This window comes from Homalodisca vitripennis, chromosome 5, assembly GCF_021130785.1.
Source record: "Homalodisca vitripennis isolate AUS2020 chromosome 5, UT_GWSS_2.1, whole genome shotgun sequence".
Lineage (NCBI taxonomy): Eukaryota > Metazoa > Arthropoda > Insecta > Hemiptera > Cicadellidae > Homalodisca > Homalodisca vitripennis.
This window is the reverse complement of record NC_060211.1, coordinates 131,006,458-131,150,636: the sequence shown is the minus strand read 5'-3', so window position 1 is coordinate 131,150,636 and position 144,179 is coordinate 131,006,458. Positions and strand designations below refer to the sequence as shown.

General features: G+C 33.3%; 4 protein-coding genes across 4 annotated transcripts; 2 read left to right on the top strand and 2 right to left on the bottom strand.

The window, feature by feature from the left end:
* Positions 1-574: 574 nt before the first annotated feature.
* On the bottom strand, positions 575-4,033 carry LOC124363929 (E3 ubiquitin-protein ligase Siah2-like). Its single transcript, XM_046819201.1, has 2 exons — positions 3,889-4,033; positions 575-1,408 (listed from the first exon to the last, which is right to left on the bottom strand). Exons 1-2 carry the CDS (start codon positions 3,889-3,891, stop codon positions 674-676), a joined length of 738 nt encoding a protein of 245 aa, XP_046675157.1. The 5' UTR covers positions 3,892-4,033; the 3' UTR covers positions 575-673.
* Positions 4,034-59,741: 55,708 nt separating this feature from the next.
* LOC124362900 lies at positions 59,742-84,285 on the top strand. The gene is made up of 6 exons (XM_046817775.1): positions 59,742-59,898; positions 76,333-76,448; positions 78,493-78,618; positions 79,833-80,077; positions 83,015-83,148; positions 83,913-84,285. Exons 2-6 carry the CDS (start codon positions 76,350-76,352, stop codon positions 84,179-84,181), a joined length of 873 nt encoding a protein of 290 aa, XP_046673731.1. The 5' UTR covers positions 59,742-59,898; positions 76,333-76,349; the 3' UTR covers positions 84,182-84,285.
* Positions 84,286-91,007: 6,722 nt separating this feature from the next.
* LOC124363625 (sodium channel protein Nach-like) lies at positions 91,008-114,285 on the top strand. Its single transcript, XM_046818884.1, is given in 9 exon segments — positions 91,008-91,087; positions 93,193-93,396; positions 96,151-96,322; positions 107,169-107,314; positions 107,830-108,010; positions 108,365-108,698; positions 110,916-111,170; positions 114,115-114,155; positions 114,157-114,285. Coding segments are annotated over 9 exon segments (1,542 nt in total).
* A 4,929-nt stretch (positions 114,286-119,214) lies between these two features.
* LOC124362899 (RUN and FYVE domain-containing protein 2-like) lies at positions 119,215-138,109 on the bottom strand. The gene is made up of 5 exons (XM_046817774.1): positions 137,943-138,109; positions 135,120-135,217; positions 126,616-126,805; positions 125,044-125,274; positions 119,215-123,123 (listed from the first exon to the last, which is right to left on the bottom strand). Exons 1-5 carry the CDS (start codon positions 138,063-138,065, stop codon positions 122,983-122,985), a joined length of 783 nt encoding a protein of 260 aa, XP_046673730.1. The 5' UTR covers positions 138,066-138,109; the 3' UTR covers positions 119,215-122,982.
* Positions 138,110-144,179: the final 6,070 nt, after the last annotated feature.

The following is a 144,179-nucleotide window of genomic DNA, read 5'->3' as shown; positions in this document are numbered from 1 at the left end:
ATAGATGTCGGACATACGCCATTCTATGCCCCACGAAAAACTCATTCCAGTCTAGGCCTATGTAGAAATGAATTTTCATGCAAAATTAACAATCTACAGATGAAAACTTTCTTGAAACATCTTTTTGGTAGTGTGACTACACATACGCTCAGCCAAAAACTATCATCTCACAATAATATTATGAAACACAACTTTGCCTATATAAAAATGGAGATATGTGCAAAATTTCAAGGCCATAGCTCAATTCGTAGTCGTTACGGAATGATTGATGTATTTATTATTTATAAATGTGTTGCGGTCAAGGCCGGAATCTTTAATCATTCAGACAAATTAGGATAACAAGTGGGTAGAGTGTTTCAGTTGTTCCGAATAGCTAATAAGGTGTTAGTTTTACATATCAGATCAGATCCTGTATACTTTATGAAAATATTTACTAGTATTACCCATATAGTAAATCTACTATCCGCGCATCCTATTTTAATTATTTATAATTTTATGTCTTTCAAAGTAATTTCCTATACATAAAAAGCATTTTAAATTACTAGGAGCAAATTTTAACAATATTTGTAGCACATATTAGTAAATTCAGAATTTATTTTTTAATGATATACAGTATTTATTAAGAAAGACACGAAATTACAATATCATGTACGAAACCTCTTACGAATCTAGATTATTCAGTGGTAATAAAAATCTTGTAGTTGAGGCTTCCTTTCTCGTCCAGCAAATTATGAAACATGAAACCAGGAACAAACAATCTGTTTTCACCATTTTTTGGGTCCATGTCTAACTTGAACTTCGTCACAAAATGAGTTCCTCCGGAGGACAATGTCACATAAAAGTCATTCTGCGGTTTACCGCTCAGTATGGGGTAAAAGGTCACGTTAAAAGTCTGTTTTTCTACGTCGTGCCTCTCAATCATCCAGAAGAATATTCCGTACGCCGACAGCACAGAGACGGTTGATGTGATCTTGTTGGGGATGCAGTTCTGGAAGCCTATTCCTGGATTGTTTTCGCCTATCACGTGAACTATATGTCTGCCTTTCATATGGATCAGGATTTCGTGCCCGAGACCGGTCCAGTCACAGATTTTACACCCGGTGGGTCTGTACCCGCAGTACTTCTCGTGATCGTCACCCGGCTCTAGGTACTTGCCGCACTTCTTGTACCTACACAGGACGGGAAGGGCTGCCACCACTTTGTTGGCGTACCTGGAAGGATTGTCCTTCACAAAATGTTTCTTGCACTTTGGACATTTCTTAAGATCTTTACGGCAATGGTTGCAGAAGAGGTGACCTTTGGCGCACTGCACAACTTCGGCCCTTACATTCTCCAGGCAGACGGAACAGCGGGAGATCTCCATCAACGACTGGAAACTGTGCCTCAGCACTTCCACTGGAATATCGTCCTGGAATATAACAATATCAGTAGGCTACCGAATATCAGAAGTGTATGCACCAAAAAAAGTAAATTGTACATTTGGTACCTTAAGTTTCTTTTCTGGGGGAAAATGGAAGAAACTGCTATAGCTGATTTAAGTATGACATGCACGTGTATTACTTTTCCAACACAAAAGTTACAAAATTAAATTAATAATTTTTATTGAAACAATCAGAGTAATGCAACTGCTAATCTAAGTGACGGCTAATGTTACCATACTATTTTTAATTGATAAAAGGCTGCTTAATTGAAGAAATCAAGAAATGATCAAGGTTAACAAATCAAACGATAAGGTTACATGCAGACGTTTATAAAGTAGATTAACTAAATATTGTCTAAGTTGTTTATTATAGATAAAGCCAGGTGTTTACACCAGATGGCTTGTTATCTCTTAGCCGTGTTTAGTTCTGTTAATACTTATTTATTGTTAAGTAGATTAACTACATACTATTTCGTTGTTAATTTCATTTTGCGAGTTATCTTAACACAATCAGAATATATATGAAATTATAATTCAAATCTACCATTTATAATGTCACCGGCAAGTAATAATATCCAAATAAACTATAGGTATTTTTTTTTAATAATCATTTTTACATCAAGAACAGTATTTTGGATTGTAAGCTTTTTTTAAATCATAATCATGGAAATTATTAAACATCGTAATATACTTTTAGCATTGCTTACTAAATAAATTACAAATTAAATGTGACGAAGTGTATATTCTTTTTTACGACTGTCATTCCTATGTAATATAATTTCTAAAACTTAAAAAATTATAAATACTGATCATAAAATAATAAAACTTGTGTTGTTATTAAGGAACCGATAAGGCCTTAAAATTGTGAACAGTCCTTCAAACATCGTGTTCGTCTGTGTAATCTTGATGGAAAGGTCCTTGAGACTTTAAACTTGGCACATACATTCCTCCTGGTACAAAGAAGAACTCTTTTATTTTTGGGTCCATCCGTCTGTGCAATAAATCTTATTCCTTTCTGTCCTATGTACAGATGCATGAGTGAGATTTTTGAAAACTAAATAACACCTTTCGATAGTGCAGTAGGCTATTATATTCAATCGCTCTAATTTATAAAAGTCGGTTAGGTCAGTGTCTCTATGTTGTTATGCTTTTCTTAGGTAATTTATATTATATTAGTGTTTTTTAATAGAAGTCTAAACTAATTAATTGCAGTCGCTACTTTAATACATTTCACAACTTAATACAGTGTTTAATCTTTTGCCTGTCTTTTTCGGGAATCATCTAGACCTGGTCTTATCTCAACCATTCCGAGCGGTCTAAGACCCGGGACTTTGGATATGAGTTAGAGATAGCCCAGGCTCAAATCCTTTGGTCTCTTTATCAGTAAGTACTTATCGACCTTCACCAACTCTCTCCCTTATTCTGTTTGTTGAGCTCCTCCCACATGCCAGTGGTTCATGATGAAGGGCAGAATAAGTCTAAAAAAGTGGGTTGTGCCCCACCTTTCCAAAGGAAAAATATAAAAAGACCGTGCGATACAAAATATGTTTGAAAAAAAGAGAACACGATTTACGCAGGATTTAATTATTACAAAATGAATTATTACGTAACTGTAACTCCTTAATATTTAATATAAATAATAGTCTAGTTACTTACATACTTACTTACTTGTACAAACATTTATACATATGATTCATTACATTCAGAAGTGAATCCGTTTTACGAAAAATGTTAAAGTAGTATATTTCTGAAATTTTTGTTACATTCATTTTTTTACTTTATTCATTTTCTGTGCCATTATGAATGTGTCATTTTTCAAATAAAAAAGTTTTTTACAAATTTTATAAATGTAGCAGCTATGCTTTAACATATAAGCTAACAAACACGAATGATGAAAGAAACCGTATAGCATTATAATTTTTATGTTGCTAAAGCAACGCAATTCAGAGGAATTTTAAAAAGAGCATCTGACCAAAACGCAAAGTAAAACTTATTTATGGAAAATTAAGGGAAAGTGGATACGATATTGCATACTACTCGTATTACATATTTATGTATATTCACTCATGGCAGTCAAGGTGATATACTTTAACTGATGATAAATCGTACTTATCTAGTACAACAATGACGTAGTCTTGAGATCACGATTTATTAATTATTTATTATATAACCCACAAGATTGGGAAGAATATATATTTTTTTAAGCCCATTTAATTAGAGAGCTGTTTCCAAAACCAACCAACAATACTAAATTATAAGCGTTTGTCTTTGCAAAAGACGTGTTATCTATAACAAGCACTACATATTCAAAAACACTTTTTGTGAATTCATACGCGTATTAGTATATATTTAAAATACCAGTTGGATGATTATATACAGTAATTAACAATATGAAATACAATACTTAATTTCTTAATTTATAAAATTTCACTACACAAGCATAATAATTATTTGTATTCACTACTAACCATATTTTGCTGAGAATTATGTACTCTGTAGATATTTTAGACTTGTATTTCGACAATCACCAGCTTACCACTGAGTGTAAACAGCATCAACAGAGATGAATCTCTTATCTAAATGCTCTTCCCAACCACTCGAAATGAAGATTTGGCAATTCCGTCCAAGTACACAACCACAATAGTCAATAAATCATTGTTCCAATAGTTTGTCAAAAAATCTAAATTTCACAGAATTGTAATGAGATTGCACTGTGTAGTCATTCAGATATGTTTGTATTTTAACGCGTCCCCTCATGACACGATACTCAATACTTTTACTACCTGTCTCCTGTAAATCATGAACTGGTATTATTTTGTACTTGGTATTATTGGTATTGGTAGTTTTTGTTATTTTAAAAACTAATAAAACATTTCATTTCTATTAATCTAACTACTACTGTACTACCATTAATGTGATATGCCGTTGAAAGGGAATTATGTTCCTATTATACCCCTATATATTTGAAAGTCAAGTTAGAACTCTTTTTCTTCATTTCAGTGTGAAGATGTATATGTAAAAAATTAAATAAGAATGTGATTGAAAGGACAGCCCGTTTATAGGGTAAAGTATAATGTGTTTATAATATATTACGCTATAGCAGGTCAAATGAGGCTGTGCGCGGGCGAGACCGGTTGGGTCAGAGAGACCGTAATCTTTTAGAGGTCACGGTGCTCTCTAAAAGGCGTTATCATTCTGCATTTTATTGTTATGGTCTACTTGAAGGACCTTGTCCAAGTTTCTAAGAATGAGAAACTTAGCTCATTCTAACAACAATTCGATAGAACCTAAAGCATCCAGACTTAATTATACATCATTACATTGGGAAAGAAGTGATTCAAGCTATAAAGATATTCTCAACAAGTTTGCATCAATAAACAAGGTGGAAGTTTTTACGAAAAGAAGAGTAATTTACTTTTAATTTAACTGTGTTTCTGTTTAATTTCTTCTGAGTCTCTTCCTCTTCTTCTATAATTTTTCATCTACAAATGTTCCTTATAGTTATACTTAATATCTTTCAATCTCATACAGTATCCCATAGGTGGATCCCATCAATTTTTTGTAACAAAAATTATTTATATGTGTTAGTTCTTTATTTGGATTTCTGTTATTGTGTTAGTCTACCTTTAAGTGGTAGGCTTTAATGTTTCATGGAGAATAGGGTTAAGATAGTGGCAAAGTAATGGCCAAAATAGATTTTTTGATTGTCTTGGGCAAATCTTTCTCTAATTTCTATTTTCTCTTTAAAAGAAATTTGTAAATATATTTTCCTAAAGAAAATATTTAAACTCTATCATTTTATTAAATAAAAAATCAGTCCATGTTTACACTTCTCAACTAGAAAAATACTAATAAAAGGATTACAGCATTTAGTCTATGAGAATTCGCCATCAATTCCTAATTTAGTCAGGCAGATTGTGCTTACATAGTAGCCCTCAATGCTGAGGTATACACCTAACTTACAACACATAAATTCTGTTTTGAAATTGGCAAACTAAAGATCTGAGCAGCGTTTTTATTTTTGTCATGGTCTGGTTGCTGACTCACACGTTTTTGTGTACATAGAACTTCAGCATAAATTCCTATTTAGGAAAAAATATATAAAACTATTACCTTACTAATTAAAAGTGCTTTATTGCTTGTCAGTTTTTTGTTTACATAACTAACATCAGATACTGATTCAACAAGTTTCGCCACACCGGAGATAAACTCGCTATCGTTAAGACTTTTTATGTGAGAGAGAAGTAAGCTCGTAAAAATAAATGGATCTGTATAGTTTTAATTGAAGCTTCATGATTCCAGCAATGTTTCTACACCTCCTGGATTGCTGACCTTCTCTGGAATCTTACACTAGCTGTCGGGAGCATTTTGTAATGTTATTTATATTTTCTCGTGTTTCTAACATTCTTTCATTACAAGGTTTGTTGCTTTGAAAGTATTATGCGAAGCCTTTGAGTACTTATTTTGAACGCCAAGTTCAATTTTAAATGGATTTTAAAATATGTTTCCAGTACTTCACGTTAATGGCGTAATTCTATTCGCACGCCTAAAACTTTTTAATTTTCAAGGTAAAAGAAAAGAATTTTCGCAACACACATTTTTAAGGCTTTTTAGTAATGGAATTATTAATCAACAACATTAAAAAGGACAGTCAAGAAAGGAGCAAGCACGCTAGCAAATTCTTTGATAAACTATATTAATAGATTATAAAAATCCCTAGATTTACAAGATTTCAAAGAAGATATTTCATTTAAGGTTTCAAAGTAGTAAGTTTGTTCAGTATATGAAAAACATTTCTGCTGAAGGATGGAAGTAGATTAGCCGTTACCGTACCGGATACATTTTCATCAACATTACTGAAGGAACCATTGAAAACATGTGCAATTTCCCGAGGATCTTAAATGCAACGACCCTCAAGTTGATTTATTTCACTACCAGAAGATTTATCTGTAGGCCTACAGTTGTTAATGACTTCCCAAGTCGCTCTCGCCGAGCACTCCTATGAGATAATATGCTGTTCCACCTGCTTGGAGTTCGTATCCTTAATGAGCAAGTGACGACGTCCTATCAAACATTTTTAGTCCTTCAAAGAAGGAAGGCCTTCCTTTTGCAATAGGTAAGTATCCCGCACAATTCTACGGCTTGTAATGACTTCATAACTACTAAGGCCATTGAGATGTCTTAGTTGCCTTATTTTTACATTCGGGAAACAGGAATTGAAAAAGTGGACGAACTTTATAAATTTATAAATTCAGAAAACATTTCATTGAATGAATGGATGCTTTTTCTAGAATCAAGTCATCCCTCTGCCAGAAGAAGATCATTGAACTGGTGTTTTTCCTTTGAACTAAGGGTTCGGATAGACTTGGTCGAGGTCTTTAGTTTTATTATTTCATGTGGGAGTGAAATGACAATGGCTTCTCACTCATGATACAAGTGAAGATTTCCGATTGATAGGAAACGGTTGGGAAGTTTGTAAGGATTTTGTTCAGGCAGGTGCTGCCACCCTCACATCGTAGAGCATTTCCCTGTATAGTTGCAACAAGGCTAAAACTGTGAGTACTAAGGATTGATAGAGTGGTTTCCATCCTTTTAAAGAAATCATCCAGAAGCCCACTCGGTGACCGATAGACAAAAACTACCACAGTTTTCAAAGGGAAACTCTGAACAGTGTTGCATAATGCCATGTATAGGCTTAAGCTTGTACTTAAAAGTTTCATTGATTAATATTTCAGTTCTTCCGCGTATCATGGACGATCTGAAGAACATGCAACTTACTTTAAAGCAACTTATAACTGGAGATTCTGTTTAATCAAATTTTAATTAGTATTCACTAAAGAATTCTATATCCACAGTTTCATCGTGCAATAGCTTCCAACTGACTTATGTTATTGCCAATTCCTCTGATATTTTTATGAAAAATCTTTAATTAAACAGAACTATTAATGTTCAACAAGTCGTTAACAGCAGAGGCATTGCTGTTAATTGCAACAGAACAGGTCACTAGTCCGTCACTGAGTGATACTTAAAGATCACTAAAAGATAGTTTGAAGATAAAACGTTAACAATAACTATGATTTCCTTATCATTGCTGGGTCAATGTACGTCCATCTAATCTGATCAGCTCTTTATAACTAACTTATTGTTATTTACATGAAAACTCTTGTTTAACATAGTTTGGTGTGTAAATAACCTAGTTTTAAACTAAGTACATTTTGACAGAACAGGCTATTACCATTATGATTTAGGTGGCTACGATTATTCGTCCGGTGCCTAGAAATCAATCAGTGACTAAACATCAAATACGGTACGTTTGTTTTTAACGAAAGATGAAGTAACTGTTTATTACAATCATGAAATTCTCGTATTTTCAAAGAGGGACAATATACATAAAAGTGGAACTTCAGTAAGAACTATAGTTGCCTGACAATCACAAATAATATTCTGCATTGCAGAAACAATATTACAATAGTGAGATGGGCTATAACGAGATGTCATTACCATTCAAGTAACTCCTCTTAAGTCTTAAATTTTCTATTACATGAATTACTAGGGCGCTTGGACAGCACAAGGAAAAAGCAAGTAAACAAAGGTTGAAGGAGAACATATCATGCTCTGACGTGACTGTCACCTATAAATAAGAACCTAGACTTGACATTTGGATAGGAAATACTTTTAGTCTCCCTTAGGCATGGGGATCTTACTTTCAAAAGATTAAAAGTGCTCTTCGAGGCCTCAGTGGAAGTTGGTCTCAGTAGAGTTTAGATCTGCAAAATCGATAAATCTTGCAGATAAACTTGGTTATCGAGTACTGGCAGGATGTTACGGATCACGGAACACACGAGCTCCGCGTTGTGCAGTGTGTGAACCCCACACACAGGACCTGTCAGTGGCACGGCACGCTCACTATCTTGACGTCACTTCCTCGGTTGTATTTCCAAAAAACAGTCGCCAGCCAAGTTGCATGCTTCATGTTCCCATCATCCAAGGAGTCCAAATGGTAGAAGACACCGGATTCCCTGAGATGGATCAGCAGTGACCAGTGGTTGCCGTCTCCTCGCACTTCGCCGCTGTTGCCGACACCTCGCCGTTGTCCTGTCAAGTGCTGTTATTGACAGCACCCATCACGAAATAAAACTGCTTAAAATTGAGTTAATCGTTGATGCAAAGTTTCATATCTATAAGCAGTTCGTTCTCGAGATGCCCTGTGAACAGACAGACAGACAGACATGAAATTTCCCTCCCCCTGGAGAAATAGGCTTCGCTAACGCTCAATCAATGACATGGTTAGATAATCAAAATGGAACTAATTACATTTTCCAAGGTTGATTCATTATTAAATACTTACTCTTAATTCTACTTTAAAAAAATATTCAATCCTTTGAATTTTTTTAGAATTGTTAAGAATTCTTAAACTGGAGTTCCAATTTAAAATTATTGAGAGAGTGAGATAGAAACTTAACATATCTATCCATTTGTGGATTAATGAAAGAATCCAACACACAAATTTTTCTTCACTGCACAAATTGTCTATTTGTTCAATTTTATATTTAAAAGTATATCGCTTGTCCTATTATATTTTATACATTATTATATTAAAAGTTTGCTAATAGAAGGGGAGACGGTAAAAACGTGAGTACTTATATTACAAAACACAGAGAAGTGAAAGCCATAGTAATAAAGTTGTCTGCCATTCAATGTGTACTCTTTGATGGGTATCACTTGGCGTTCATACTCTCTTCGTATAGTGTGATTTCAACATTCAAAGTTTGCAGTATTTAAAACATTTTCAATTCAACGTTCAACTATCACTATAACACTGCACAAAGTTTTCAGACTTTATCTGCTATGGTTTAAAAATTAAATATTAAGGTATTTTCTGGAATTTTTAAATATCCTGTATAGATCTCATATATTTTATAAGGAATATCATTGCATTCTTGACCATACGTAAAACAGAAGTATTTAAATGAGACTTGCTCTAATCAATTACGAATATGAGTCAAAAAATAATACTTTAATATAATGTTTATAATGTCTAAATCAATATCTTATACGTGAAATAAAAAATATCAATGAACAGAACATTATGAGGTAAAGGTCTCATGTCTCTTTACATAGATTTTGTATATAATACCAGCCTGTTACAATAACCCTCATAGAAGCCGTTACCAAACATTTCTGCTTCTTAACTTCACCGAACACAACCTTTGCAGACAAAATTGACCTCTTGTTCAAAACTTACATATGTTGCTGTAAAACACAACTTTTGAAAACTATAAATGTCCCAAAAAGTCCAAAAAAGTTAAAACTAGGTACAAGAATACATCTTATAAGTGTCCGGATTAAGTTCGTTGGCCAGCTTGGTACGCTGATTCTTCTCAATATGGCGGCCGTTTAAACATTAACATAACTCTTTTATGTTGAGAAAAAACTGTTTGTTATAAGTATTTGTGTATCTTGAATAATTTTAGACATATTTTGAAGACTTGCAAATCCCATAATAAAATTTCAGTTGTCACAAAATCAACCTACTTCTTCAGTAGACCCGCAAGGACTGTTGCAAGAGTTATGTCTAACTACGTCAACAATTCGGAGAAGATGGTAAGTAGTTGTTTAATTGAAAAAGAAATTGAAATTATAAATGAGAAAATATAAATAAAATAGTAACCATAGATAAAATAAAAAGCCGAGGATAAAAATGTGTCAAAGGTAATTGGAGATATAATAGGAGATTTTATCTCAGGGTTCATTGCAAGATGACTCATACAAGACTTAAACAAGACATGCAGCTAACAAGAAATGTCCTTAAACTCAATATCGCGATTCTGGATAATCTGTTTCAGCATATATGGAAATGCTGAAACATTACTGAGGTCAGCCGCGTATGTGCATTAGCTGCTTCAGTGCATCTCTCAATCACTCTCTTACTCTCACACACATCACAGCCTCTACAACATACATCAATTAGGATAATATTAAGTTATTTATACTCACGACCAACTGTCAGTGTGGGAAACTTTACATGTTTCATTCTCTTCCACCTGATGCACTTAATGTAAAACTTTAATTCGAATAATCTTCTTGTTTATGTTTCCAGCAGAAAAAATGGACAAGGTGGCAGAAATTATGTAAACTGGAAAGAAATAAGTCGATAAAATGTAGTGTCAAAGGCCCCGAGAGAACTTCACAAATGTCTACCGGTTTTGGATTAAAAAACTTTGCTGCCTTTTGGTGGGTTCTTCCTTAGACCATGTGCCATGCACCTATGTGCCAAGTCTCAAGTCTCTAAGACCTTACTATCAAGAGTTATTGATGTAAAAGTTATATAGTAACAGATAGAAAACGACAAGGACCTGTCAGGCCAACAGTCTACTAAAAAGTGAACACTAACGTTACCCGACTTCAACACTTGGAATATATGAACAAACTGTCTGACCCAGTAAAGCCTTTCCAGCTCTGATGTTATCTTACTTCACATTCTAAAATATAGATATAGCCCCGCGACTTTAGCCATGATTGTCCCAGTCAACAGAGTTGTACTTCATAAATGTGATAAAGAACCTCTTGCCACGCACACTGAAAGTACTATGTTATTGGTGTTAACATTGCAGACTGAGTGTCAGAACCAGTATCAATGACTGTCCAGCACAATACTTGACTATATTAGTGATTCTCTCAGTCAACATAGTTGTACTTCACAAATGTGATAAAGAACCTCTTGCCACGCACACTGAAAGTACTTTGTTATTGGTGTTAACATTGCAGACTGAGTGTCAGAACCAGTATCAATGACTGTCTAGCACAATACTTGACTATATTAGTGATTCTCTCAGTCAACATAGTTGTACGTCACAAATGTGATAAAGAACCTCTTGCCACGCACACTGAAAGTACTATGTTATTGGTGTTAACATTGCATACTGAGTGTCAGAACCAGTACCAATGACTGTCCAACACAATACTTGACTATATTAGTAATTCTCTCAGTCAACATAGCTGTACGTCACAAATGTAATAAAGAACCTCTTGCCACGCACACTGAAAGTACTTTGTTATTGGTGTTAACATTGCAGACTGAGTGTCAGAACCAGTATCAATGACTGTCCAGCACAATACTTGACTATATTAGTGATTCTCTCAGTCAAGATAGTTGTACTTCACAAATCTGATAAAGAACCTCTTGCCACGCACACTGAAAGTACTTTTTTTATTGGTGTTAACATTGCAGACTGAGTGTCAGAACCAGTATCAATGACTGTCCAGCACAATACTTGACTATATTAGTGATTCTCTCAGTCAACATAGTTGTACTTCACAAATGTGATAAAGAACCTCTTGCCACGCACACTGAAAGTACTTTGTTATTGGTGTTAACATTGCAGACTGAGTGTCAGAACCAGTATCAATGACTGTCCAGCACAATACTTGACTATATTAGTGATTCTCTCAGTCAACATAGTTGTACTTCACAAATGTGATAAAGAACCTCTTGCCACGCACACTGAAAGTACTTTGTTATTGGTGTTAACATTGCAGACTGAGTGTCAGAACCAGTATCAATGACTGTCCAGCACAATACTTGACTATATTAGTGATTCTCTCAGTCAACATAGTTGTACTTCACAAATGTGATAAAGAACCTCTTGCCACGCACACTGAAAGTACTTTGTTATTGGTGTTAACATTGCAGACTGAGTGTCAGAACCAGTATCAATGACTGTCTAGCACAATACTTGACTATATTAGTGATTCTCTCAGTCAACATAGTTGTACGTCACAAATGTGATAAAGAACCTCTTGCCACGCACACTGAAAGTACTATGTTATTGGTGTTAACATTGCAGACTGAGTGTCAGAACCAGTATCAATGACTGTCTAGCACAATACTTGACTATATTAGTGATTCTCTCAGTCAACATAGTTGTACGTCACAAATGTGATAAAGAACCTCTTGCCACGCACACTGAAAGTACTATGTTATTGGTGTTAACATTGCAGACTGAGTGTCAGAACCAGTATCAATGACTGTCTAGCACAATACTTGACTATATTAGTGATTCTCTCAGTCAACATAGTTGTACTTCACAAATGTGATAAAGAACCTCTTGCCACGCCCACTGAAAGTACTATGTTATTGGTGTTAACATTGCAGACTGAGTGTCAGAACCAGTATCAATGACTGTCTAGCACAATACTTGACTATATTAGTGATTCTCTCAGTCAACATAGTTGTACTTCACAAATGTGATAAAGAACCTCTTGCCACGCCCACTGAAAGTACTATGTTATTGGTGTTAACATTGCAGACTGAGTGTCAGAACCAGTATCAATGTCTGTCTAGCACAATACTTGACTATATTAGTGATTCTCTCAGTGAACATAGTTGTACTTCACAAATGTGATAAAGAACCTCTTGCCACGCCCACTGAAAGTACTATGTTATTGGTGTTAACATTGCAGACTGAGTGTCAGAACCAGTATCAATGACTGTCTAGCACAATACTTGACTATATTAGTGATTCTCTCAGTCAACATATTTGTACGTCACAAATGTGATAAAGAACCTCTTGCCACGCACACTGAAAGTACTATGTTATTGGTGTTAACATTGCAGACTGAGTGTCAGAACCAGTATCAATGAATGTCTAGCACAATGCTTACCATATTTGTGATGGTTTTATCAGATACTAATGGGGGAGGTTATTTTGGTTATTCCCAGGAGTGTGGCAGATTTGGTCAAGCCAGACATAGCATTAAGAATTGTTATTTAAAATATAAAAAACACAGTTAAATAGTTATTCTTATCACTCCCCCTCCCACTCCTTGATTAAATGACGAAAAATAGTCAAAAATGTTTTTCCGCTGAAAAGAAAAAAAAGTGTCTTTATGGTAGTAATAGTAGGAAAAAATCGATATTTACTACTTAGATCTGAAAACTCTTTGTTTAGTGTCAGTTTTTTGTCTTAATGGACAGGTTTAAGAGACATAATTTGTCGGCGAAAACTTATTTGTCACCGTTTTATCGTCGTATGAATGCATATGAGAAGAATGATATTCAAAATACGATAAGAATGGTTATTTCAATGTTCATATGTTTAAGTAACAAATTTCCTTGCGTTAATTATTCGTTATTTTTAGTTATATTACCTACTATTTCCAGATAATGAATTAGTTCCTTGTTTTAAATTTAATTTATCAAAACGAAATATTACGTGTGTTTAATAATTAAATAAAATGTCAGTTTGGCATTGCAGGGTAATATTCCGAAGGTGCTGCCGTAACTCACACCGATTGCCAGATACATGCGTTGTCAGACTCTATAGAATTTTGACCTGTTAAGTGATAAGTACTAATTCGAGAGATTTTGGTCGTTCGTCGCGTACTTTACAGAATGCTGCAGGAGCTTACTGCGTCCCTCGTCATTTTAGATCAAGTGTTCGTGTCACAGTCCGGCCATCATCGGTACAGCCGCCCCATTGCTCATCATCTTGATTCCTGTTCAGCATTTAGCGTTATGTTGGGGCCTTGTATTATATGGGGGTGTTTCACGCCAAAGAAAGCCGCCAAAAACTCAATAAACAATTTTTTTGTTATATTTTTGTTTTTTACTAACCTCTGAACAGAAAAACGTAAAATCATTACTATCTATTTCGTTAAATGTTAAAAAAGATTTTAAACATACTATACTTAGTAAGTTTTTAGCTTCAGAATAAAAAATACTAGGGACGTACGTATTTTCATTATTTACGATTTTTTAACTATTGTTATTATATTTTTATTACATTTTATTCTTTCTTTGTTTTTATTTATTTCTTTGCACATAAACTTGCTCCTGGCATAGTCATGGAAACATTTTCTCTTTATTTCACCAATTTATACTGAGGTACGCACTATGGTATTTTGTATTTGGTTAAAAAATAAAAATCTGTTCTTTTTATTCTAGCTAAACTCCTTAACAATATAATAATAATATGTAATTCTGCTTACAATACATTGCAACCACACGTTATTTGATATCTAAACTCCATCTAACATGTGCATTGTCCACAGGTAGTTGATGTTTAGGCGGAAAACTGAATGTAATCAATATTCTGGCCTTGACATAATTAGACCTGATTTTTAAGAGAAACAGATTCCACATAACTTAATACACAGTTTTCGTATACTAGAAAGAGCCGTTCATCTTTTTCAACCCAGGATAGTAGCGACAACAATATTTTAGAAAACAAATATAAATAGTTTTATTAATAATAACTGTAATAATTTGGACATAAAATTCCTACTTCGGTAATCGGAAACATAGGCAGAATATTTTGAATGTTCGAAAGGAGAATAATTATCCAAAATAAGTTTTGTCATGTAAAACATATTTTAACATGTGATAGCACTTATCCAATCTAAATACACACCATTTTGTGGTTAACCTGACCAAATATATTTACATTTATCATCCTAATCTGAAAAGTTGTGTATTTATTATTAACATTTCAACCACAAATAATGTTCAGGACAAATAATAAGTTGGAAACACTCAATTAGTTACGGTCAATGGAAGTTTTGCCTTTCCCAGTTATCAAGCAGTCAGCAGAATGTAGTAGTAAAAGTAAACCCGTGTACGGGCGAGGAGATTGATGAAGCTGTGTCAATCGCGGCCTCTCCTGTTATCTCGCTGCGGTCTGTCAGTGGGTGTTGTTGCACTAATGGCGGTGTCACAAGTTACAGTTTAAACATAAACTGTCAGGTTCGACGATTGGTGTATTGAGCACGGTGCATTCTAGATTATCATGTACTATATTTTGCTTAATAAAGTAGCAGATAAAATGCCGGATCAATAATGACTATACCATGTTAGGGGAACTGTGACTAACACCATGTAACTGTAACCATGTTAGGAGGTGTGAGTGTAGCTGTCATCACGAGTAACTTTATTTGTCTTTATAAGGACTGATAAAGGAGTTTTTCTGAGTTACCAGTCATCAGTGACAACGCATCCAGTTCTAATAATCTGCCAAAGTTCTGCCTGTAATCTTGTGTGAGCCAATGGTAGAGTACTCTAAAGACGTTGGACTTTAGATCAGAGTTGGAGATAGCGTAAGATCAAATACTGCCTGTGACCTTAGCACTTCAGTAAAATTAACCTTGTTCTGTTATTTCGTTTTTTTTTTTCGTTTTCGCCTGGCTTTCTCTCTTATTTTGTTTGATAGGATCCTCGCATAGATTAGTGGCCCATGAGGACAGGTATAACAAGTCCATAAATACAAATCGGCCTTTTTTAAAACATTTCATTTTCATTCTTTTATTTGGAAACGTAGAGCCTGCTTACTTGACTCTTATATATACTGTTTTACCAAAGTATAAGAGCAATGGGCACATGAAAAGTAAAATATAAAAGTCTCTGGTAACGTCTAGATTTGTCTTTGATTATAGCCCGTGTTATGGTTTGGAACTGGAGAGATCGACAATTTTGAGGGATTGGTATCCTCTTGATAAATTCCAGACAACTGGAGTCGCTTGATTTAAATTGATAACATTTGTTAATTTGGGGATATATCAATGAATAATCATTTTCGAAAGGGAATTCTCTCTACATAACAGACGTACCCAAGTACGCATTTCATAGTAAATAAAGGATGAGTCTAGGAGCCAAAAGCCAATTTGTACTGTACAAGTACACAACCTGGTTTTCTTGAAATTGATAGAGAAATTTCAATAGGGTAACCCTTCATGAAAGAAGTCGATCGTCAGCCACGCCGAGCTTAGTGGAAGTCGAGAAATAGGAGGATGTCAAAGGGATAAAAATATAGAGCGATAATATTTTCCTCACAAGTAAATAAATATTAAATCAGCGTCAGCCACCCATATAGAGACCCTTAAAGTGGGGCACTCAGTCTTTGTTTCTAGGTACAACCCCCCCCCCCCGGATTGTTTTCAGTGTTTCTAGGTCACTGTTTCTGGGTGGGAGGGTAGGTCTTCTGTTTATGTGTTTAGGTTGTATATAAAAGTGATACAACTAATATTTGGTTACCAGACTATCGATTTTATACTATGAAAATTCCTCTATCAAAAAACCAGGTTGTGTTCTTATAAAGTTCAAATTTCCTCACAGCTCCTACACTGTAAATATAAAGATTAGTGAGTGTTACTTTGTTACTTGATATCTGTTATTGAGAGCATTTTAAGACAAGTCAAAACTCGATAAACCAGTAGGACTAAATTGTGTTCTGCACTTGTACGTGAAATTAGCATGTACAGGAACTCCACTTAACTCCAAATTAGTTGTGATGTGGATACATGATTTAAAACACGTTTTAATACAGCTGAACCTTATACATCCGTGTCCACCAAGAAGTTTCTTCATTTTAATTGGTCACATTAATTGGCCCTACCACGTGTCAAACATTAAGAAGTAACTTCAACAATGATCACAATACAGTCTATTGAATATTTTTACGCTGTTGAACAAAACAAACTGTGTTGATATCTCCTCGAAATACACTTGGAACAACGAACCCTCATATCCTCAAGGGGCACCTCTAAATCTAGTTGTCATTAGATCTCTTGCGAAGCCACAGATTGTGTGATTGGACTTTACGATGTGAGTGGTTTGTAGGAGTGTTGCAGCCTCGTTTATTGCTCAGCACGTCTGAGCGTGCCCGAACATGTGCCAATCTAGAACCATATCTCACCCCAACTCGGCCCGAGGTGACCCCTGTGTTAAGTAATTACAGCCCACTCGGTGTTGATGTATGGATCGTGTAGGTGTATAACATTAATAAAGCGTACCTTTCATTTCGTATCCTAACAGTAATGATGGCCTAGTATAAACTTCGCTTCGCCATTTTCGTCCATGCGGAAAGGTAATACTTTTTATTACCCAAGTAACCTTCGAATTTTTGAAGACTTATAGGACTGCTTGTCATTGATCTTTTTACTCTAACGTATATGTTCTGTCTACACATCAAGTTGGTATGGTGGGAAGGGTTGATTCAATGCGAATGTTGAGTTTAGCTCCATTTCACCTTCCTCTTAGTGCAGCATCTGTAATCTGACATTGTCACAGACTTAACTCTTGGATATAGTGCTCACGTCTGTCTAAAGATATCCAAAAAGAGTCGGTGATAAAGACTTTTAAAACGAATTTTTTGCATCGTTGACACCTAAAGACATCGGAGATACCTAGACTACAAATTAGCTCTATCTGGTTTACCCAGAAACCATATAGAGTACTCTAGATGAGTCTAAGAATTTTCATTGTCTCAAGAGGTGCACAGTTTATTCCAAGAGTGAAATCCGAACAGTGTTAGATTTCAGACACCGAACTAAGTGGAAAGTGAAATGGAGCTAAACTCAACATTCGCTCTTTGGGTCTATTGCAACTAAACATTTAATGCGTATTTAACAACAAATTGGGTCATTAGCCAATTATAAAACTTCAGATAAACCTCTAATTTTTGGTGGTAGATTGGAAGCTCTAGCCTGGAGGTGTTAAACATATTACTTCGAGCTAGTCACTGAGGTAGAGTTGTTAGCTTGCGGAAATACCGGTATTCGAACCCAGGTTACTTAGGTGATGCTAAACACTCATTCTCCAAGTTACCCTACAAACCTCAATTATAAGGTCTTTAGTGACGTTATTTGTTCAATGACTTTACTGAGTGGATTACTAAAATGTGTCTCAGATAAAGTTGACGGACTCAGTGACAGAATGGAAAACAAGTTTATTCTTAATATAAGCATTCGTACAAGCTAAATTAAAAGTAAAATGCTTACTCGGTATTATCAAGAGTAAGTTCAGTACACTTTAATGTGTTTTCATCTTCATAGTAAACCGAACCATTTCAGTCAGGTAAACCTAAACACACTTTGTAATAAAAATACTTTGTATATTCAGTCAACTGTGTAGTATGCATTCAGAGAAGTGAAAAATAGTGGCTTCCTCCACTTCAAAAATTATTAAAATTAACAAATTTGACAAGGAAACGTTTTTTCTTAATTTTTAATTTTTATTTAAAACATATTGAATAACAAAAACTATTAAACACTTGTCTGCAAAAAATATTAATTAGAACCAACTAAGAAAAACAAGATACAGTTTTGATTCTTTATACTACGAGGCATATCAATGCAAGCCTGGGTGTTTCCAGCTATAACGGAACATTAATAGCAATAAAACTCAGTAAGTGATGGGATAATCGATTGAATTCAACAATCTATCAATCGTTGTTACTTATCTTTACTTCTCATCTATCTTCCTGAATCTTTTGCCTTCGCGTTGTAAATTAACACGTATTTACACTACGACACAGAACATGAGTCAAAAATAATAATAAATTAAAAACACGCTGAATAGCTGTGAGCGACGAAGAACAAAATGGATGTAAATAACCGGAACTAAGTGAGACGTCGCGATACTGCGAATCAGCTGATATGACAATGTGGCAACACCGCAAGGTGAGGGGGGAAATGGAGTGCAGTAACTGCCCATACAACCAAGCTTGTAATGATGTGTCTCATGCAATTATATGTTACAAAATGTTGTGCTTGAGATATTACAAAATTTCCATCAGAGGTCAAGGGGATAGAGATAATACTTGCAAGATAATAGCATAAACATTATTGGGACATATAATGCCCGCAATTTGCATATATAAACCACCACCCTACGCCACAGAAACACAGCGCTGTCGGTGTTGAACTAATGACTTCCACGAAAGGAAATTGTGGGTTAAGATATGTTGAATGGCTTCTAAATATCTTCTGGCATCCAGGAGCTGAATTACTGGCATAGACGACCTGCCCTAGCCCTGAACTAATTCTGGACGCATAAATAAACGTGACGACAGCTAGACTTGGCCATCTACGCTTTACACGTGCGTAATTAATTACTATATTAGCATCACTCATGCCTGTCTGTAGCGTCAGCTGGGTTACGGTAATATATCAGCTGATCGGTGCGCGCAATCAGCTGATTACAGTTAACTGGCGAACATAACCTATAAATGTATGGCATGTACGGGTGGAGCTACTAAGCTACTATTCATTATTGTCACTGATGTAAAGACCTGCTCCGGAGACGAAAGTATAAGACCCCGAGTAAAAGAAGAGCTTAACCTGTTTTTTCGCGATAATTATATACTGTAGATTAATTTACTCTTGGATGAACAGAATTTGCTCATTTGTAGCTCTTCTCTTAGTAGGGGTCGGATAAGAAAGTAGCAAAAATACCAAACAAAATACAAAATATTTTTCAAGGTAAATGTTTATCTCTTTTTTTAAACTTTACCGGTTTACCACATTATTAGGAACACATTTAATGTATATTTCAGCCTCAATATGGAGATCCATAGTCAATAGATCGCAAATTGAATCACGTATTATATTATCTCTTAGGTGAATTTTGAGTTTCTACGGTAGGTCCTAGTCCCGAAATATCTCAAGATTATAATCAATTATGTTCGCAAAATGTTAATGTAAAGTATATGTAAATGAGGTAGTATGAATTAAAAACTTTAGAAGATAATCATGTATTATTATCGTTACCAAGTACATAGTCAAGTATTTGGTCCATGTACTGACAACCGGGATATATTCACTCATAAGCAAAATATCTACTATTTTATCAAAATATACTCCTCGCACAAAAATGCCATGACTGTTAAAAGTGAGCTAAAATGAAAAAAAACATTGACTTTAACCCCATTTCAAAAGTTAAACCTTTTATTGCATTAGTCATACAAGAGATAGCTCATCCAATGTTATATACTGAGACACGGAAAAAGAAAGCGTTTGAACTGCCCTCTGTGGAGTGAGAGGCTCAGGTAGTAAATGTTTGTGCGGTAACAATCAAAGTTACGTGCTGCAGCCATAGCGTTGGCCCTCGGAATATTGATTGAAATAATCCCTCGGATCTCAGCACACTTCATCAGTATGAAATTTATTTCCTATACAACTATTACAATCAGTAAACTCTAATACTGAAAATATTGATAACTCTAATACTATTCTCTTAAGCTTGAAGTTAAAGCTCTCGCTTTAAATTCAATAATCCATTGATTAATAAAAAAATAAATACAAGCATTAGCTAAATAATTATTACCTTAAAAACACACTAGAGGTTTGTTTTATTCGATATAGGTTTGTTTGATATGATAAACATTCTGAGGCAAGCAAATTTAGAGGAGGTTATTTCATTCACATATTTACGAAATTTGTTCTTGGAAATTCCTTCAATGAATTCAAAAAAAACAATTAAGTCGTCTGTTTGTACATTGCAAATTGGCTCTTTATTAATAGTCTACAGGTTAGTGTAACCCTACCCCTGTATTACAGGGGTATTACAGGGGTAGGGTTACACTAACACATACAAAGACAGTAAAATTAGTCTAAAAAACTTCGAATGTGCCGAAATTCTTAAATTTAGCCCAATTTAATTGACGGATAATCTTGTGATGGTTTGTAATATACTTTATAAATGTTTGCATATGTATGATGCACATAATAGGTTATATTATAACTCCGGCTGTATACTCTTTGACTATGTTTTTTGTACATTTCATAGAAATGTGCCTATAGAAATCGCCCTCATGACGGAATTTTCGAGAGATCTTTTAGATTTCCTCCGATCATGACCCCAAGAATCTAGTAGACCCTTGGTATGCCAGAACATTTAAAGTTAGTACAATTGTACTTTAGACAGTTTAACTGTCATAAAACATCCGAATTAAGTCAGTTTTCATTTTAAACTATCATAAACCAACTACCAACTAATAATTGTCATCAACGTTTAATAATAATGGCCAACCAGTGTAGTCTTTTCTCCCAAGCTCTCCAGGTAGGCCAGTGGTCATAGTATAAATACAATTGCATAATCCTTAAGAAATTTAAATGTCTTAGAAAATAGGTCCAGTCACTTTTTGTCGTATCTCCAACGGTTAAGCCACACAACGCCCTGAAAATCATTTTTAACCAGAAAATAAATAAACACTACTATCTATATTTAACTCTCTGGGAACCCTCATTTCCGAATTCAACCTATCACTTAAATCCTCTTATCCCAGAATATGTTAAAAAAAGCGACAGCCCCCAGCGAGCAGAAGGCAAGTAAGGAATAGATAACCATGCCTTTTCTATGTATCAGGATGGCGGTCATTCGTATTTACGCATAATTTGTATCTTGAGTATTTCACAAAATAAATAAAATTGAAACTTTTTTTTAAATATTCATGTAATTCCAAGCAATATTTATACCTACTCATTTTCCATATCTTTCCAGGTTACAATATTGTGGCTGTTTAAAGAAGCCGTTATAAAAAAACATAATTTTAGATTAATTTTAACTAAATCAAGTCCACGTTTTTTACAAAAAAAATTATAAAGTTAAAAAGTTTTTAACCATTCGTTTTTCAAGATTATGGACTTTCTAAATGTGTGGAAGGCTTACGATTATATTAAAATGATAGCATTGAAAGTTATTGTCCCATTAGTATTGTTCTAATCAAACTTCTAAACTAATAATGCATCTCCATTTTGACATTTTGAATGACGGCGTCATATGAAATCTACCTTCCTTCCAACTGAGTCGGAAGGGATATTTTATATTGAGAAGTTTCTGGACTTTCATTAAATCAACAGGGTCTCCTGGGTTGGTCTCTTAATATAGTCCGGCATCAAGAAGCTGTAGTATTCTACGTAGACGGCATGCTGGAACCCTGAACTAATTCTTGACGCATACATAAAACATTACAACGGCTAGACCTCGTCATCTGAGTTTTAATATGCGCAAATGATGAACTATATTATCATCACTCGTGTCTATATGGTATAAATAGTGTTACGGTTAGATCTACAAATATCCTTTCAATCTTACTGAGTCTTGCTAATATTCCTGATTTAGAACTCATTTGCGTTTAACACAAATTTAATTCCTTCCTATCAGACACACTTATGTTGTTTCAAAACGTCCAGCCACTACGGTGAATCAAGGCTTTGCTTAGTCTCGTTTGAAGTCCCCTGACCAAAGATGTATGTAGTCTTTCCATTCCAAACAAGCCTTCGCGACAAACCTTAAACGTACCAATCATTAATTTTGGTTCGACAGGTGGTGTTGCGAGATAACATCGATTCACACATATCCTAGCCGAGCACAACCTGAATGTGTCGGTGTCACCGTGTTGTCTTGCGGCTGAACTGTTTGTTCGTTCACCCACAGCCGTAATCTGTCAGCTCTGATGGACGACAACTGCCTACTCGACACTGACACGGATTCCCATGGAGTTCCTAGCTGTCTCAAACAATAACACATTTGTCAACTGTAGCTTCACACGTCTCGGACAGTGATACATTATCTCCATAATGGAATTGTTGTTCACTCAAAGGCTACAAATGCAAATATTTATTTATTTAAAACACGATAAATAAGGGTGTAAGTTATTACAAGTATAAATTACACTTGAAGTACGTAATAGTCTAGTTACATTTAGTGAAATATTTTTATTTCTATAGATAATTTTAGTTTATATATTCGCTCATCAGTGTATACATAAATTTAAAATCTTAATATTAACGTATACAATATATGATTTAATAATATGTTAAAGTTCTTTTCACTCTTTAAAATTTTATTTTATGTCAAAATTTACAAATACTCTACATAAACAGCTGTCAGTAAAGTACCTAATTGTTTATTACATTTTGCTATTTAATTTGTTGGATTTAAATTCTGATGTTTTATTCAGTATATTCTGAAGATAAATATGTTTTGGAAATTCTAAATATCAGCATATTCATTGTTACAGACCTATCAGTTAATATTTAGAGTTTGTACGTAAAATCAAAGTCATCTTAGGTTAGGTTGTTTTTGAATTGGTCAACCATCTTGAATCCACCACCTGGAGTTAAGCAGTTTGGGGGTTGGGAGATTTGAGGAGGCTAAAATTCTTTTTGTGCACAAAAAGCCTCGTATTCCCCTCAATAGTGCCGGACTTCCGCAGGCTCATTGTCCCACGGACTACCGGCTAAAAAACATTATCGAGGACACTAGTTTAGCACATTACCTCGGGCTAGGCCTGTGCAGTTACGCCACTAGGGCTTTCCTCGTTGGGAAATCGGTGAATTCCCCCAGCATATTGGCATAGGATTTACCTTCCGAGGGCCTGATTAAAAAGACGCTCCTGTGGGATTTCTTCGGAGATTTATTCTTCTCCCTTTTACCAGCTAGATCTCCAGGTATTTGTGGAGGGGACTGTTTTCTAGATTTTCTCCCAACGACTTTGAACCAGGTCTCGGTATCCGTCTCCGTTGGTTGTTCCGCCTTTTTTGTGTGCCTATCTCGGACTCGGCAGGACTCGAAGCTGGGCGCTTAGGTGCGGGAAGCACGGGATGCTTCTGCAAGTACGGCGAACCTTTTTGAACCTTTTTATTAAGTAAGCGTCCATAATGTCTGGCTTAGACCCCAAGACTAGGCGATTCTCCACCTCTACTGTACCCAAGACCGATCAGCTGCAGACTCAACTTAATCTGCGCCGAACTGCCCCCAAAACATTAGATGAGCAGTGGCCTCAGCAAAGCCCCTTCCTCCAAGGTTACAGCACGGCCCTTTAATGGTTGCCAACCGGCACTAAAACAACCAAGAGGATTTTCGCCTCATTCATTGTTGGCTAGGCTGACCCGGGCTCCTGTACTATCCAGCGGCCTGGGAAGTTCAAGAAGACTAAAGTTTTTAAAGCTGTACCCTCTGCCTAACAAAACGTCCAACGTCACGGAGGCTGAATGACACAGAGCTACACCCAAAAGTCGACGGTAATGATTTGGTGTAAAAATTCGTGCTACTGCAATTAATTAGAACATGGAACTTTGAAAAGGATAGGAACCCTAAAAACACCCCAACCAGACATATTTTACAGTCATGTTAAGTTGATGGCATTGTAATCGCATTGTGTTTAGTTTGTGTTGGTTCAATTAAACAATGCACTCGTCCTCTTAGTCGGCTGCTACGGACAAGCAGGCATACCTGCGGTCTGTTCTAACCGGAGCCGCACGGGGAGTGGGTTGAACAGTACAACCTCGTTTATTCAGACTAATTAGGACCGGAAGTGATGAACGAAAATCCGAATAACCCAGAAACACAGTAAAAAACAATATATTACAGATAATATGGACTTTATTTGTTACAAAGATAATAGTAAAAGAGCCAATGTACTATTCCGTTTTTAAAATATTAATTATAGAGAAAACGACATAAAATAATTAGATTGTAACAAATATAAAAAATTGTATTTTTACTATCCGGAGGCCACTCCGTCACTATGTAGGCTACTATTTCTTATTAGGTTCAAATTCAAATTCAAATTTTCTTTATTGAAGTAGACAATCTTTTACAACTGTATTGCATGCGTCTAACTTATTCTTATACAAGTTGAAGTTTAAAAAATCAATTTTAACCAATGTTACATTTTAGTTAATGTTACATTCATTAAACATTCTTTTACAACCGTCAACACAAAAATATTATTTATTTCGGCAACAGAGTTAACAAAACTTTGAAACGTTTCTTTGTTGCTTCCGGGAAGCAGACACAAAATACAGAAGGAAAGGATGACCAGTCGTTTAAAATTAATCATTAGACAGTTGAACTGTACCGTAACACCAGAATGAGTCATGACATCTGCCGGCTCTACATCCTCAGAATTGTTTTAATCTAAACGCCAAACACGTGCAACGAAAAACAAAAAACGCTAGACATTCAGTAACAGTTGTTTATTATTCATACAATTCTATACTCTCCACTCCGAAAAACAATCCAGATGACGCACAAGTCCCGTTAAATGAGGTCCGGATAAAAGAAGTTCTACTGTACTTAAAATTCCAACAGAACTATTGAACTTATCGTTTTCCATTTTTTAAATGTTTAGTTTGATAAAAATGTACTACAAAATCTAGTTTTCTAATCTGATCATTTATCATCCATAGAGGTTATTATCTAACGTGGCTACTACAACTCATTTCGAGTTGGATAGCAGACTCATGTAACTTGCTATCAGTTTGCTATAGTGTAATTTAGCATGTGAAATAGCACTGATATTGCACATGTCAGTGAGTAATGCGTGTTAGGCGGAGTACAGTGTGATGGTTTATTGTAATTGCTACAACACATTAATAACAAAGTCTGCACTGTTTATAGGCGACGTTGACACCTTGTATTACTACCTTCATAATCATTATTGATTGTTGTATTGGATTGCATACAGTGTCTTTCGGTCTTAATTAACCTATTTGCTATTCTAAACATGTTCCGAAACTAACATGGTTCTGTTTCTTATGAGATTGAACCTTGTTGTACTCGTAATTAATACTAAAAGAAAGGGTTCAAAAATGCTACGATTCAATTAAGTTCTCGTTTAACTTAAAGAACTGGACTCATAGTGATCTCAATTCTGGTATACCTTATTGATCATTAATATTCGCAAACAAGCCTGAGGCTATCTTATTACACTGGTATGCTCTAAAACAACTATTGGCTCACACCAATTATCTGGGGCGGCCGTTAACTACGTACTAATTGGCCGGAAATTATCTCGTTACCGTGGGAACAGGAACAACAAGTATACGCATTTGGAGAACGCCTCATTAACTACGGTTGATATTAATTAATGTTTATTCCCTGTAATACACTATACATAGTTAAATGTTGCATTTTATATTATAAGTATTAAAATGAGCGTTCAGTTAAATAAAACAAAAGCTATTAGAATTACAACTAAAAGACAAAACAAGATTTATGTTAATATAAATTTACTAAGGAAAGCCCCTAACTTAAGAACTATCAGCTTAAGAAATGGAAAAGTCAAAAATATGAAGGTTTTTGGGTATATTTCATATGATTCCGCCTATTTAAATCACACTCATGATGGAATTTCCGGGATTTTTTTCACTTTCTCAGATCATGACCTTTAGAATCATCATAATCCGAAAATATATATACTAGCACGTACCCGTAATAGATGTATATAATTGAAGCAATATAAGTGAAAATTTTTGATTAATTGTAAGTAAATCAAGTTCATCTTTTTACAAAGAATTTGTATGCTTATAATATTTTTTACTTTTAAGGGTTCAAGACTATGGAGTTTCTAAATGTTTGAATGTATTACGATTATTATAATATAAAAACATTGAGAGTTATTGTTCTATCAGTGTTGCGCAAATTAAACCTTTAAATTAATAAAGTATGTTACCTTGATATTTTGAGATGGCAGTCTCGTGTGAAATCAACTTATCTTCCGACTGAGCTAGAAGGGATATTTTCAAATGCAGGGATTCAATGATTACCCGTTTAAATGACAGTCATACTCATGGTTGATATTGATTGTTACTCGTGTTATAGCAAAAATGATAACCAAATAATTAAAATGAAAAAGCAAACCTGTTGCCATTAAAACCTTTTTAAAATAAATATTCGAAAAGGTGCTTGATTGGTGGAGAGATATTTTGACTTAAATAACCAGTTAAATTTAGTTTTTTAGTAATTTGTAATTTTTTTTATTGAAAAGAAAACAAACTTGAAATATAATTATAATTAACAGGATAGCGCATGGAAAGATGTATGAAATATGAAGAGCTTTCAATATTGAGGTACTTCAGGTCATAATTTATTCCTGATGTTGTAAGATATGGGAAATAAGAATTTGACTGCGCGTGTAATTTCTGTAAAGAACACCATTAATAAAATACATTGTTAAATGTTAGATTGTGGAGGATAGGAGGTCTAGCATAGTCTGATAAACTCGTATCTACAGTGGGAGTTTGTAGAGTCATTAGAAACAATAAGTGGTATACAATGGGCATTGGTATCAGCTAAGGTAGATGGAAAACGTTACTATTAGAGGTGCAAATTGGTGTATGAAAGCGAGCCAATTGGATATCAGTGGACAGATGGACCATACTCATAACGCCTGCCATACTCGTCAAATTACTTTCCCACCAGAAATAAATGAGGCCTGGCCATCTAACGTGATAGGTTAAATAATGTTTTGCCAAAATAAGGGTTTCTATTATCAAAAGTTGTCCTGCTCTTTGTAGTGAACTACCATCCTGAGACACTTGGTTTATATTTTTTCTCCACTAAAAATTGATGAATGACTACAAAATACACAAATAATCATACATACAAAATACACCGAATAAAACTTATAGTATGTAAAGCAGGATGAAAATGAATGTGTTAATTCTGGATATCTATAACTAGTTAATTAACGCTTTTTAATGTAATCAGCGTTTATCACCGGAACAGGAAAATCCATATTGATCATATCATTATAGTCTGAGATATAACCAGTTTCTAATCACAGATTTTTACATATAACTATCACTAACTTATAATAGTACAATATTGCTGACACTTTTATAAAATATTTAAGGCTGATGGTACCTAAAACACCGACTTACTACGTTCAGCGATAAATCATGCACAACCCAGCAATGTATCATATCATGATAGTGTGTACATCATGAGAATGCTGATTAGTGATGGTACATATTTTGTATCAGTACGAAAGACTAATAGGATGTCAGACATTTGACATTTTAAAGTGTTATTAAATAGAACTCTGAATTTTAAGGATTGGAATCCATCCTCTTCTTCAGGTGTCATCAAATCTTAAGACATACGTATAAGCGTACTCAAACATTTTCAGATTGAAATTTATGGCGATAAACTTGCCAGATTCTAACTTCGCAACAGACGTTATACATAAAAGACAAAGCATGCACCAGTAAGTCCTTGTAGGGTGAAAATGAATGTCACGATGTCACAGAACCAAGAGAACAAAACAACATATGAACGCCACAGGAAAGGTGAGAGACTGGGTAATATAGACAATCAATATCATGGCACGTCATCTGAAACAAAGAAGACATTATGACAATGGCGTAGGGCAGGGCTAACTAGCAGGTGACGTAAAGTGGAGGATAAATAAATGTATTCAATAGGATGTTTATAGACGTGATGTTAGATGTTGTCGTAACAATCAACTAATATCGTGGTTCGAATTCAAATTCAAATTAATTGGTAGTCAACTAATTCAACTCGTCCCGTAAGCTATAAAACCTACCAATGTATAGTTTTGTTAGTCTTGCTCGAGATAAATGCATTGATTCAAACTGCAAATGTACGGTAAAGGTTGCCAGATTCAATACGCTTGACATTTGTCTGTCATAAAGTGAGTGAGAACACCACGATAGACTATGTGTCCCGCTCTGTATACACAGTTCACAGTTCAAAAATCTTTATTTTTACAATATATTGTAGCATATACATATTGTCAAGTGCAGTATGCACGTGTGACAAATCTTTACACCTATCACATAAAATGTTTATATATAATTTGGTCGACTGCACATTAAATTAACAAACTAATCCTACTACCATTATTAAACAATGTTTATATGGTATATAACTAATACTATATTAAACTAAAGAAATGCCAACAGACTCCCAGCTCATACCAGATCCAATTTTCACATATGACAACCACAACAACAAGTCTACATATTCACACATACATTCATAAGCCAATAATAAGTACATATTAAACTATTAATACAAATAACAACAATATACATCTATATATTATGATAGCAACAATAAATAAACAAGTCAAACAAAATAACTATTCATATGAATTACAATAAATAAACAGATAACATTTTAAAATCTCTAATTGAACCCAAACTTCCAGCATTTTTTATTTATCTGCCTAGTTTAATCTTTCTCGTTACTCATGGAAAATCTTCTTAAAAACATATTCATTACAGCGTTGAACTAACTTAAAACAGAAAAATAAACATGTGAAGTGTAAGAAGCTTGCAGGTTAGGCAGACAGAAGACCAAGTTATCGTACTCGTCCACACGCTTTATAACGCTAATTTTATATGTTGATTTTGTTTTTACGTTACGTATCATCGGTTTACTGTTGTACTTTTACCAGGACAAGAATAAATTTAGATTTAATCGAATATTTAATGAGCAAATACCATAAAATAAAATCACAGAATTTTACATGATACCCTATTTATTTAGTGGTGTTGAACGCCACGTCCCCCTCCCCACCAATTAAAATTTACGGTCGGGGGTTGTCAAAATGTCAGGCTCAGAAAGGGGGCTAAGGTTCAAAAAGGTCGAGAACCCTTGATGTAGACAATAGAAGTTTATGTTACTGGGAATTTGTCACACTCTTATAACTTTAAAGAAGAAGTTTATCATTATTTTACCACAGTGTAAATAATTGTCTCAGGATATACATCTGCTTTACTCATTGCTTGAGCATATTACAAGCAGAACAATATTAATAACAGAACCTATGTTTGTGAGTATAATTCTTAGGACTCGTTACTCTACCATCTAGTTTATAGTCCCGATCCTTAATATTTTACAATCAGGTCTTTTGCAATGGATTCCTATTAGCATTTGAGTTATTTACACTGCATACAAAAGTTGATCTCGGCGTCTCTGGGTTTTTGATAATTCAACCAACAAGTATGGGTCCCTTCCCTCTCAAACCTTCCGTTTCAGCTCCTTTAATTGTGAGGAGTTGGTTTTGGTTCTATAACAACATCACTTCTAACTTTAAAATAAAAAACGTTAAGTTTTTATTTAATATTTGAATTATAGAACCATTTACATACTAAGATGAGCATTTGTTTATTATTACAGACCCTAATGAAAGGATAAGCAAATAACCACGCACGAAAACCGGTTATATTTGATTGAAATAAATAAGGGTAGACTATGCGTAAACTGCAGACTTAGAAGAAGTCTGGTACACTTATTTTAGCCAGAGTGCTCTTTAGAAGAGATCAGTCAGTACAATCAAACGAGCAGTAAGTATTTTAATATGGTTTACAGTCAAGGCCTCTGGAAAATAAATTTGAGATGATATCATTGTCTCTATACTATTAATTAATTAATTTCTAAGAATTGTGGAAACTAGTGCCTACATTCTATTAGCATAGTGAAAAATTTTTGAGACAACTTATGTGCGTAATTTTTATTTAATCAACAAATAAAATCAAAATCAAATTTATTTCTGTACCTAACTTACAAACACACATAGTGCACTTCATGTACACGAAATTATTCCCACATGGGCCACAGAGGATTGTGCATGGTGAAAAGGCACATCAAAGAAACAATGTACACATCGAAGAGAAATCGAATCTATTTCTTTTCGATGTGTACACGTCGTATTAAAGCAATTATCATATTGATTATTGTAAACAATTCTGTATAAAAATAATTATCTGTATTTAAAAACTAAAATAAAAAAATAAACTATAATTTGTTTACCGCAGACCTTATGCATTGCGCCACAAATACTTTATAATCTAATGATAATTATATCACATAAACAAAATAATGTATGTTATCTGTTATTGAATAAAGTATCCAACTGAATAATGTATTACTAACTTTAATTAAAGCTAGATTTTTGATTATTTAAAAGGTATTAAGAACTATCGGAGAAGGGGAGGGAGTACGGCGTAAGACAGCCATAGTAAAACAGTAGTATTTTGTCAAGTGTAGTTTTTAGTCCAATAAATAAATGGAATCAGGAATATTATTCTAGTATATATATACATACTAGAATATATATATATATATATATATATATATATATATATATATATATATATATATAGAATAGCGACTCAGATTGTTCAGCGCCAACCTCTAAGAGCGATTTTTGTACGGATTTTTGTATTTTTTCCCCAATTGCGGGGGATTTTGTATTTTTCGGAGTAATAAATTTGCAATGTAATGTGGATTGATGTAATTATACTGTTTTACAACTCTAGAGGCCTGAAGGCCCACGCTGATCACACTCTTATCTATGTGTGACAGGGATGACGATCTCTTGCCTGTGACTCCTTGTGAAAACCAGTAAACTTTTGATAATACATAACTAGCGAATTTATAACATTTGTTTTTCTTTATAAAGCAAGATAAGAATTCTCTTTGGTTTAAATCATTGTTATAATTAGAGATTTTTGAAAGTGTCATTATTTATGTCGTCACCGGTCACAAAAACCCCCTCATACCATAACTACATTATTTTTTATTGGGTATGTACCGTACAGAACTGCATATCGCCAATCGGCGTATCCATAAAAAATACAGGCCTAACATAGCCTAACCTGAAAAGCAACAATGTGACGCGACGGTAAGCTGTTGTTGGGAGTTATTTCAATCAGCTGATACCATCTCTAGTCCCAGAAGGCCACATTCCGTGCTCGCGCGAACACGTTTGCTGGCAATTTTTCTTATAAACATTCAGAACTCGTTAACTTGTTGTTTCTCTTATCGGTGCTACCTTAGTAGCAAGCTATAATCAATTACTTTTAATGTTAAACGGTAACTTAGAGAACCGTAATATAAATTTATTGTAGATAAAATTATGTGAAGCCGTTATATTGTTTTCTTGGGCCTAACTTGTTGAATTATAAACAATACTGTTAAATGTGTGTTATTAAAATTTAACATACAAATTGTTTATTACAAAACGCTTAGTCTCCTATTTTATTCAACAGATTATAAAGAGATTAATAAAGAGATTCTCTTAAAAGGGTATATTCAAAGGGACTTAACTTGTTCTAATGTAAACTTTCGTTAAGTTTTAACGGGTCCTTCGATACTGCGTTATACAAATCCATTTCATTTAAATTAGGGAGCACAAACATCGGTGGCGTCAAAGAAAACTGCAAGAATTTCCAAGAAATGCATCTTATTGTTTAGAGTTTCAAATCCACTTTAAAACACTCTTTAAACAAAGATGAGTTGAGTCACGCATGAAGGTGACTCAATGGATAATAAATATATATTTTTCCATCTCTTCTGTTTGTAAATACTTCAAGATGTAACCAATACACGCTAGAATTCAGTTAGTGTAACTAAAACTAAGGTTCAGAAATTCTCGCTTTAGATATCTTCGACCGTCTAACCTAACTTTACTGAACACTGCCTGAATGTTACACTTCAAATATCTGTTTCTTTAATTACAACGGATACCTTTATAATATTCAGTAAACAAAATAATTATCACGCATTATATTGGATAGTTTCTTCTAAACCACTGATTTTACTGAGAAACCACTAAAGTTATTTATCAAACTAATTTCGTAGAATATAACATGTTTCTATTTCGGTTAATCAGCATGGATAAACGACTCATTGATAAGGATATCAACTGTGATAAATTCCACGTGCACGTTTTATTATGATTTAACTTTCAAGTGGAATAGCTAATCAACTAACTCCCTGTTTAACAGACTCAACAACTTCTACAGCTTCGACTTTGATGGGTCACGTGGCTTAGCCCGTGCTGATTAAATACTTCCGGGTTTCCTGTTTCGTATTTATTTCATGTAATTAATTAGTTAATGCACTTTTGTCGTTTCTTTTTACTAGATTATAATATATTTTAGAACATGTACGTTAAACATTTTTGAGCGGTTTAATTTTGTTGTCATTACAGTGTAAAATTATAAGAATACTAGCAGTTTCCCGTGGCATTGCACGCAACTTCCTGATGTACAGTAAAGACATATCCTTTTTCAATTACATACTAAACAATCCTAAAATAATTTAAGGTCAGTGGGGATATTTCCAATCTCCTGATCCATATTTGAATAACTAGAATTAAGTTTAAAGAGCAGTGTTTTGAGGCCCTGAGGGAAACATATTTTATACGTACCCATGAAATAAACTGAAATTGTCTGTAAAATGTATTAGATAGAATGAGCAACACTTGAAATATTTTAGGACATCGTGCAGGAATAAGAGATTCAAAGTCCGTAAACATTTTAGTGAAAGCATTTATCATGTAATACAATTGAGCTATGTGTCTTAAAAGCCTAAATATGCACCTTTCATATAGATATCATGCCAGTGTTTATGGTAAAGCGGTGAAGAAATTAATCAAAATTGATATTGGCCCTTATTGCTCAAGATTTACGCTTGTATAAAGTTCGAACGAATTATATTTCTGCCTCCACAGTTAAGTTATCCTCGTGTTTCAATCATGACAATATATTTCAGTTAAGAATCCTACGTCGTTTAAAAAGTGTCCACTTCCGGCGCTTTTAATGTACGATATGAGAAATAGAATGAAAAACATAACTTTCGGTTGTGCCTTATTCTTCAATAGACCAATATTGGGTGTTAAATCTCTCCACTTCACGTCAAATTGTTCTCATGATAATGTCTGAGGGACACACACATCTAGGCCTCTTCAAACTGCTAATAATATTGTCACATGTGCTGATAATATTTAAGAACATTTTAATTCCCTAAAATAAAATGCTTGCCTATTTATTGGGCCACCCAGCTTACCGTTTTTATTTGTATCCTCGGTATTAAATCTTGAAAGGTACGATTCACTTATGAATATTTGTAAATCTGATACAGTACACTATATTCCCCTCTTCTATTTTCTTGGTTCCGTCGAGGAAATTATATGAAACTGTATATACGAAATCAATACCGCATATATCTTTAGTTCAATATGCTTTTTTGCGATAAAATACTACAGTTTGTGTCTGGCGCATTGCTTCGTATTTAATTTGCTATGGTCATGGATTCATTGCACTCACTTGTATCCTTATAGGCACAGAACGAATGGTTCGTTCAGTCATATATATATATATATATATATATATATATATATATATATATATATATATATATATATATATATGTCCCGTCCTTTCGTTTTTGTTCCTTCAGCTACTAAAACTATGCCGTCCCACAATGTCAAAGGAAATTAATTTCAAGTATTCAAAGCAAGCTAAATGTAATGGTTCGGAATCTTCACTTTTACTATAAACAAGTATAGTGAAAGTTAGATAATACTACCATTTGCATACCAGTTTATAACAATTTGCAGCACACTGTATCAAATGGTATTTTGTTTATGCAAATAAAAAGTTCTGGAATAATTATTTTATAACTAGTTGTATTTCTGGAATAAAAGTATGACTATGTATTAATCTGATATCCAAGCATCATCCATGCAAAATTTTGTCTAAGCCTGACAACTAGATTTTATCTAGTTGAATATCAAATACCCTAACACCCACATACAAATATTTTAACATTATTACCCACAAACTTTTTCATTTATAATATTAGAACGACTATCTTTAATTTTAAAATAAATCTATCCACATTGCGATTCCTCTGAGAGTACAAGAAAATTGTTTGTGTGCTGAAATTTATAATAATTTTAAGATTTTCGACAGCCTATTTACGATCCTCCAAGTTATGATAATAAAAGTCTAAATGGAGTGATTGTAATAAATGTCTAAATGGAGTTTTGTTCAACAGTATGGTTTTAGGCAATGTTTGTACTAAAACGTCTACCATTGCGATGCTACAGTCGAGGAAATGGAAGGAAGTAGTATTTCATAGCCTATCGCTGGCAAACCTCCAATGTCAATTCAATTTCTTGGTCAAACACATCATTCCGTATCAATCACTTAGTAGGGTTACCTCCCGACCCGTCAGTGGTAGTAAATCTCGATAAAATACTGCGGCCATAAAGAGTCTACGGCAGCTCGACCCACTGACCTATCGACCCTGGCTCGCCCGCTGGGCAGTGTAGGTAATGTTGTCTTCCTGCTGATTTAGACACACGAGGGCATTCATTAACCGACAACTTAATTAACTAGAGCTCGCATGGCGTAGTCCCTTAGTATAGTTTGTATTTAATAGCTTTTTTGTTTTGTTTTTTTTTAATACTTATAACACTGTACAAACGTGAATTATAAATAAATATACAAATGTTGCATCTGCCTTTAAAACACAGCTTTGTAAACTGGTGTTTTCATGACTTAAATATACTAAAATACATGGTATAGAACACAATAGAAATTTTAAATTTCACTATTACATTTTTACGATTAAGGTTTTCCTTGTTCAATATTTATATTATTGAACAAGACATTTCTCACTCTTTAAAATGTATGTAACGAACGAATAAATGCTTAACAGTTATTGAGATATACTTTTAGAAAAAGGATATACATGCACGCCGTTATACTATATCTTCAATTCGTACTTCCAACTTCACAACTTCATTGTAATATAAGGATATATTTTATTATACACTTTCAGAAAATCAGTCCGCAATAAAGAGTACTGACTCGCGAGTAGCGACATGGTTCGGTTGTCAGAATCGTATGAATGCAATTCGAATGGTCGAAATGTTTAAACAAATGCACTTTATTTTTTTATCATCTACGTAATTGGTTTTAATTAATCACTGAATTAATGCATTTGGATCAAAAGTAAACTCAGTGTTTTGATTATAAAAGTAAAAAATATAATAACAGTTCCATAAATACGTTTGCACAATTTAAAAGCATAATTCAATTCTTAACAGAATATAACAGAATATTTAAGAACAAAAAACGATTAGTCTACTAGTAGCTTGCATATTACTAGTGGAATTTTTCAAGAAAAATATAGTATAATTATAAAATCATTACTAATAACATTCAGCATTTCTTAAACGCTATTTAATCTGATTTAAAATATGGTATTTATTAAAGCATTTACTGAAAATCGCAAATTTGAAATACCATTGATTTAGTATGCAAAGTAGTAACATGCGATGTTAAACTATGTAGTGAGTATTTATCTATATATATATATATAAGAAAGTCGTGTTAGTTACACTATTTATAACTCAAGAACGGCTGAACCGATTTGGCTGAAAATTGGTAGGGAGGTAGCTAAGGACTGGGAGAAGGACATAAAATACTTTTTATCCCGTTCCTGATTCTGGATTCCGCCCCACTGGTCTCTAAAAGTTACGGAAATACCCGTAAGAAATGCATTGCAGCAAACATATGTTATTGAGTGAAAGAGCCTGTTCAAATTTAATCAGCTGTTCTTTGTAAACATATATAATGCGACAAAAGAAATATATGTTTTTTTATTTAATTATTATTTTAAATTTCTTTACACTTGTAGTTTGAAAGCATAGAGTAAGCTTAAGATAAACAGCAAATTTTGTTTCAACTGTTTCTGCAATCACTGTTAAACGTAGACTTTACTATCCAGATAATACAATTCAAATTTGACTTAAAAATTCACCTTTAACTGCAATATTTATCTAATATAAACCATGCTCATGCTTGATAAGAAGAGCAATGCAGATATCAAAATTACTATCTTACGTTGGCTACAAATATAAAGAATTTTATAAAACCAACCTTAGTTGTTTTTTTTAACAGAAGTATGGTTCTTGAAACTCCGTGTACATATTCTCTCGATCGAGACAACAAAGCAAGCTCAATCATGGCATCGGAGATATAACTAATTTGATCCAGAAGTGATACACGCGCAAAGCCTAAAATAAAAACCATACGCAATTTCGCTTAACATCTGAAGCTCATAATCATTAGACTGTAATAATATGTACCTAAAATATGCCTATATTCGTTTCAAAATTACATTGGACGCCATCATTTATTACATTGTATGTGCGCTAATGAATTCAAACTTTTTGACTCCTGTCCACGATCTAATATAGTTCAATTGTATACAAAAATCATAGAATATTTGAGAAAAATTCCAGTTATTTCACAGGTGCATATTGAGACTGTTTTAACATTTATATCTTAAACAGATCATGAGCTTGGAGTATCCTTCAGTGACTATCATTTATCTCAGAAGGGTAATAACGACGTTCAAAAGAAATATGCCTCCTATGTCCCAATTTTTCTGTAGGAAATCGTGTGCGAAGCCGTGGGTATCTGGGTATTTGGTTGTAATTGGCATTTTATTGAAAATCAAGAGTTTTCGTTATAAAATACTACGAATTTATTGACGAACTAGCTGTTACCCGCAGCCAATCGCGCATAATTGCTTTTACTAAGTAATATAAGGACTTCGGTTCTTAAGATTTGCGTGCGAAGCCGTGGGTAACAGCTAGTTCTATATAAAATTAGTTTTTAATGATTGTGCAGTTCTGGTACTTAACAAAAATGTTTTAGAATATTGGTTTCTAAAAGCTTATATGTTAACGAAAAAACAGTAAAGTGATCCATGTCGTTTACTAGAAAATTTACAGTGATAGAGTTGTAATTTTAAGACTAATTCGTTAATAACCAACAAAGTCCCTAGGATCAAACCGCGTTACACAATTAACTTCTTGAAATGTTTCGGCCTCGCATGCCATCTTCAATAAACAGGTTTAACACAAAGTTGTGTATAACACTGGTCATATAAGGCTCAAAACTTCACGTAATATTAATTCTTTAATATCGTATTGAAGTTTATGACAGTTTTGATATTTCTCAATTTATATAGAAATAATAAAAACAGGTTTCATCAATATTGTATTAAAATATTTACCATAAATACCAATAAGTATTAAGTTTCAATGTTCAGTTATTCAGGTCGTGTTCGTAATTTTTAAGTTGTTACGTATTTCACAGTTGAAATTTCCTCATCGCCGTCTACTGGTATTTTCGCCAAACTAGAATCACGACGTGAGATTCCACATAACATCACATCGCGGTAAACGGCCCATTATCGCATTATCTGGACCACATGTTTGGTCGACGTGACGCCACGCGTGAAAACTGCCGAAACACGAAAGTGGCTAAGAAAGTCTAATAAACTCAACGATTAGCTGAATAGTGGTCAGATCGGTAAATTATATTGTGATTGTATTTTCTCGACGTTGCGAAAACTTTACTAGATAAAAGTAATCTATTGGTTAGAAAGTACAAACATCGAAAACTAAATCATGAGTACACCTGCTCCGCACACACGTTCATGACTTGGCACTCGTGACTGCCCTCATCTCTAATACGTTGCCGCCCGCGTGTGATTGACCAATTCCGAGAGGAATTCGGACAAAATCGTCAAGTCCTGGCCCATGACATTTGGGCAGGCGTGGTTAGGCGGAGCTCTTGTCTGTTTTGGCAGAGTCTGCCGCCTGCACTTCACTCGGACTGTGCGCCACGCCATGCCGACACTGTTGCATCATTCTCAAGTCGTATAGCTTCAGGAATAGTGTTAAGGAATTTCAGGTCAGCAAAGACGTCAATGACAGATATGTTCTTTTAATGCGACCTCTGACATACGCTAACCTGTATTTATGTTAGGAAACCAAGAAGGGTGTTGCGTTGACTTTGTAGAGGAAAGTACGTTAAAATTTCTCGTACAAAAATAAAATATACAGCTTGCAATCAAACATCTTCTCTTGTTTCAGTGTACTAATACTCACTACTTGAAAAAAACTAAAAACATGTTTCTTTCAATTTCATTTCTATTGTATATTTCCTAAACTGCATTATGAGTTTGGTGGTTTTTGACGTTATTCTTAAATATGAGTCGATCAAGTATTACAAAATTAACTATACGTCAACGATTAGACAGTTAAAAGTTTACATAAAATCTGGATCGGATGAGAATGTAAGTAGTACTATCATGACATATGTTTGAATGTAGGAGAGATGACTTGTTTTTATATTCGTAAAACATATACGTCAAATGTATTGCCATTTGTATTATTTTGGTGATAGGTCAGCCAAAAAATATTAATTCAGTTTAAAATTATTTTAAATAACTAATAATGAAATATAACAATTATTGTATTAAATTGTTCATGTCCTCATTTAAGATTTCTGTCTAAGTAAACAAATAAATTGTGTTGATTGTAATACTTATGTAGTCTTTTAATATTTACCATCTTTTTCCACCAGGTATTAAAACTTGTGCTTAATATGTCGGTTGACGCAATCAATTGTTAATTAAAATTTTTTATCAATTTAATGAGAAGTTATCACAAATAAAATATGTGTTGGTTCATTTGAGGGTATTGTACTGCCAATCTAACCTATTATTAAATCCTCTCACAGCAGCCCTTGCTCATAATATGTCACAACCTTAATCTTAAACTAAACCAAACTTAAAAACCTTACATTATTAACAAAAGCAACGCTGGATTCCTCGTTTATTATAGAAGGGGTACTTTTTAAATTCTACTAAAATATTGTGGGTGAAATATTTTGGAAATTATTTGGGTTAAAATTGTTTTGCAAAATAAATATGACATTTTATTTAATTTCTTTGTGCTATGTATTAATTTTAGAAATATTTATTTATATATTAAGTGAAGAAATATGTAAAGAGAGTATATAATTTAGTACCGCTTTTCACGAAATATTCATCCATTAGAATTCACGTTTCAAATTTTAGGAAACAAAGCGACTTTTATCAGGATCGCCATATGTTTTTAGCTCTTCATTAGCTGGCATATCACTCTTTTGAATATTAAAGACGACTTATGGGACAACGTCTGTAAAAAAAGCCCTATATTTCATAAGGTTCTCCGTCAAAAACGAAAGGATGACTCCCACCTTTTTGTTGTACCACGTGACACGACCATCTGGTCGGACCCTAGACCATGCCCGCTCTACTATAATCCAGCACATTACCCTAGATATGACTCAGCTACTTTTGTCGTGCCGCAGTCAGCAGCGGCCAAGTAAGAACACTCACAGCCAGTATGGAGAACTGGCGGTCTACCAGTCCACTTTGGTGACTCTTACAAATCCAGGGTGGTTATTATAAAATCAAGAACGATAGTTTGGGTGGATCGAGTCCAGGAATTCGTATCTCCATGACTGGCCGTCTGGTCGGGATTAGCCAGTTACGGATATAGTGGAAGGAACACGCTAGAGAGTTGGCCAACGGCAGGATCGAGCTGGCGGCTCACTGTTCTGTACCGGCAGGTTCGACCACTTATCAGGCCTTTCAGTTGAAAAGGTTCTAACCCTTTTAAAACCCTCTAAAATGCTTTGGAATGTAAACCTTGACCTTTCAGTCAATCTTGTTGAAACCTCACCAACTTGAATGTCATTAAAGTATGTCTCAATTCCTAATGGAACAGAAAGTTATGTTAGATACTAGAGTGACTCTGAAAAGTTTACAAAACTTTTACATAGAATTTTCTTTCCAATTGTCTTTCCATGTTTCACTAAAACGTATCCTTTCCTTAAAGATAGAGTGACCAAAATCTTAGGTGACTTTCCTTTTGTGGATTAGTGTGAAATTTAAAGACGTATCCCAAACCTGATATCGTGCAGGGAAAATAAACGTTAGTCAACTTCCAGCCGCGCATTGAGGACCCAGTTTTAAGAGTGGGATAAAGTTTAAAACTATGTTATAAATGGTAACTCATCACAAATCCATGATTTCGCTCTAGAAACATATATTGAAGTGACTCAATGGCTATGAATTGAGGGTGGATTTCCCTACTCTATATAACTCTATATTGAATATAAATTATAAACCATTAGTAAAACAAGATAATCGCATTTTTCTATTCATTAACTTCTTATAAATAGAGTGTTGTTCCTACTTAAAAAACTATTTTAACATTTCAACATTATAACATTTATTATAGCAACACAAAACTGGACACCAACAGTGTTAGGTACATCGTCGCTTTATAACTGAAACAAAGCAACGACGTGACATGACTTCCAGCTTTGCAGAAGGATTTTACTGGATAAAGTTAACAAAGTGGTCTCCTCAGTAACAATTACTTCTTGAGCGACATTTGTTATAACAACACAAAACTGGACAATAACGGTGTTGGGTACACAATCACTAAAGAATGAAACAAAGCAACGACGTGACATGACTTCCAGCTTTGCAGAAGGATTTTGCTGGATAAAGTGAACAAAGTGGTCCCCTAAGTAACAATAATTACTTCTTGGGCGACATTTGTCTTAACAACACAACTGTTACTGTCAAATTACACTGGGCAGTAACAGTGTTGGGTACATAGTCGCTAAACGTGACATACATAAAGCAACGACGTGACATGACTACCAGCTTAGCAGAAGGATTTTGTATGATAAAGTGAACAAAGTGGTCCCCTCAGTAACCATTACAACTTGGGCGATATTACGTCAGATAGTCCAACAATAATAAGGCTAATGCGACTAATTATATCTTGTACGTGCACCTTATCGGGCTGCCCGCATGATTGGGTTCATTGTTACCGCAGTCCTTGACCTGGATACGGACGAGTGTTTAAATTTATTAGCTGTCTTCTTGTCAGCTTAACCTGTCAACAAATTATTTATCAGATCGACTTCGGCTGTATTGATCAAGTTTGTAGATTGGCAACCGAATGTGGGTTTTTAACGATTTGAATATGAAATGAATGTTTGGATTTAATTGGTAGCATTATTAATTGTGGTTGAATATGACCTGATTGAAATGTCAATGAATCCCACAGCAACGCGCAAATGTAGAGCTGATTGTGTGCGCCCGCCTTTGTATTCTAGCTCAATGCAAAATATAATCTACTGAACTAACTGACATTAGCTGATTGGCTGAACGTTAGCGAAACCTATCACTCGGGGTGAAAGAATTTCACTTCTGTCTGTCTGTATATCCTTCGCAGGATATCTCAAGAATGAAATACGCTATTTCTTGCATTGCTTGGAAGTTTGATTATGGGACATATCCTTTCGTGACATTTTGCTGTACGTTAGCAAAGCTTATTACTGGCGTGGGGGGAATCTATCAAGAACGGATTGAGCCACATACTGAAAATGTTAGATGAAACTTCATTTCTACACTTACTAAATCTAGTTCGATAATGGTGTAAATCTCATTCATGGGATTTGGCTGAACGTTAACAAAGCTTATTACTGGCGTGGGGGGAATCTATCAAGAACGGATTGAGCCACATACTGAAAATGTTAGATGAAACTTCATTTCTACACTGACTAAATCTAGTTCGATAATGGTGTAAATCTCATTCATGGGATTTGGCTGAACGTTAACAAAGTCTTTCAATATTGAAACATGGGCATTGTATCGAGAACGAATTAAACCATAACTTGAATTTTGAACGTAATTTCACTTAAACGTAGGGAATATAATGTTCGATAGTGGTGTACGTGTTTTTATGGGATTTAGCTGAACTTTGGCGAAGCGTATTCCTCAATGAGATATCTCGAGATCGAATTGTGCTATATGATTGAAATTAGTATAAACATTCATTTCTACATATTCAATACCGAGCTCGATAAAGGTACATATCTCTTCGTGGGGTCCAGGATCAGCGGTTTTCCTGCTACCATGATTACTCGTAAAATATACAAATTGTTTTAATACATCTGCTACTAATCTTGTGATGAAAATTACATGTAATTCTTTTTTATTTATATTCCATTAACATATTATAAAATCCTAATCAGTTTCGTCACTATAACGCTGTTTTAAACACATATTAACAGCGCTGACAACATTGATAAATGTGTCCAGTATTAGAGTTCACATGATGACTACGGCAAACCATTGTTGGACGGCCAGATTCTACACTAAATGATCGCGCACTACTATAGGACGATTTTATTTAGCTCAAAGTGTGTGTACTTTTTTGTGTAAGTAGAACCTACCACAACGACTGTCAGCCTATCGACATGTTGCAACATTTAAGCAGTGGAAACCTCTCCATATAGTATTGACATGTCGTTATCCAAAACACATCAGAGTGTCGTATATCAGTATTAAACATATACTTCAACTCTTGTACCTCATTCGAGGAAGCATCCGTAAGGTGGTATCCGCGTCAATACAGTCATGGTGCTCAAAGAGACAAAATCAGATTCTTTACGACTTTACATCATATGAGTGACGTCTCCCACACATTGCTACCGACTGACTTTTGAAATCTATTAGTCATCTTTTTCATGTAATTTTATAACCAATACACAATGCAATCAGCCATACACGATTGTCCAGCCTAGATCCGGAATTCCAAAGGAGCAGAGTTCACCCGTGGAATTAATGATACTTAGGATACAGCCTCAGCGTGAAACGATCCCTCAAAAAGTTTAATTGCTCTAATTCGGTATCGTTACTACTATGGAACTTTAGCATATTGCTTTTCTATCGATAAAAATATATTTCGAATTTGCAGCTGTGCTCAACCTGTACGACCAGCAAAAATACATTTGTTAAACCTCTACGAACTTATCACTGCTTAGAATTTGAAAAGAATTACTTGCGATACGGCATCAAAGTTTATCAAATCAGGGATAAAAAAGCCCGAAAGTAAATGTCTAATCTACAGTTTTCACAGCACCTCGAGAACACCACGTGGCCCTCCCATAAAATAAAAATGTCTAAGTTCACCTCGTTACAGTAATATTAATTAATTGTATCCTTCCTAAGAACCAATTAACCTTATATTGAAAACTGTACAGGAAATTACAGTCACTCTAGGCGACAACCACCTCGTACAAAGTTGAAAGGCGCCGCAGCCGACAACCATAAACAAAACAAGTTGACCCAAAAACCCAGATAGAATTACAAGTTCAGATGAATTAAAAGATACGATATCTGTTCTAGATTGCCCAATTACTACAGCGGGGGAAACCAGTTAGTTGCTGCAACAACGTACAAGTTTCAAAAATATTTATGTACGTTACTATATCACTGGACACTTGAATGGAATATCTATGTATTTGAATATCATTAATTCAATTGGATGTCGTAGGCTACACTAAATTTGTCTTCAAGCCATACAAGATGAAGTGTTCTGTGTATTTTATGTTTTTCCTGAATTTATATTTTGCTTTGATTAGATGGAAACTTGAGTAATGATAATTAGTTTACTTTTGTAGTAATTAAATTTACAGAATTAGGACTTATAATTTATCTATCCAATCTCCCAGGGTATTTATTTACTTTATCTTTCCAGAATTTGGAGAAAGAATTAATTGCTTTGTTATGACCAGCATGAAGTTCATATGCTTGTTAGTATTTATATGCCAATAACATTTGGAAGTTAAGACCAACCAATGCAAGTTTACATTGGTTGGTCTTAACCGCTGGCAGTTTTTCTCGTCATATTCTTTTGGCATGCAGACCATGCTGACTGACACCTCACTTCCCATCACCTTCATCATCTGCATCTACACCTACACGCTTGTAGTGTTGTAGTGTAGTGTAGATTCCTGGCAGTGGAACATGATAAACATACCATATCGAGTCATATTTAAAGTAAAAAGTGCAGGTTTTAATATAATTTGGTAAATTAATTCAATGTGATTATATTAATAAATGTATCAATGATCTTTTGATATGTAAGAACTATTATTAAAGATTTAAACCTTACCTATCTTTTTTCTAAATTTAAAAGTTTTTACACCAAATTAATGTTTAGATACATTAGCAATATAAATTAATTTTTGTGATGGTTTAATTAATGTTCGCCTTTTTGTACTATAAGAGGGATCTGGTCTTTTGCTTTTCTTTAATTAGGAAGATTAATAGTACTATCCTTGTCTAATACAAACACTATTTGAAAAAGTTTCGTAATTTTAAATATCTCCATTCGAAATACAATCCAAACTCAGATGTCTCATTGAGTTTAATAACTAGGACCATCAACAGAGTTCGCTAGTGGTGCATATATTGAAGTTCCGTTAGTTGTACATCTTAGATCTGGCCATTGGATTGCACTGTCAAGATGTTCCAAGACTTCTGTGTTATACCTTTTCGACTCTAATACCCTAATTCGAAATCTTCGATTGAAATTATAAAGTATTTTAAATTATGTATATTAAAAAAGTTATTAGAAAAAACAAAAAAGAGATGAAACGCTAGAAGGTACTTTAAAATATATATTAAATAAATTATATTTGTTTGTAATCTATTTAATGGAAAATATTCATCCGGGAGCTAATATCAGACGATACTGTAAATCTTTATTCTCACTAAATACTTAGGTAATATTACAAGTTTTAAAATACAGTACTTTAATTGATAAAGTGAAATTATGCTTTGTAAAATTACAGCAATGGACTTAGTGCTGAGAATTTTGCATGACTACAATTTTCTTTTCTTAGCGATCTGTTAAATCAGTACTTCTCAAAGAGAGCGCGGCGGTGCACTGGGGCGCCTCGAAATCTGTCAGAGGCACCGCGGTTAGCGATAGTGATTAAGAAAATGTCATATCGTGTGAAATAATTAAAAATATATATTTATTATTGCCTTCAAGCTTGACTAGATTTATAATGTCATATCAAATTATTTCATCATCATTAATATACCTACAGTTCCATATATCACTTAACGTTACTTCTATATTAAAACAATTAAACATAAACAAAAGAGATTGCTACGTACTCTCATGAATAGTGTTCTGGTAAGAGACTCGCAGGCGCACTTACCACCGTTTCTTGGAACGTTTTTCTTTAAAGCTAACACGCATTAGAGTACTACCCAGACAAGCTAATAAACATGACAAAAGGAGCTTCAAGCTCCGTTCGAGCGAAAGCAATCATTGCGATTTGGATCCATTGCATGGTCCATAGGGAAGTATTAGCCGCAGGATATCATTAAGGAACTGAACGATATACTTAAGAATGTTATTCGTGCAATCATCTGCATCAAAACACTCCTAAAAAGTAAGATTTTTATGAACAAATGAACAAAGAAATGGGATCTGACCGCTCATGTAGTTATATAGTAGTTAGTAGTTCATGTCGGTTGTCTCTCGGTAGCCCGCTTTCTAGAGCGTTTAAACTGAGGCACGAAATGTATGCTTACCAGAAGGAAAACTTCTCTAAGAACTTTCTGTTGAAGATAACTTTACTTACTGAATTGTTTGAAAAGTTGAACATACTAAGTAAGTAATTACAAGAATAGAACACAAATATCTTAAACCTGTAAGACGAAGTGAACATTTTTTGAAATGAACTCTATTTGTGGAAGCCTATCATGGCTAAATATGAATACAATAGATTTTCGGTCTTGAAACAGTTTAGTGAAGGAAGATCTGTCCAAAGTGAGTGTATTTTTATGAATGATGAATGATATCATTTTTATAATGTTGGCATCAAATCCATTTAACAAAGAAATGCATCTATACGTTGAAGAGAGTGAACAACTGTTTGAATTCCAAACAGATACTTCGTTAAAGACTGAATTCAAAGCGAATTATTTACTAGAGTTTTGGTATAACGTCGAAAAAAAAGTGAACCGCAAACAGCAAGTATAGCGTTGTTTGTGTAACTCTTTGCTACTTCCTACTTTTATGAGGCGGAATTCTCAGCTGTGGCAGTCGTCAAATCAAAATAAAGACCAAACTTAAAAATTACAAAAAGTTTGTGTTGCAGTTTTGAACATGAGTCCAAGTTTTTATGTTTATAGAGATGATCTCATCTTTGCATAGACTTTTTAAAAATATGTCCGATTGGCTTGTGTGAAACTTTAAATGAACATTACGAACTGGGATGTATTGGAGTAGATAGACTAACTGAACTGTAATCTTTATGAAACAATTATTGAATTAATTACCTATATTTAAAGTTTTAAACGCATTGTACTTGACTTATTTTTCTCAATATATTTACTTGCACTAAAATAGTATAATAATATTGATAGTTTTTAACATTCTTCTTTAAAAATCAGTGACAGTTAATTAAAATATAGGATTTTTGCTTGATATTTTTATGATGGGTAATTTACAATAGACATACAGGCATCGAATGTTTTATCGATGTGAATAATTATGTGAATTATAAGTCACGGTACTTTATTATTATTCTTCATTGACTCTATTGAGATGAGCTGAGCGGGTGGGGCGTCTCGGAAAGTAGTACAAAACTAAAGGGAGCCTTGGGTCCAAAATGTTTAGAAAACACTGTGTTAAATGGTTAAACTTAGAAGGTCTGGCAAACCCCTATGCTGGTTCTTCTTTTAAGGGTGCAAGAGGGTTTAATATTGGAAAGTGCGGTGTCTTACTCTTGGACGAAAATGTTTAAATACGCAAGTTAGAAAGTTAACGACAAACTAATTAATCAATAGTTACAATAACGGGAAATACAGTATAAATTAGATTGTTTATTTCTGCGTTTAGATATATAATGAAAATCATTTGTAAATATTTCTTTCAGTTTTTATGTCGATAACAACAAGAGCCAACCGGATTTTGGCACTTTCCAACCAAACAACTGTGAACTTTAAAACCTCATAAGTGAGAAATGTTGTACGTGAAAGGTACAATTGAACTGTTGAACTGTATGTATTCAAGAATTTCAGAATTATATGAAAAAGATAGTTAACACAACTATTTTCATGTTTATTCTTGACTAGGTGATTCAAATTTGACATTGGTCACGTTATGGAGTGGTCATTATATCAGACGTGTAATTTTTGGAACCACTATTTAAATCGCTTAATTTTTAACACATATTTAATTTAGCAGGGTTTGCTAATTTACTGTGTCTGACGCCTGCACGTTTGAACGCGCAAATTGCCACACTGCCGAGACAGCCCATCAAGTTTCCATCATTGCAGGCGTTATAATCCAGTACAGGATGAAAGATTGTACAGTGTTTTCTTGCGCATTAAATAAAATGTTTATAAAATAGTAGACACACTAGAGACGCTATATACAGGGTGTTCTGAAACTATCTGGACAAATTTATATCACAATACTGCTTAGTTCAAGACAAACACATTTCACCAAATTAAAATGAGTCTCCGGTGCTTAGTTTCTCATCTGTCTATCTGTATGTGTTTTGTATTAAAAAAATTAATATTTTAAACCCTTATGAATAAATCCTACCAACTTTATGTCAAATTTTTATGGTAACAATGCCAGTTACTACAGAATATTATCCTATTTTTAATACTTTCAAAATGGCGGCCATTAGAATATTTTAACTTTTAATGTTTTAAAAAGCAGTTGTTATACTAAAGAAGTACAACATAATATTTTTATTTGATTTTATCAAAAGTATAATGACACCAAGTTTATTTAAATCTAATAATAAACAAATGAATTAGAGCAGATTCACTGGTACTAGCTGCGGCCCAAACTAAGGTTCTCAGTGAATATTCAACATTACAGAATCGAATAAACGACAGCTCCAGAATATCTTTTGCCTATTGAGTTATACATAAACGAATATAATAACAAGAGACATGTTCCATTTCTTAGCAGAACAGTTTATATATAAGTAACTTTTTCTAATAAATACAGTATTAGAAATTGTGTACTTCAAAATTAGATTAATTTTTACGCCAATGACAACAAAACACAGTATTTTTTCAAAGTACTTTGCACACGTATTTTCTGAATAATGAAAGAATATGTCCAATATGAATAAAATTTTCTTTTGTTAACAGGTTTAAAAATACTCCTGGGCACATTATTCAAACAAACAAGCCTCGTAGTTTGCCTACAGCACAGGATCTCTAGTATCTATAGATTACATATGTAGTACATGCTGTATCCTCTGAGTTGTGCCTCTGTTACAATTGTACATGTTTATTTCTCTTTGACTTTATGCATATAACAATTTCCCAACTGTTTACGCTTCGTTACACACACGGCTGGTGTTTTAATTACAAACGCCTTCATAAAGTAACACGATAATAACATTGCATGTATTCCCGTTACGAATCTCTTTTAATTATTGAAGGCGTTATTTCCAGTGCAAAGGCTGTAAGGTGTTTCTCCTCCAGTCTATTATAAATAATACGTTTCCAAGTAATTCGGAATTGTTTCTGCATTGAAGATTAAAAATATCAGAGTAGTAAAACTATAAAAGCCACCCAAACGTAGTATTTAAATTCTACGGAGATAACTTTGAATGAAACATTTATTATAACAGTTGTATAGTCCTGTTGAAGCATGAGGGATGATATGTCGTTTTCATTACTGTGCTAATAATTATCCAAGATGCATTGATCCAGTCTCTAATTCTCTTAGAACGTATTTCCTGCGTTAAATATACAAAAAAAAAAAAAAAAAAAACAATGTGTTTACTGATATTATGAATATGGTATCTATCTAAGTACAGATGACGTAGTAAATATTAGCCTTTTATGGCTGATAATAATAATTTATTACATTTTGATATCTGATACTAACATTTGCCTCAGAGAAATACACCTCTTCGTTTGACACCCTGTACAGCTGACTGACCTACATAGCTTTATGTGGAAGAACATAATCATAACACTTTCTTTCTAACGTCAGAAATGTTTCCATCACTTTTCCAAATAAAAATGATTTTAGTTAACTAGACAACCACAACTCATTTTGACACGAATGATAACAAACTCGAATACTGATATCCATGGTGATTCTTGACATCACAGTCTTGCTCCTCGAAATCTTTATACCCCGAACCCGCTTGAAACCCCAAACTAATTAGCAAACTAATAAGCCTAGACATTAATTAACAAAACAAAAACTGCTTCGTAAAGGTTAATTAAGTGCTGCTTCAACTACAGCTTTTAATCATGAAAAGTAAATAGGTGAGAACTGAATTATCATGGATCGCGTAATGCATTAAAGTTACTATTTGTAACAAACTCTCCTCAATAACAGCTATTATAAGACGTAAAATTAAAAACCTACGGACAGCCCTCCCGGGAATTTGTCTTCGTGGCTGTGACGGGCCAATTTGAATTATCACACTTATACAAGAAGTAGACCTACTTGTTTAATTCAACCACTATAAAAAGCTTCAGATCGGTTATGATTGCTTTATCGTACCATTATACATTACAGTATTATAATTAGTATAGAAAATATAAATACGATATCAGCTTGAAGGTGGTACAGAAACTATATCATCTCCAGAATAGTGTCACACGGCTTATCTCCATTTTTTTGGCTATTTGATTACATACTCAAATATTTTTCCAATGAACACCATCTGCACAATACAGGCTATTTGAATGGCCCACAAGGATCTCCGTCAAAAAATCGAGTACCTGAGTGAGCGCCTCAAATTCCTGGAATAATTAACCGCCAGATCGACATCTGAGCTTTCTCAGGAAAACAAGAATGATGGGGGGGGGATGTCTTACCATACTTCTGCCTCACCAAAACTGCCTCTCTACATGTCTGAACGACGAGACGTCACTGCCTCTCAAATAATTTTTTTAAATGATACATTACAACATAACTTCACGTGATTATTTAAGAAAATTTAGTTTTTCTTTGTAAACAGCATAAGTTGCTGTAACAGCATACGTTTTAGCTGTGTAATAATGTTCAATTTTTACACTTACTATTATATAACTGGTTATAAAATATTCTGTTTTCTTCAGTCAATGTATCTGTGAAACTAGTTAACAAATAATTACATTGTGAATTAAAACTTTAATCTAGGACAATATATGTTAACTAGAGCTGTTAAATATAGCTGGGAAATGTATAATCGTTTACAGTTTGGCACTTAGTAACGTGCTACGATTAATTCCTGAATTAAGAACCTGACCTGAACAAGCAGAAAATGTACGATACTTTGGAAAGATTAAATTAAAGGGGGAATGTTCAATAATTAGTAGGTGAGACTATTTATTAAGGATCCGAATGATTCTTGTTAAAATTGTGTTGCTGTCTCTCCTTGTAAAGTCGTAGAGACTTGGAAACTTGCCAAATAGGTTCCTCTTGCTTCAAGCAATAACTCTATAGATTTTAGGGTCAAAAGGTCAATATTAAAAGTAAAAATACAATTTATAAATTTTTAAGTTGGTCTTATACGTAGGTAACTATGGCAGTAACGAGGAAAACGTGTAATAGACAAATTTTAATCAAATCGAAAACAATCATGTGCCATCTTTTAGTAAGTTACAAACTCACGCGATGGAGTTATTTCGTTGGTTTGGCTCATAGACTTACGTTGCGTTTTGTCGGGTATTCGATATTTCGTTGAATCACTACATAGTATAAAACAAAGTCGCTTTCTCTGTCCCTATGTCCCTTTGTATGCTTAAATCTTTAAACTACGAAACGGATTTTGATGCGGTTTTTTTAATAGAGAGAGTGATTCAGGAGGAAGGTTTATATGTATGATAACATCCATTAAATAGTGGAGAAATACTGTTATTTTTGAGGTTTCTAATGTGATGTCGTTTCATAATTCAAATTAAACTGGCATTAAACAGCTGTTGACAGCTATAGTTCGACAAACTTTCTGAAACATCTGTTTACATTTAAATTTTATCAGCGCTTGATCGGTAGTTTAATGCAGATAGTGAATAAAACATTAATATATAAATTTTACTCCAGATTGCGCCAGTGACGAATTAAAATCATCTAATGCATTAAAAATACTGTTATAAAACTAACCTTAATGAACAAAGTTATGAATGTTTTCACATAAGTTACTTTAAACTGGTGGGCTTCCTTGACATTATGATATTACATTTTAACAATGGCTTACGGAAAAACAGAGAAATTAATACTAACATTCCATAACGATTCATTCTTTCCCTGGCTACAGTCCAAAAAAACAAGTGTAAAGCAAAACTTTAATAACGATTATTTTGGAATGTTGCATAACCTTAATAAGGATTTACCACTTATACCGGAAGTACATAAGAAGTAGTTAGGACTTCCCCCTAGGTCGTAATAGGCTTTTCAGTCCTAGCAAACTCAACTATGCCAACACGATTTTGACCAAAATAGATTTCCGAGAACAATATAATCGAACGTATACAGTATTTTAATCGAGGCAATAAGGCAAGCTAACCTGTGACATAAGTGAATTTAAACGGTCTTAAGTAAGCACTTTTTAACCGAAGTAGGCATCTCGGTCCTATGTAAGTATATTTTTTTTTCTTCGTCAGAACAACAAGGCAAACTCTACTATGGTACTGGAAATGTCTTAGACCTGAAATATATGACAAGGACTGGAAATATACGCTTTTTGACCAAAGTAAGTTTCCGAGACCTGTGTGATCCGAGATTTGTGTTTTCTTGATCGGGATTACAAGACAGATTCAGCTGCGACGTTATGTATATGATTAATTAGAGCCAGAAATGCTCCTACACGTGCCAAACATGATATAATAATTAAGTTAAGCTCTGATACTATTTACCATGAACCATGTATGCCTATCTATGTATAATATCTACCTGATGTATGCCTACTTACGGTTTAAAATGTTTGTAGGACTCCCATCATATTACATCATAATTGCTTTTTACAAAGACTTCGGTTCTAAAAATTGCGCGCGAAGCCGCGGGTAACAGCTAGTATAATATATTGTTAAAATGATATTCCTTAATGTCAATTTTAATGCATTGTTGGAAAAAAATTTATATATTTTTATAATCGACACGGGTTTACTCAGCGTATGACTTCTGTAATATTAGTTAAATTAATATATTATCGGTTCTATTTCGTTTGTAGTAATATAAACGCTAACTTGACCAGAATCATTACTGACGGTGGACCGTTAGGCTGCAATGTGCGTGGTAACACTAATAACACCGCACATATTGTAACAGCATTTGCCACCATTATGCTACACATCTAACCGAACCATGGTAATCTCGTAAATGATGACATCATTTTACACCTGTGAGAATGTTCAAACTCTAAATATTAATGTAAGTGTAAATCAATGAACATGCAGGTATCCAAAATAATACAATTTGTTTGTGAAATCATGTTACTTATATCTAGAATTTCATACAGAACAGGAAAATAATTCACTCTTTAATTTTATCCTCTTTTATGTAACTGGAAATGATATATTTCTTTCCTAATTTGAGGTAAATATAACCTTATTTTGCGGCTAAAAACAATGGTTGAATTTTGAATGAATACTGAATAGTTAATACTGGGGTGCTTTAGATAAAAGAAAGAATATTGTTATTAGTCAAATAAACTAAAACTCTTAGAGAATAAGCAGCAATTAATTATACAAAAAACAACTTATCTGTATCGAGAGTACGTTAATTATCGAGTTGATTTTTTTAACATTTGGTGCAGTATATCTACATATTTTAAAAGATTACAAATATTCAGAAATGTAGGAATAATGAGCTCTTCCAAAGTTAGCTAAATTACTCTTATTTCCGGAATATGAGGGGTTATACGTTCCACTGAAAACTGGTCCCCGAGCCAGCCATCCCCCACGCGGTGTGCCCCTGAATATTTAATTTCGCGTAACTTTGGTAAACTTTGGCACTAAGCCGGTACCGGCCTGTAATTAGTTTCTTCAATGTAATCAGGTACTGCAATTGACTCTCAGCTGCTTAGCTATTCGTCTCTTTCACTGTAATTGAAATGAATAAATGTCTCGACTTGAGGAGTTGGAGGACTTCTATAAGCCTGTATGTCGCAGTACACGTCTCACTACAAAGATGGATACTGATTTTTAACTTCATTCATCACAACGTCTAGGGATATTCGTCATAATAACCAGTATCTTAAATTACATCTGATTTTGAGAAGTCAAGTCAATGGAAAACTCCGCCCTGGAAATTAAACAAGGTAATTATTAATCTAAATTATCGAGATTCTGTAGAGCGAGAATTCATGAGAAACGAACCGTAAACCCCAAACTCAACGTTCAGATAATTACAGTAACCAAAACATACTAGCCTACAATGTACATGTACGTATAACAGTTAAATGTTTTAATAAAATACGAGTATTTGTAGCCTGCAAGCTGCAAATGGCTAAATTTTATTTATTACTCTTACAATGTCTTTTTTAAAACCATAAAATTTATTACATTTTAGAAGAAATTTTTAAACTTTAAAAAAGGTTCAATAATTGCATAGAATGGTAATTTTCAATAAATAAATGTACCTACATTACTTGGTATTTAAAAAATCTGATATAAAATTATGAACGTAAACAGATCACAAATTTGTCCATGTACGTTTTAAATTAAGTTTGTTTTTCAAGATTATAAGTTAAGGTATAGTTAAGGCTTTTTACATTAAAATATATATTTTTAAAGAAACTGAAACAATTTTTTTATTTTATGTACTTCTGCTTGTTATCTTTTTTAGCTTTAGTGGAATGGAGAAATTTATAGTCGTAATCTTACCTCTCAATGAAGTTATTTTTCATTTCATTTTATCCTTCGCTCAACGATTATATCTGCTTTGGATGTGAGTGATGCTTGTACTAATTGAGCAGGACAATGAGAGTGTCGTTTGGCTGAAATATTTTAATCCGAAATATATCTTTTATTTTCGAAAGTAATATAATTTGAAGAGTTATGTTCTCTTTCGATTCACACCACGTGGAAAAACTAATGATACTATTTTGCAACATTGAAATAGTTTGAACTCGCTGTGGGGGGGGGGGGCATTAGTTAACAAAATGTTCATCTAAAAGTTATTTTTGAAGATTTATAGACCGAAATGGACTCACCCACAGAAAGTCAACAATCATTCTTTCGATATTTTTATTATTTTAAAACTTTTTGACGGAATATGCCGAAAAACCTAAATGACATTCAGGGTTACACAAGCCTATAAGCATAATTTGAAAGACAAGAGGGAGGAATAAAAAAGATTATAATCTTTTACTCTTTACTCAACTTACAATTTCCTAGGTATTTACTTAATAAGGGCCTTTCTAAAGCAAATTTATGTAATAACACTTTGAACAATAACGTTTCTGCTCTTAGTATTTGTTTATATTTACATTTACTTTATCTTCTATAAATGGTAAAGTAATAAATGTTATATCGTTGTTGATTTTTTCAAATTTGTATTTTATTTTAATTGTTGATATTCTTAGCCTGTATAAAGACGCACAAAGATATCATTGGTATTAGATACTTTTAAAAATCTATAATTATCGTGTAATTACACGTTTTATATTTATTTTCAATGTATTGGCCTTCACATATTTTCAGTTTTTTTTTTTTTTTTTTCAAAAATAATTTTCTAATCCTAATTAGGATCTCCTAATTAGTTTATCGTAATTAGTAACTATATCTATAGGAAAACTGGAGTGTTCAAACTCCAAGACCAGGCATTTGTCAATAAGACACAACGCGAATTAATCAGCATACTTTAATCACTTCCAAAAATTATCTTAAAATAGAATAAATACCCTAACTTTATAACTACAGTATATGCAAATTTTTACGTATCTAATTTAATAAATATGAAATATTTTGTTACAATTTAAAGTGAATAGTCCCAGAATTGTATGTTATGGATTATTAACAACAATCCAAATATGTTAAATACATAAAAGTTTAATGGTAGATGACTTTTCAGGTTGTTGTAGCTACTCCTCGCATGTCTTGTCTTTATTCGTTGAGAAGGGAATGGTAGAAAGGACTGAAAAATTACACATTTTTATTTATAGACTAGCACTGACCCGCGGCTTCGCACGCAATGTCTTGCCAAATAACAGAGACGTAATACGCATATACTTCTTAAATTGTTTACAAAACATTCCAGAGATAAGTAATGGTGGTTGAATCGTATCCCAAACTTTCCATTTCGAGGATTAATGGGACTTAACGTTAGGGAGCAGTGTTTTGTTTTTGCGGCTACTCTAAATATGTCAAACTCAACATTAAATAAAACCAATTTCAAGTACCCTACACGTACATATTCACAATTTTATTCATTAAGTAAATGTCCAGAACAGTTCGAAATAAAACTATTGGTTTGAATTATCCGTTGCTGTCATCTCAAATAAAAATTTAATACTACTAGTTGTCATTACTATTTGCATCGTTACAACAGCTGATATTTATTAATGTAAATACAAAATACTGGGATATTTCCTGGAAATTTCCGTTCTGTTACTCGATCAGCTGTTAAAAATATTGCCTATCTTTAGAGTAAGTTAATTTTCTTTAAATAATTTTAAATGTATTATTGGGTGATATTGGAATGGAATTATGCTTATTTTGATTCTTATAACTAAGGAATGATATACATGCCAAATTTCAAAATCTATCCTCTAGGTTTCTTGTAATTAAGTATGACACACTCCAACATCCAAACATCTACACAAACTTTCAAATTTATAATATTAATAGAATAAGCTCTAGGAATTCTAATTTTTTCGCCGGATATGAATTTTTCTGCTAACACTCACCTCATAATAGTCATCAATTTGTATTTGTAAATTAATTAATTGTTTTATTATAGTAATTCAAATTTTGACAAAGTTCAAGATCAACTACAACATCAATGTTTGAATAATGCAGTAATAACAAATCTTCAAAATGGTATAAACACCTAATAATTCAACTAGTAAAAAATAAAATACTGTATAATAAACTTATAAGAAAATAAATAGTCCTTTGATGAATTTTTATTTGAATATTATGTACCTAATTTATTTATTAGTAATATTACAGTACTTTAAACATGTATGCAAGCTGGTACAGTCGTGCGAGGTAGTGGGATGAATCTTTGGGGTACAAATTTGCATTCATAATACAAAAATACAAAATAAGTACTAAATATTATATAAGTTTAAAATTAAAGGTAAAGTAACAAATTTTTCAAGTATACAAGAAATACAAGTATTAGCTTAGTATACATCATAAATTATATCATAAGAAAATGACATTTAAATAACAATATAGAATCTACAACAGAAGTAAAACAGTTATAATTTAACAAAAGGAACAGAAAATTAATATCATCAGAGGCATAGCCTGATTAGAGGTACGACCATTTCATAAATAAAAAAAACAAATTAGCCAAACCCAGTTTGTTCCAGAACTAGCATTATGAAAAGATAAATAATCTATTCCCAAATATTCTTCCCTAATTTTGTTTCAGCATACTAAAACTAAAACTAATGATACAATACTGCAAAAGCTAATGAATACAAATCATAAACTAAATGCAAACGTGAAGAACATATATCATTAGATTCACTATTCAATGACGACTATCAACATATCTAAGTTAAATAGTTAAAAAATGATTTATACTTTCGAATAAAAACAGCCACAACTTAACCAATCTCTACTATTTTGTGATCGTATACTTATGGTAAACCATTGTGCAGTCTAAGACCCAAGAAATTGTAACTCTGCAAAATGAGCATTTGCCGGTCTGGACACTAATACATCATCTTTAGATTTCAGTTTGTTTCTGTAGGACATTTAGTCAGCAGTATAATTTCCACATCTTTCATAATATACATTTGATGCTGTATAAACAAATAGATGCCTTAAGGGCAAAATGTTTAATTCCATAAATACTGGCCAAGATGACTAAAAAAAATGTCTCATGACTATAATTCTTATGGTTTTTTTTGTTTTGATTGCAAGTTCTTTAAATTACTAATAAAAGTACCTGTCTAGCTAAAAGTCTATATTATGGCCCACTTTTTACTAAAGAAATATGAATTGATTTAAAACAGAAAGAGGAGCATAAAACTGCGTAAAATAAATAATAGTCTCGCGACCGAATTCATTTTGCTATCTAATCTGTTTATATGGATGGCTCTTCCAATTTAACTCCCTCCAAAATTATTCATAAATATTTAATGTCATCTATTTTTGATTTCCAAACAGTTATTACCAAATTTATTGTCTTTACACAAACATTCTATACATTAGTATTTTATATGTGCATTAAAAAAATAATTCCCTCGTATACTAAAATAAATTTATGTAAGCTGTTTTCTCTGAGCTTAGATACACATTGTTTCTGGTAAACCGCTATTTAAGTGATATGAGAGTTTTAGATATGAACTTTTGTACATACTCCCAACTACTTCCAACATAGAAAAACGCAGTATAATCCGCAAAAGTTGTTACTTTAACTTAAAAAGTTCCATTTTTCATTGCAAAAGATCACTGATAAATATAGTAAATAGAATGGCTCCCAATACAGATCCTAATGGTACTCCATATTGTATTATCCTTTCTCAACTGATTTCGTCATTTATCTTAGCCATTTGGATCTTATTTTAGCTTTCGAAATAGTCAAGCTCCTTTCCAGAGGCTTCCAATATGTACAGTAGTATTGTATGGTCAACAGTATTGAAGGCTTTTTTCAAGTAAGCTATATATTTTGTTTTTGATCGTTTCTTTTAGTTCAGAGAAGCATGTGAGAAATTATATGGGCCTGTAATTGTTGCACAACTCTTTAGAGCCATTTTTATAGATAGATATCACATTTTTTTCATTCCACTTGGAAAGAATCCAGTTTTAAAACTTTAATTTACAATGAAAATAAATATACAATGTATTTTTAGAAAAAATTTCTTCTATAGTCCAGAACTAATTTTATGTATTTATATATTATATTCCAATCGTTTCTATAAAGAATCCACAACATTTTTATTTACATATCCTAAAAACATAGATGTCATTTCATTTTCCAATGCAAATTTGTCTTTACAATATCAACATATAAAAATTATTTAATTTAATTTCTTCAATATAAATACCCTCTTCAACCTATATGAAATAAGTACTTAATTCACTTGCCATGTCCTTGCTATTACTAATTAGAATATAATTTACTATGAGATAATTGATTCGATCTTTATGTTTTAGTGTTTGTCCAGTTATTTCTTTAAGTATATTCCCGGTTTTCTTTAAGGCCCCATTACGTTTAAAGTCGTTTGTGCAGGCCAAAAAGGTGTTAACGCGTAGCTGGCCCGGCCAAATTGAATATACTATACAAAACATTATATTTCACTTAGTTCAGAATTATCTGAACTAATTACTAAAATATTCTGTTTAATGTTCTCACCAAAGTCTCGATATTATTTTCATAGAGGAAGAGAACTGAACCTGTATCCTAAACAACCACAGTACTGAGTAGCTGGACATTCGGTCTAACCATAGCACAGATTGCGCCAAGAAGATGCGCAATGACTATTTTCTGCGTCATTTGTGTCATATCGCCCACGATGCTTTCTCAAGCATGTGTGAACTTCTCATTTAGCAGATTATCCGCATAGTTGGAAAAGAGCATTCAGTAGGATATTTCCTGACTTGGTTCTTTAAAACTGCTTTATTAGACGATGGTTGTGTACGTTATACCGTTAAAAAGTAAAACTGTATAATATAATTTAATTATTAGGTCTATATAAGGTATAAAAAGTTTTTTTAACTAATCTTAGACTGCGATTTTCTAAAGTTGGACAATTTTAACAATTTTTATTACATCTCTTGTTCCAGTCAGTAAATACATGTCATGCATTCGGTACTCAACTTTGGTGACTTTTGCCAAGAAAGAGTAAATGTTAAGTGCATAGGATAGAGTAATCGAGAAATTGATTCCTGACCCGACCTTAACCTAAAATATTTCAAGAGTAGGCTAGCAAACTAAATCTGACCTCGTAATTTGGAAACTGTTGGCTGCTTGCCGCGGATTAAAAAGTTACTTAAAACTTTGCCCTCTAAAATATAGGATGACGACATCGCCGTTGACAAGATGTGCACATCCCCTCTCGTCAATCACAGGCTAGAGGAAGTTCTCGGAATGAAATCAGCTGGTGGGTTGCCAAGATGGCGGCAGCGCGGGAGACAGTGCCAGTGTTGGCTGATGAAGCAACGAACCCCCGGCCAGGTGCTTGTGAAGTAGCCAGTTTCGTTTTATCCGTCACCAGTGCACAGTTCAAACACCTACTATTTTCTATTTGTGTTTTTAACTGTAAGTATGCTTTGATCTATTATAAGTTTTGTCTTATAAGTGTACCTTATCTGGAACTTCTATCACTAACGGTTTCTAAGTGACCTGATTTAATTCCTGAAATATCGGTTCGATGACAATTGGTATTAGTGACTTAATGTTTTGTTAAAATATTTATAGCTAGATTATCTTTGGCCAATGAATTTAGGTTAAGTTTATTAGTCTGCTTATTAGTTTATTAAACCAACACAATAATAACTTTCTTAATCTCAGGAGGCGATTATACTGTATACTAAATGTTAAGTTCATCTCAAAACTTTAGAGCTTGGGGGCTGAAACATTGTTAACTTGTTCAGATTATAAATTATGTGTACGATATTGGCTATCATCCAAAACAAACCCGTTTAAATTTGGAACCTGGAATATTTACAAACACATCAGAAATGTTTCTGTTCTAAATCATGAATTGCTCAAACTGAACATGAGATAGTGCTTCTTAGCACTAACCTCGCCTGGTGAAATAAGACATCATTTACATGTTTACGACAAGGCGACTTAATGTCGCTGACGTTGACCCTTTCCCTTGAAACGTCCATGTTCTTACTCTTCTGAGACTGTTATAACAGTATACTACTGTTCGACTTCATAGTAAAAGGGTTAAGCTTTATAACGAAATGTTGTTATATTTTTGTGTAAATAATATTCAAACCATGTGGTAATTTTGTATTATTCACAACCTTGTTTTTCGGTAAAGCGAAGAAAGAAACTAACTGATCGTCACCCGCGTTAGAAGTCGCGGAGGTCGAAATGGAAGTGTAGGTGCCGAAAGGGTTAAATATATAAAATAAAATTTATCTTTGATAGTATTTTTATCAGCTTTATACCCTCGAACAATAAAATTATTAGACCTTAAATATTAGTTAAAAACTACGAGATTCTTAAAGCCAAGGTTTGATGACGCTGATTTAATATTGATTTTCGTGTATGACACTGACGGTTAGTTTTTAATATAAAAAGAATTTACTTTCCAGTTTAAGGACTATTATTAAGAATGCTGGTTGGAAATGTTAACTATCGTGTTCTGGTGTTAACTGAATTCTCATTCTAGTCGGAAACTTTAAAGAATCCAATACATTGATCCTTAAAAGTGCTATAGTAAACAAACTAGAACACTGTGTACTTTTTTATGAGCGAGCGAAAGTGCTATGCCCGAAACGAAATTCTAACACGGATCCATACTGGCATAAGGCTGAAAGTTTGAAGCAAGCGTGCAGTATTGGGAGTAATCAATGTGTGAATGATGATACAAGATTCATGGCGTTATTTTATTTAGGATATTTATTGATGACTACAAGATAATTTTGTTTCATCTTAACACTGCATTAGTGTTAATCTTAAATGCAGTATGAAAAATATTATTCAGTTGTGATGTTCAACGTACGTTAGTTACTTTATACTAACTCTATCTCGCTCTAAAACTGCTCTTAAAATGTACAGACTTTAGGAACTGCACTTAACTTCATCCAAACTTGCATCGTTAGCCTCTAACAAATAAATTTTGGTGGGAAATATAATCAGATTTCCAAAAATTGTGTAATAATATTAATTTTAACTCGGATAATTACGCATAGCAAAAAATAGTGGTTAGGGTATTCCAAATGTAACAATTTGCTACAGTGATTTTAATTATATTGCTATTATTTAAACAAATCTTAATTAATTTAAAATCCGAGTTAGTTACAAATCCTGGTTGTGTTTACTGCAAGCAGGGAAAACGAGTAGCCTTTGATTTATACTCAAAAGTGATGTCACTTAACAAACATTAGGCTATATACAAGTGAACTAAGCAGATTCAGTGTTCAGTTTTGCTTGGACTAGACTCTTAGTGGTTTCACTCTTAGCGTATGGTGGAGTATATAAGGGCCGGTACAACTAGCATCGAAACTGGTCATCCGACAAGACGGAAAAGAGAGCAGAACAAAATTGCTATGAATTATTAAAGAGAATAAATTTCAAGAACCAATATTATACTAACCGCCATGGGCGTTGTGTGGGGGTGAAGCGATGTGCAGGGTTTAGGTCTATCTCGGTCTATGGTGAACACAATAGAAACTGATCATTAGCGCAGTCTACTTCTTCTATTAACCCATAAACTTACCCTAATTAAAATTATGGCATAGACGGTGTACACACGCTATAATGACCTGTAAGTAAACAACAGAGCGGTCATTCCACGCAGACGCAGCTAGCAGCAAGGTCTGTCATTGTGGTTCGAAATTTATAGCTCATATTAGTTATACTACCATTAAAACGTTCTGGTGTTTCTGTTCAATTTATTTTCTTCCGCTTGTGGCTACTGTAAACTTAATTGCGTATTTCGTTTTTAATAAAGATGGCCAGTTTTACTGTGACAAATCTTTAAGTACAAAGTTGTAATTATTTTGTTATATCCTTTGTCTAAAATACATACGATGATTTGATAGTGTTATAGTTTGACAGTGTTGGTCATGGGAGAAAATTTTAAAATAGATGCGCTTGTGATTTGTTTTTATTTAATCAAATTGTATTACTTTTAATCAGTGTTTTTATATTGTTGAAACAGAATAAATTTTTTTTTGTATACCTAATTTGTATTATTATTTGATTATCTTAATAGCATTTGACTAGAAGTTTTGTTGCTGTTAACAAATTCAACACCAAAGTTTTAAAATTGGTACTTAGGTTTTTTATTTCACATGACGCGTGCAAGAAAAAGATTCTTACTTCTGAACGTACCTAAGTTTTTTTACATTTCCTAAAATATCTTTTAGGTCATTTAAACTATCTATCAGCTAGTTGCGTAAAGGTTTGCACAAAGTTGAAATTTTAAGTATGGTGCGTCCACCCCACACAATTTATAAAACACTTCGAGTGCTAAAATTAAATCTTGACAATCAAGAGGACAAAATATAAAATAAATTAACCTCAATAAACGCTTAGCGACATGGTTAACTGCTGGGGTCTAAGCCATTAGTAACATAAGTACAACCTACGTACTTTAAGTATGGTGCGTCCACCCCACACAATTTATAAAACAATTCGAGTGCTAAAATTAAATCTTGATAATCAAGAGGACAAAATATAAAATAAATTAACCTCAATAAACGCTTAGCGACATGGTTAACTGCTGGGGTCTAAGCCATTAGTAACATTAGTACAACCTTTGAGTTATTTATGTGATCTTTCTTCAAACAAACAAACGAAATATCTTTAATTTATTATCATATTTGCAGCTGCATTGCATTTTTTTTAATAAGTTAAAATCATATCACGTGGTCGTTTTACTAAACTTTCCTTCACAAAAAATAACAGTTCAAAAAGTTAAAATTTGTTTAACTCAAACAATGTAAACAGTTTAACGTGGCACCTAATTTTAAAAGTCTTTGTAGAAAAGTTTATTTACATAAATTATGTGTGTATTTTCAGTCTTATTTTAGTGGAAACTGAAACGGTGTTTTATTTTTTTAATTATTTTTTAATACCTTGATTTGATATTTTGATGCTGTATAATATTTTTGAAACATATTTTTGTTGACTAGATATTAAAGCTATTTACCGAGAATTATCGGTTCTCTATTTTAAAATGTGGAGATTCTAACTTGGAACCTCCAGTTTTAGTATATCTTTTACATAAAACGTAATGTAATGTTTTAAGTTTATTCACTAAATCCCATAGGATTGAAATTTGATTCTTTTTTTATATCTGTAATAATTTTCCCTTTATGGAAGATGTGCGTGTTGAACATCTAAGGTTACTCATTCTGTATACAAATAGATAAAGTTGAGACAATATGATAGAACTTTATTTTTTATTTAATAATATTTATTTCTTTAACGACCATAACAGAAATACACTTTAAATATTCTACAAATCGCGTTGTTGCATTCAACCTGATATTATGCTTTTAGTAATTAGTAAATATAGTTCTCGAGCAGAGAAACAAATTTCCCGAATATCTTTTATGTATCGCCAGCCAGTGCTGCCAACTTACCAGAACTTCAAGTTAATTTCTACGATAAATAAACCGAACATCACCAACACTAATAAATATCTGTGAGATATTTTACTAGGCCTACCTCGTATATAAATGAACCCTACTTTCCACAGTTCTTGACCTAGTGACAAGAGGTCACAAAATACGATATGGAGTCACTTTTAGAGAGAATTGAAGTCAGTACACTTTTTGAGTACGTTCTTTTAAATCTGTTTTGTTCTTACAGATTATCTGACTAAATTCACAAAATACTGAGTAACTTTTTTTAATTAAAGTCAGTACACTTTTTGAGTACGTTCTTTGAAATGTGTTTTCTTCTTAGAGATTATCTGACTAAATTGAAGCATTATGAGATGGTAAATGAAATCTCTAAAATATTTAATTGAAAATTCAGTGTAGTACTTGCCTTCTATCACTAGGCTCTTTAATTTAATGTATCTTAGCCCAAGATCACTTTCATGCTGATACGATATTGTACTGTTTACACTCCTACAGTGTATGTTTAAAAAAGTGTTCGGTAATATCTGAAGGATACACGAATTCTAGCCAATATATAAATTTACATTAGCTATACATTAATAATTAATATCTTCTTCTCCCTTTTCCATTACATTTGACCAAACTAAATTATTTCACTAGGTAATGTTTCGTTTATAGGGCATACTGTAAGTTATTAACATTCCTAATAAGTGTCAATTTTATACTAATTTATTATTAAGACTAGTTTACTATTTTTCCCTACATGACAAAGCCAGTAGTAAGGTGTTTTCAACACAAAAAGGTCGCGTTTCGGCTGGATTTCAATGTCCTCCTGTACTTGTTTCTAATTTGCATGCATCCAATATAACTACGTAATATTAGATTTATTTGTTTAGTCTCTTAAAGAAAACTAATTTAATAAATCTCATTGGAGTCCTTTATCTCTGAAAGGCTATTTGGTGTATATATTCATAAACTAAAAAGTACTATTTGGGTCAATTCCATACAGTCATGTTTCTGGGCAACAAATACTCGTAATATGCTTTAGTACCATGCTCAATTTAAACCCCATGGAATCAAACATTTCTGGATTAAAGCAGAGAGACCAGGATCTGCAGTGCATTCAGACACAGCAATTACTCTGTTTGGTCGGCGGACAGAACTAGTTGAAAGTTGACCGGAGTGCTATGTTATCTACCTCACGCTGTAGTGTCGCGCTAGCTCTGCCACGCTGACCCGCTCACCCACTGTTGAGGCGTGCTCTATTATTAGACTGTTTAACGCCAGACATTTAAATGAGCCGTGGTCTACATTGCCCACAGCATTCAACTGTTCTCTCTTCCTGTTCGGCTCTTCTATCTTCATTTATTGTCCATCACACCACTGTATTTAACATTCCAGGTAATTTGCTCTTTCTTACCCAGAACGAACCAGTGGTAGGATACACGAGAGGACTCAGACACACAAGGCAAAGGGCTGGATGAGATCAGCACTAACCTCCTAAATGACGTGGAACATTGTTAAAGTCCACTCTTTGGCGTTGACTTCCTTGTTAGAATTGGTCACTAGGCTAGTAGTTGACTTACCTCAAAATTCCTTGACTTCCTTGTTAGAATTGGTGACTAGGCTAGTAGTTGACTTACCTCAAATTTCCTTGACTTCCTTATTAGAATTGGTCACTAGGCTAGTAGTTGACTTACCTCAAAATTCCTTGACTTCCTTGTTAGAATTGGTCACTAGGCTAGTAGTTGACTTACCTCAAATTTCCTTGACTTCCTTTTTAGAATTGGTCACTAGGATATTAGTTGACTTACCTCAAATTTCCTTCACTTCCTTGTTATAATTGGTCACTAGGCTAGTAGTTGACTCACCTCAAATTGCCTTAACTTCCTTGTTAGAATTGGTCACTAGGATAGTAGTTGACTTACCTCAAATTCCCTTGACTTCCTTATTAAAATTGGTCATTAGGCTGGGAATTTATGCTACTTGCTAAGAAAAATTCTGTCTAAAGTAATATTTGTAATACAGGCAAAAGAACATATATGAACATAAAGGATTATCGATGATCCTTGTTGGAAATCTAATACCATAGGGTAGATTTTCATGTCCTATTGTTAATATGGAAATCACAAGTTCCTCATATTTCACCTCCCTCGCTCACCTTAATAAATCGTCCTTCTTCTCATATAAATACAACATTGCTCGAATCGCAGCTGGAAAAAGTTGACTAATTACAGTCCATATCTAACCATAGTGTAAGTACGCTGGCTCGCTCTTAAATTAATATATGTAACATTCTTAAACATTTGTTCAATTTGACTATGCAAATTACGAGTTATGACTTTTCCTTCGTAACATTTTCTTTTGTTCTGAGATGAATGCACTATATTTCAACAAGATTGAAATCCAATAGAGAGATCTCGTTTGACTCATGGATATCGTATAAGTGAATGTTCAATAAAGCAGTAGATGACAAACCCGCTTACTGAATAGAATGACGTAAAACATATTTTTCATTTATATTATTGAAAGGATTTCTTTATTTTTTGTATGCCGATTTAAGGTATCTATTATTTTAAATACATATTTGAAATTAATGAAAGACTGTCATTCTCTAGATGTCTCTTTTACGGATTAGGAAGACATCCAGCAATAAGACTCTGCATCATAGCCTTCCATATTTCTAATGTTCACTAAATTTATATGCTGGTTGGAGTTCGTATATCCTCCACATATTCCTGAATACATGTTTTTAAAGAACAATGTCGAACTTGTAAATAAGTATAAAAATTAATAAAACGTTGTATTCTTGGGCTTAAAAATGACTGTTATAAAAACGAATTGATACCTAATTTGTGTACAATATATCATATCAATATAAAAGTACGCTTAAGCTAAGGTGGATAAGATTAAAGGGCCTAGTAATAATAGAGGGTAAGTACTACAATAAAATTTTAATTTCGTTTTTTAGAGATTTCATTTACCACCTTATGATGCTTCAATTTAGTCAGAATAGTCTATAAAAACGGAACAAATTTCAAAGAACATACTCAAAAGGATTACTGACTTAATTCTCTCAAAATGTTACTCTCAAATTTTTCTATCACTATTTTCTGATCTCTCGTCACTAGGTCAAGAACCGTGGAAAGTATGGTTCGTTTATATACGAGATAGTAAATATCTCAGAGATATGTATTAGTGTTGGTGATTATTGGTTTATTTATTGTATTGTAGAAATTAACTTGATATTTGGGTAAGTTGGCAGCACTGGCTGGCAATACGTCAAAGATATTGGGTTGATGTATTTCTCCGCTTGAGAACCAGATTTACTAATTACTAAAAGCACAATATCAGGTTGAATGCAACAACGCGATCTGTGCAGTATTTAAAGTGTATTTCTGTTATGGTCATTAAAGAAATTGTATTAAATAAAAACAAAGTTCTATCATATTCACTCAACTCAACTTTATCTATTTGTATACGGGGTGAGTAACCTGAGGTGTTGAAAACACATCTTCCATTAAGCAAAAATTACTACAGAAACCCGATTTATCAATTAGAAAAAACACAATTACTAGTATATCCGGTTGAATGCTACATCGCAATTTGTACAGGATTGAAAGTGTATTTTAGTTATAGTGTTTTAAATGTTTAGTAAATTTATAAACATTAATAAAAATTAATAGTAAATATCTCACAAATTAATGTTCCGTGTCCGTTTAAATTAAATTGACAATTAATTAGGTATTCTTACCTCCATAAAATCCAAGAAAAAAACAACAATTAGATGTCAAAGTTACATGTTTCAGATATGAAATTACAGGTTAAAATTATGACTGTCGATGGATTATATTTCAACCTGTAGTCTGATGATGGAATGATTTCCGAAACTTTTAACTTTAAAATTTCCCTGTTATTTTTGGATTTGATAGAGGCAAGAATACCTAATCAATTATGAAAGTATTTGTGTTCAACAGCTGATCACCAAAACACGCATGTGTTGGTTAGGCAGTTGTTCGAAATCCATAGCCAAACTTAACATTTATCCTCCTCCGTAGACCAATGGTTATAGTCTCGGGTTTCTAACTGAGAGATCACGGGTTCAAATCCCGGGGAGGGCCAATAATTTATAGACACGAAACAGTGTGTGTACTTTGAAAATAAACCAGTGTACATCGAAGATTACATAGCTGAAGCTGAGGCTTAAAAGAGAAAAAAAACTAAAAATAAGCTGATTGGTTGTAACAGTTAAATAACATGCAAATATTCGTTCTGGTTCAGCTACATTAAGTTTGAACGGCCACCGTAGTAAAACGAAATGGTGTACTAAGCTAGCCGATGAACTAAGTTTAAAACTGTTTGAGTTATTCCTGTTTAGTCGAGCCACGTTATATACCATATAAATGTATACATATAAACTTTTTAACAGAGTATTTTTGAGCTCTGTTTAAAAAATGGACTGTATTGGGGTCATGTTGGGTGAAGTTATGTAGAAATGTTCGGTAAGAGCCAACATGACGACAATTTTAACAAGCTGATTTTGTCATACAACATTTATTCAAAAACTACACTATGCTTTATTTTCAGAGATATTTTATAGCAAGATATTTAAACGTGACGTATAGGTAGCCTACACTATAACAAAATCTACCATAAAAGCTACGATTAACTGGTCACAGTTTTTGTTATTTCTTTTCACTTTGTCGCAGTGTTCTTCAGATTAAATAATTAAACATTGTTATAACATTTAATTTCATAAGGAAATTATGAATGTGTGCACGTGAGGTAGCCCACTCGAAATTTATTTCTTTTGACAGTGTAGGATGGCATATTTACAGTTGCTTAAAGAATAGAAACGGAGGGACTGATCGATGAAATTGCTCAACGAACATTGGAATTGTGACTACAATTTTTGAAAACGAGCAAGCGCAGCAATCATTTAACCATTTCAAATGAAATCCAAAGCAGTTCACCAAGTACAATAACTTTATGGCAAATGAAACTATTGAGAAAGTAGCATGTCTGTTTTGTACTAATGAGGAGCAATAAGCTGATTAGGTAGATGAAAAACGATATAATTCCTCGGTCAAGGAAATACGATGATATATGGAACAGAGGCGTCATGTTGCAACATTTACATTGAATAATCAGAGTAAACAATCATAAACTGAAATTCCTCTAAATTGGCCATGCTGACATCGGTTTTATGTCAAAGAGAATATTATTTGGCTTCCCCGGAAATCACACCCTGACTTCTTGATTAGAGCACCTCTCGGTCGCGTTTTCTTTTTGCAAAATTAGTTGTTTGTTGCTTGCCATTCTACCCCTTTTGTGAAATTAACTCTAATAAAATCTAAAGAAATCGCTTCTGCTTTTTTCCATCTTTAAAACCGCCGGACTGGACACTAGTTCATAATATATATCCAGCACAACACAAAAAACATAAGAACATAATTTAATTCTTGCGTAAAATTTATTATTGGACATTCATGATTTAAAATAATAACAGGATCTCAGCCATTGGCTATCTTTGTGTGTTATGAAAATACAACACTAGGTTTCGAGGGTTTAAATTTATCTTCTTTGGGTGTAAAATAAGTTTAAGCAAACTCAAATCAGAATATAGCGATTAACTCGCCAAAGTGAAAATTGACATCAGAAAAAACTCTAAACGAACAAAACCAAGGATACCTGAGGTTAAGAGCAGTAAAAAGAAGCACAACTATCGTAAGACTGCACAATACTTGCACACTACACAACACATGCTGTACATACCAGAGGAGATGAGAGACTGAGAATTCACCGCCACAGATTGACTTGAACTAAAGTTTCTCTTAATTTTTGACACCTGAATAAGAGGATAGATACAATCCTCAAAACGTAGTGCTGTATCTTTGTAACATATAACTATAGAAATTGACCGAAATCCTGTTATATTTTCAACATAATTATTTACATTTAGTTTCAAAATATAAACACTGTACCTTTTATTTTACTGCCCCTACACTAAACTTTAAGAAATATGCTATGATATCAAAATATAAAAATCAATGTCCGTTACTTTTATTAAAAATGCAATTAACACTAGGCTATTTTTTCCTATAGTATAATCAAATATTCTTGGGGTTTCCAGTACTTACGAACATGTAGTATATCACCTCTGCAGTGCCATTAAGTCAGAATCGTTTTCGATTAATGATTTTTTATTACTTATTGGTATCATTCTCATGCAAAGTCGTGTAATCAACTTTTATCGATATTCAATAGCTGCGGGATAGCCTATAACTGAACACGCTGTAACTATAGATTAGTGAGAAGCAGCAACAACCAATCGTACGAGTACATTGCCATTACTGTAGACCAGTTGAAGCGTAAAGTATTTCCCAATACGTTAAAAATAGCCTACGAGTAATCAGTTACTCATAGCCATTCAAAGCTCGGAAAGTGGGACACAAAAAGCAAACACTGGATGGTAGGGCAGGGAGTGTTGTCGAGGTGCCAAACCATGGTTGGCTCAGTATGAGAAGTTGGCTTAACCTCTTACCCAACAGACGTCCATAGCAGACTCTATCCGACCTTGGAGCCGGGCTGGCATCAACTCTGTTGACACTTTACTCTCAGGGCTATGAAGAAATCAAAAGTGTTGCACTATGCAATTTGTAACACTTGCTGTTACAAAACAAAGTGCTGTTTATTTACCCTACTTATATTTAAAGGCCTAAAAAGCTATAAATTCTAATTGAAGTTTAAGATTGAATTTATAAATACAATGCTTCCTTATTTCAATATACATTATTAACAAACGTATTCTTGGTTTGCAATATTAGCTCTGGGCTATAAATCCTGTATCTATATATAAAAATGAATGTTTGTGTGTTTGTCCTTTATGGAATCGTACACTATGTGACAGATTATTATGAAAATTTGTAAGTATATGTATTTTTCCACGGAGAAGGTTTATACGCTTTTCCCATTGATGTAACTCGCCACAGGTGGGTCTGCAAAGGATCAAAGTTTTCAAAGCGCATGCACATTATAAACTGCAATTACGAGACAGTTAATTATATTAAATAGCCAAACTCTATTGGAAGGCGCTAAGTTATGGTGTATATTTGTCTTTAAAATAAATGTTTTGTTGAACTTAAAAGTTGAGTGTTAGACCACTTTATAATAAAGTACATATACGTGTACAATGGCTATAAACATACACTTTTATTGAAAGTGGTAACAGGACAAACTCTACATCGGCAATGGAAATATAATTCACTTGAACCAGAAGTGCTCACATACAGGAAAAGCTTACGAAATGCGTGCGAAGCCGCGGGAAACAGTTAGTTATTTTATAAAATAGGACCCGCGTATTTCAAAGGTTTTTGTAAATTCTAACTGAACCTAATGTTTAAATTTCATTACATATACTACAGCTACTCAATTTCTATCAGTTAACATCGTATTCTAGAGGAGGAGAATTACTGTAATTTGCCTTTACACTCTTTAGCACAGCTAGTGAATTTCTGTCAGTTAATATAGGCTTTGTGTTAATAATGTAATTGTTGTTAGTCTCAGTACTAATTTAGTAAAATTTCTTCTGATCTAGACATTTATTCAGTAGAGGCTACATCTAAAGCTATTTTGAACTCTTATTATTAACCAAAAGTTTAACTTTTTACTGTATTTTATATAAATTTTGTCTTAAAAATTCATTCTGATCATAGCTTTAATATTTATCTTGACAAATCACATGTTTATTCAAACAACGTGTTTATGAAAATATAAACTTATTTTATGTCATTACATTAAATTAAAAGTCTGCGATAAGAGATCCCATTTGCACTGTACAAGCTCAAAACGTAGGTTCTCTTTGAATCGATAGAAAAACTATTCTTAAGAAAATTATGACGTCAGCGAAAGGGTTAAAAAATATAATTGTTTTCAGGTTATAATTGTTTCCCATCTGTATAAACTAAAACTCAATCTTCAGATACAGACATAATGCCAATCATTTCGCTACAAATTCTATGAAATTACTCTCATTTGGTTAAATAGTTTCTACTGTCTTAACATTTATCTTTCTCAAAAACTGGACGTTGTCGATATTACCTCAGTGAAGACGAAACCTGTCTAAGTTAGCATGAATATTGTATTTGGTCGTGTTCCAATGATAGTTGTAATATTTACATTGTTACGTGATTCTATTTTATGTCCTCTTCAATTATTTATGCCAGAGCTGCGAAGAAATTAGTCTAAAAAAGGGAAGTGTAGTGAATGGAATAGTTTACTTTTCAAAGTTGTGAATAAAATATTTTGCAATCTTAAACATAAAATTATTTTGGTTTAGGTTTTACAATTTTCTCCGGAGCAAACAATTACATCAGCACCGTCAGTTATCATCATTATTTCTTGGTGCTGCATCAATTCATAAAATTTATTCTCTTTGGTACTACAATCACAAATTAACAACGAAATAACAAATTTCATAAGCCCGCAACAATAATAAAATAACTTTAACATTTCCAAAATATTTGTAAAATATGAAAAATTGGAATATACATTAACACACGTTTTATTGTATTGCTAATGTTATAAAAATAAATAGATTGTATTATAACTTAGGGTGCAATACAAATGTGCACTGCAATATTTCATTGGTAGCATAAATAATTAGTATAATACAAGAAAAGTGTCAGTAGTTCAATTTGACTTTTCGATAGAGAATCTTTGACACATAAATCATGACATTCTTTTACCTGAATTATCGAACTACGGTATCAGAGGGACTGCTTACGAATAATTCATAAGTTGTTTGAGAAATTTAGGCAATATTATTTAAAAATTACAGTTTTTAATTAGTGTATAGAGGAAATAACACAGAGTGCCACAAGGCTTGTCTTTAGCAGCGTTGTTGTTTCTAATCTATATTTATCCTCAAAAACATTACATTAGGTCGAAAACATCCGATTTAATGTCAGTTTATTTTCAAATATTAATAATTTATTGCATTGGCAGTCGAAGGTTTAATTATCTGTAAAGGTAGCTTTAATTGAAAAATAAAAATACATTTTAAACCATTTATGTAATGTTTCATTATCTCTGTATGCTAGTTAGTGTATTATGTAGCTAAGGTTTGATCTACTGTAATTATGTTTGATGAAAGTGAAAATTCCGTGCCCCCAACACATTGTAAAAAAGTAAATACATACCTTATACAAAATATAAAATGTTTTATATAAAATATTATTTATTGTAGGTGTCTGATGTACACTAAATTCATTTTGAATTATTAAAGCGTGATAAGCAATTTTTTAAGTTATTTTAAGTGTTTTAAGTAAAAATATAAAACAATTAAAAAGTTGTTAAACGGAATTTATAATGTACTATTGTAATTAGTAATATACTAAACCAGTATATGTAGACCTACGTTTATTTTTTTATTCTTTTTTTGCTACTGGTGCTTATATACCTACATTCGTGTACACGAAACGTTTTTCACAAAATTACTCTTTTGACTTGGAGAAGGTTATAAATAAATATTTCTAACTAAAACCAAAACTCAATTTTTTATATTATTATAAGTGAATCATTTCAAAAACCATTTCCTGCATACTCGTTGATCAGTCTTTAAGACACATTTGAACTTAAACCAGTCAGTAATCGTGTGACAGAGATAATATCAGATGCATGGCAAACCAAATTATTAACATCAAACTATATGCACTCATTTTTTCGATTAAAAAATCACTTTTAATTAAACAACTCTGGAAATAAAACATAATGTACCTTGAAGTACGCGTATAGAAATTTACAGATGTTTTACACAATAAATCAGCCCTCTGAAAAAAATTAATGTGAAGTCATAATAAAAAATATGTTACTGAGGATGATACAATCGGGACAGGGTGATAATGTGAACTGAATTTCAACAACCATATAAACAATTTCGAGTAAGTTCTGGGATTGGAGAAATAACTAGGATAAGTCTAGAGATCACGTTCAGCACGGACAGATTGGTTTATTCTTCTCAAATTACTGCCAAGTCACGACAGGACAACCATATGTGTGTCGTTAAATAAATCTTTCAGCATCTATATTTAAAGTTGGATAAATACAGGAAAACTCTGATCATTTTACGATGAATATAGAGCTATTTATATTAGATATTTGAACAATTATATATAACCAGGACCAAGGGAAAAAGTGCTGAAAATTAGAATGTGAATCCTTTATAGTACGTATGAATATGACTTCAAGGAATGATAAGTTTAGGATCTAAGACTCAATTAAATAACATTTTAAATGAGATATTATTTGAAAAGTACGTCTCTTAAATGAACAATTGTTATGAATTATATTTTTGTATACAAAAACATACCATTCATTTAAGTAATCTTTTATTGACGTATTGTAAAAGAATGCATACTCTTCATTGTAGTCCGTTACCTGTTGTGATGATTTCAAGGTGCCTCCAAATACTACAATTCATTGTAAAATAAAGAAAAATGTTTTTTTTTCTCAGGTAAAGCATTGTAAAGAACAAAGACTGAAAATTGTTTCAACAATAAAAACAACAATTTCACAGAAAAGAAATTTCACTACCTTAAGCATTTAAAAGCTCTGAAGCATTTTAATTATTGAGGTTAAAATAAAGTCTGAAATAGCCCTGAAATCCATTATTTCACACTTTAAATTTTAAATTTTGAATGTACTGGTTTCTTGTGTACTAGAAGTAATCTGTAACCAGTGGGCCCCGGCAGTCCTCCCCTCCCCTAATTACCTTCTAGACCAAACCCTTAATTATAACAAGTTATTTTTCTATATAACATTAAATTAAGTTCATAGTTTGGCCACATCGATTTATACATTGCAATTGGATTTGAATACTGATTGAAACGATAAAACTAAAGGTAAAAATAAAAATAAACAAAAAACGGATACGAACTGAACAAAAGAAAGTAAAGTTGCTTACTAAGGAGTTATAAATGAGCACTATTTACAAATGTTTACAATAAAAAGGAAGAACATGATGACGTGAGTAAAGAGCTTAGAATGTTACGTTCTACACAGGTCATGCGTAAGCGTAATTGGTATCGTGCAATTCAAATATCAGTATCTATTGCTAAACTTATAAGTAGACATTAAAACTCATTACAAATAACATTTTTTCTTCCAAATTTAACCACTTAGGTTCGGTCAAATTATGCTGTGATTTTTTTTGTAAATAAGAGTCATTTCTCTTTAAGAAAACTTCCCTGAGGAGATCATTTTTTGAATTTTGAGGGAAAGCTACTGGAGATTAGAATTTAATGTACTCGTATATAAGTTATGACTTCAGTGAAATACTTAGTTTTAAATATTCTAATTTTAAGAAAATTATATTTCCAGTAAAAATATCTGTAATTAAATATTATTTAAGTAAACCAAATGTTGTATGAATAAAACATATCACTTACTTCAGTCCTCTTTCATCACGCGCTGTAACACCTTCACTGTAAACTTCAGGTGTTATTATGTGGGCGTGATAACTTGATCAAAACTCCTATTTTAAATGCGTACGTTGACGCAATCAAAACGTTTTCTGTTTTTTATAGTGATTAGGAAAGGTATATTGAATTATCATGCTTGGTAGTTTTTTAATTAAAAATAGGTAACTGGACATAACACCGATTGTATTACTTTAATGAGGAATGTATTATCACAGTAAATACAATTTTAAACTAAAATGTGAGTAAATAAAAACATACAGGTTGACTGAAAAGTAAGTTTAAAGGGGTAAAACATTCTTTTTACACCACATGCTTATCTCCTGTCGTTTTCCCTCAGTTGCGATCAAAATTAAAAAAAAAAAAAAAAAAAAAAAAAAAAAAAAAAAAAAAAAAAAAAACATCTCCTCAGGGAAGTGTTCTTAAAGGGAGGGAAACGACCCTTATTAAAAAGAATTATCACGACATATATAAAATAACAACAACTTTTAAGGGTGCACAACTTACTTTTCAATCACATTGTACGACTTCCTTCAGTCATATTTCATACACTCACCATAAAACTTTCACTCACACCCTTATATTCAGCTGTTATTGATCATTACAGTAAATACATTTTTGAACCAATTTATTATACATTTGACAAAACATTAACAAATTTACACAACATTCATAAAAAACATGTATGTCTTTACCGACAACTCCAAAGTTTTGGAAGACAACAACGGAACTCTCTCTTCCCCCACAAGTCCCCTGATACAATTTTAGATGCACCACTGGTTTCCACCCTCGTTTACAAGTTATCAATTTCATAAAATGATCGAGATTGGGTAAGAAAGAGACTTGAATGGCCATGCCTTTCTAAACCTTTTGTAGCTATCTTCACCTTCTCATCAAAGTTATCTTGAACATTATATACCTTCTAGTTCTTTTGTGTACAGCTCATTTTTCGTTAATGTCAACAGGATGGAGAGCGTCTAAGATGGGGAACGGAGACGTGTTAGTGGAGGTGGAGGAGAAGAAGGTGCCGGAAGTGCTCGAAGTACTCAAGGCCGATGGAAACTGGCCCTTCTCATTCCTGGTTAGTCATTTCTGTTTTGTTTATTGCAGATATTATGCTTTTATTTAAAGTAATATATTTTTATTGTTGTAATTACAAAAGAAATCTTCATCCAGATATATTCAATTTCCAAGGATTTAAGAAATGTAAATAAACTTTCATCTTGTTACTTAAACTTGTATTTCCCTTAAATTTTTTTAACACAGTACAAAACATATTGTATGCCATATCCAAAAAACATATTTTAAGAAGCAACATTTATATTTAATGTTTTTAGTTCAAAACTTTTTTTAATAATTAATTTTAGGTTTTGAATTTAATTACGCCAGATTTTTTTACAACTACAGGTAAATGTTTCAGTATACATAACTCCTTAAAAATTAACCAATTACAATTAACCAATAGGTTAATTAACTAATTAAACCGTTACAAATTAATTTGAGTACAATCAATTTATCATTATTTGAGACAATTAATCACAATTAATTGTCAATGGTATACAATGTCAATTTTTTTTAATAGTCCCATAGCCATAAATATCCACTTTTGTATTTCATATTACTTCAAGCAGAAAGTTATGAAATAATTAATGATTATCATTTAATACTACAATATTCATATTTGTATTCTTTTATATTTTCATATTTATTGGTTATTAGCAGTTCACGCAAATATTATGTTCATCGCACGAGATTCAAGTGAATGTTCTGGACTTGGTAATTGTGTGAACAACGAGTTGTGTCAAGTTGCATTACGCAACTGTTACGCAACTGTTACGCACCTTATTTTATTTGTATTGTATATTTTTAGTATGTGCAGAATGTTCAAAAAGGTTGTGCGTATTTAGTTGTTAGCATATTTTGAATGGCTTTCCTATCATCTGTTATAATAAATATGTAACTGAAGATAAAGATAGTTTGTGACCTGTGGTCTAACGAGACCCATGTGTAAAACACTAGTTAATACATGGTTAGAGTTCTTATTACAAAGCCGTCAACGTTTAAAGATTCGAATTTAAAAGTTGCTTAAGCAACTAGTGCGTTATAATAGCTAGAACAAAGTTGTTATAGTACTAGTCTAGGCGAGTGTCATGAACTACTTAAACAAATTGGGTTTGCAATACTTAACATGATAGTCTTGTACATTTTTGAGGACCCGACAAAGCCTTATTGAAATCGTTTATAGAACAATAACGGATAGAAGGATCCTGAAGACTGGTAAGTATGTACCTCCTGTACTAGGAAGATCGCTAGTGATTTGGGATCAAAAGACAGTCCATCTGTTTATCTGTCCGTTACTCCTATGTACGATGAATATATCAGATATACTCTTGATAGTAATATCATGAAGACTTTAAATTTCGCATGTAGCTTTCTGTTAATACTCGTACGAGGAATAGCCCTATTGATTTTAGAGTCAAAAAGTCTAAGAACAATCAGTCTCTCTGTACGTCTGTTCATCTATGTACCAACCCTTGATAGATTGACAGGTACTAAAGTCTGGAAACTTGGATCATAGATTCGTCTTTGTCAAAGGAAGAACCTTATTGATTTTTATGTCAAAAGGTCAAAGAGAGTGGTTCGTTCGTTAACTTTCCGTGCTATAACTCTTGATTGGAAGGTCATAGAGACTTGAAACGTAGAAGGTAGACTTGTTTCTCTTGTTTCAAGAAAGAGCCCTACTGATTATTGGCTCAAAAGCTCATATGGAAGTCCAACCATTTGTTTGTGAAAAACTCATTAGTTCTGTTCATACTTTCTCTCAAGTTATTCGACACTCCGTTATATTAATTTAATTTGGACTGCAATTGACAACTACGACCATAAAGATGTAGAGTTTTAAAACATTATCTACGTTAAACCCATAATACACATTACTTACTGGCGTCAATATAAAAGGTTGAGGCAGTTGAACAGACGTAGTCCACTTGTGAAGACCTAATTACCTCATAGGTTAAGGATCCATCACGAGGCCAGAACAATAATATTTTAGATAAAGAGAATTTTAAACTGTAAAACCAAATTCTCTATTTCAAAAGGTTGTGCATTTCTGTATTATTTTTCAGATGCACCAGCTGATTAAACTTATGCAAGAATTCAAGAAATCAACTTATTGCAACTTCAAACAGAGGCTGTTCTTAGTTGGAAAGACCATTGATGAGGGAACAATCATTGTATTGACATCTTTCAAGGTAATACAACGATTCTATTCCTATATTGAGCGAGGACAGAAACTTTGATCGGGATTAACTTCTTCCTTCTTTATAGACAAATGTTTTTTATAAAATTAAGACTCCAGCCAATATTAAACCAAAGACATTATATGCCCAGGAACTAAAACTCTGTTCTAGATATGTTATGCTTAGATGAATTTTGTAATATTACTTAGGTCTAACAGATATTAAAGATTAAACCAAGACCCAAAGATGTTGATCTGAAATCAGTTAATTGGCTAAGCTTTAAGGAATTCCATTACTCGTGGGCTGGAATAAATGCATTTCTGTCTGTCTATTTGTTTGTCTGTCAGGCCAATATCTCGAAAACTAACTAATTTCAAATTATGCACGAGTTTTCATGATGGTGCATGTCATCCATGGGATTTGGCTGTGCGTTAGTGTATATTTTTACATTGGTCTTAGGGGTAACCATAATGGCAACTAGAAAAAGCAGAATAAATAAGTTGGTAAACAAACTAAATCCTATCATTTTAAAATTTGAACACTGCTATGGAACCTAATTTAATGAACAAAAAATCCAATACATTTGTGGCAAGATGTTTCGAGAAAGATTTTATCTATTTACTTTAAAACTTTAAGTGAAACTTCATTTCTACATACACAAAAATGCTTTCTTTCTATGATGGTGCATGCTGTAGATATTAAGGTGTACACAGACACTAAGCCCGTTACGTGACATCTGGTGTGGGCGAACTCCTGCCTTGTTATAATAAACATGCCACTGAGATTGATTTCATCACAACAGTTATTTGTATAATAACCATGAACACTGTAACATTTTCAAGTTATTAGTTGAAAGATGAATCTACAGCACCAGTACAACGTACGTGCACATCTACAGCTACGGTGACGACACGCCGAACATTGCTGCAGCGCTGTAGAATCCTGCAGTGCCCTGGGACAAGGACCAAGTTATATGTATTATAACCATGAACACTGTAACATTTTCAAGTCTATCCGCAGGAAATCTCTAGAATCAAATGAGCTGTAGATATTAAGGTGCACACAAACACTAAGCCTGTTACAGTCATGACACATCTGGTGTGGCGAACTCCTGCCTTTTTATAATAAACATTCCACTGAGATTGATTTCATCACAAGACTTATTTATATTATAACCATAGACACTGTAACATTTTCAAGTTATTAGTTGAAAGATGAATCTGCAGGGTAACAGCACCAGTACAACGTACGTGCACATCTACAGCTGCGGTGACGACACGCAGGACATTGCTGCAGCGTTGCAGAATCCTGCAGTGCCCTGGGACAAGGACCAAGTGATATTTGACGTTGTATACGGCAGCGTGAGGCCCTTCGTACTCGAGACACTCAAGGGCCGAGGAGTCAAGTATACCGAGGCTACAAACAGCCTCTATTGGATAAATCCTGAAGAACAACACAAACTTGATGAGAGGTTAGTCCTACGATGTTATTGACAAAACAAGTAGATTATATCTCAATTGCGAGTTAACATTGCCTTTCTGGCACCCACATCATTTTATCACTTAAGGTACAGAGGTATAATATTGAACAACTTGGTGTAACCCACTAAGAACTTGAGTAAATAACCACTGGAAATACAAACACTGTATGGGGTCAAGGAATTAATTCATTTATCCAATTTTGAAAATCGTTTCAGTTAAAAGGTAGTTCATGAACTCCCTCTCTGTCGACTTCTTACCTCTTCCGTGTTCATCATATTTTTTCCTTTAATGCAATACAAAACATAGTGTCTCGAAATATCTATAGGGTTTGGAATGATTCTATTTTATTACGAAATACATTAAGATACATTATACTCATGGTGTTTATTAATTTTAAGCGTATACATTTTCAACATGACTAGTGTTAATAAATAATTATATATGTACTGTATATGCAAGTTGATGTCTTGACTGATATCAACGCCCAGAAAAAAAAAACCAGGAGAGATAGAGATCTGAAATTTGCACATAGGTTTATCTAGTGTCCCAAAGGTGCACTGAAGGATCTATTTCACTGACCTCAGAACCTCCCTCAACCAGTGGTCTTTAAAGTTGCGAAAATGTTCATATGCAATGCATTGCTACAAACATAATGTTATTGATTAAAATACCCGCTAAATGTAAAAAAACTGTTCTGTATAGATAGGTAACATGACAGCACATCCATATGTTTAATTAATCTAAATGCCATTTTAAATTTGTTTACATTTATAGTCTTCAAAGCATATAGTAAGCTTGATAGTAACATTTTTTATTTCGACTTCTTGTAAAATTGCTAATGAATACAAATTTTATTCAGATAGGACAACTAAAATATTTGTTTCAATTACACAACTTTACGTTTTAGCAAATATGAAGTATGCAGAGCTTGATCAGTATCGCAATGCAGACATCAAAGACAAAGTTACTATCTAGTTATATATCAGATTTGGAATCCCGCCTTAGTTTATTTCACAGAAATAGACTTCTTAGACCTGTTTTGTTTCAAGTCAACAAAGGAAACTGTAAGTAAATAACAATGGCCATCAATTACAAAATATAAATTTATATACTTCTTGACGGTATTTTATTGACCGGGACAACTAAGTAAATTCATCATTGGTGTCAGAAACATAGTTTCTTCGAATCAGAAGTGTTCATACATGTGCAAAGCCTAAAAAGACCCATAAGTAATTTCGCTTAACATCTGAAGCCATTAACAAAGACAACTGATATAACATAAACCTAAAATATGCGTTAACTGGAAACTTTAAGGACTTTACGACTTTAGGATTCCTCCATACTAAAACAGTTCGATTGTTACTTATATCGTTGGATCTATTCCATGAAGTAACGTCGAATGAAAAGCAAGTTCTTTCACGGTACGAATAAAAACTTGTTCACTCTTTGAATTCATAGTCCCAAAACACTGTTCTTTACACTAAATCTATAATAGATCAGGGGATAGTAATATTTTTCAGTGACTATTACATATCTCTGGATTGTTCAGAATGTAAGTTTAGAACATTATGCTCAAGATGCTCCTGTTTTCAGCAGGAAATTGTTTGAGAGGCCATGAGTAACTGCTAGTATTATTATAACATTTATTGTATAATAATTTATAATAATCTATATTGTTAAAAAATTGTTCAATTTCGCTCCTAAATACCATATAAAACGATAGTCTACGCGAATTAATAGCGTGTTGTTCAATTATGAAAGGATTATAGCATCATACGAGTAAATACAGTTATGCGTATTAATTACTTTATTGCTTTAAATACCATTTTTAAAGTTTCAATTTCATAGAACAAGTTATTTATTAAAAAATTTTATTTGTTACATTCTTGTTTGGGTAGATTCATAAAACCCAGTCTGGGTCTTCTTCATTGTCTCCATGAATTTATTACATTTTTAAACTCCCTCTGAGAGCTTTCTTTCTGGATCTTGCAAAAGTATGCATTACCATTATGTAATCACCACAAATTATTAGAAAATGCTTTATTTTGAAATCGTCCATTTGCTGCCGCCATCATGTATTTATTATTTTGGAACTAACTTTTTTCAAATATGAAAATATGATATTGTGGCGATGATTCAGGAGTAATATGTTTGTGCTAAAAGTCATGAAATACCTTATTTCTTTCTTAATATATGTTCTTATACAGAACTTTTAAATAATTAATAATATAATTTAATGGTATCTCATGATAATCTTATATATACTATCTTTATGAGAAGATAAATACTGACTCGTAATAAATTATCATGGAACATTTAAATTCCGCATTAATTGTGAAAGAGGCCTTACTTAGAGACCTCTAAGTATCATTCAATCTACAATATTCAGGTTCAAAATTTCGTGAAATCGTTTATCACCCAAAACTAGCATAATAAAAACTGATTCCACCCACCGAGTAAAATAACATACGCTATATACATTTTTTTAAAGAACTTTAAATATGTCATCCTTCAGTAAACTATGTAACATCAACCATTTATATAGTGTTATTGATCGATGTAATAACTCAAAACGTAACTGTAATGAAGTTAAATGTCAATTTTTTTACATGTTAATGTCAAATACAAATTAGAAAGAATGGAATTTTATGGATCTTAAAAAGTTGCAGCTTCAAATGTAATGTAAGTTAAGCACAAATTATATATTAAGAACAATAATTAACTAAATTACAATGATAGAAAACTGTATTCAAGACATTTTATCAATAATGTGTACTGTAAACAAATTTTTAAATGTTATCAATTTTATATTTTTGATGTTATACAACATATTACTAGTTATTTATCACATTAATTGTGGTAAATAATGAACTGGTAATTTGAAAATTTGCATAAACAATAATAAAAAGTTGTATTGTTTTGTTTAGAAATCCGCCTTCAGATGTCACAATTCTGTTTTTGAATGAAGGCCACGCCAAAGAGATCAATGAAAAATGGTCACTTAAGTTCCTAGACTCTGAAAACATGATTAAAGACTGCATTCTTACTAGTTTTGGAATGGGTAAGTTCCTAACTTAGTTATATGTAGTTAATTTTCTTTGCCTCAAATATTTTTAGTAGGACATTTACTTATATCCATGAATTTAACTGAATGCTATAAAAAGACATAGTCCAGAAAATTTGTATTACCTATTAATAAATAAACGTAATTATTCTGAAATGTAGATGTATGTCATAGATGTCTTCTATAAAACTAATTTCAAAAAAATATTACTGAAAGTTATCATACACCTTCGCCAAAAATTAGTAAGTGTCCCAAAGTCTGTACTCCCACCATCTTAGTTTTTGACTGGAAAGGTTGAACACTTTCAAAACTCCTTCGAGGATGTGTCTATCTTAAATCGTTTCGTTGTCTGTCCATCTATTAGATAACACTTGATTTCATTAACGTCCTAGAGGTTTGAAACTTGACACATAGGGTCCTATTGATCCAAAAACGAACCATATTGGTTTTTGGGTCACAAATGTTAGTGGGCAGAAAAATTATCAAATAATAAGGCAAAAAGTTACATTTCAAAAAAGACGTTCATTAAGGCCTGTTTACTTTTTTATATTCTCATACCTTAATATAATATGTTTACAGCTTGCACTAATAATGTTTTTAATAAACGTAAATAAAAATAGGACTGTACTTTTTAATATTGCCAGCGTGTATGCTATTTTTGTAAATTGTGCATATTTCATAATGCTCGCACTCCCAAATGAAAGTAACCACTGTACTAATTAAAAGAAGGAACTTTAAAATCTACTATTGCTTCTGTGTAGGAGTCGTGCGCAAAAGTGACAGGAAGTTGCTGAGTCACGGTTTGTGCAACCATGCCGGCGCAATCTTCATCCTCCACACAGATCCGCCAGAACGGCGCAAGGGCTACGCCAGTTTACTGATCACTAGCATCATTCGGGAGACGATCAAGCGCCAGAGGACTCCTATAGCGATCATCGACAATAAGAACTCCTCCTCCGAGAGTCTCTTCAAGAAGTTCAACTTTGTTCCATTTATCCCCACCAAGTACTATGCCGTCACCAAAACTTGATACTGGCTGTGATATTTGCTCAATCTGTGTTACTAATTCTTCACAAGCTTTTTAAATAACATCTCAAAAATCTTCGCTAAAATAAATATATTTTTGCAAAAGTTTGCTGTTTACTTTTGTTCCTCGTCAAATTCAATCATTACTTTTGAATTTTGAATCCAATTCGAATTTGTGAGTGCCAACTTTTATTTCATAGCAGAATATACTTTTTTTGTTCGTTAGGACAAAAAGCAGAGGACATTTGTGTCGTGCTCCTAAACCTTAAGGTCTGTGGCCTAAGGTTTGCTTAAATAAAACATTCGGCGAATATAAAATCTACTAAATATTAATTTATCTTATAAATAAATTTAACTAAACTATCTACAAACTTAAAACCAGGATTACTTTAAATAAAATAATTAATTAAGCCATTAATTTATACTATCACAATACCAGTATTAACTATATTTTCTACCTATTTACACACGAGTCTATTTAACACTGACACAGGCAATAATAATTATTAACACAATTCCAACTGTCATCAGAATTACCAATAATTCTGTACTTAAAAAGTTCACTTCTGGAGCTCAACTCACTCACTCCGTCGCTAAAACTCATTATATGGTTATTTTCACTTCAAGAACATTCCAATTCAAGAATTTACTATACAAGTGGTAAAGGGTCACAGTGCCCACCCACCTCCATGTGGGACGAGTGATGATGGGCCAGATCAAAGGTACTGACCCAACCCACTGAGCGCTTTCTCTCCAACGACGCTATTCATTTATTATCCCTTTTATTATTGTAATGGATCTCGAATATTCGGTCACATTTCCTTGTATCGCAGGTTGTGTTGACCTGTTTATCTGGAATACTCTCCCACATACTGGTAACAATATACAGGATGAATTAGGAACGGAGATTGGGGTTAACTCATATCTAAACCCAATAGAAGGGGCACTATGAGGAAGGACAGTGTCTATCTACATAGTAGGCCATAGTTTCTTGGAAAACAGGACGCTGGTCCAGCCTCTAGCAGGTGATGAGGACAAATAAGGGTTCTTCCTCACGTTGGGGCTTTGCTAAAACGCTTACATTTTTGGGGGAGCCCCACTCACTTCAACAGTTATCTTCGCAGTAGATCTTCAATCAAATTATCGTTAATCAAATATTTAGACTAAAGGCAGTCAAACTAGACGTCTCACTGATATTAGTAACTAGGATCAATCAAAATAATTCACTTGTTGTGTTGCGCTAGGTTCCGCTAATGGTAGTACTTGCTCTTGCCGTTTGATCGCCTGCGGATAGGTAATAGGATTTTTTTCGGTCTGAGCCGTCACTGCCGTCATATAACTACGCTTCGAGATCTGCCCTCTGGTCGTTTTCTTATATTGATAACCAACCTAACACATATTAAATTCAACACACCTGCTTGTAGTTTCTTCAATATGCAGTACAACTATGCATACTATTTATACTAGGGGCTCATGTAAAATAAAACAATTTAATACCTAATTACATATTTGCAAATTGTACGAACTGGCAGTGACAACCGACAAGACGATGACCGTCTCATGTAGAATGTTAATTAGCGTGAAACTGACCGTCAACTTATTGGCAAGTCAGTGTTTATTACAATCCTGAACTCGACCAGTTGGCTCTGACAACTGGCCTTGAGCCAACTTGACATCAACCCACCCAATCATATTTTTAGGCTGTCATATATTAAAACATTTGACATTTGCTACAAACTCACCACGTGTTCCTACATTTTGTTTCAACTCTGTATCGTAATAACTAGAAATACAATTTTATTAGCTTTAAAGTGTGTTGTGTGGAGTTTGAACTGTGAACAACGTTAATTTGATTTATTCTGTACTCAGTTTCAATAAGTTTTCTTGAAGACACTGTGACAGTTCTGTAGATTTATTGGCTGTAATTCTTATTCGCTGTAATACTAAATGTAATACATCTATAAAAATGCACACCTGGAGAGTGTTTAACGAAACAATAAAATAGCTAAAATAAAATATAAATAATAAAAAGTTTTTATGTTTTTATGTACTTCAAGTAAAAACAATTAAAACGTTTAATTTAAAATAGAGAATTTGTTTAGATATAAGTTTCCGTCATATTATTTATATCTTTGTAATCATATGATTTACGATAAAATTACCCTCTGGCATAACTTTATATTATCTTGCAATATTTGTTCTCTTCTTTTCCCGGCATTGTAGAAGATCCCGTTTATCATAAATAGGAAATGTCTCTTACTGTTCCCAGGTTAAGTGTTAGAGAGGATTTCTCAGCCCTAACTTCGCCTGGTAAAAAAAGACATTCTTTACACATTTATTACATTTTATAAATGACAATTTGACATTTTATACTGTTCCCAATTTTAAACACACCATGTAAATTATAACAATACTTTTAACCTTAAGGTTAGCCTTTTTGTATTCGTACACTAAACATTTTTACCTTTTTAGGATTTAGACGTTTCAGGTCGATTTCATAGAATTATTCCTATTGCAATCGACCTTATCACAGAATCCAAAAAGTACCATAATCCAAAAATGATTATATACAGAGTGGTTAGAAAAGGGAGTGACAAAGATCTGTGGCTCATAGTGTTCACTATTTAAAACAAAATATAGTCTATAAACATAGGTCAAGAAATGTTTCGTTTCGCTAGCCACCATTTTTTATTTCTTTTTAAACAACAATTTTATCTCCATAACTTGTAAATCTACAGATACCAAATTTTGCACTTATAATTAATACACAAGAACAATTTTTAAAATATAATGATGTCATTTAATTAAATATTATCAAATTGGCGCCTGTTGAATACTTTAAATGTTACATAACCAAAAAACCATTAGTGTTATAAAACTTTAACAAGATACAAACAATTTTGCAATTTTATTAAAATACTCATGCGACTTTTTAAAACGAAATCCGTCGAGATATAAGCAAACACGACCACTTTAAAGCTATGCACAAGCCGGGAGCAACAAACATTTTGTCGGTTCAAAGGCAATCAGCTGTTTTGAAGATAGCGGCCATTCGCAATTACACAAGCAATTTCAAGCAATATGTTTTTGGTTTTACTTATTTTTCAACTACTCTTAAGGTTTCAATATGGTAGCCGTTTAAAGTTATGTAAGTGTACAATTTAACTGTTATAAGTGAATGTCTTGAACATAATTTCGAACTAATCGTAACTAAATCAAGTCCACGCTTTTTATAACGAAATGTAAATGTTTATAAAAAATTTTTCCTTGTTAGGTTTCAAAATTATGGAGTTTCTAGACGTCTGAAAACGTTACTATTATATTAATATTGAAACATTGAGATGTACTGGCCCATCAGTGTTTAACAAATTAAACACCAAAACTAATAATGCGCCTTCAATTTAAAATTTAGAGATGACGGTCGTATGCCTAATCTACCTATCTTCCGACTGAGCCGGATGGGATCTTGAAAATTAATTTATTTGTATTTTATATATATATTTATATATTTTTTGTTCATATTAAATTTTAATGAGGTTATAGAATGAATACTGGGAAAGCCGGTGACAGCACGATCTAAGGGTCTGACGCTGGTTTTGAGTCTTTAAGTTCAAATCTTGTCTGCGAATGTAGCACTTTTTATCAGTACCGTCGAATCTTGTGCTGTATCAACCCTCTTCCTAAATTCTGTTTGATAAAATCCACGCAAAAGCAAATGGCCCATGAAGACAAGCAGAATAAGAAGATCGCCATTCCTTTCAATAACATACAAACACTTCCAGATCGAGGAGAGTATTATGTTACTGTATTTCCAATCTGTTATTTCCTTCAGAATAAGGTCAAAGAAATATTGGCACGACCTTCCAATCTAGGGTTCCTCTGTTAGTCTTTCTACTACTATAATTTACTAAAATAACACATGTATTAATGTGCATTGATAAATTTCAATCGTCAATTTTTAAATAATAATAAAATATTCTCGTCTCAAAATGACTTTCTTATTTCACATACTCATATAATACCACGAAACTGTTTTTGTACTAAATAAAGAAGGGGTTTAACAAGAAAAAGTTAAATTCTTATTAAGGTTATTGAGGGGGTGCATCGATTTTTTATTGGATTTATCTTTTTTTTATTTTTAAGGGTAGTTTTGGCCAAACTCTTTAGCAGGAAAATAGAAAGCATTGTATTATACCACATGAATTCGTAGGAATTTGAATCAGAGTTTTAGAACATTGTATAATCAAGCCAAAATAAAAGCTGTTGAAGATAACTTTATTAGTTTTTTTACAATGTTTACGTGAAAGGAGGCTAAATGACGTGCTTTAATTCATGATAAATGTAATTCCTTAAATAATCATTAAAAAACCTGTAATTTTCACAAATTATTTTTCATTACGAAATATAATTTCCTTAGTCATAAATAAACAAAAAATATATCACTTCCTGTAACTATAAGCCATGTAAAAATTGTACAAATTCCATTTTTCTTTTCTTAAGCCGCTTCTGTTTGGTCCTAATTACAAAACTGGCTAACGTTTAAGTTTTAAATGCCTATAATTTCTTGTTATATAAAAAGATATCAAACTTTGTTCCAATGTTACTATCTCTAGCGAAGTTATCTTAAAGGTATGTATATTTTAAAATAAAAAAATTATTTTCCAAAAATCTGTTGTATCACAAAGCTTTATGTGAGAAAGAAGTAAGCAGTGAATCAAAAAATATATAGAACTTATATGTCTGCTCAGTTACCGTAATCTGCTATATATAAGTGGTCACAAGCGGCAGAATGTTTCAAAAGCAATTTCGGGAAAGATCTAAAGATTTCATTACTACATTCTCAATCCTAACTTTTTTCAGAAAATATGTAACTTTATTTGATTATTATAACTACAGCTCAGTGTTGTAATTGCAATAATTGAACAATAAGTATAAAATATAATACATATCGGTAATTTTGAACAACTACACTATATAAGCGGAAAACGTTACTAAACTATCAACTGCAAATACTCGTGTTGTTACTATAATGCTTTGTCAAAGAGGGTATAAATTACACCGCAGCCAGTTGAGCTATAAGGAATTCTATGACTTGTTTACCAAAGTTCTGCAAATAGTACTCATGTAAGCAAAGTCCAAGCTGCCAGTGCCAGTTGTAAAGCTCTTGTTTGTTTACTGAAACCTAAACTGTTTGGTTTTCACCTCTTTAGCGCTGTGCTTGTTCATTTTATATTCCCACATTACCACTCTAACATATGTACCACAAGTGTGAGTCACCGTAGACGGGTATAGTGAAGATTGTCTGTTAGATTCACTTTCAATCATTACTTTTTATATTTAAAAAGTTATTGAAATGTAAGTTTGTGGAGTAAAAATGTACGCAAGACGTCCTGTAAGAAATTTTAGTGATAATGCTGGTTTGTATTTATTTCATTTTAAAATATAATACTTTTTTGCAATAATGTGTTGAAGAAATATTTTTATTTCAGGGGAAAATATTTTATTAATAATTAAATCAAATACGTTAACCCCCCATTTTTCCAAATTTATCTTTTTGTTACGACTCGCTGCTCTCATGTACAAACTTTGTTGAAGTGAATATCTTTTAAAATAAATAAAAACTTTATATCTGTATTAATAATGTCGAAATGTGTAACAGTAGCTCTAATAATAATAAAGTGTAATAGTTTTAATATCTTAAGACAAACCATTTCTGGAGACTAAGAAGATTGTTTAAACCAAAAATATTATTGATGAAAAATGAATAATAATTAATTTTACTAAAAAGGCTTTTCAAATGTTAAAAAATGAAACAGTTTTATCCAAATTAGAGCATACAATATGTATCGGAATAGTGTTATCTCGGTTTTAATTTATATAATGTCTAATATAAAACATAGTGTATTGAACAATAACTTTTAAGTTATAGAGTTAACGCAATGACTGGTTCTTTTAAAATAGTTGTTTTCTAAAATATGTTTTAGTAGGTGAACCCCCTACACAAATTTCAAACATCATCAATGAACCAAGAAATTCCAAAAATTCACCAATTTACAGTTAAATTTTAAATTTTGATCACTTATTAATACTATCGAACTAATAGTAGGCTGACATACCTACAATATATTTTAATCAAATTGGTTTGTATTTTGCATACATGCATGCAGACACAAACAGGAAGTTTCGTAGAAACCACTTGAACGTTTGTTGGTTCAAAACAAATATTTCCAATGAATAGCAAAATTCTATTTTTTTGTTCTCACAAGATTTTTAAACTTTCAAGATGAGTTAAACAGCCCTTTAAGAATATAGCTACTAGCAGATTTGTATTTTTATATATACATATACAAATACTTGTAACAGCCCATGGCTACTCAGTCCAATGAATCAGACTATTGGTGAGCAAATGTTAGTGGGGTTCAAATCCTAGTTGTCCGCAGCAAATGCCTTGTACCATATACGATCCTTGTCTGCTAAGATCCAGGCGGCAGTTACTCAAGAGAAAGCACAAAATAAGACCCAAACTTAGAATTTCCTTTTCTTAAAACTCATATTAATGACTGATAGAAGAAAGTATCGTTCATTTCCGTCGACAGGACTTCAAGATGTTAACATGGTGTTTTCCATAGTGCTGTTACTATAAATTTGTAGTTCTATTTAATTACACCTAGTATATTGTACCTTACATTCAATTACAACAAACAGAAATACTTGTATAGTTTGAAATATATATTACAGCTCGGGCACAAGTACGTAGAGCGTCACAAAAAGTCGCATTTTCTTTGCCATTCAAGCGGCCAAAAGCATCGAAGAGGAAGTCGATTCCGTCCATGCTGAGAGAATACGCCAAGGAAACTTCAGTGCATGGTATCCAATACGTCCTTAAGGCTAAAAACTCTTTACTGGACAGGTGAGAGTGATGATCGCCGATGGAAGGTGTATTTCTAGATATAATTTTTAGATATATTTCATTAAGGGGTGATATAGATTTTAATGAATTGGAAAGAAATATATATTTATTTATTTATTTATTTATATATATATATATATATATTTATTTATTTATTTATTTACAAGTTTAACTAATTTTAACCTATAACTCCAGTTTAGGCTTGGTTTACAACTGGCCGGCTGAGTACCCGCAATTCGCCCTTATAACTTTTACCACCGACGCGGCCATCAAATTCTTTTATTTAGTCGTCCCATTCAACAATATCATTCTGAAAATTACAACCTCAACATCGTCCTTGTGTTTTTCGAGCGCGATATTAAAGTGCGCCTACCATGATTTAATGTTTGCAGAAAATAACCATATCGTAAAATAATCTTATTAAATGTGCTTGTAACCTAATGAATATTGGCTTGTACATACAAATTCGTTTAGTGAATCGCACATTACTCTCAACAAAGAACAAAGCTTCCTTTTAACCGCAGTTGTTAAAATTTAAATCCCCATATTATAGTAATCTACAGAATCGACCTAGTCCATTAATAAATACATATTCCAGATGGAGCAGCAGTGTGTTGTAATTAGCGTGTATTCTGGTTTTAGATATTAACTAAAGATTGGCTTTGCTAAACATGAATTATTTCTGTTTATGTAAAATTATAAAATTGAAATGTATTAATTTTCACCCTATTTCAGTTGCAATCACGACTTTGCCACAATTAGGTTCAAGTAAAAACTAACTTTCTAACTTTTATGTTACCTCCTTTTAAATTTATTTGAAGGTTTCAAGCTCAGATTAGTTTCCAAATTTAACATTATCATTCTAGGGTTTTCCCACTTCTAGTTGATATGTGATTAAAAGCAGACTTTAATATCAAGAAATAATTCAACAATCACCTTGTCAAAATTCACAAAGGACTCTTCCCTAACAAAGTTCACAGAATAACGTAGTTAAAATTGTTTTCTTTTCAATTGCGTGCTTATTATCAATTCATGTATTGATATCTCCCTATCCCGAAGGCGTGAAAATAAGCAAGCGTAGTCAAGATTGCAAACCACAGAATGTTTATCAGTTTTATAAAAATATATATATATATATATATATATATATATATATATATATATTTGTCAGTTAGAGCGTTACAACTCGCAAGTATCTCAGAGAACTTTGTATGTTCAAGTATACTATTTCCATTCAAAAAGTATCCGGATTGGTATTAGATCTCCACTGACAAGCATCGTAGGGCAATAATAAAACTGGGCAAATTTGAACTTTCTACTCTACTTGAATTACTTAGGCTACAATTTTAGATGAAAAAAGTTAGTCAATTTTGTTAAAGTATTAATTTGTTTTGGCCCTTATCAATGTGGTTATCATTTTGTTGATGGACATTATTATGAGATCAGATTGGAAAAGTGCAGAAATCGGTAACGGAAGGAAACCAACTAGGCGTGTAAAAATGTTTCATAATTTTAAAATCAGTTTTGGATAATTTAACTTAACTGTTGCAGATTATTGGTATTTTAGACGCTTTTTAAAACCACTAGTTTATTGGTAATGAAACATGGGTTTCTGGTTTTGACCAATTTTAAAATGTAGCTAAGGTATAACAATCAGTCTGAAAAGCTACTTCAAACCTGTTTCGAACAGTGCATCGACGCGACGCTGGGTGAAGTATGTGTCATCACGAGGAAATAAATTTAAAGTATTTACTAACCTAAAAGCCGTGGTGAAACCCTTCATTTTAAATAACGCTACTCTGGATACTCTTCGACTTTTTCTTAGAGTGTTCCTCGTATGAGCAAGAACATTATAACCCAATTTTTTTGTACAGCCAGGCTTTACACCTCCCTATCTTCCTCTTCCATCTTCGATGTATCGATTATTTGCATTTTCCTAGCCACATGTTCCTTTCATCTGCCTTTAACATATATCTTGCTCCTTGGTCTTCTCCAAGCCTCATAAAGCACTGACCTCATCTTCTGTTCTCGCCACGAACTCTACCCTCCTCAGTCTTCCTGTCTGCGGAGTTATTTAAAACTTGTCGCGAGATTTGTGTTATTAGAGTGATCTGGCTCGTGGTGATCGCGGCCTCGCTGGTCTGCACTGTGGCTCTCTGCAGGTCCATGGTTGTCCGCTACTTCAGTGGCCGCACTGTCACTCAAGTCAAGGACACTCACTACCCGATCTATCTCACCCCCTTCCCTGGGGTATCGATCTGCCCCACCGACAAGATCAAGCGTGGAACTGCCTACAGATATATCTACCAGTGAGTGTTACTATTACTTTTTCAGATAAGATTAGAAAATTTAGACTTTTTAAAGTGCGTAATGAAATGCCAAAAGCAGAAGTTACGCTTTGGCATAAGCAGACAAATGGGTGGCAATAAGTTTCATTGCTGAGTGTTATATTATATTTTCTTTTATTCTGTAGACTTTAAATCGGTTATAAATATGACCCAGTAAAAATACAATTGCAATGGTGAAATATGTATAGTACTTAATTAAATATAAAAGTCTTATAAGAAAGGGTAAGAACATGAGATAAGAATATTATGAGTTTGTATGCTGTACCATCTTGTCGAAAGTTTAACCATGTAGGTAGAATACGACTAATACGGTCCAGGTCCTTTCTCCACTCTCTGCACTCTCCGCCACTATGAAGTAACGTAGGCCTACTATGTTTCTCACTCGCAAAATATGTTGATAAAACATTAGAAAATCCTTTCAAGAAAAACTGTTTAAAGGTAAACAATTAATTAAATTAAACTAAAGTAATCATGCAAGTATTGAAAGAAAATGTGTATTACTGATGAGACTCAATGTGCAGATTTGAAATTTCTAACAAAGAGAATTCTTGTTTATTATATTACTCAATATATAGGAATTTTTCAATTATTCAATTGAATTCATAATTTAACCACTGTGACCAGTAAATGATACAACTTTTTTAACTATGTCAAGCCATTAGGTAACAAATGTCCCTGTAATACAATGGCCTAATTCCTAGCAAATTACTGTTAGTTATCTTAGTTTTGCTAACTAGACCAAGCACTGTGAAAAGCTCATTGCACTTATATTTATAAAGTTCACGGTTTCCTGGGATACAAGATATACTTAGTGCAGGTTTGGGGAATTGGAGCCGCCTCCTGCTCAGATCCTATGTACACAGCCACCAATAGGTGATACTAGACACTATATCATGAAGGCTTTCTCAGTTTCAGTCTCTATCACTCAAGGCTGGCAGAGGAAGGTTCTTCCTCGCGTTTAGCTCGTTAAAACTATTTAAAATAGATTTCATTCACTCCATCTTCCGCAATAAACTAGACCTAGATCAAATCATCTCTTTACCCCAACATTTGTTGCTAGTGTTGTGCCGCTCCTGGACATCCTTGGGTTGCCCAGACGTTAGTGTCAACATCTTTTTGCTGTTACTAGTATAGTAGTGTTTAACCATCCAGAATTGAACCCTTCTGGTAAACTTCTACATTGCTGGTGGTGGTGGTGCTTCCACAACATATGAAGATTTCAAGAACTGCAAATTAGGAAACATTAACTATACGAAAAAAGGAGGTCTGTAAAAATAAATATACCTGTTTATATGACAATTCTGAGTCTGTTGTATTTGCATTTGATGAAAATTCACATGTTAAAATAAACTACAATTCTTGTAATTCTAGAAATAAAGAACTCTCTGGAGTCTTTCATCAGAAGTTGATAGAGACAGAGCAGTCGTCAAAGAAGCTTTAAAAGAGCCCAGGAGAAACATTTGTAATGGTGATGGCACTGATACTTTAATCCTACAACTATATCATTATTCTAATAACATTTGCATCCAGTCAACCACAGAGTCTTATAAAGGATGTGATATTAAATTAATTCGTGCAAAAATATATTAAACAAGAAGCTCTCCAAACTGTACTTTATTTTAATCTCTTAACGGGATTAAAACCACCAATGAGTTGTTTTGTGAAATTAAATTCAAGCTAAATCTATGCATACAAAAAAAACCTTAAAAATACAAATTTATCAAGTTAATTAATTTAAATTTGTACGGAAGTAGAGTTTTATTTTTACTAGAGAAAAATGTATCAGAATTGGCAGTAAATCTATTGTATTACTATATGGAGTAACACCGAAATAGGTAGTCTAATGTTCCGTAATGAACAATACGACGTGAAAATGGTCTCAGCTACAAAACATTGTAATATAGTTGTTTGTTTACCTCAACATAAAATTCAGAAAAATATGATCTATCTCAAGTATATTTTCAGCTGTTACTTTGGAAAAACAAAGTCTACTTGGCATCCTTTGACCCCTCAAAGGCAATCGTTGAGTTTGAGCTAATATTATCAGACTTGAGCCCAGGACTAGACAAATTATTAAATATGATTTAATGTTGCCTACAAATCTAAAGCTGTAGAACTATTAATCTAATAAAAACAACGACAATGCAGCAGGGATGAAAAGACAAAGGAATGTTTTTTAGTCCAATATTCCTAAGTCAAGCGTCGCTTATTTCACTTCTATTTACGTGACTTACGGTTTGTTATAAGTGTGCCAAGCTAACAAAAACTATAAGCTGAGATGAAATTATCGTTTGATCTTGTTAACGCTTTTCCATAACCTTCCATCTCGACCCCCACCATTCCTCTATTGAATTGATTGAACGAAAAATGTATTGTATGATTATACAAATTGGCAAATTGGCTTTCGGTTCCTAGACTAAGAGAGTGGACATGTTTCCTAGCCCAAGCATTTCACTTTTCAGTCAACTAAGTAACCTAATTAATCTTAATGCCTGTTTCACACAATACATTAACTACAGACGTTAATTATTATACTTTCCATTTATTAATTCAAGAAAGGACTATAGAGATGGAATAAGATTGGAGTATCCTGTAACAATTTGAGGGTATTCTGTCCAACTTGCTTGAGTTCAATCTTAAAAACTTCGCGGTAGCGATGATCCATGGACTTGTTTTACACCAAACAGTTTAACCCTAATTGTTTATTATGCCCAGGAAATTGAATGTAACCGAGGATGACATAAGCAATAACAGTGTGGACCACTTCCTGTCTGCAATGGTGCTGTTTCAGCACCTCAGCTACAGCCGAATGATGGAACATCTGCAGCAATGTGAGGATATCTTACCTCAGCTGGCTCGAATCAACCTGACAGACTTCATGGTAGCGGTGAGCTATTGTGTTCTGATACCAAATAATTTGTTATCCATAAGTTATTTTCTGAATGTGGAAGAATATAATGATCCACTGCCTTTTCATTTAGCATCATACATTGTTTGCACTATCTGAGTAGTGCAAGTACCTTTTCTTGAAGTATTCCAGAGAAGTTTGTCTCTGCAGCGTACCTCATGGATTTACCTTGGAACCAATTCTGTTATCTTTTACTCAATGACAAACTATGCAGTGCTAATTGTAGTTTAAATATATATATTTGCTGATGGTATTACTTTTATCATATTAGATAAGAATGAAGATTCGATAGTCTTTATTAGACAGGGCCTCCCAAAACCGGAACTAAAGATTCATCTCAAATGGTCCACATTATTATAAACAATGAAATATAGAAACTGGTCCAGAACAACGAAAATATCTCTCCACAAAATAAAAACCAACAATGCAGAGAAGAAATTACAAGGAAATGTTTCAAATGTTCAGCGGAAACCATTAGATAAAACTTAATTTAAGAGTTTTTTACGTAATTCTTTACTTTTAGGCGTGTAGTCTATAAATAAACATTATATGGTTCTTTCTTGAAAATAATATTGTCATGTAACTTACAGGATTTTAATTTAAATAGGCCTACTAACCAATTTGAATTATACATGCTTCTATGTTATCTCCACCATAAAAGTCCACTAGTTATAATTTTTTATTATTTGAAGATGGAGACGTCATATCTAAATATATGGATTGTTATTTGAAGGGGAAGGGTATAAAATATAAATACCAAGAAGTTATCGTCTATGCTAACTCGGGATGACCGTAAAGTTTGAAAGGATTTTGTAATTATCCCCATTCTTTCTAATATCAGAGGACTCCCTACAAAAAACCTGCAAGCTAGAACAATGTAGTTCTTCCACATGAGCCACACCCCGCTTCCGCTCGCCCGTACCAAGCTAGCTTAACAAAGAACGTGCTCCCATTGGAGCGGAGCGGGGGCCCCGACTCACGGAGAGAGAGCAAGGAAAGGCAAAGAAAGAAAGTGGATGGCCAGCCATAGTGAAAATATATATATATATATATATATATATATATATATATATATTTGAGAAGAAAAAAAAAACAAGGGGACAAACGCAGACAAAACTACCCAGAAAAGGTTGCCTACTCAGGTGCACCTGGAGAACAAAACTATAAGTGGTCAACCCAAAACTTATGGATAAAATTAAAAAATCTTTATAAATTTAAGTTAGATAGAATTTAGAGCGCCAAATTTCAAACAGGAAAAGCCAAAATCACCCGGAGTCCTGTGGCACAGGGCGGGTTCCTGAAAGGATAGAATTCAGTGGCGTAGCAACAGAGGAGCGAGTGGAGCCACCGCTCCAGGGCGGGGGCGACAGGGGGGCGGCGGGCGGACGATAAAATGGCGGGAAGCAGCCCCTTCCACGCACATCACGGCCGTGCAGTGTTTTGTGTCAGTCAGTCTGTCATTGACCTTGGCTGAGACAAAAGGCGTCCGTACAGACCCACCGAGTGATTGACTTACTTCAATTTACCTTTGCGTTGTGATTACAGATTTAGCGTTAGTGCAAAGTATTGATTATATTATTTATTTTGTTGTGATGTGATTTGTGTGGTGTTGATTTATTACCTTTGGTATATAATGTCAAAAAAACTAAGTGGTGCTGAGTATCGGAAACGGAAGGTTAGAGAAAAGTCACGCAGAAAAATCTTGAACTTAAGAAAGTAAAGAAGTTATCTACCTACTTTTCGAGGGAACCCTTCAGTAGTTGCAGTTTTCTCAAGAACCCACTTGTAGCTCACAAGTACCTACAAGCGATGAGGACTTGGAGCAAACACCTGTAGGCTTACCTGAAGATGCAGAAGACCACGCCCTTCTTCAGGAACCTGGTATTTTCAAAAGAATAAAGAAAACCAATTGAGTATAAAACGTAATTGGTTATGCTATTCAAACATCCTCAATGTTTGCTGTTGTCAGCCATGCTGGCTTTTCAATATGGCCTATACTGATGTGGGATTTTCGAAAGGTACGTCCTGATTGGGGCAACATTTAGGTCGAAACATAAAAGACCATGAAGAAGATTCGCAAAGTCATGCAATTGCGTGTGAAATTATACTATCGCTGGCAGTTAGTGCCTAACAGTTGATAGTGAGAATCTGGAGGAGATTAAAAAGCCACTGATTACTGGAGACAAGTTTTAAGGCGAGTGGTGGACGTCATTATTACGTTAGCTACAAACGACTTACCACTGAGAGAGCACAGATTGTGTAATGACGATGAAAATGCAACTAAATCGAAAGGAAATTTCCTTGAGATAATACATATGCTAGCAAGATATGACCAGGTCCCTGCAGATTATTTAATTAAGTTACCAAAACGTAGTGTTAACTACCTTAGTCCTCAGATTCAAAATGAGCTGATCAACCTGATTTCCAAAGAGATAAAAAAAGAAAATCAAGGAAGAAATGAAAAAAAAGCCCCTATGTGTCTATTATCCTTTGATACAACTCTAAGATATAGCGAACACCGACCAGCTGAGTACAGTGTGTCGTTATATAAAGATAAAAACTGATTAAAGGCGACAGGCCAGTACAAACTAGTCATAGAAGGGGGGATTTTTGGAAGTGGGAAAGCCAGAAATCAGAATACTTATCAAATGTTTTTAATATCATAGAAAAGTATTCAGATATATCTAAAGTTCGAGGGCAAGGCTACGATGGAGCCGCTTAATATGAGTGGTATATATTCAGGCCTTCAAACAAGAATAAAACAACAAAATCCTGCAGCTAAGTATATTCACTGTTGTGCTCATGCCCTTAACTTGGTAATCAACGATTCAGTATCAAACATTCCTGAAATCAGAACCTTTTTTGATAATGTTTCAAAGTCTGTATGTATTTTTTAAAACTATGTCAAGATGGGCACTGTTGACTAAGTCGGCTATGTTACAAAAAAACCTTAAAGAAAAGTGTGTCCAACAAGGTGGACTTCAAGAAATCAAGCCGTCGACGCTCTTCGATGTGGTTATTTTGACATAAATGAAAGTACTGACTTTCCTAACGTTAGAAGGTAAAGACCAAGAAGAAGTAAACCAAGCTAAATCACTTTTGAAAATATTTGAGCAGTTTCCTACAGTAATATTGATAGTTATTGAAAGTGTGTTGCTTGAAACTATGGGACATCATTTCTAAAAAATTTCAAAGTACCGAAGAAGGACTTGGAACACGCAACAAAATGCTCTTAAATCTCAAAAACAAAAAATTACCAAACTTAGGAATGAGTGGCAAACCGTTAAAGCAGAATGCAACTAAGCTTTGTTTTGCAATGGGAAGTTTTTAACCACATTTCATTGACTCAAGAACAAAAAGAAGACAAGAATGTTTGATGAAGTGCAAGTTGATGACCCTATTAAAGACAATGAGAAACGTTTCCGGGTTGAGGTGTTCAACCGTAGCCTTGACATAATCACAACACAGCTGGCAGAGCGTTTTGAGGCTGTTACTCACATGAGTAGTTTCCAATATCTGAAGCCTTCTTTTTTAGTTGGAGCAAGTGATGAAGAAATCTTAGAATCAAGCAAAATTTTGATATTAAACTACCAAGATGACGTCTCCCTTACCCTTTCCATCCCAGACACTTTTTTTTTAATTTGTTCCAAAAATCCTAAGTATTTTTACTAATGACATACCCAAAAATCCCAGGCTCTTTTAGTTCATTTTGTCGTATTTTACTAGAAAACCCATAAAAAATTTATTTATGAAGCAATTTTAGTAGTTTAAGTGTTATTAGCTTCCTAAATATGTTATATATACTATAAAATAAAATATAAAAAACGACATGCAAATATTTACAATAACTTTTTTTTAATAATATGTACTTACTAAAAAAATATTTTGAGGATTTTTTTACTTTGTTGCGTTGTGGATGGGCATAAAAAAAATTATTTAACCAAGATTGATAAACACTTTACAAAACCACATTTAACAGTCTTCAAAAATAAATCCATACTTCACACTGATATGTTGAGAAATAAAAAAGTTTCTGGATTTTTTTTTTAATCACTGTAGTTCGGAAGTTTTCCCCAGTTATAACAACAATATGGCATATCATGTTCCACTTCTACATAACATATAGTTCTAACCAAATATATTGAATGTCAATAGGCAAACAATGAATTATTTCATATTTTTAACTAAAAAAAAACTCCTAATCCTAACAAAATAAAAACTAAAAATTACCATCCGAGTCAATAAAATTTTGTTTTTGTTTACAAACATCTATGGAAAGGATAACCATTTAGTGTGCAGGCCCTTTTTGCAGTTTAACACAAAATAAAAGTAAAACTTGTTTCTTTTCCTTCCAGTTCTTGTACTTTTTGCACTGCACACACAGCAGTTTTTTTCTTTATTTCTGGTATTTTTTCAAAAAAATGATTTTGTAACCACCGTTGTTTGCATTACTGGCTTCATTTTGATGAGTACCTAGGCCTACTCCTCTCCCATGTGCCTATTTAACTGTCAATTCACCAACCAAGTTTGATATGTAATTGAAGCCTCCTACTTACAGGATTATCTGAGTTGTTTTTGTACAATGTATATAAATTTAAGAGCATTCTAGAAATTATTAAATGTAAGTTTCTTCCAAAAATTTGATGGTTTTTCTTTCATTGAAATAATGATATAGCATCTGATCATTTCCATCAATCCCTCCCATAAAGTCATTGTACTCCCTTATTATTTTTGGTTTACTTGTAAATACTTATGTTATTACCCCTCTCAACAACAAGCTGGAATGAAACCCAACAAATACAGCTGATAAAATTCAACACAGTTGATGACACAACACTAAGAGAAAGAAGTAAATAAGTTGTCAATAATAAAACATTATAGCGTAATAAATCGATGTTTTTATAACGGTATATGTTATTGCGAACATTTATATATAATTTATATAAATATTCCGAGTTAATAAACATTAAAAAAAAAATTTTTTTTCTTAACGTCCGGAAAACCGGACGCCGGGATTTTTGCGATGTTTTTCGAACGTCCGGAAAACCGGACGGTGGGGATTTTTGCGATGTTTTTCGAACGTCCGGAAAACCGGACGCTGGATGGAAAGGGCTTAGGTCCACAGCTTGTAAGGCTAAAAACTTGTTTTTTTAAGTCACGTGGAAAACTGAAAAGTATAAGGGATCTTGCAGATACTTAATAATAGTGCGGTGTTCAAATTGGTTCCAGCTTTCCAGATGTTGTGAATGCTTATTTGATTTTTTGACACTACCTTTTACAACTGCAAGTGCAGAGAGATCATTTTCAAAACTTAAACTGATAAAGAACTATCTTCGCAGCACCATGTCCCAAGAACGTCTGAGTGCCTTAGATAACCATATCTATAGAGCGCAGCAGAGCCAGGCACTAAACTTGGACACCAGCATAACACAGTTTGCTAGCATGAAAGTCACGAAAGGATTAACAATAACACACGACTACAATGAACACACGCATGAAGATTAGTCAACGAAAGATGCGAGATTGTATAATATTAACTGGTTTGTTTCTAAACTACTACGTTCATGTTTATAAAGTACTCAATTAAACGGTTGTTTTCAATACATATTTAGTATATTGTTTGTACTTTCATTCCAAACCCTATGGAATTGAATTGAGATTTAAATACATATTGCTATACACGTAAACTAGGTCTCTTACAAGGAACAAAACTTTATAAAGAATAGTAGACTGTAAGTTATTATAAAAAATGATGTTTGGTCAAAGACGCCTTACATTGCTGATGAAATGATGGGCAAGAAACGTTTGTTACGGTAGTGAGGTGAACTGTCGGCACTGATTGACCATGTAGGTAAAAAAAGTCGGGGAAGGGGCGCTAGGGACTGAGTCGCTCCATGGCGCCAAAATCCTCACTACGCGACTGATAGAATTAACCTCAACTTAACTACTTAAAACTAGATAACAAACTGGATAACAATACTTAAATAACAGGCCACACTGAGACAATATCACAGCAGGGTATCACAGAGAAATAATGTCCTCAGGTAGGAAAACCTTAGTAGCCCGCCATGGCACCGGTTGTAAGGATCCGGCCCAAGAATCATGGGAGAGGCGGACATTGGAGCTGGAGCTCGTGAACCTCGTCAGTTGACACAGCCGTGTTTAGCCAGACATTTGGGGCAGAACAAAAACCCAAAACAAAACCCAAAACTAAATAAAAGGGTAAAAACAAAATAAACTTCACTAGTAACGGGCCTGAACAGAAGTGAAAGTCGCTACTCTCTCGATCCAGTCGCAGACGACACCAAAGCCTCGAAGAGTCAACGAGAGCAAACACCAACAACAAAATAAAACACTATAACAAAAAAAAAGAGTCGGGAAAACCGAAAGGGGCACGAGAATTTGACAGGGTGTCAATGTGCGTGAAGCATAAGCAATTGGCTGCCGGACGCCATCCACCTCCTGAGACAACACCGCCGCAATAGCCAAGGAGGACGCATCAGTTTGGTAAGACGAATTTTCGACCAAAATCCGGCATAGCCAACACAGGAGGCTGCATAACAGCTTCTTTCAACAATTGAAAGGACGACGTGCTGCTGTGTTTTCACCCCATTCAAACTTAGCACCCTTCTTGCGAAGCAGATTAAGAGGAGCGGCCAACTCTGCAATATTGGGTATGAAACGCCTGTAAAAATTTATCATTCCCACGAAACGTGCAACTCCCTTTGCAATCTTTGGGAGGAGGAAAATCCCTGATCGCCTGGGTCCGAGCTGGATCTATGCGATGCCCCGGGTGGAAATAAGGGTGACCCAGAAAAGAAATCTCACTTTGGGCGAAACTTCACCTTTTCCGGGTTGACGGTAAGGCCAGCACCACGCAACCTAAATAAAACTTCCTCCAGATGGGTCAAATGTTCTTCAAAGCTCTCACTGTATACAAGAAGATCATCCAAATAGTTAAATACAAATTTAAACTTGACGTCATGGAAAATAGAGTCTAATAGTCGGGTAAGAGTTTGAGCTCCCACAGCTAAGCCCATTGGAACACGGGTAAAACTGATATAAATTCCAGGGAACACAGAACGCAGTGAGAGGACGAGATTCAGGCTTCAAAGGTATCTGGTGGTAAGCCTGGTTAAGGTCAAATATGGAGAAAAATTTGGCCTTACCGAAACCAATCAAATGCCGAATGTAGATCGGGGAGAGGTACCGAGTCAATCTCAATCTGGGAATTAAGCTTTCTATAGTCCAGGACCATTCTGGACTTACCATTTGGCTTAGGGACCAGGAAAGCGGGGACTGGCATAACCTGAGCAAGAAGGTTCGATAACTCCATTCTCTAGAAGTTCATTAATGATGCTCCTCAGCGTTTTCCATTTTAGGTGGAGCAAGTTTGTAGGGGTGAGAAACGAACCGGGCGGGTATCAGTGAGGCGAATCTCGTACTCAAGAAGCTTCGTAACACCCAGTTTTTGGTGTGAGTACTTCTGGGAAAGCGGCAACAAATGCCCCTTATAGCCTCAGCCTGCTCCACGGTCAGATGCCCCAAACGGATCAGGAATGGAAACCCTATCTCCTCTCCGCTTCGACTGCGGCAGCCCCATGAGAATATTCATCCGAAAAAGGTATTGACACCCGCCGAGAAAAGCGAAAGAAACACCGGCCATTGCCCAAGTCCAAAATCATGCCAGTCCTCCGAATAAAATCAGCCCCCAAGATAAAAGGAAAACACAACTCCCCTGCCACCAAAAACCGCCACACCCAAGAAAAATGGTGGATTTTGATTTTAAACTGGACTTCATGAGTGATGGACAAAGGAGAGCGAGACGCCGTCCAGCAAATTAAAAGAACTAGGTTCAACCTGTCGGATGAGACCAGAGGCTGACAACTCCTGGAAAAAACGCAAGGATATCAGGCTGCGTGCTGAACCAGAAATCCACAAGGGCCTTCCGGTTCACATCTCCGACAAGGACATCTACACGTGGGCAAACCGAGCAACCCGCTCTCACACCCAATGCAGCCAAGGAAGCAATGGTCTCCTTTATTGGTGTGGATACCTTACAAGATTTGACTTCATTACCCCTGTTCTTCACCCCTAGCAGACATCACGCTACCAGACATATTTAGTCCGGCAACTATATTAATTACTAACAATATTAGGTTTTCTTGCCGAAGTGACGGAGTTAACAAGGAGTCCCAGTTCCAGGTCCCGGGAAGATTAACTAGTCAGGAGGAACCAAAACTCCCACGTGCCCGAGGACAATCCCGCCTCAAGTGACCCCTCTGGTTACAACCAAAACAAGTTGGGGGTTGCCCACGCGGGAGTTGCACCCCCTGCCCTGACCCTGATGAAACCCGAACCTTTCCAGGAGGTTCACTGGGCAGATGTCCCATCAATCTCTCCCTTAGGAAATCCGCATCCTGGACTCCTCTGGATGCAATGCAGAGACGGTCTAGATCCGCCCAAGACGTGGGTCTTGTGCAGAAAACCAAACGACAACGGTCCTCCAGGTTGATTCCCTCCAGAATAATGTCCACCAGTTGCCTTTCGCTTAAGTCAAGACGTAGTATTTGGGCCACCCCTCGTATCTCGCCGACAAATTGACTAAGCGCCTCTCTCCGGGTGCCTGTGGGCGATAAATACGTTCAACTCGCAAACGCTCCATGACACGACCAGGTATAAAATATTCAATAACTTGAGCATGAAACTCATCAAAAGGTGCTCTTCGCTTGAGACAGTCAAGTAGGCGGTCACTTAGTGGTCTCAAGCAAAAGGGGGCTAAAATTTCCATAAGTACCAAATCGGTCATTCCAGGAAACTCCTGAATTTTGAAAGCTTCCTGAAGAAAAGCAAGGAGGTGATTTAACTCCAATCCATCGGCCTTGGGCATAGCTCTGAAGTATAGGTGAGAGTGGGTGGGACAACTTGGCAAAGGCTGAACTAAATAGACCTGAGACATCATGGCCATCAACAACCGTCCCACAACCTACATGATCCATGAACACAGGATGTACCGAAGACTTTGAACCTCCAATTGCAGCAGAAATGGCAGAGGATACCAATTCCGAATCTCGGCACCCTGGAGCAACACCCTGAGGACCTGCAGCTCCTCCCAAGCTCAAGCAATACGAGAATCCGAAATTGACAGAGTAGGAGGCTCCTGAAAGGAGGCCCCCTCTCTCTCTGACGGACCTAACCTCACCTAGACTCTCCAGGGCTGACTGTAGTTTTTCAGAAGTAGTAATGGCCCATGCACCAATATCAGCGGTGAGTCCAGGAGCCTTATTAAGCAGTTGCACCCTGGCGCACCAGTGAATAATCTGGGAGCCCAAACGAGCCTTGGCCGACCCAGTTAAAGGCAGTGACCCACTATCAATGTCATCCTCTAATTCTTCCATCCTAGTCTTGCAGCTAGCTAATTCATCTTCCAAACAAAATGATTCCTGCCATGTCCTCTCTAAGTTCAAACAGGCCCTGAGCTGAGCTCTCAACCCCTTTACGTCCTCCCGAGCCTGCTGCCCCCTAGACACGACCTCAAAAACCAGCTCCGGCTTCCGGAGATACTCAGGCACCAAAGAGACGGCCATATCAACTTCAAGACAAACAAAATCTAACTTACTAAACTTAAGTAGTCTCAACTCAAAAGGCAACCAACTGACGAGGCTCAATAAGAGTACCCAGCTCCTACTTCCCTCAGGCAAAAAAAAAAACCAGTAGCCAGCCCGGAAACCGCTTGGCAAGCCATAACCACGCTCTGCTACCATCTGAGCCACACCCCGCTTCCGCTCGCCCGTACCAAGCTAGCTTAACAAAGAACGTGCTCCCATTGGAGCGGAGCGGGGCCCGACTCACGGAGAGAGAGCAAGGGGAAAGGCAAAGAAAGAACGTGGATGGCCAGCCATAGTGAAAATAATATATATATATATATATATATATATATATATTATATATATATATAAAATATATATATATTTGAGAAGAAAAAAAAACAAGGGGACAAACGCAGACAAAACTACCCAGAAAGGTTGCCTACTCAGGTGCACCTGGAGAACAAAACTATAAGTGGTCAACCCAAACTTATGGATAAAATTAAAAAATCTTTATAAATTTAAGTTAGATAGAATTTAGAGCGCCAAATTTCAAACAGGAAAAGCCAAAATCACCCGGAGTCCTGTGGCACAGGGCGGGTTCCTGAAAGGATAGGAATTAACCTCAACTTAACTACTTAAAACTAGATAACAAACTGGATAACAATACTTAAATAACAGGCACACTGAGACAATATCACACAGCAGGGTATCACAGAGAAATAATGTCCTCGAGGTAGGAAAACCTTAGTAGCCCGCCATGGGCACCGGTGTAAGGATCCGGCCCAAGAATCATGGGAGAGGCGGACATTGGAGCTGGAAGCTCGTGAACCTCGTCAGTTGACACAGCCGTGTTTAGCCAGACATTTGGGGCAGAACAAAACCCAAAACAAAACCCAAAACTAAATAAAAGGGTAAAAACAAAATAAACTTCACTAGTAACGGCCTGAACAGAAGTGAAAGTCGCTACTCTCTCGATCCAGTCGCAGACGACATCAAAGCCTCGAAGAGTCAACGAGAGCAAACACCAACAACAAAATAAAACACTATAACAAAAAAAAGAGTCGGGAAAAAACCGAAAGGGGCACGAGAAATTTGACCCGGCTCACACATTTATATTTAAAACATTTAAATCCTGGTCTAAGAAATCTTCAAACGTAAACCTTTGCACTAGTAATGGAATATTTGAGAGCATGTAAAAATATATGATTATGTATTACAAAAACGTACTGCCACAGGTGCTGCCTAAATGTGACGAGGTGTTCGCCTCATGCTCCTGGCATGGAATGACAGAAAACTGTTGTGAGATATTTCACATCCAGCGCTCCGAGGAAGGCTTCTGTTACTCCTTCAATTCTTTTACGTCTCAAAGACTAAAAGGCTGGTCAGTCTAAAAGTATATAATTTAATACTGTTACGTTATTGTACTTGATTAGCAAGTAATTTAAGATTTTATCCCTTCATCGTGCCATTGTAATGGAATTCAGCAACCATCAATTGTTTTAGTATTGCCTATGAATAAATCAACCAAACTATCATAAACTCGATTACATTTGCCAAATAATTGTAAATTGTCACCTTTGATCGATAACTTTTCTTGAATTTATTTAGTGCTTAGTAAAACTTGATCCAATTGTTTAAAATTACTATCTTATCAGTAGGGATGTAAAAGTATAGGAGGCGGTTACAAAAGGTGACCCACACACATAAATTATGTAGATATTGGCCACAATATTTTGCTCATATTTAAACTATTCGCGTGATGATTCAGGGTATTCAAGAAATGTTAGTTTTAATGCGAAAACTGTGAAAATTGATGATTTGAAAGGAAAGCATTCAAATTTTTCAAATAGTGCAATAATTCTAATTTGCAATTGTCTATTTACTTTTATTCACCAGTCGGGAGCAAGCCTACAATGACCACGTAGAGATTGAAGACATCCAGAAGGATACGGAGTGCATGCTTCGTCGAACTTCTGCCGCCGGTCCCACCACAGGTCTGGAGGTATTCCTGCAGCACTTTGACACCAGCCAGTACATGGTGAACTGGTCTACCTTGACCGGCGAGTCTGGCGTAAAGGTATGCGGCATTTTCTGTATTGCTTTTGGAGCTTTTCTGTCTTTGGTTTTATATTGTTGGTACAATAACTTAGATCTCATAGACAAAATAATCCGTGTGTAGAAAGAATGTATGACTTTATTGATTGCACTAAACAAGACCACAGTTTAATCCATGGGCGAGCAGTTTCAGTAATCCAGTGTTGTTTTTTTTAATGAAGCTTGATGATTTCAACGTACATTTGATGTCCTCTAAATATTCTTAGGAATATCAGGAACAAAAAAATAATAAAAATAACGATAACTTGTTGACATCCACTTAATACGTTACGTTTCTAAGCAGAAAGAAAAAGTTTAGGTCTGATCTTAAATGCAGATACAAGCATTCAGTTATGCCGCAGAAAGGTTTACAGACAAATCGTGTTTCCAGGTCCAACTACATACCAGTGATGAGTACCCGGAGGCCGGCATGGGAGTGCTGGTGCTTGCCAAGTCTGGAATCAAGATGACGACCACGATCAAGGCCTACCTCACCGAGAGTCTGGAGGCCGTACGTTTCTTACCGATGCAAGAGCGAAACTGTTACTTCCCCGACGAGACTCGGTTGATAGTCGCTGCTCAGTACACCCAGCGTAGTTGCCTCATCCAGTGTAGACTCAACTACTTCCACCAAGTCTGTGGCTGTCACCCCTACCACTTCAATATGTTAGGTATCAGCCTCTCATAACATTCCTGCGGTAATAAATGTATTAATGGGGCGCGTTAGTTAACAGCCAGCCGCGCACCTGAACGCCCGCTTTTAACATGGGACTACAGTTTAAAACTACACTATAAATAAGAACTGCTTTCAAATCCATAAACCTTTCACTATAAAAACTGAGATTTTCGTGTTTAGGTGCTAATGAATTGTTAAAATACGATTATCTGTTAATACTAATTATCTAAATTTACATGAAATATAGAGTTTTTACTCGGATTTTTTTTATTGTTCAGGTGATGGAGTGCCAGTTTGCAACACCACAAGGCTTAAATGCATTGCCAGCTATGGCCGTAAGTAATGGTTACTACAACTTAGTCTATGGTTACTACAACTTTGATTTACTTCGTGCAATCAAAGTATAGTGAATAAGATGAATGTCAAGTTGTCATAGGTTCTAAATTTAAAATAAATAATTACTTTCCAAACCCTATGAAATTAGAACGCAGGATCAATTCAAACACTCACTTAACAGCATCGAACACAGTCAGACTTGTAAGAGATATAAAATATACAGAAATCACTAAGCCACTAATCTAACAACTTGTATCACGATATAACCTAGTTAGCTATGTAATTAATAAAAATCATGTTTTTAAAGTAAGTAGCATTAATAAATTTTGATCTATTCTCACATTCTGACTGCCTTTCTGGTACCAAATACATCATTATACCAACAAAAGAGAATGTAAACATGCTTGTGGTACAAAGTAAATGATAAGGTAACCAGCAGGGCTCACTTCTGGCTGGTTTATGCCTTTCAGTTGAACCCACACTGGGTACAGCAAAAACCGATGTGCACTTTAATCTAGGCAACATTATTGATGGCCAGGAGTGGCACATCCATCACTAACCGCAAATACTGAGATTCTGGGGTGCAAGAGTAATTCAATAGGTATGGTCTACTGCAAGAGATGACGGTTGGATTCGTTCCATAAGAGTCAAAGGCTTTGCTAGCGTAGCCATAAGGGTGTGCCACCTCCTACCTGTTTTGATTGGGGAGGCTAGTTCAGAGTTGGCTTCCCCTTCTTCCAAGGGGACATGACTTGAGATTAGTGCCCTAAATTCTTCCTCACAGTTCTCGACAGGAGGCAGCCACAAACATTAACCATCCAGAATATCCTGTCACTCTGGAAGCAGCGCAAAGGTTCTTATAGGACTAGGTGCAATTTCTAAGCGCCTTGTCCTTAGAGAACAAAAGAAATGTCAAAATGCAAAAAATGGTAGTACCTACAAGGTTTTTGTTTAGTTAGATCGGTTTAACTATTTTTCAAATTTTTACTCCTTATTTTAAAATATTATGTGCTTCAAGAAATAATACTAAAAAATGTGAATCCAACTCCCTTTTTGTCTTGAAATATGAGATGATAGGTTCGGAGTCTCCCAATCTGATATTCTGAATACTCCACTGGCAGTCAGTCATGAGATCTTTTAATGAAACAAATATTAAACTTTAATTACTCAATATTCTTCATTGAACAGTGGATTTATTATAGTATGTGAAAATAATGACATTGTGATAATTCAAAGCAAAATGTTGTTGAAGGATGAATAAATACAATTAATGGAGAGGTCAACCTTTTACAATCAGTCAGCACTTAGCTCAAATATTAGAAAATATTAGGAAAATCATTGATCCATACATTTTTATCATTACAATAAAGTCAGCAATCTCCAGCATCTATTTTATACATGAATATTGCTTCGGGGTTTTATACTTTAATTACAATGTCACAAATACAACTTATCAATAGCTATCCTTTCTGGTATTTGATATCTCCAATATCTGATCTCAGCAAACTTCAGAACCGTTCCATAACTTTTAGTCAGTACATTTGCTAATCACTGCTTATTATATCACAACTGTAGCAATATTAGGGACTGCTATAGCTACAAAAAGACAGTTCCACCGGAATGGTACCAAAGCTTTACTTTTGCACTCTTTCTGTTCAAGAAACCGATAGCAAAGTCTGAAATTTCTAATGAAATGCTGAACCAAAATAATACAATATTTTTTGTTAAGATGATCTGTCAAGTAAAATTACTTCACTTCTATAGTGAAATCGCAATGGCTTTATGATGTTACTGACTTGACACATCTTTAGGAAGAAGGGTTCTATTTTATTATCTAGTTAAATAAAGAAACTTTAATTAAATATTAAATCCACAGATAATGTCAAGTTTTATCACCCGCCAACTCATGCTCATCTGCGAGGTTTCACTCCATCCGACCTGTCGACTCCACTCAATTGTTCCAAGTGTCTGCCCACCTGCCACGAGAGTTACTACGATGATGATACAGACCTTACCACTGACACTCAACATAAGGCTCTGGAGACATTCGGCTACCTGGACCTCTATTACAAGCATGGTGGAGCAGTCTACTACCAGAGAGATGTCACTTTCGGCTGGCTAGACTTACTAGGTATTTAAAGTCTATCTGTACACATATTCTGCCCATCTGTCATGAGAGACTATGATGATGATACAGATCTTACCACTGACACTCAGCATAAGGCTCTGGAGACATTCGGCTACCTGGACCTCTATTACATGATGGTGGAGCAGTCTACTACCAGAGAGATGTCACTTTCGCTGGCTAGACATAGGTATTTAAAGTCTATCTATACACATATTCTGCCCACCTGTCACGAGAGTTACTATGATCACTTACCACTGACACTCATCATAAGGCTGGCTGGAGACTTCGGCTACTAGGTGGAGCAGTTACTAAGAGAGATGTCACTTTCGGGCTGCTAGACTTACTAGGTATTTGTAAAGTCTATCTACACATATTCTGCCCATCTGTCATGAAAGAGACTATGATGATGGTACAGATCTTTCCACTGACACTCAGAACAAGGAACTGGTAATATTTGGTTAGCTTGACCTCTACTAAAAGCTTGGTGGAGCAGTTTTACTACCTGAGAGATGTCACTTTCGGCTGGCTTCACTTGTTACATAATTTAAATGTCTTATATGTTATGTACACGTATTCTGGCCTCTGAAGATTTTATTTATCCTTGGCACCTATAATTATTTGACTAGTAGAAAAAGTATTCTATTGTTTCTTTTGTTTTTAAGACTCATTATTAATGATGAATGATTTAAAGAGATAACAGGGTTTATGAAAAATTGTCCTAGCTAGTTAGCTATAATACATCAGGTTATCTATACCAATAAGACACAAAAAAGGCATTTTAAAAAAACTGTCTGCCTTGACCAGAACCATAGAAAGATGGTTTTTCCTGCCAACTTTATTTTAATATAGTAAAGTGCAAGGTTCTAGAATTACATTTAAAAAATTAATAACTGATAGCTCATTTTGATTTAAACTTTTTATAAGGAGGATAAATACTCAAAAGTTTAAAAATTGTTCAAATTGTTTCTTTCAAGTACTAAAAATATTCACAAATTAAATAGCCTAACTTTTTGCATGTTCAGTAAGTCAATATAATATGAAAACTAGATGCTTTTAACTAAATATTAATTTTAAACTTCAAATTTTCTGAAAATCAGCCAAAATAAAAACTTGTATTTAAAACTATAACTATAATTGCTTATAGTTCATTCTTTGGCAATAAAATTAGAATAAAGCTAGAAAATGTTAATTAAACGTAAGTATAAAGTATTTCAAGGCACTGAAGTCAGAGAATGAAATAGAAACCTTTGCTTTTCTATATAAGCTCGCTATGTTATCCTAGTTCCTTGGTTCAGTAAAGTTTGATACTAATCAGTGTCAAATCCCTCATCAGCACAAAATGGACTCACACCCCTCGATAAGTTTTTCAGCCCACAAATATATTTTACTTGCCTCTGGTGCATTGCTTTGTGATTTCATTTCCATTGATTTCCACTGGCTTGCTATGTGTGTATATCTTAAATTTGTAGCCATAGAGAGAATTGGTCATTGAGTCAAGTTGTTGCTCACTGTCCCTATACTTTTATTCCTTTCATAGCTATTGTAAATACAAATATTTCATTTAAGTACCCACAGTTTCAAAGGAATCAAAGTATACTGACATTGCCCCTTGACAAGTGCCTTTCAGGTACTGTACTTCTACATATCTGCAATCTTCATTTATTAAATTGAATTTTTGTAGTAAATTCTTTACTTTAAAATTTTTTATTGACGATGGAATGTTTGAAAGAATAATAGGATTGCGGTGATTTGCCATTGTTATATGTTACAAAATGTATAACACTACATTTTTGAGGATTGAAATGTACCCTCATCATCAGGTATAAACATAGTAATACTTAAAACAGTACTTAAAATCTACAACATGTGGCAATGGCCTGGTACTAAAAAACATTATTTAAACATTATCATCCCAACAACAGCTTGAAGTCCAGACAGGAGAAAGTGAAACCAAGCATTGTCACTATACAAAAGTCAAGAGCACAAACACACATCAAATCTGCACTGATAGTGGATCATTAACAGGAAAATCCATGTTAGCATTTCCTGTGGTATTGTGGCATGTCATCTGAAACAATGCGACAGGAAGGTGATGGTCAAAAGGGGTGGGGTAAAGGCAGCCATCTTCCTTGTTTATTATTTCTTTTGCATTAATTAATGACAGACTGAGGGTATCCATTTTGATAAGATCCGATTCAACATTTTTTATTTCTTCTTTTAACCCACTTTATTTGAGCACAATCTCTTTGCTATGTCAAGCAAAGAGTTTGTGACAGAATTTTGATGGTTCAATTGAAAATTGAGATATTGTTTCCTTATAATAAACTATTGTCTTAAGGACATCCATATCATTACTACATACATATCCAGAAAGGGGATATGTTGTCTGTTTTGGACTTCTACCTCCAAGGTGGCAGATATAATGTTTATGTGGGACAAAAAATCATTAAGTTTAGTGTTAGCATGAGGGAAGACAAAAGTGGCATCCAAGTATTCCACCAGATCATCGATTTCAATTGAGTTGAAGCCAGGGCTTTTTGCTCAAATTCTTCCATAAAGGTATTGGTGAAAACGTGCGATAGAAGAGAGCTCATCGCCATTCCCTCATCTTGACAATAAATTTATCTTTATAGCAATGCTTAAATAATATCCAAAACACACTAAATGGTTGGTATTTGTCACTGGCACCATCTACAATAAAGTAAAAACATACTATTTTCGTTGCCGATTACAGTACATTACTACCTCTCAAAATACTTCCAATTTCCTATTTCCATATAAACTGCAGAATCTATAAGTATTTCTAACCTATTTAGTATGGTAAAAATTGTTTACTGGATGGTCAAGATGGCTTGGTTTTAAGTGTAAAAGAAATATTTTACATCTGTTGTTCCACTCTAACAAGGAATGTTAGTATATAAATTTGAGCTTTTCTTTGTTGTTACAGTGGGAATTGGAGGCACTGCAGGCTTGTTTCTAGGTATAAGTCCTACTCAGTGTGGTGGAGATTCTATACTGGATAGTAAAGATGGTTTGGTTCTGTGAGTGCAAGAAGGATACTACCTGTGTTGTTACCTCTCTACCCAGAGGGCTGGTATACAATAAAGAATTCTACTGAAATTAATATACATTAAACCTAATTATATATTGAAGTCATATAAGTAGAATAATATCTCCATAATAATTTATCAATAATACTGTGGATGTCATGGTGAATTAAATTCTGACAAAGACGTTTAAATCTTATAAACAATACAGCAGTGATTTGGATGATCTTATTTCAAAATATTTACTAAACTTTACTACACCCTCACTGAATTTCATCCAACCTGTTCTAAAATTCTTCTATAATTATGAAAAGCGATGAATTTTTATGTGTAATTAGAAATTTATTGATTTGTAAATTTTTATACATAGCTTTAAAATATTAAAATAGAGTTTAGGGCTATAGAAATTATAAACACTACAATAATATATTTACACACAAAGTAAGTATGGTGGAAGGGTTGATTTCACACGCTGCACTATGTGGAAGTTGAAATGGAGCTTAATTCAATATTTATGTATCACTGTAGAGCAAATTTCTGGTGGAAACACAAATTATGATCATTTTTCTTTAGCATAGTTGCAGAAATATCAATGGCGATGTATTGTTGCATAGTGCTCAAGAAATTAATAACATTATTTAAGAGGGTTTTTAATAATAAAAACGCTTTAAGGTGTAGAGTAAAATCAAGATTTACTATGATTAAATAAACACAAAAAAACATTAGAATCATGCACTTGCTTAGTCTGATAATGTTTAAACAATACTTAAAATACAAGTACCGTATCTAATTACATAACATGGCTTGGAATAAGGCTTAATTTCGAAAACAAAAAAGATATCAAAGAAAGTACACTACAATATAAAAGAACATTATTAACTATATTTACAAATAAACGTAACAAAGATTAAACTAAACTAGAGTGAAGAGCACTTGTAAATAGTTGCACCACTGGCAGATTCTCATGTTGTATAAAATATTTAACACCCTTCATAATAGAGTGGTAAAAAACTATTACCCTGATATAACTTTTGAAGTAAACTTCCTCTAATCCAGCATTATATGCTTCGGCACACTTGATAATCCGGCACAACTTAAAGAATTGATCAGAAAGCAGATTTGTTGTGATCATAATGCACATGGTTTATAAAGTGTCTCATCATTGGGTGACATAATATAGATTCATCATTAGTTACTCACTAGCCTTGCAAACTTCTTTGTTTGTTTAGTCACTGCTCTCATCCTACTGTCAAAGCAATCTTGATCAGTACACTTAATTTGGCTGTCTGTATTTAACTGTCACTTTGTACGTTGTTCATTACAGTATTAGTGGTTTACAAGTTGTTGCTTATTGTCCTCAGTGAATTGTTTATTACAATAACAGAGACGTGGGACATAAGATAAATGTTGCATCTTTAAAAGGAAACACCTAACTCTGACGCTGGCACAAAATCTTCAAATCATTAATTAATTTTAGTAGACACATAATTATGAAAGAGTATGATACAATATAAATAAAAACAATTTATGTCATTTTTCAGATTTTCAACATACAAATTGTTATTTGGCACTATTGTGATGTATTTATTTTTTGGTGTGATTTTAATATTACATTCAAAACATTTGAGAAATTACAAACTATGAGTGGAAAATGCTCAGTGTCACAGCTTTTAACTAAAAATATGGGAGAATCCTCATTAAGAATTCTTAACTTTAACGAAGACATAGGAATCAAGTTTTGGTATCTCTTATGAGTATTTACATATCTTAATGGTAATTGTTCTTGTATTTTTTAACTAATCTTTAGAAATCAATGTCTAATCCATCAGACAGTTAGACAATCTTTGTTTGAATATCAATAGATTGATATTTTCAAATGGCAACCCCCCCACATGTGACACATTGTTGAAAAGGGAATAAAAAAGAAACACTGGTACAAATCGGAAGTCGCTATCTATTACCGAAATGGCAGGAAACGGGGTTTTCAGCTATTTACAAATGGGTTTGCACAAAACTTGGTTTGAGTGGATTTTCAGGTCAAGAAATGTGTACCTACCTGATATCAGTTACAAACTACCCACTCATTTTCAAAATGTCATCAAACAAGTAAAATAGGGTTATCCTTCATCCCCGGTCGTTTTTCACAGACTTGAATGAAAATCGTATCTAGTGGTTATTCAGCCAGATACTTATCAATCTGGTGGATACTACTTTGAACTGTACAATGATGAGCATTTGGACAATTTCAGTGACGATTAGAAACTCTCTTGGTTTCTCACAACCAATTTACCTGTTTTACCAATACATTTTGTACTTATTAGTCTATGGAGATGTTTAACACCCATGCTGAACTGAAATGAAATTGAAATTAATAAATTGAAATGAATGACATTTTTCCTTACACTGATTATAGATTGCCGTTCGAGCCTCACCAGATCTCAGTGGAACTCTCATATCCATGTGTTTAACACAATGAATTGGAATTATAGATATATAAGATCAATTTCAAAAGTTAAGGAATTTTCACAATTTGTTATGTATAAATCAGTGTTCTTTGTTTAACCCAGTGAATTTTTACTGAATATATTATAAAGACTTAATTTAATTTATCTAAAATCTCTATGGATATGTTTGTTTAGTTAAATTTACATACAATGTAGCAAAATGGAATCATACGTAACATGTAATGTATGTATGATATAAATCAATGTCATCCATAGTTGAAAATTTTCGAATTTAAAGTAAAAACATAATTTTCAAAATCAAATTTAGTAAAAATTGGTTTTGGTTTCTGTGTTGTTTTAGTTCATCTTATGGAAAATATTACTCTCTGACAAATTCTTTAATGTTGAGAGTTCGACTTCACTTTCACTTGGTACATTTTTTCATTGCTAGATTAATCCATCATTACAGAAATCATTTTCTAAACATGCAATAATTTCATACTAAGAAAGAAAAGAAATAGCTGCTTTAGAACTACTGTATCATCAAAGAAGTGTTAAAACACAAAGCAGGCTGACAAAAATTATTATCAGATTATAATTATTATCTAGCTATTAATTCCTTGTTCCAAAGATTGTTGCGTAATCACAGCACTTTTCGTAAGCATTGCTGACTCTGAAAATAAAGTGACGTAATCACGAAATCACAATAACATATAACATCCAATATATAAGTTGTAAGGTTTAATACCTCGGTCGTGAGTATTATTTTAATAGTAGCATTTTACTTTTATAACTCTATTTCTGATACTGGCATTCTCAGCATAAAATAATTAAATAAGTGAATGAGAAAATTTTAGTTATGTGTGTTACTCAAGATATTAAATTAATGATACATGGGATAATATACAAAAAGTTTTAGATTTACAATATTAAACTAAATGATAACAATGTTATAAAATTACAATCACTTCAAAACTATAATATTGACATGATTTGATTTTCAGGGCTTTTGGTCTATAAAAAAATCTGAAAATATTCTACATTTAAAATAAATAATGCAGAATCAGTCTGGAAATAAAAATTAACTAACAAGTTTCTCATCATAATACGAATAACAAATGCTATATAATTAACTATAGTGTAATTGTTTCAATTCAACTTGTTCCTGTATAGAATCCTCATAATATACTTATACAAGAAATCAAGTGCAGACTGATGAAATATTGTCAATACGCACAGACTAATACCCATGTGGGGATAGTAATTGTTTTTCAGGCATTAATTAAAACAAGAACAAAGTAATATCATGTCAATAAAATTATTTAATTTAAGTAAACAAAGATTTGTATAAAGAACCTGCAGAAGTCATTATCAGATAACAACATAATAAACATTTTATTTTAAGTTTGATTAGTTTTTTATTATTAAATTAAGCCCTTTAATCCTAACTTTCATTTTGTATGAACATCGTAAAATTTGTGTCAGCTTCAGACATATGTTTATTTACTGGCCATGGATTCTACCAAGTGCTTTGAAATACTACAGATATGTGTATTTGGAATTCGTGTCTGCTGACTAGCAATGTTACATCACTTGTGACTTATTGTAAATGAATATTCCATCCTTTTTCATATTTTTATGTTTTAAAATGCTATAAAGGTGTTATTTGGTTAGTTTATTATTCATTTTACTTAATTATGAGTAAAAGAGTCAAACTCTAATCGTATATAGATATTGTAAATAAACATTTTTTGTTTTGGTAAATATTGGTGGCAATCATTTTTTGTTATTTCGTGCAAAATGATTTTGGTTTTTTTTTATAGTAGGTATTATGAAATTCAATGTTAATTTTTTTTACAGTGCAAAACAAGAAATGCTAATGTATTTACAAATATCAACAATACCCCTCTTATAAGCTATGTCTACAAGTTTTTCACCTTATACAAGAATTAAATTTAAATTAAGCTGAATAATTATTTGTGTGACAATTTTGTTTACATATAGGGATTTTATAGACAAACTTGAATATTTTTTATTTATTTATTTTATTTTTACTTATGTATTTTTATAAAACAAACTTTATCAAGATATTTTGTTATTTATATTTCTTTCAACTAAATTTAATAAGAAGTCAACTATAAAATAATTAGCTTTATAAATTTTAAAATAGCTGAGTAATGAATTTTTACAAAACTTATTTATTGTCCAAAATTGTTTGAGATCTTTTGCACGTTCCTTGAAAAAATGGCCAGGGTCAGAAGGATTATTAGTAAAACGTCCTGATACAATTATTACAATCCTACAGGTTAATTGAAACTAATAAATTACAACTTAATAGGCAATTTAAATTCATCCAGTCATCACACCGCTTGGCATCAACATCAGGATGTATCACAGTGAACATTCATTTCAATCAGTTTACATAATCACAACTCTATTGTAATCTTTGGACATAACACACTACTAAAATTCAAAATTAAATCTTGGCGATGATGAGGGGAGGTGAGATTCAATCACCACCACACCTACAGGTATTGCAGGGAAGGAGAGAGTACATGGGACATGAAGTGCAGATTTAATTTATACCAAAAAATTTATAACAATTTCAACTTAGCCAACAATAGCTTATATGTACCTCTTTTCCAGTGAAAAAATCATTAACAAAATGCAATCTACATAGTAGTCCTAAAATGGAATGAAGTTTTGTAAAACAAACTCAATAAGGGTATAGTTTGTAGTTTCAATAAACATTATTGAAATCGTAATAACAAACAATATTTAATTAGTAATTATAAAACATTCCACTAAGATAAAACTATAAGATATTCAGAAAATTACAATATTAGACCCTAATATACATATATATTATAATTATTATAATATATACCTACAAATCCTAATAAGAATCAAACATAAAAAAGTAAAACATAAACACATCAATAATCCTTGAGTGCACAAAAACTGATAGCATTTACATGGTATAACAAAATCTCCAACATAACGTATTAAAGCACCTTTTTACAGGTATCTAACAATTTTACACACAAAATTCAGTACAAAACGTTCAGCCTCAGAAATTACAAAAAAATATTTATTATCTTGTTGTGTTAATATTGATAATACAAAAAAAATACAGAAATTGTTTAATACGTTCACTGTGTTACAAGAGAAATCTCATACTGTATGTTCTAGCTGATGTGGCAGAAACATATTCAGCTCCTCTGTGTATGTGTTTGCAATATTTAATGAAGTAATAATCAGTATAAAACGCAACGGAAATATAAAGTAAACCATACCTCTTAATGATTTTAATTACTGAATGTAAAATTATCTAAACTTTTAGACTTGACAAAGCTTTTTTAAAGTGTTGGTAATTTTTTGTATCCAAAAATAGGGAAAAGATGAAAATTTAGAGGATTTAGGTTTTAATAATTCACTCAATTAATAAATAACATACTTTCAAAGTATAACTATTAAAATTCTATTGCAATATTTTTGGGAAGGATCGCCATATAATTAAGTGTTATTTTATTGGTGAAGATACTTCCTTTCCCCTCCCACTAAATGCCTAAACAAGTGCTTTTTGTTTTTTTTATATCCAAAAGGATACAAAATTATTAATTAACAGATGATATTTTGAAGGAACAATGTAACATTATTTTTGTACGTTTTTTTAGTTTACTTTTTACTGATAGTACGGTAACAAAATTGTAGTTACTATTTCAATGCTTTGAGTTGTCTACCCATTTTGGAAAGTGGCCAAATTAAAAATATTACAAAACAAGTTTCAATTTTTGCCATTATTTTATACAGGGATAGACAGTAATATCTTTCTTTTCCTTTGATGAATCATGAAATGGGAATTGTTACTTGACCACTTTTTGACTCCAAACTTTTTTGAAAAGCGGTACAATATTTTAAAGGAAACCTTAAATAGATAATCTCTTATAGCTGATTATTTTAAATTATTGAAGAAATTAAACTTCCCGCATCAGATTACTAGGAACTTGCAGGACAGATTTTGTCCAGTATCTATTTGCGGACGTGATACTGTTCAGGGTGTTGTAACAATTCCTCACTAATCATAATATATATTATCAACACTTGTACTTTTAAATTACTGTAGACTGTAGAAAAACATTGTTATTTAATATTAGCCATGAGGTAGTAAGGGTTAAGGAAATCTATTTATTATTCCGGTTATTATTTAGACCTTAAGAGTCTTAGTAAACCTTAACAGTTCCAGTTATCATTAAAAGACCTTAACACAATCGCACATTTGCTTGTATGATACAAGATCTGCATTCTATATTTCATCCATTTATCTGTACCAAATGCAATAAAATTTATCGATCAACAATCTAACAATCCTTGCATTCACGACATGATTTCAGAGGTTTGCTTAACTATTCCAAACAGAAAGTAATGCAATGTAGAAGTTACTCTGAAACTTCTACTATGTATTTGTACTTTTTACTTTTCACTCTTAACTAAATCTGGTATGCTTCTAATTATTATAAAAATGTATTTTCTTTAACATATTTATTAAAGAAAACTTTACTGACTTGACTTGGTGCAGTAGGGTGTATCAATGCCTTGTGTAATTACACCATATTAGAATCTAACTGCCATATTTAACACAGATAATCTAATGTTTAAAAACACAACCCTAGAGTGCTCGGTATGTATCTGATGAAACATAACACATGAAACATTATCTTATGCAGAAATCTCCTAACACACTGAGGGAAAGTTTATTGCTAATGAGACTTCCACCAGTGTGGGATCTTGTAACATACCCAGCAAGAGGATCATTTCTTACCACAGTGAACATATAGTGACTATTGTTAAAACTCAATCATTTTAATACTTAATGTACTTAGGAATTAAAATACATTGTGCTTTCATTTTACGCTACTCAGCGAAAGTATGGATTTAATATTTGAAAAATTAAAAAGGCCATTAGGATGAAGAATTAAAAGGCTAAATCCTTTCATTTCATAACATATTAAACTATAGTAAATGAAACATAATCACATATGCTACAATAAGAGTATTATAAATTCAACAAATGCCAAAAGATGCTATAACAAAGAATCTTTATGATGAAAATATATTTTTAGCATTAACAATATTACCAAATTTATCAATATTAAAAAACTAGACATATCTACACATTCTATTTGTCATAAAAATATAACTAGCAATATATTCTATGATTTCAAGCATTTCTCACAGCGGCAGCGACTCGTTGGTCCAAGTTAGTATTTTTAAATTGGGTCGAAATCAGTAGGCTTTTCAATGGTGTAATAGTCATAGTGTTACGTCACTTCTCGTCAGGTCACAGACAGAAGAAATCCTACGCTGAATGCAAAAATGGCCAAAATACAAGAATGCAATGGTCATCTGAATACAAGATAACAATTAAGAAATTTTAAGCTTAATAAATTACTCATGCATGACATTTATAAAAGGATAATTTAATTCTTTAATGAGTCAAGGTGATTGACTAAAATATATTACCTCTGAATATATGTTAGAAAGAAAAGGTAACTCATTTATAATCACCAGTATTTTGTATTTCTGAGTTTGATGTAACTATGAGCAGCCAAAGTAAATAGTTGGTCTGTTATTGCATAATAAAATTTAAAATTTTATATAGTGGGGATTTTTTTATCATCAAATTAATATGAGAAAAATTTCAATTGTAATACAAAGTAAGGTCCATATGGTAGAGTCAAATCTATACCTAAAATATTTCCTAAAAAGCTACAAAGTTTATTTTTTTATTAAAATAATAGGTCTGTAGTTTTACATAAATTCTTCAACCTATCTTTTTACAATGTATAAAAACTGTTCTAGCACCTTATGTAATTAAAGATGTGAAATGAAATTATTAATTAACACCAGACCCTCTTTGTGGTGTTGTCATTTGACTTAAGTCTTTTTAACTAGTGATTTGTTATTTCTTCAAAAATACTTTTTTTTCATCACTATTTTAAAGTATTACTGAGTTTCTAAACAATATTTGCTTTCAAGGAACATTAAAATCAAAAGCAAGTACATTTGAAGCAACATACAAATAGTATTATAACCTTCAACTATTACACCACTGTGTGAGTAAAATTTTTAGATATCAATAGTGCATCTTAAAACTTTTTTTGATTAACTTATACACAGGCTAAAAAATGTTAGGAAGAACCTTCTTTGCGAACGACTCACAAACCAATGAGAACCAACACTAGCAAGGCTAATGATAAGCTGCAAGCTCCCGGTGAGACATCTTGAGCAAATATCACATAAGCAAACAGCGAGTAGCAGCAGCTAGTGGACCACAGAGTTGCGAGCAACGAGTAACACGTAGCAGTCATCACAGACCCGGACAGGTTTAGCGGACGATGCTAGTGACATGGAGTTGTCTGAACAGCTGTTGCAGAAGATACCACCACAGTGACGACAGTGATGCTGTAACATCCATTCACATATTCATGTTATTTGAGTTCGGAAAGTTACAGGTAACACATGTAAAATAAGGAAATGTGGATTTTTAGTGGATTAATCAATTAAGAGTTGAGTATAAAAATACAGATTTTAGATTTGTACACCACAACAGAACTTAAACCTAGAACTGGCAGAGTCATGATTTACAAATACTTTTTCCCATCGTGAACTGGAAGAGTCGTAATTTGTGAAAAATTAAATATCACCTGCTAATTACATCACCATTTGAACAATCTTCATTCAAATAGAAATAAACACTAAATTATCGTAATCGGCCGATTCCGCACTTTCTTTTAACCCTCTGAGCGTCCATCATATTTTGTGAGGTTTTGCAGACTCTCCTTGTAAAATTTATAATACATAGCAACTTAAATATAAAGTGTTATATACCACTTTTTTTGCAAAGAACTGCGCTTTCAGACTGTGTAACTATGAAGTAAAAAAAACAAATTTCTTACTTTAAAATAAAAAAGGTAAAAAAAATAAATAAAAACAAAACTTGCAAAAAGTATGCACATTTATATGAAATATTGAACATATTCAAATTTTGAATAACCAAATTGAGGGTCATTTTATCCTCAAGACAGAAATGTACAATGTTGAACAGTTTATATTCATAAAATTTGTTTCATATACTTATTAATATATTAATAGGTATATTAAAGCGAAAAAGTTTACGAAAAAACGCACATTTGAAATTTGTTCATACTTGCAGTAGTTATATAACACATTGGTATAACAATGCTCATATTTTTTATATTGTACTAAATATAGCAGCAATACAATATTTAGAAAATCCTACTTGTAGCAAATTTTGCCATGAACACAGAAATATACATTGCTATAAGATTGTTTAATTAATTCATAATATTTACATACATATACGAAAGTTAAATTATTGAGTATCTTTTATGAGAAACAAATAATATTTACAGCATACTATCATTTCTAATAGTTAGTACATATAACAACGAATTTAAAAAAAGAAGTATTAAATAGAATTTAAACAGTGAAATTCACACATTTGTATTTGAGCAACAACAATGCATACACAATTCGCTGGAAAAAACAGCTGATGAAAACAATGTAGACTAATATTCAGTACAGATTTCAAGAAATCTAAAGACCACTAAACATTTAAAAAAACTCACGAGCTTTCGAACTGAATAGGTTATAATGCAATTTGACTGGTATTAGCGTCGGTAAAATAAACGTAAAGAGATGAATGTGTAAATATCATCAAAAATATTGACAATGGACGCTCACTGATGTACTCACTTTTATATATAAAACGTTTCTTTATATTTTACAGGCTACTAAAAGTTAAAGGTATCCGACAAGCTATGCAATTTAACAGCAATTGCTGTTTGAGTATATGGATTCTGTTCTGTTTATTTTTACGTAGTTTTCATTCTGTACTATAAGTAGACATTTTCTTGATCTATATAACAATCCAAATATTTTGTATATTTTTTATTTTTAAATTAAAGGTGTTTAGTGTTTTCTATAGGCTGCAGAAAATAAAAAAAACTGTTTAAAAAAAATAAACGTTTCAAATTCGAAGCACTTTACATTCATGAATGTGAAGGTAAACCCAATTTTTATTTATCTTATAATATACTGTATTTTATTCTGAAAACTCTTTATGTTTTGTGAAGTAAGTAATTTTTCCTTTAATTTTTTTTAACTCTGTGCAAGGGGTTAAAAAGCTAAGGCCAGTTAAGGCTAAAATGCATGCCAGTTCTAGACTTGCACTGAAACAAAAGTGGTAGAAAAATTTAACACTGTTCATTCACAGACATACAGACCAGTCAGAATGTGTATAAGGAATACTAGTAATAAATAATAACGAACTTTCTAAAACCGTTGCATAAAATAACTTGCCTTCCTGCGTGTTATGTTGAACTCCTTACTGCAGGCCTTACAGTGGGATACCTCCTTGTCTGACGTCCACAGCGCGTCTGCCACACTGCGAGTCACACTGGCCTCCTCCTTGAGCTCCGACACTTGGAGCTTACTGCGGCTGAGCTGTGTCCCAAGCTCCTCCAGCGTGAGCTCCTGCTCCCGACACTGCTCACTCAGTCTATAATGCTCCTCCTGCAGCTCCACATACTTCTGCAGGCATGGAAAACAATCTAATGAAAAACTCATTTATTTCTTAATTATATATATTTAATACTATCGCATCAACTTTTTAAACTCTTCTTTTATGCCTGTTTTAATTTTTTAGTTATTACAAAACATAAATTCAATAAAATATAATATAAACATATTGTACTGGATAAACATAAATGTTTGCTCCACCACCCACTTTTGAATGAGTGCTTATGCACTAAAAATCGTTTATTTGGGTAAATGTTTATAGCTATACAATTGTTTTTTAGTGGGTAAAGCAAGCTTTTCCTTTAAAGTCTTAAAATGGAGGCCGAGAAACAACTCAAAATGTTTAAATGTAAATCCTCAACCTGTTACATCTTATTTTTAAGGTCATAAAAAAGGGCATAAAATGTTTTTGGTTTGTTTTTATGTTATAATAAATCGCTTTATTTTGAACTGTGGAAAGTAGAAAATATGCATAAGCAGTTGAGGCTATAGCAATCGACCATCCTCAGTTATTGTTCAGTCTGCATTAGCCATTCTAAAAACACTCCTATTTAGTCCTTCAAGCTGTAGTACAGTTAACTTAATTACATTTAAAACATATAAACCAATACTAACTTGTATTTTTGTGAGGCCCTTCGATAGTAAGGCTATCTTCATCAGACACATCACAAATACAGTGATTAAATATGATTCCTGTATAAAATGTTAACCCTATAACAGAGAGTTTAAAAACAACTCTTTTTACACTGTTATAAAGGGGCAGTAGCTCTCTGGTAGAATGTTAGACAGAGGATCCTCAGTTTACATTACATTTCCCATTGCATAGATTTCCAGATTTTACATAAACTAAATTCCTTTACATTACAAAGTGATCACAAAAAGATATTTATAATGTCAGATTTCTTTCTAGATCTTTCAAAAAGTACATTTCTGTTCTGAGAAAACTCCTTTCTCTAGAACCTCATCCTCTTATTGTACGGCTGGTAAGCTCCATGTTAATTGATTCATATAGTCTTCCTCAGTTCCCTTAGCCAAATAATTAGTCACATCTTAAATGAGTCTTCATTATTATTCTTCTGTGGAGGAATTACAGAACTAAACTAAGTTGGTCAGAAAGCTCTTGTAGGGTTAAGAAGTAACACTGATGAAAATGTATTCATCTTACTACACTTGAGCATAGTGTTTTAATCTTATATATAAACATAATCTAATTTTTTTATATAGCTGATTTTACAATTTACAATGTACTGACCTAATATATTAAATAGTATTTTCACTGCAATATAAAATGGATGGTTAGTAAAAATAGGTTATCGTTTTAAGTGCCTCAAAATAAGAAAAAACTACACTCACATTAGCAACTGCCTTGAGTTGAGAGATCTCCTGCTGGAGGGTGGCAATCTTGTCTCGTTCACTGACGATGGTACCTTGGACGGATTGACGCCACTCTCTCTCCACCTTGAGCTCTCCCTCCAGCACCCCTCGCCTCTCCTCATGCGCCGCATTCTCACCTACTGCACGGCGAAGCGCCTCCTCTGCCACACTGCGCAGACGCGCCAACTCTGACTGCCTGCCGTCCGGCGGCGTTAGCACACAACCTCTCACACCCTCTCACTTGCTCTGGTTTCTCACAAATATTTCTCTCCTGGGTCAGTGTGCTTTGCAAAAGTTTTGTTTTAAATTAAAATATGTTTTATATATAATTTATTCATCTTCTGATGTTTGTGTTCGCAAAATGTTAGTAGTTTATGGACTGACTTCAATCTTTACACAATGTGCAATTCTATGAAAAAGTATAAGTGTTTTCATACTTTCATATATACAGGGTGTCACAGAACTCTCTACCAAAATCTTCAGGCATTATTGCTGGATCAAAGACAAACCAAAATATCATATTAAAACACAATAATTACTGAAACAGCCACCATTTTCTGTTTAACTTACCTATTTCTAGTTGCAGAATGGTATCTTGTAATAAGTTGAAATTTGGTATGTAGCTTTATAACTCAAAGAACTAATTAAGGAAAATATGCTATTTTATTGTTTTTTTCTGGTGATAATAAATATTTATTTGTCTTTTTTTATTTTAATACATAAACTTTATTATTTGAGTCAAAAATAACATTAAAAAATATTTAATAATGTGTTTAGTCATTATGGCACTGTCTTATGATGGATCTTTTGGTACCACTTCGGCCATCATGGGACAGTACCATGATAAATGGTTAACGGCATAAGTTCCCATGGAACAAAAATTTTCAAACGTTTCACAAGGCTTTCTATATGCATTGTACTTCGGCTTACACGGCCAGTGACTATTCCAATTTTCGGTTCAAACTATTTCACAATACTCTTGACACAAGTTCTTTAAATAATTTGGCCTTGCTGCGGAAAGCCAACTTAAGTCAACAGATATGAAACATGGACTAAGCAGTTTAAAACCAACCACCTATAATATGATCAGAAAACCTTAAAAATGCACAAGTTTGCATTATCACTTTTAAAATTCCAGACCTCCACTTATCTAAACCTCTCCCAAATCCCTGGATTCCCCACGGGTACCAACCATCTATTAACTGCAAACTAATACTTCATTAGAAATCGTTTTTACAAATGTGGTGCTTAAGTTTATGTTTAAAGATTTGAATTTGCTTGAAGTGAACTTTTTTTAAGTATATTAATTTAAAACAAACTCTCCAATAATATAAGTTTTTTATTTTTGTGAGGCCTTTCGTACTCAATGAGAACATCTTCGGACCCAGATAACTGAATAAAAGTAATAATTATATTTTAATAATTACTTATTTCCAATAAGAAAAGAGTTTCAATAATGTGTTTTTAAGTAGTTTTAGAATTTTTTTAATAGCAAAATTAATGGAAGTTTTACTTTGTTCTTAGATCAGCTAATCCTTGAAGAGTAATTTACAATAATATCATCAAAAGAAATTATATACATTAGAGATTTATATCAAATTGATTTAAACCAATAACCAAATAAATAATTATTAATAATAACAATATAATAAAATATAAATAATATTATTATTATATTAATATATTAATGTAATGAAAGTAACTAAAACCCTTTTATATTATAAAATATATAATAAAAGGGTTTTAGTTACTTTCATTACATTAATATGTATAGATAACCCTATAAGTGGAGTTAATAACATGTATTAATATAATATATCATAATAATATATAAATATGGGTTGTAAGTGTTTTGTGCTTTAATGCAGAAAAAGAGACCTGTCAGCATAATTATGTTTCATTAAATATATCTCGGATAGTTATGTAAATACGTATTTTCAGGCTCATTTGTCATAAAATTGTTTACTTTCTTTATATATAACAAGTCTATTGCCTTGAATTTTACCATTGAGTTTTGTAACACCTGGATATATAATTGTGTGAGTTAACACTTACTAGAACTAAACTAGACCACAGTGATTTATATAATTATAATGAACTATGACATAAAATTTAAGGACCTCTAACAGCTATAATCTGATAAAAGACTCTAGCAGCGTATGGTGAGTGTTATTGTGCAATGGGCTTGATCAAAATTGTTTCTTTTTGTTTTTAATCCTTAATAAGCTGGACAAATTTTATTTATTTGTGCCTGTCCACATGATATCTCAAGAACAAACTAATGTACAGCCTTTGAAACTTCATTTCTATATAAGCAACGTTGAGTTTTATGATGGTGCATGTATACAGCCATGGGATTTTGCTGAGTGTTAGCGAACATTTTTGCTTTGATCTTAGGAGTTACCATGATGACAACAATAAAATCACAGAGTAAATAAATCTGTAAATTGCCAACTGGTTGAAATTACACATTTAGTAGATGGCAAAATAGAAACAGTGAGCTCTAAACCAAAGCCAATTACTAGAGGAGTCCCTCAAGGATCGGTCTTAGGACCTGTCCTTTTTATACTTTTCACAAACGACTTCCCCAGGTACATGCAAGACTACAGTGAAACGCTGATGTATGTATGCTGATGACTCAGTATTGCTGCTTGGTAGACCAAGAGCTGACCAACTTGAAGTAGACAGCTTTGTTGCCCTAAACATGGCAATACAATACTGTCACAACTATGACCTTGTTGTCAACAAAAGTAAAACTAAGCAGCTAATACTGGATAAGCAAAGCGAGAAAACCAGAAGACTACCTCAACTGGAAGAAGTCACAACCACAGAATACCTTGGTATAACTCTTGATGACAAACTCTCATGGACGGCTCATATAGACACTCTCTGCAATAAATAAGGTACAGGACTGTTTGTTATAAGAAGAATGAAAAATGTAAGTGATATGACAACCACAAAAACAGCTTATCATGCTCTATTTGAACCACGTCTCAGATATGGGATCGCAGTATGGTGCAGCACTACAGCAGGGAACATGCAGCGCATTCTTATCCTCCAAAAACGGGCCATTAGAATCCTGTATGATCTACAATTCAGAGAATCCTGTAGAGCAGCCTTCCAAGAACTGAGGATTCTTACAGTGATCAACTTGTACATCCTAGAGGCAATAACTCACGGTCCATATCAAGGAACCAGAATCTGCTAGAAGTGGATCACAATTCCACCAGTACAACACCAGACATGCCAACAACTACTGCCTTACCTGTGCACAAACTCAGCTCCACTGAAAAGAAGACAAGCTAAATCGGTGCCAAGATGTGGAACGACCTGCCACACGCGCTGAAGAAAAGCGACAAGCGGCTCTTTAGAAGAGACCTGAAGAACTGGCTACAAGATCGGCCCTTTTATACTTTAAATTATTTTTTTACTGTTGCAATTGACGCCTTAACTTTAAAATCTTTTAATGTCTTATTAATGTGATACTATACTTATCTTGATGATAATGTAATAAAGATATTTTGACTTTGAGTCTGTTACAGGCCATGTGTTGTGATGTACTCCTACCTTAAATATTAAGTTTTTTTAGAGTTTCTACTTCCAAATTCATTTTCAAGCAGTACCAACATTCTGAATAACAATTTTGAAAGTTGTAACAATGCAAAATAGTTCATATTCACACTGTCACATCGGTTTATTAAACACACTAACTCTTATAAATACCATTTTTAATTAATAAAAATAGTACAACATAATTATGAGAGATGCTCTCAGAAAACTAAACCATTAAAGGTTGAATTAACCTCTACTATCATTAACCCTTGCAGTGCAATGCACTGTTGTTATATATTTCTAGTTTCCTTGACTGGCTCCAAAACCATAAACCGTGGCATTCCAAGAGTTAAACTGCTAGCAGTTTCTCACCAATGTAATGGCAGCAAAGTATTTTTATATTTGTTATATCATTACGTATTTATTTTATTGTTACATTTTTAATATATTTATACATTATATTTCCCTATGTTTTATAAAATCAATTCACTTAAGTTCATAAGTTAATCCTGGTATCTGCATATTTATAAATAAATTGCATACTTAAGTATTCTTTTTTCAAAAATTAATGAAACATAGGTATTCTGTTGTAAAATTTATATAAGTTGGCAAGCTTGTCTGAACCAGTATTTACTATATATATATATATATATATATATATATATATATATATGTAATTTCAATAAACATTGAATCACAAAAAGTACTTGCTCCACCGGGAGTCGAACCCGGATCTCTCACTTGCCGGGTGAATGTGCTACCATTACACCACAGAACCCTTACTTTTTCCGATTCAATTATTTTGTATTTGGCCGTATCTGTCACATACACTTTAAATAAGCAAACTAACAATATATATATATATATATATATATATATATATATATATATATATATATATATATTGCAGTACTTAGGCTCCTTATAATATTCATTTATATAATATATCTGTATGTTAAAATTCATTTTCATTTATGCTTATGTACTGTGTATTAATAATGTTATGAGATCCTTTCTCAGTTAGCACCAAACTAGGGAGTTAAGAAAATATCTGTCTTTTAATATGATATGCGAATTTGGAAATAAAGTTAAATCTTGCATACCATGTCTAACTATGGGTACATAGACGTCTGAAAATCTTACCTACACACTAAAAGCACTCACAACTACATTAGACGCAAGCACACAACAAAGTAGTGAAATATTAGGAGAAAACCAGGAGGCACATAGAAAGCAACTGGTAAAAATGAGAAAGGATGGTGAAAATGAAAGAGTATTTCCTGATCAAATCTTTTGTAAAAATAGTCAAAATACGTACAGAGTTGTCTAAGAAAATACACCTTTTCTTTTGATCTATTACACTGACCGACATCAAGCTTTTTTCTTACAAATGTTACCATTTTGAACTCAAACCAAGTTCAATATTTATAATCAATACCAACCTAATATTTTTAATTTGCAGTAACTGGTTAGTAAACACGTTTTAACTATTAATAAATACTCTTTCATAGTCCAATAAATGAGGAATAAAAATAAAGAGGGAAAATGGCAAAATCATTCAACAGGTGCAGCCGAAAATAAAATGGATAAAAAGGGTGAAACAGAAAAATATATAATTATATGTACACACACGGAACAGTGAATGAATGAATAAAAGACTGAGAAATATCGAAGCATATTTATTATAGAGTGTACAGAGCTTATACAAGATCAGTTCAGTTCAGTCGGAAGAATGGCTGCCTGTGGTGAATATTTGCCATCTCACCTCCTTTACATTACGTTACGTTACATTACATAGCCTAGCCTAACTAACCTATCGTAGAATACAAGGAAGAGGCAAGATGCATCAAAATGGGAAAAACTAGAATTCAAAGAACTTATTTTGTGGTTCGTCTTTGACTAAAAATAATCATTTGTTGGAAAGACAAATACTAATACAATAGAAAAGTTACATTATAATACAAAAATCAAAATTCCAATAATTGATTACTACATTATACTTTTTAACACTATGATAAATAAATTACGTTAGCAGTTGCATAATTTTTAATTGCTGTTATCTTGAAATATACTCAACGTGGATATGTTTTATGCAAATCATATTTTTTGAATTATAAAAATATTTTAATTCTTTCATAAGGGGAAATACAGATTGAAGAATTAAATTTTTATAATTTTTGTATATCCACAACAGTTCTAAATTTGTAAAAGAATTTATCATCCTGACTTTATACAAATTTCATTGATTTAATTTTCTGCAAAAATGTATGTATATTATATTATAATATATATATATATATATATATATATATATATAAAATTTATTATATATATTGTCTAGTGACGAACTTGTTATTTGTTAGCAGTCAATCTAACAATAACTTGTGGAATAATTTAACACTCTAAAAATCAGAAATCGGCATAATTATATTTGTGCAAATTAAGTGCAAAAGTAAATTAGCTTATAGTAAATAAATAACAAAATTCGTTTTCAATTACTTTAAATTTTATTTTGTTCATGGATCACTGCTATAGTTCTCTGTGTATTTTCTTTATAAACACATGGTACAGATGAGCACTTTATAAACACATAGCAATCAACTTATAAACAGTTTGCGTTTAATTAATTTTAAGGAGAGTTTATGTCAAATAAACAATATAAGGCACTTTACAAAATAAAATATTCCATGTCAATCACAAAGTTCCAATTTTGATGCACCTGTAATGAAAGTAGCAACATAAAAAAGTTATAGATGAATAAATCTAAATTACCAAACAAGACATCGAGTTTTGGTTTAGTGTTTCTTGATTCAGTCTGTCAAATCACATAGCAGTTATAAAAAATGCAGAGTTTTACATTTTTAAGAGATAAACACTTCTATTAAGTGTAAAAAAATGTGTCTAGGTGCTGACCTGTTTTTGAAGTCAATCAATCTTATTTACAGATAATGGATTTTGCTACATTTATCACTTTTCTATTAAAATACATGGGTGAAAAAATAATACTTAAAAATAAATTTTTCTTTATTTACATCAGATGAGTTTGGATAGCAAATTAGATACTGTAACTTTAAATTCAGTTCATATTGTTGGCTAATTCAATTTGAATGCAGTTTTAGTCATTTCAGAATTTTTAAAATGTAATTGCGCTGAATTTAATTAGATTATGTAATATTTGTTAGTCACAATTCAGTACAAACCTCGGGATTTTGCTCTTTGAAAGACCAAATAAGTACAATTTAACATTATTTTAATAGATTGACAATACTTTCAATCCAGTAGCATTTCCCTACAGGAATAACATTTTTCTGAACTCTCAGAGTTTCAGGATGTGTTAAGAATTCCTTCCTGCAGGAAGAGTCAACATTTTTCCTCAATTGTAACTTATTTTCAAGCAGAAATTTGTCTGTTGAATAAGTTATTCCTCTTCCTGTGGTTGGAAGCACTGCCAACAAAAGCATGAAGCACATCACAATCTAATTTAAAGGTGCAGGTTGATTCTCATGAAGGTCTATGTTTATTTATCAGATTTTGTATGCTATCTTTGAAGTAACATTCCAATATTAAATTCTGTGTTTTCTTTCAAAAATCATAAGCTAAGATCCTTGAGATGTTGTACAAAACCCATGGAATGTTATGAAAAGTCAGAACTGCAAGAGGAACACAATGGCTTTTATGATGTTTGCACAAACATCGAATACGTCTTTCAGACATGTGAACATTCCCCTAATTCCATCACAGATGATAGATGTAATTAATAGTTCTGATTTGAACAAGTATCATGAAGTTTTTTACATTCATTATTTGCTTGTGCAGTTTCTAAAATTATGTCACTTGATAAAAGAGAAGTAAAAAAAAACATTCTCAGGATATTATGTACATAGCTGACAAAGATAACAGCTTCTTGACAAAAATTGCGGTAGTAACAATATTTTTTTTTTATATAATCTTCAAACAAAACATTAATCATTTGGAAACCGAAAACAGAACTAAAATTCCAACAAATAAACTTAATTCTTTTGAGGTAGATACTTACAGCTTTATATTTATGGTAATAACAGAAAGAATCCCAGACATTTCAATGTTTTCATCAACAGTGAGTGCTGCCAACTGCAGGTAGTGAAATTTTCCCTATGATAAACCCTTTCTGATGATAAAGAAAACAATTTTGGAAAATTCTTGACTCCACCTAGTATATACGATCTAATGACAGCTGCCCGTGATACTTTAAGGGCAGTAATGGTAAAATTAATTAAGAAACAAATTTCGTATAATTGTAAACTTTTAACTATGGAACTCACAAAAAAAATTGTATGGAAATTTAATTGTGTTTTATACTTATTTAATTTTACAATTTGAAATGAAAATAACCTATTTAATTGCATGTTTCCTTGTAATAAAACTGTACCATCAAGAAATATAAGGTTAGTTTTATTATTAAGACACTTCAATTTTCCAGCATATGAGCGTTTTCTTTTGTAATTATTTGCAAACATGTTTTTTATATTGATATACATTTGATATAAAATACGTTCACAGCCTCTAAATAGTGTACATTCAGCTAGTATATCTTACATGTAACTTTACTCATTGGTTAACTTATATGCCAAGACAGACAAATGATTAACATTAAATATCATTAACACCAAAAATCTTTAATACTTAATACTGACAACAGTAAAATTAAGTTACATTACTGATTAAATGAAATAAAGTGGAATTTCAGACAGTTTTTAGCCTTTTAAAAATCAAAATTACGTATCGAGCACCAAAAATATTAATTCAATCAGTGTTACTGTTTAGATGCGTTTTATCACAAATTAATATAGACACAATACAGAGCTAGCTTAGATAGGTGTATCTTTTACAGTAGCTACTAAAACATATACCAGCCTACATGAACTACATAACCTGTAATTCAAGGTACGTACTTTTCCTCCATTTTTTGCAAAGAGTCAGTCATAGCATAACTCTTGCTCTCCAGCTTAGCTATGAGCTCAGTTTTGTGCCTAAGAGAGCTTTCACACTCCTGCAAACATTCAACAACACCATTTCAACAAAGTGCAACAAACATTGAGCAATAACTGAACAATAATGTATTGCAAAAAAATAGTAAGATGCTAGTCACTTCGGCAAAACTGAAAAACAACACAGCAGATAAAAGAAAACAATAAATATTTTGATTTCAAGCTATTATGACACTGTCCATTTTACTTCACCAATAGTTTATATTGATTTTACTCAGTTCAGAAGATAAATGAACGCTTAACAATCAAATTATAACACCTCTCTTACTCTTACTATAAAGTGCAGTTTTAATCGCACTTAAAATTATGAATTTCAATATTTAATTTAAATAACTTTTAACCATCCATTTATGAGACAGTTACAAATTTTCAACTGAAAAATTAAAAAGTACTGTTTTCCCACTTACTTGCATAAGGTCTAAAACATACGTTTTACAGCTTCACAGAGATAAAACTATAACAAATTATTTATAAACAATCATAAAAACAAAGTGACCTTACTTTTTTAACATAAAAAAACAACTTGATTTTACCATAACAAATAATAGAACAATAACTGTGTAATACATGTGTTCAATCTTTAGATCAAATGAGACAGTGCCTAAATAGTTCCAAAATCTCATTAGACCACAACATGTACAAAAATATTCAAAAACAAAACAAACAACACAAATTGCAGTTGGCTTTGTTGAGAGGAGAGGTTTAAGGTTCGACCATAGCAAAAATTATGGTTTAAATTAAAAAAATAAACAGACTTTTCTAAAGTTTCTAATAAATTCTAATATGCATTAACAATGAACAGTATCATAATATATTCATATTGTGTCTTGTTGCCACATAAACATTGTAGGCATGTGAAAAATCTTCATCTGAGTTGACCAATGTTGATACAAAAAGGTGTTGATAGCACGCTCGGGTTATCAAAACTAAAGTTATTCTTGACACAATTTTACTGATATGGCTATGTTCTAGCCATATTATATATTACTCGTAAATACCAATGTCCTAGATAATTAAAAATCCCGCCCTTGTTAATATCTGACCAGGAGGTACCATAAAATGTTTTAAAAATGTTTAAATATAACAATTACCCCTTTACAATACATTATTGGAAAGAAACAAAAAAAAACACAAAAAAATTTTGCTTAAACTACAGATTTTTTTTTAATAGTTGCATTCAAGACAAGCATTTCTATGTTACATTACAAAAATCATAATTGCTGTTTTAAAACTTTGAAAATGCCAAATTTAATTTATTACCTTTAATACGTGGTAAAACAAATAAATATTTTTGCTTAAGCCAATTTTTACTTCCCTTCCAATAAGATATCATAAGGAGAGTTGTTGTTTGAGAGTATTTAGATAAGGGGCATCTTCTTAAAATTTTGAATACAGCAAAAAGTGTGTTCCACTGACCTTTTGGTAGGTAACATTCACCAAATTTCTTTTTGATATTTTCTTTAGTTTTAACATTATCAGAGGTGGGCATTTATCACCCTAATGGAAATTATCTAATGCATTGATAACTAGTCAGAGTTATATCACTATTTTAACTGTATTTTTTTGTTAGATTCAAAACATTCTCTTTCCTTCTGGTGAGACGGCGTTTTCAATTGTAATCTCTACTCTAACTACAAATGCCTTGAAGTTCAAAATTCCCATGATTCTATTTCTTGATTTTCATAAGTTGGTCAAGATTAACACTACCTGCTTGGATAACCCGAATCGCAGCTATGCTATGGTGGGATGTATGGAAGGGAGAATGAGTCAGTTGGAAGGGGTGGAGGCCTTCTCATTGTGTTTCTGGAGGTTGTTCAGGAGTAGTCCGATCTGTGTGGTTTTCTCTTGCAGACGACTCACCATGTTCGCTTTCTGTGTCAGCTCCTCCTCACACTCCTGCCAAACAGACACATTGAAACATGCTGCAACGGTTATTTGACATAAGGACTGACAGTACGGTCAAAGTAAAAACTGGTTGTCCAACTCCAAATGTAAGACCATAAAAGTTAATTACCTTCTTTCTTCCCTCATACATGCACGTATGTATATAAAGCCACATATGAGGCTGTCTTTTTAAGATGGCTCAACTGTATCATAATGCTTTAAACCACACTTTTTTCCTTGGTCGACCCGCTAAGGTAATATTTGAATTAATTTATTGTGAGTTAAGTGTTAATGTATTTTTTTTATTTACATAAAATTGTGTTGCACAATTAGAACCTCAACATATTGCTTCAAGCCATAAGTACAAATAATAAGATAGGCACATTGTATGATATTTGTTTGTAGTGAATTTTCTATTACTAGTGGTTATAGATTTTTGGTTACGGACTAAATAAAAAAACAATCAAGGGAGTTATGATCAAAATTTTCCTGAACTGTTTGTTTTTCATGCCAATGAAGTGCCAAGGAGAGATACTATTGGCATCACTTTTTGTTGTGACTATCACTAAGTGAAGGAGCTTGGTATTCTGTGTCTAGCCATATTAGTTGTAATCTTAAAGTTTTTGTGAGACAATTTCATGAGAAATTTAAAAGAAGAGTAAAATGCTTGTCTGTAAAGTGGAAACAAACTTTTACAGACATTTTGAATGAATCACAACCATAATGACTAGATGATCCTCAAGTTACGTTTTACTAGTTTGTTTTTGATTGCACACAGTTTTATCAGTAACTTATTAGCTTGCAGATATTAATAGAAATATCTGGATTTGTGTTAAATTTAACCTGTAACTTCCTGTACATCTCCAGGTTGATAGTCTTGATATCATCCAGTTGGCGACGCAGAGAGATGATTGTGTCTTGTTTCTCATGGATGTCTTTCTCCAGTAGTTTCATTGCTACCTCCATCTCTGCTTTAAGGCTGATCTGAAAAAGTTTAACACTTGTTATATAACACAACAGGCGCCAATGGCGCAGTGTAGTGGGTACGGCGGTTATCGCAAGATAACCAGATCAAGCAACGCCGAGCGTGGCTGCTGCTTGGACAGGTGACCGCTGAGCGATCCTGTCCTTGCAAGCGACCCGTCTGCCCGGCCATTGGTGGTGGTTCGGAAGTCACCTTTAAGCCGTTGGTCCCCAGGTTAAGTGTTAGAGAGGGCTTCTTAGCCCTAACTTCGCCTGGTAAAATAAGACATTCTTTACTTTTTTTTACTTTTACAACAGAGTCACTTTAATGCCAAACGCAGGGCCTAATATCAAGGGCTGAGCCATTTCTTTGATCTCAGCGCGGTGCCGCCACGGCAGGCGGAGTGGTGGGAGGGGGGTGCCGTGACGTCGCTGGCCTGATCAGGCCAGATACCGCCGCCGCGCCTGCACCGCGTTGCAACTTGCAGGGACTGGCCGTGTTGGCGTTGAACATGTGTTACATTGGCGCACTGTCGTTTACACGCTGCTGCACATGCCGAAGTGATTTAATTGAGGTTGATCCTCAGTGATTTGATGTGGATTTAGTTTATTTATGCAGTGTCAAAATGAGTTGTGCTGTGGCTACTTGTCCAAATAACTCTAAAAAGACTAAAGGAAGTGAACAGCGAGTAGTGTACCATAAGTTTCCAAAAGACAGTGAGACTTGTAAAATTTGGTTATCAAAGGAGACGCGGTAAATTGTAAGTATGCCTATGTGTGTAGTGATCATTTTGTCGGCCGGGTATTCTACATAATGTATTTACTTTGATGTCTAACTGTACAGAAAATTTATCCAAGCTAGATACATATTGTGTTTTAAGTTTTGATGAAGTGCACATCGATAGCAGGGTAGTTGCTGTATGATGCTGGAATGGATAAAATTCTAGGTCCATTCTCAAAGTTACAAGTGGTCATGTTGAGAAGTCTAACAAGTAAATGGAAACAACCAGTGTTTTTTTGATTTCGATAACACTATGAATAAGGAAATATTATTTCGTATTATCAATCGTGCTCATCAGGCGGGATTCTGAAGAACAGTGTTGAACTAGATAAATGAGTGCTGTAACTATTTAGTGGTATCAATCTATTAACATGCATAATTGTAGTTTTAAGTATTGACGTCTTAAACAAAACAGTAAACAAATAATGCTGTAAAATGAACAAACTAATTTTATTTGGACTTGCAATCTTTTCGTCATTGGTTCTACTAGACATTTACATTGCCTAAGGTAAGTCACAAAATATTTTCAAACATGTCCATAAAATTATTTAAATAGTTACTAACCAATAAGATGTGTGCAAATTGAAAAAAGTAAATTCGACGGATATTATTTTTTTCTAAAATTATTCTATTATTCATTTGTATAGAAAAGCCTAAGGGAATATTAATAATATTTTATTCCAATTCTTCCAATGAAACTTATAGATAAACTAATTTACTACAACTTTGCCACTAAAAGTTTGTTTTTAACCAAAAAAATAACGCTTATAAACTTTCAATGTTCAAACACGCCTTTTTGTGGTTGTGCAATTTTCAAATCGATATAAACTGAAATATATTTATACTGCTAGTTTCAGCAGATCACACAGTTTAAGAATATATAAGGCTGTCCTTAATTATATTATTCTACTGATGTGTAATAGCGTGTAAACCATAACGCTCCCATAGTTGCAAGCGGGTAGACGCGGCAGACGTCAGGTTCGTGACGTATGCGGTCACGTGACCAGGGGGTCACGCCGGCAGGCAAAATGGTGCAGCCCTTGATACTAGGCCCTGGCCAAACGTGACCCACATTTTATTGCAGTTTATAAGTATGAGTTGTTTAAAATGATCCTTTTTTCAATTAATGGGATCTAACCATCTTTTGATTTTACTCAACAGTATATTAAATACAGGCCTATTATGCCCTAAAAATTCTAATTCACCCCAATTTAATAGAAAGAACTGTATCAGCTTAATAAATGCAAAGAGTGATATTTCCAAAGTTAATATAAATTTGTAGTGGTTTGAGCGTTAGCTAAGCTGATACTTTGGTATTTTAAGGTGGCCAATTTGTCCCTATCGACTAATTGTTATTATACAATATAAGTAGGTTTAGATTAGGTTATGATAAATACGTATCAAAGTTAAAGTTAACCTTTAAGAGGGCTCATGTGATCTGAGCTTGAATTTGGGTACTATCTTGAGGGACGTTTTTCTTTTTTCACCAGAAGTGGGAGGTGCCCCTGCACTGATGACCAGGGGCATTTTCAATCTGTATTTATGCAACCTCAAATCATCTAACTTCTGGAAAAAAAAGAAAATCATCCCTTGGGACCCGCATTCAATCTCAGATCACATGAGCCTTGTAAAGGTTAACTTTAACTTTTTATATTTATAATACGTACGTATTTACTTATTTATATCGCAAAATAACGAGTAGTAGATAGGAACAGAGTGCTCTAATTGGACACAATAATTAATCATAATTCTTCACATGTCTACCTTTTGCTAAGAGTTAGATGTAAGCAGTAATTCAATCAGAATGTTACAAAACAAATAAAAACTTACATGTTAGTTGATTATTCAGTTAAGTTCCAATTTGGTACCTTAATTCTCTTACCTATCAAATCGAATTATAAAGGGTATAAAAAGCCAAAGACTGACAATTAGTAATTGCTTTGTTCTTGTAAACCAAAGCGTGGGGGGGGGGTGGGGGGGGGGGGGGGTGGGGGGGGGGGGGGGTGGGGGGGGGGGGGGGTGGGGGGGGGGGGGGGTGGGGGGGGGGGGGGGTGGGGGGGGGTGAATGGTTAAATGGAGTAATTTGTTCACCGTGTTCTTATCCCTGGTCTATAGCATCAATTAAAGAACGAAGCGGTGTTTTTTCGATAATTCCTCTTCATTATAATGCTTTTAAGATTCCCTGATTCATAGGCTGGCATAAGGAAGTCAAATTTTGGAGGCAAAAACACGATCTTTATTTTCTTATCTATAAGTTCGTTATCGTCAGGATGACACGTAGCATTGTCAAGCAGCAATATTTGCTTTCCATGGCAAATTTTTTTTAATTTGAATAAGTGTTCAGTTTGTTGCAAAAATTCTTTAAAAAAACCATTCTTAAACATTTCTGAGCTTATCCAAGCAATCTGTTGCTTCTTACAGTCAGGTGTGATGAATGGGGCCTGCCTCGCGCGACAATATTGGATAAAATCATGTTATCCAATATGCCCTGGAAGATCTGATAACTTGGAAGGTCGGATATCCGAGACTCTACTGTATGTTGTAATTTATTTGAGATGTTTGTAAACATTGTTAATGGTTTACTCTAGTTATTAAACTTTAAATAAAGTTTAACGTGTTATGTATAAAGCTCCTAAAAATGGAAAAAAAAAATACTTTGTGCTGGGGGTCTTAGTATGTAACTAAACCCAGCACATGGGTGTCGCTGTGTATCCAGGAACGTGGTGGTTTAAAGGGTTTAAAAGAAAACGTCTCCCATTATTCCTATGACTAAAAATATGGTAGAAAGTGTTGAGCATTGTTATTATGAGATGAAAGTAAAGATGGGCATCATTACAGCCAGTGTTTAAGAGAAATGGTAATATAAGCCTGTGAGCTAGATGATCTCTAGTTGTTGCTTGTGCTCTATCATAATCCTCTTTCACAAAACCAGCGCTGATAAATAGCTGCTACAGAAAGTGCCAACTGTTTTATTAATTTTAACCATTTAGGACGATTGGGTGATCTATTGCCTGCTTTTCTAGTACTTCACACTTTTCTATTATTTGACCAATATATGTTTTGTACTTGTAGAAAATATATAATGTCTGGTGTCATCCTTGCAGTCAATTCTTATACAATTATATCCTGTGTTTATTCTGTGCCAAGATATTGAAACCGCTACGTGTCTTCTGTTGTTGTTTTTGTTCACTTATCTTTCAGACTGTTAAGACATTCAGTTCCACAAACTGACAACAGCAATCTTTGTGCTTTGTTGTACAGTTTGTTTTATAAGGTTATGTGATATTGTATAACGTTCATACTGTATTTCATAAGGTTTTTATTATGGATAGGGAAAATAAAAATAAAGGTATATAGTTAACTATTACATTTTTCTTTATATTTGGATAAAGGTTCATTATTATTCTTATGATTTGGTTCAGATTTTTGTAGCAAATTATGATAATGATAATGATAATGATTTATTTTCTCAAAATACATTACAGAATTGTACAGAAACCATGTTTACATCCAATATTACCATAATATCTACTAATGTACAATAGAAATACAAATATAAAATATACGTTCTAATAGAGAAAATAACTAACCTCCAAGGCAAAGCCTGTGTGGAGGAAATTAACACACAATTTTTCCTAGAGTGATGGCTAAATCTTCTATTTAACATAAAATATATAGATCCAAACTTTAACTACTATATGTATAATACATTAACTAATATATAAATTTCACAAAGTTGTTACTAGTGGAAAATTAGGAGCCTATAAGTTTCATATAATACAATTTAATTATGCAATAAGCCAACAAAAAGCATAAAATGTTACAGAAAAAGAAAAGAATCTCTACAGAATTTAAAAATGATTACTTAAAAGATTTTCTTGAAACTTAAACATAAACACACAAGAGGAATACAAAAAGTCCTTGAATTTCCACATACAATTTCGCCATGACATACACAAAAACCTGAACAAAAAATTCAAAATTGGCAACTTATTGAAATATGGCATCGCTGTACATATAACTAATCTATTAATTAATTCTATTGCAACTTAAATACATGGAAAAAAACACATGGTAAAATACACACACATCATAACCGAACCAATTTACTATTTACTAGCAAAATAGAAAAATAAAAAGCTATGTTACCTTTCTAGCTATTTACAAGTAATAATTCATCAATATTTTCTATGCTTAAAAGCCAAGACCTCAATCTAGAATTGAAGAAGGTTAAAGAGTTGGCATTACGAATTGATATGGGTAATTGGTTAAAAATTCTTGGAGCTAGGAAGCTATAAGTTTTAGTAAAGTAGGTATTAGCTGGTCTAGGCACATACACATCTCTTGCATTACGTAATTTAGTCTTATACACATTCAAGTGCGTATTGTTTCTACTACGATTAAAAAACAACCTTAGTACTTTATAAAACATACATATGTCTCAAGGGTAAAATTTTTAATTGACAAAATAACGGAAAGGTCGGATCTGTTTTGTTTTTTTTTCAAAATTTAATCTGATGAATTGTTTTTGAGAAATAAATAATGTTTTAGTACTTGTTACATAAGTTCCCCCCCAGCAAGAGATTCCGTACTCTAATCGGCTGTGTACCAATGAAAAATACAACATTCTCAACAGATCATCATTACATATATTTCTTAGGAAAAAGAAAAGCCGCAGGACATTATTAAGTTTTTGTTTTAGATTAAAAAATATGGGTTTTCCATGTTAGTTCTGAATCCAAAGTTAGACCTAAATACTTGACACTCTCTGCAGGTTTTACCTCTACACAGTTAGTGCTGCACGTTCTACAGCAGCAAATACAAGTAATGCATTTTGAAATAATTTTAATTGGAAAATCTACTTTCCCCCGTAAATTAAAATTTATGTAATTTGTTTTCGTAGGACTTAAAACCAAATTGTTTTTTGTAAACCACCATTGAATAGCTTGCATATCCAAATTAATATTTTCCTGAATATCACTCCACTTATCATCAATGTAACATTAAAGCAGTATCATCTGCAAATGATGTGACTTGTCCATGAAATTCTGCGTTACAAAGGTCATTTATATATATCAAAAAGAGAACTGCCCCTAACACCGATCCTTGTGGAACACCGTATTTAATTTTGCCCATTTCACTAAATACCCCATTTATTCTGACACACTGTTTTCTATTTGATATATAACTCTCAAACCATTTATAAATCACTCCCCTTAAACCACAATTGTATAGTTTAGTAAGCAAAATTTGGTGATCTACCATGTCAAAAGCCTTTGTGATATCCAGGAAAAGACCACAGACTTTTTTTCCATCATTAATACCTTCTGAGACTT

What these genes read in the sequence shown, in the direction of transcription:
- LOC124362900 (XM_046817775.1), top strand. Translation starts at nt 76,350, where the DNA reads ATGGGGAACGGAGACGTGTTAGTGGAGGTGGAGGAGAAGAAGGTGCCG. An exon ending in ACTGGCCCTTCTCATTCCTG is followed by an intron (nt 76,449 to 78,492) that starts GTTAGTCATTTC and finishes ATTATTTTTCAG; the next exon opens with ATGCACCAGCTGATTAAACT. An exon ending in CAACACAAACTTGATGAGAG is followed by an intron (nt 80,078 to 83,014) that starts GTTAGTCCTACG and finishes TGTTTTGTTTAG; the next exon opens with AAATCCGCCTTCAGATGTCA.
- LOC124362899 (XM_046817774.1), bottom strand. Translation starts at nt 138,065, where the DNA reads ATGGAGGTAGCAATGAAACTACTGGAGAAAGACATCCATGAGAAACAA. An exon ending in AGATGTACAGGAAGTTACAG is followed by an intron (nt 135,218 to 137,942) that starts GTTAAATTTAAC and finishes GAATGTTTGCAG; the next exon opens with GAGTGTGAAAGCTCTCTTAG. An exon ending in TCAACATAACACGCAGGAAG is followed by an intron (nt 123,124 to 125,043) that starts GCAAGTTATTTT and finishes TGGATGTTACAG; the next exon opens with CATCACTGTCGTCACTGTGG.